We start from the raw sequence: 144,179 nt of genomic DNA, 5'->3' as shown, positions 1-144,179 counted from the left end.
AAATGCTGCGCTCGAAGAAAGAATGTCGATAGCGTCTCGTATCCCTCTAATTTTCAAGCCATAGTCTTTTCGTAAGAAATACGTATGGGGAAGCAAACTGTAGGTCGACCCTTCTACCAACATACGCTTCCAGGATTTTTAAAGTACTTCATCACGAAGCAGGCAGTCCCGAAAACTAGGAAAATATTTTCAGCTCAAATTAAATCAAAATTAGTGTTTAGTTTGTCAAATGAATATTAAAATACTAAAAAAAAAATCTCCTCCCGAACAGGCCATGAAGGCGTAAAGCTACCGACCGGCGGCCGTGTCATCCTCACCCATGGGCGTCACTGGATGCGGATATGGAGGGGCATGTGGTCAGCACACCGCTCTCCCGGCCGTATGTCAGTTTCCGAGACCGGAGCCGTTACTTCTCAACCAAGTAGAACCTCAGTTTGCCTCACGAGGGCTGAGTGCACCCCGATGACCAACAGCGCTCTGCAGACCGGATGGTCACCCATCCAAGTGCTAGCCCAGCTCGACAGCGCTTAACTTCGATGATCTGACGGGAACCGGTGTTACCACTACGGCAAGGCCGTTGGCCTTTCAAATGTATATTACTGTGTTGTAATTGAACATGGCACAAATAATGAACACTCCAAGCATCTCGAGCTAGCTACGTTGTTAGATGACATCAATCTTTCTGGGGTGTATGCGACCTGCGACCACCGAGGTGATGTGACTTTCACACACTATTTGCTTAACCGATTTCTTACTTACTGGTGTTCTCAGTAGCTCTCGTGACATGTGGTTCAAATGGCTCTGAGCACTATGGGACTCAACATCTTAGGTCATAAGCCCCTAGAACTTAGAACTACTTAAACCTAACTAACCTAAGTGCATCACACACATCCATGCCCGAGGCAGGATTCGAACCTGCGACCGTAGCGGTCGCCGGGTTCCAGACTGTAGCGCCTAGAACCGCACGGCCACTCCGGCCGGCCGTGACATGTAGAACACCTACCATCATTTCATAACTGCAACACCAAATCGGATACGTCCATCATCTTGGCTGCACCTCTGCGTAGCACTAAATCTTTCCCCATCACCTTGTCCACTCCACACAACTCTAGAACATTTTATGAATCTGGAACAAACCATTCTGGAATCTGTGTTTTATCCCAAACGGCTCAGCATTCTAGAGGAGGCTAAATCTTTACCTGTTATCATAGGCGTAGCTTCCCTCTCGGTATATCCCTGTCGTATTCCTTCCGCCCTGCAGTGAAAATGGTTCAAATGGCTCTGTGCACTATGGAACAACATTTGAGGTCATCAGTCCCCTAGAACTTAGAACTACTTAAACCTAACCAACCTAAGGACATCACACACATCCATGCCCGAGGCAGGATTCGAACTTGCGACCGTAGCGGTCTCGCGGTTCCAGACTGTAGCGCCTAGAACCGCACGGCCACACCGGCCGGCTCCCAACAGTGAATCTGTCACTTCCTACTTCTCTGTTTTCCTTCCATTTCATCTGCTAAACTTATGGAGTCGTTTCTCGCTCTTCCTCTGACAAGTGAACTCCTTTCTCACATTTGATTCCTTCTGTACTGTTATCACACATTCGTGAGCCGTGGTAAAAACTGTTGTTTTGAAGAGCGCGCCTCAGCGCCTAGTATGAAGCAGTCGACCTCCGTTTCTGGCGTTAGCGCAGTTGTGTCTCCCTCTGTTGGGAAAGGGGAAAGGTTGCTTGTTTACGCGCACTTAAGGGGCGCTATGAGCTCGCCAGTCGGTCAGTCTGGGGTCAGTCTGGGGCAGTCTCTCGTCCCCAGCTTGCTAGCCTGTTTCTCGTCTGAATTTGTGAGGCAGTTACTGTCTGTCTGTCGTCCGGAGTGCTAGTATGTCTTTCGTTCGGATCAACCTTTAAAGCCGGATAAATGAGAGTCTTCCCACTCCGCCAGTAAGAGAACTGAGCTAGTGGTCGCCCGGTCGGGGCTTAGTTCCTGCATCTGAGTCTGCGCGTTAGGCCGCCAGTCTGCTCGAGTTTGCTCAGGCAATGCTCATTGGCGGTTAGTTGGTCGGTAGCGTACTGAGACAAGAGATGACTTGTCCGTCTTGAGCGTCGGCGCATGTGAGGTCGCCATGTGAGTCCAGTGGGCCGCGGCGTATAGCTTTTCCTGGTGCAGGGATGTCATTTTGCCAGTGGGCGTGTTTCCTCTGCGTGGTTGGGTCCGAGCCAGTATTTCCGCCGTCGTGAGTCTGGAAGTGAGTGGGAGACGCACCAGCAGTGCAGTCGCGACGGAGCAGCAGTCGCGGACGGAGCAGCGGGCAGTCAGTCGGTTGGCGCGGACCAGTAGAGACGGGAGATTGGCGCGCCTTCCTGCGTCCGTTGAAGCGGCTGGCAGCGGACGGTTCGTGAGAGCGATTTGGGGGTGCTGCGGCAGGTCTTCTCGAGAAATCGCAGTTTATTAGAAGTTAAGTGATTGGTGATATGTTTTGTGATTTACGCTTGTTAAATTTTACTTGTTTTCTTGGTCAGTCTCTCGTCCCCAGCTTGCTCGTCTGTCTCTCGTCCGCATTTGTCAGGCAGTTAGTGTCTGTACGTCGTTCGGAGCTGCCTCTGTCATGTTTGTCGGATTCGTTGTGTTAACGAATTTATTGCCTATCATCTTGAGAGGTGGTTATGTGTACTATAGAGCATGTTTGGCCAACCTTGTATAATTTTATGTAAGATTGCATTTCATGGGCTTTTATTTAAATGGTCACTTTAGTATATAAAGTTGCCACCCTTCCACCGTAAGACTTTTCTTAGAAGTTAAAATCAAGTTGCACCTTCGGTGGCAAGGTTAATCTTTTAATTTTACTGTTTTGTACCATTTCCATCCCTCCTACAGGTTGCATAGTTTGTGTACTTGTGTGAATTGTTAAAACTTTTACTTTTAAGGTAATGTGGTGTGTTGCAGATGTGCGCCTGTGTAGTCTTTCAGAGGTTGTTGTGAGCGGTCGTGACTACGGCCGTGTCAAAAGTGAGCGGCAAGGTTCTCAGCCCGAAAGCTCATACACTCAAAAATTTGTTTCTTTCTGCCTCTGAATAAATTGTAACTTGATATTTAGAGGGTACGTTCTGCTTATAATTTTAAATCTGTTTCAAGAAAAAAAGCTTTTAGGAATAAAATTCCCATTTGTTAAAAGCAATTTCATTTTGATTTCATCAGTTACTCCCTGGCAACTACTTCCACGATCACATAGTGTGATTAAATGTGTTAATGTTCTTGATGAATCGATAGTAAATAAAACAAATTCTTAAGAAAAGTTTTGAAAGTACATTCACGGTTCAGTGATTGTAAGATATCGCATGAAATCAGCGAAAGGAATCACTCGCGAGTTCCAAAGTGCTGCCAGCAGTCCAGCTAACACAAAGTAGGGAACTGAAAAGAACGGCGCACGATGATTGAGGAGCTCTTCATAAGCAACACATTGCTGTAGTCATTGTTAACTGACGATTGATATTGTGTAAAGAGCGACACAGCAAACAGTTGATGATTGGGAACGAGTGATTTACAGTGAAGAAACACGCTTCACACCGTGTAAGAGGGAAAGAAGTAAAGTATGAAGTCGTCGGATCACTCTACCTTTCCCAAGTAGCCAGTCAGCATCCAAAACATGTGGATTTGTTACTTTTCTCCCAACACTATGTGTGTATCAAAGACATATTGCACTTACTATACTCACAATTGAGTAAACACCATAGTCCAATTCATTATTGTTCCATTATTATTATTATGTAGTATTCTGCCTAGTGGCAGGTCCATGTCTTCGTACGGAGAATTTGTGATTCCACTGTTCCCTGTCTTCAGCTTCTTCCTTCAGTCTGTTGTATCTCCTTCCATCTTTCAAGTCGTCCAGATGTTGAATTCTTCTTGTTCCTCGTCCTGCGTTTCCTCTATGTTTCCCTTGTAAGACGTGTATATTTCTATTGTCTATTGTCAAATCACAATTTATGAAAGATGTTTATATTTTATTAATAGGATTAAGTAGGAATAATTAATATTTGTCATCTTGGAAATAATTTTCGTAGCAGGGAATGTCTGCACCAAAGTATTGTTGGCAGGAGAGACCGCACATTGATATTTTAAATGGTTCAAATGGCTCTGAGCACTATGGGACTCAACTGCTGAGGTCATTAGTCCCCTAGAACTTAGAACTAGTTAAACCTAACTAACCTAAGGACATCACAAATATCCATGCCCGAGGCAGGATTCGAACCTGCGACCGTAGCGGTCTCGCGGTTCCAGACTGCAGCGCCTTTAACCGCACGGCCACTTCGGCCGGCCATTGATATTTTAAAAAGGGCGGCAGAGACAGCGTATGGATACATTTTAAGAAAAGAGCGGAAAAACCGCGCATTGATACATTTTGTAATGGTAGCAGGGATTGTCTGCACCAGAAAGCATTGTTGGCAGGAGAGACCGCACTTAAGCGTTCGTAGGAAGTCAGTAGCAAGCGAGAAGTGAAGCGAGTCGGTAGCAGGTCTGAAGCGAGAGGTTGCAAGGAGCGGTGTGCCTGCCAGCCACCAGCTATGATTTACAAGAGATTAAAACCGATGTACAGAGACATCAACTAACTATTATCATAAGAGGAATTAATATTATTGAATTATTTTCTTTGCGAAACTCAACGCTACTGAAGGTATGTTTGCGCAATGCTAGTTGTAAGATTATTGTAAAAAATAAGTCCCATTTGAATGTTTGTAAAATCATTTCATTACCAGCAGTAAATATTTGAAGAAACGTTTTCAGAATATAATTAATTTTTGACAGCAATGTTGCATTACTGATTATAATCCATCCCAAAAACCATCAACGTAAAACTTTGGAAAAATTTTATTGTTGTCAAGAAAAAGTGTAACTATGAATTACGTAACTTCAGTCAAATTAATTAAAGAATAACGTCAGCTTTGCTATTAAAGAATAACGTCAGCTTTGGTAATAAATACAGCCACTTTATTATGACGTCCCACCAGCTGTTAATAGAGTATAGTAAACCAGAGTAAGTGTATTCATATCGCAGTTCGATGTAGCAGTCAGATGGCGATCCAGTAACAGTAAAAAAAGTAAGGAACAGTTTTGGGTTATTGCAGATAGCGACTGAGGGCCACGACGACGACACATTCTATGTTTCGTCGAAATAATCAGAAAATCACTTTTAATAAGCAGCAATTAAATTTGTATGCGAAGATTGAAAAAGAGAATAAATTTCAAAGGAAAGATTTCATTTGTTATTATTAAGCAAGAGATAGAAATCCTAAGGAAAGGTTTCATAGGATATTGTAGAAGGAAAAGTTGCGTAACAACGACAAAAAAGAGATATAGAGGAGACGGGAAGGTTTCACCCTTCGATGACATCATGTATGAGTCCCTCGTGTCTAAGTACATTTCCAATCCAGTTGGCATTTCTCTGAAGAATTGTACTCAGAATACTTCTCTTCTCTCCTACTCTTCGCAGTACATCCTCATTTTTCATGCGATCTGTCCACTTGATCTTTTCCATTCTCCTCCAGCACCACATTTCAAAGCTCTCTAAGTATTTTTTCTCCTTCTTTCTCATAGTCCATGTCTCTGCTCCATACAGTGCAATGCTCCAAATGTAGCACTTTATCAGTTTTTTCCTCAATGCCAAACTCAACTTGCTGGTCAGCAGAGTCCTTTTCTTGTTGAAAGCAGCTTTGGCCATGGCAATTCTTGCTCGGATTTCGTTGGTGCAGTGGGCATCCTTTGTAATAAAACTTCCCAGGTACTTGAACTGATTCACATTTTCCAGTTCCCGATTGTCAACAGTTATCTTCAAGTGTTACTCACGTTTTGATATGCGTATCACTTGATTTTTCGATGTTGATTTCCATGCCGTATTTTCTTCCCGTTCCAACAAATTGTTCACCATGTGTTGCAGCTGTCTCTGATTTTTGGCGAGCACTACCAGGTCGTCTGCATACTTGATGGTGTTGATGAGACGTCCTCCTACTTTGAAGTTTCCGCATCCTTTCAGCGCTTCCCTCGCTAGCATTTCTCCATACAGGTTGAAGAGACTTGGCGACAGACAACATCCTTGTCTCATTCCCCGTGCCGGCCGCAGTGGTCGTGCGGTTCTAGGCGCTGCAGTCTGGAACCGCGAGACCGCTACGGTCGCAGGTTCGAATCCTGCCCCGGGCATGGATGTGTGTGATGTCCTTAGGTTAGTTAGGTTTAACTAGTTCTAAGTTCTAGGGGACTAATGACCTCAGAAGTTGAGTCCCATAGTGCTCAGAGCCATTTGAGCCATTCCCCGTCCTATTTTCACACTGTTCGTTTCTCCATAGTTCAGTCGTACCTTTACCCTTTGTCCCAGGTACAAGTTCCTTATAAGTCTCCGATCTCTCCAGTTGATTCCTATTTCCTTAAGGATGTTCATCAATATATTCCAACTGACTCTGTCGAAGGCCTTCTGCCAGTCTATAAAACAAGCGCAAACTTCTTCGTTAGCGGCCAAAACTCTATCTGACAATATCCTCATCATGCCACTGGCGTCTCTGGTCCCTTTTCCTTTCCTGAAGCCAAACTGGTCTTCTCCCATCACTTCTTCAATTTTGTTTTCCAACCGTCTATTTAGTATTCTTGCAATGATCTTTGCCACATGCGATATCAGACTAATTGTTCTTAATCACTACACTTCTTGGCTTGCTTTTTCTTCTCAAGACTAACCACTGTGACGTCCAAAACGTCTTCAGTCCATTCTCCAGTTTCATAGATTATGTTTAAGAGTTGTGTCAGAACTTTCAAACTTTCATTTCCGATTTCTTTAAGCAAATCCACTGGTATGTCGTAATCCCCTGTAGCTTTCCTACTCTTCATGTCCTTTATCGCCTTCTCTACTTCCCTTGTCAGTATACTGGGCCCTTTTTCATCTTCGTCAATAGCTTCCTCTGGTTCTATGTCGATGTCATCTGGGCGATGTTCTGTATCATATGGTTTCCATTGTTCCATATGCCACGCTTTGTTTTCTACAAGTGGGTATTTGTCAGAGTACCTGATAGACTGCTCCAGCCAAGAACCAGTATGTGTGAGAAATGCCTGCTGAGGCAGACAAGTTCTTAAAACTTTAAGAATGGCCGTCATTAGGAGCACTGGCCTTTTCTCATGCACACTAACTTTGAGTGCCTACTCGCACCTGCAACACGCTGTGAAGGCAATCCCATGGCCTCCTATAGTACCTTCATGGAGTGGCACTTACCACATACGGTGGTATTTTAGGTTGTGCGCACATATGACTCAAATATCAACCATTTCAGTTCATAAATTGGAGATTATCCTGCAAAATGTTTCTTCTCTGAGATTTGAAGAGTGTGTTCATGAGATTTATCATACCGACATTCGCTTGGCCAAATTGTAGGAGAATGATGCATTATATAGGAAATAAGTTGACTGTCGCATCTGTGGGCTGCCATTATATAGTGATCATTGTCGTCTAACGGAAAAATTCCACAGCACAGCACACAGTGCATACAACCTGAAACACCAACTCTCAAGATATATACCTATTTTCTTCCACATTTTGCATGGCTACATACATGCTGGGTCCTAACTTCTCGCACACTGCACCAGTGCTTTCGTAGGACGCCATGTTGAAAAAGACATATATCAGCAAAAAACAACTGACCAATGTTGACATGCTGCTATTATTCAAACATAGCATTCCCATTGGATTTTACTAATGTGTGCATAGGCATGCTGGGGCAAATAACCCGTGACTGGGTGAGAAATTGAAAACATCTGATGATCTGAGTTACATCCTAAATCCAGATGTAAACAAGTTATATGGACACACACCACGCAACAGTCTCTGCCCATTGCAAGGTTTTGATGGCTGTCCAATGAGAAAATCATCGTATTAAGTAAATCTTTGGATGTGACTGCTCGTTTGGTGAAGGATATGTCATGGAGGCAGAACTGACATACCTGGATAGTTTGCATGACACGCACAACGATTTTCTGCCATGTCCAGAGTGCCTAGTCTTGTGCAATGGTTTCATCCCTAAGCTGGTGGCGATGCTGAGCGGTGAACAGAGATACATAATTCATTACAGAAACCTCCAGCAGTGTCTCAGTTTGGGAACGGAACTGGTTAAAGTCACCCACACTCAAGCAGTCACGCTGGTTGAAGGAGTATATCTGTGTTAATACCGTTAGTGTAGTTTAGCGCTGGAAGGGGCATTATGGTGCAAGGGATTATATAGCCAGGCCAAATTTTAAATGGGAGACAACCTTAAATGACGGTGTGTTACTTTGGAGATGACTAAGGTTTCGATTATACTCAGAAAACCTGTTTATGTTGGTATTTATTTATTAGACCTATCCAAACTCCACATGTACCAGTTTCATTACAAATTTGCAAAAACACGTTTTGCAGATCCAGTGTTACTTCATATGGATAAGGGTGGAGGGATGTAATCCATACATAGTTATAGATTCGACATGTCTTGATCTGCGGCCGACAATGCTTCAAAACAATGAGACTATCGTCCTTATGAAAGACAAGATGAATGGGTAACAGATCGTGGAATTTGTAGGCCTCAGATCAAAAACATATGCATACCCTCAAGTTACAGGTCCAACCAAATGCAGGCGAAGGGTGCGCAGGATGCGAACTTAGTGATGCTCATGATTAATTATTAGGAGGAGTGCCTACTCAGAGGTGATGACACAACACTGTATACAGCGCAACAAGTAAGCTTTTGATTATAAGGTCATGTGGTTCACAGTGTATCAGAGCTAAACGTGAGTCTGTTGCATCATGATGACAAACTGTTATTTGTGAAACTGAAAGAGAGACCATCCCATGCTTACACTACCCACTTAGAGTGGGCGTATTTATTTGCTGTGCACAGAGTGACAATAAATCTGTTTATGTTTATGTAGGGTGATAGTACAGCGCAATTCTCACAGTGTAAAAAAGTGTATCTATGCGCTGGGCTGATTGCATCTGATGATGTGTGTGTGTGTGTGTGTGTGTGTGTGTGTGTGTGTGTGTATTACATTAGTTTCTTCACTGCTACTAGTAATCAAAGTCTCCAGTTTTTAATGTAGCATATGTCTATCTTTTTTAACACCAATAAAAATTGTTTCAGGTGACATTGTAAATACTTGTTCCATCGCAACAAAGTATGGGAACTGCAAAGAATTTCATGGGAAACATACTGAAATGGATATTTTTACGTTCTTATTCATTATTACTGTCAAAGAAAAAAGTATCTCTGTATTCGTTTCTAGTCTTATTATTATTAGTATTATAGAAGTACAGCTGTGAAAAAAATGCAACCAAGAACATATAGTAAGAAAAAATATTGTGATTAAATATACGAAATTTATGCCAGAACGTATTATATACTGTACCCAAGAGCATATTGTACAAAAAAAAAGATATTGTGAATAAATGTGCAATATTTGTTACTCTATTTATTTTACAAGATCATACCTACAATCCTCAATCCCAATCACATTGATAGTTGTACTGCATATACGAAAAAAGGCAAGTTATGTGTATAAAGCTGATAAACTAAATTGGAGGGGAGGAGAAATCAATTTTTCTTATTTTGACTTGTGCTCTCACTGTGGTGTACTGGACACAAGTGAGGAGCCAGTGTGATGATTGAAGTGGTGGCGAAAATCCTTTTCTGTAATACATTATTATAACTGTATTGTATATTATGACAGACCTTTAATTAACCAATAAATTATAGTGAGTGACAAGTAATAAAAAGTATAATTAGGGTTACCAGATGCAATTGTTTAAAAAGGAAGACAAGCAGCTTCAAAAAGGAGGACAAAGGAAGAAAAAAGAGGACACATCAAACGGGTCAACTGCAGATGAGGATACCACCCTACAGCTTTGGACAAGTCACGTGACTTCCGGGAATTACCGATAAAGCTAGTAGTTAATTGTTTGTGGTGGTCAGGTGGTGATTCCCAGAGCAATATTTTTTATTTTAAATTAAAAACATTGATTGTGGTGACAGTGTGGCATCTATTGTTTTTATATTTACGCGTAGTTTTTAAGATTTAACGAAGACGGCTGCCTAAACGCCACTCCTGATTGGCTACATTCATGTGACTTGTCCAAAGCTGACGGGTGGTATCCTCATCTGCGGTATTCCCCGTCAAACATACGTTCAATTTTAATAAATGAGTTTATTATTTATAGACGTAACATACATATATTCTTTGACGTACAATCCATTGATCTGTAGCTAAAATGATGTCTAACATTGTGGAATGCTAATGCTCCTTCTACACAAGAACTCTGTGGCTTATAACAGAAGTAGAATGTTTTTGCTGAAATAATGTCTCTATCCTAGACAAAGAACTGGAAGCCTGAAGGTTTTTTTATGCTTCTGAGTGGCAATGTGATGTTCAAGATCTTGGCCACCTGTGCAAGAAATTTAACATTTCAGTGACAAAGCAACATGCATTTCGTTTTATAGCGTTCAGGCAGCCAATAAGATTGCGTGTTTCTGCTGATAATTAAAACTAGTTGTCAATTGTTACTGATGGTCCGGTGGTAGTTGACTGAAAAATACAAAAAAAATTAAAAACATTGATTGTGGTGACTGTGTGGCGTCAATTGTTTTGTTATGTCAACAACACGGAATTGTTTACAAAGTGAAAAACGTAAGACCATTCACCTCCCTTCATTCGACGTACCGCAACCAACATCTACAATTCAAACGGCAGCTGACGACACGTAAACTGCACTTTAACCTTCCGAATACAAATAAATTGAATGACAATGAAATAAAACCATGACAGTTAATCTGTCGAGTTGTTTCTTACCTTTATTGGCCACTGAGACGTACGTTCCAGCTCCACATGTCTTACATTCCGCTTCAAATTCATTTCTCCCTTTCCTGAAAGCCGTATATTTGCAGGAAAGGACATCAGAAAATGTACACTTTCGTTTAGGCATACATTATTATAACTGTATTGTATATTATGACAGACCTTTAATTAACCAATAAATTATAGTGAGTGACAAGTAATAAAAAGTATAATTAGGGTTACCAGATGCAATTGTTTAAAAAGGAAGACAAGCAGCTTCAAAAAGGAGGACAAAGGAAGAAAAAAGAGGACACATCAAACGGGTCAACTGCAGATGAGGATACCACCCTACAGCTTTGGACAAGTCACGTGACTTCCGGGAATTACCGATAAAGCTAGTAGTTAATTGTTTGTGGTGGTCAGGTGGTGATTCCCAGAGCAATATTTTTTATTTTAAATTAAAAACATTGATTGTGGTGACAGTGTGGCATCTATTGTTTTTATATTTACGCGTAGTTTTTAAGATTTAACGAAGACGGCTGCCTAAACGCCACTCCTGATTGGCTACATTCATGTGACTTGTCCAAAGCTGACGGGTGGTATCCTCATCTGCGGTATTCCCCGTCAAACATACGTTCAATTTTAATAAATGAGTTTATTATTTATAGACGTAACATACATATATTCTTTGACGTACAATCCATTGATCTGTAGCTAAAATGATGTCTAACATTGTGGAATGCTAATGCTCCTTCTACACAAGAACTCTGTGGCTTATAACAGAAGTAGAATGTTTTTGCTGAAATAATGTCTCTATCCTAGACAAAGAACTGGAAGCCTGAAGGTTTTTTTATGCTTCTGAGTGGCAATGTGATGTTCAAGATCTTGGCCACCTGTGCAAGAAATTTAACATTTCAGTGACAAAGCAACATGCATTTCGTTTTATAGCGTTCAGGCAGCCAATAAGATTGCGTGTTTCTGCTGATAATTAAAACTAGTTGTCAATTGTTACTGATGGTCCGGTGGTAGTTGACTGAAAAATACAAAAAAAATTAAAAACATTGATTGTGGTGACTGTGTGGCGTCAATTGTTTTGTTATGTCAACAACACGGAATTGTTTACAAAGTGAAAAACGTAAGACCATTCACCTCCCTTCATTCGACGTACCGCAACCAACATCTACAATTCAAACGGCAGCTGACGACACGTAAACTGCACTTTAACCTTCCGAATACAAATAAATTGAATGACAATGAAATAAAACCATGACAGTTAATCTGTCGAGTTGTTTCTTACCTTTATTGGCCACTGAGACGTACGTTCCAGCTCCACATGTCTTACATTCCGCTTCAAATTCATTTCTCCCTTTCCTGAAAGCCGTATATTTGCAGGAAAGGACATCAGAAAATGTACACTTTCGTTTAGGCATAGCCAAATATTTTACGTAACTCACTTGGTTAAAAAGTACACTCACAAATCCAACGTGCACTACAGGAAGCCAAGCCAATGCAAAACGAAGATACGAAACGAAAATTTTAAATAATCAATATTTACATTCGCTTATAGGTTGATCAACGATAACATCGACGATCCTGGTGCCACCTACTAACACCGCCTTCGTGCGTGTTTATGACGAAGGCTGCGCCAATAGTTAAAGTATTTAAGAAGAGAGCAATAGAACGGGACGAATTGTGAATTTAACTGTATTATGCTCAACTTTGCGAAAAAGCCGGACACTAAAAATCCGCCCGGACCCCGGACAAAGAGCTAAAAAGGAGGTCATGTCCGGATTAATACCGACGCCTGGTCACCCTAAGTGTAATTCACATATTTTTATATAACATAATGGGACTAAGCCAAGTGGCCAACTTGTAGAGAAGAATAGACCCCTTGTCCCAAGAGGACTTTGACCAAGGTGGACCCTGACCCGTTGCCTTGAAGGATTACAGCTGTCTCAGGCTTAAACCAAGGACAGTGATCTGTGAACTTAAAGGAAGACAAATGACTTAGGACTCACATCCCTGAGGGAAATCTGGCAGCACTGTAACCTTGACCTGTGATATTAGGAGATTTAGCAACAATGCAGACTATCCTGATACCCTTATTTCCCTACAACAGGTGAAAAGGTGAATGTCTGGCGTGTGCTGATAAAAGACAGCATACTTAGAACATTTTTTTATCAATCACAACAACAAGAACTGTTTTTCTGGTCATACTTGAGCAATTTGCTGTCCCTCAGCTTCTTCCCTTTCAGGCAAATGTTATCTTCCAACAGGATGGTGCACCACCATACCGGAGTTAACATGTTTGTGAGTTCCTGGACTTAACATTTTCATAGCATTAGATAGGATGTGATGGACTAACCACAGTCCCTGGACATAATCCTTCTGTATTTCTTCCTGCAGGTTTATGTGAAGGACGTTACCAGTGCTTTGCTTGTACATGACCTTTGCGACCTCCACAGAAGAACTGTGTATGCTGTAGTTTCCATCATCCCAAGGGTGCTTATGCACACCTGGGTTCAGGTCGAATATCGTCTAGATACTTTACAGGTTATAAAAGGAACCGATGTAGAAGTGTATTAATTTGTTGTACAAACTTTCTGAGGCCACAAAATGCAAGGATCTATTTTTTATTTGCCTTACAAAATCAGAGAGTTTGCAAGATGACAAAGATGATGATGATGATGATGATGATGATGATGATGATGGTGCGAGCTCACAATAGTAACGTCTTTAGTGCTAAAATTTTATGGGATGAGTGTAAAGAAATATCGAAAAATTATTAGTCAACTGCAAATTAGAATATAAAGATTTCCCTACACACACACACACACACTCAGAACAACGAGAATCATGTTGCCAGATCTAAAAACTACAAAAAAAGAGAAGAAGCAATGGAAAGAATTAAAATAATACAGCAGATACCCGTGACTGGCTGATCGCTGGGATAAAAGGAATGAGCCAGCCACTCTGCAACACGCTACCATCTTCAGTCTAAAATCTCAGACAGACAATTTACACATCTTGAAAAGCTTGAGCACATTCATTATCAGCTAAAATTTCCTCCTGCCCACTTACCACAATAAAATCGCATCACAGACTTCACCAATACCTTTTTTATAGTTCATTCACGATAGTTTCAATAATGGTCCATATTTATTAAACATACTTACAAAATTATAAAATTTTCTAAATATGCATGAAATTGGAGAACGATAGCTTTACAGGGGAGGGGTGGGGAGGGGGGGCAACTTGAGTAATTGTTCCTCGTGTGGGGGATCTCTTCATCATGGATCTGACCCCATGCAGTTGCAGGTAAAGCAAAAATGGTAGGTTTGGATTTAGTGGTAGAAACAACAATATTTCCATAAAAGAAAGTCTGCCTACAAAACACTCGTGCTGAGGAAAAATAAACTGCATATAGGGGTGGTCATGGACTGCAAGGATAGAAACAAGCTTGTGTTGCAATGACGAGATAACCCAAGAAATGCCACGAAAATGTTCAGCAGACCATAATGCTTCCTTCTCTGGGCTGGGTGCTTCTGGCGATTATTGCAGGGCGTGTCTTTCAGGCGTTTCACGCCATACACGCCAACGGCCATCTGTCCCATGGAGCATAAAACGTGATTCATCTGAAAAGACTACCAGTCACCACTGAGTGGACATACAGCTGTGGTACTGGCATGCATATTCCAGACTTTGTTGCAGCAGTCAGTATGGTAAGCACCTGCTATGGAGGCCCATAAGCAGCAACGTTTGCTGAATGATCATTGAGCAGACACTCCTTCGGATCACCTGGGCACTCAGCTGCTGAACAGTTGCACGTCTATTACTCATACGCATCACCACAGTTGTCGTTCTCCCCTGGCGTCGATGGTCCATGATGCAACACGGTTGTCTCATTGCCAGTTTTGGATAGCACAATTTTGACATGCATGGTATACTTTAATCTAGTGATGGGAATCCACTCATTCGACTACAAAAATGGCTCTGAGCACTATGCGACTTAACTTCTGAGGTCATCAGTCGCCTAGAATTTAGAACTAATTAAACCTAACTAACCTAAGGACATCACACACATCCATGCCCGAGGCAGGATTCGAACCTGCGACCGTAGCGGTCGTTCGGTTCCAGACTGTAGCGCCTAGAACCGCACGGGCAATCCGGCCAGCCATTCGATTGCAGCTTTACGTATCGGTTGAATTATTTGTTCATTGTTTTGAGTGAAATCAGTCTATGGGAGCAACCGAATGGAAACAGTCAAATCAGTCGGTTTTAGTTTCACATATCAATTTGATTATTATTCATTCATTCATTCATTTCTTCTGCATGAAACTAATCTCTGGGAACAACCAAAAGAAAACAGTAGCCGCAACCTGGTGGTGTTTTGTGTACTGACTGAGTTATTCATTATTTCTTTTGAAGTAAAATTATTGTTTTAGTTTTTCTGGCGGTTGAAGCAAGCATCCATTCATTCGTTCAACTATAACCACTGTTTAGTGGTTTAGCTGACTGAGTTTTCCAGTTATTCTGCTGAGTGAAACCAATCTGCAGTACTTTCATCTGGTCAAGTTGAAGCAGTGGTACACAATACAAACTGGGCTACACATCCCCAGAGGGTGGACCAACCCGCCACTCCTCCTCCTCCCCCCCCCCCTTTTCCCCTCCCTTCGCCCGTGTGTACGAGAAGGCACTGAGTACGCCAAAGTTATAATAAGCAATATACATAATCTCTTATTATATACTGAAAGACTGACTATTTCTTCTTTTCGCCATTTAAAACTGATAAACTGAACATATGTTTTTGGATAGGGTCTGCCTTTGGCAAAACACAATTTTGTTTTTTAACCCAGACATTTTTCACTGCAGTTGCAGCATCTTCAATGGGCTTTCATTTTATGGCTTTTTACCACATGGTGTGGTTTTTCTAATGTATCACGTTTCTACAGCGACAGTTTTGTTTCACAGTTTGTCATCTGCAACCACTTACACGTTTTCTGTTTCCCCTTCGTCACTGTCAAACACTATATATTGAGTTGTCACTGTCACTTTTTCACTGTTTACCGACTGAAAAAATACACAATACGTCAGGAAAACCACACCATGTGGTAAAAAGCCATAAAATAAAAAACCACTGAAGATGCTGCAACTGCAGTGAAACAAGTTTGGGTTAAAAATCAAAAGTGTTTATTGCCAAAGATGGACCCTATCCAAAAACATATGTATTGTTAAAGCAAAAAAGAGCTTCAACCCCAAAATGATGAACAGATTCTGTGCATTAATTAAATTAAATTGTTCCAGATGCAAAACACTAACTAATAAAGAAGAGTTTGTTGGGAGTAATGTACAAACAAAGCAGAGCAAGAATAAAAAGCTTTCTTATGGGTGCGTGAAGAAGAAAGGAACATGGCCAAATTTTTGCGTCTGTTTCCATTCCGTTTCCCTGAAAAGGTATGACGGACGCTGGCGTTTAAAAATAATGACTCTGTAACTCACGTAAACCTAGCGATTATGTATCTATACTCCATAAGCCAGTATATAATTTGAGGTGGAGGGTAAATTGTGTACGACTGTTGTTTCCCCTTTCAGTCAAGAATTTTTTGTTGTATAGCTGTTTCTATATTACATATAACATCTTTAATGTCGAAGTTTTGGTCGCCTGGATTAAAGCGAATAAACACACATTTTAACTTGGTTTCTATGAATTTTTGTCTTTGAATCTCTTCTTCTTTATTCCGATATTTGTGACCATTTTCATCACATTCAACAGCAATTCCATATTTTTTAAAATACAAGTCGATCCTGTATGGTTTTACATAAAACTGCAGTTCAATATTTCCGTTTGGAAAACGTTCAATTATTTCGCCAATACATCTTTGTTCTTTAGTTCTTTTCGGTAAATTTATATTTAACTGGAAATCATTTCTAATCTGATCTACAACTTTTTCTGAAGATACTGTTCTATGTTTCAACAATAAAGATGTCAGTTCCCTTTTATTGACGAATTTTGTCGATTTATGAATTCCTTTTAAGTTCACATTCTTAGAAATACTGAGGGTTTTTAATGACTGTTGATCTTCTTTGTTAACATTCTTTCTAACTGCTTGTGTAGGTCGTTTAAAATGCAGTATTTCCGCAACATCGCTTCCTTTGTACTACACATTATTTTGTTCATCAAGAACTGTCAAAAGCCGTTTGCCACTGTACTTGTGATACATTTTCATTCTCGACGACTGTTGTATTTTATCACACTCCTCTTATCAGAACTACATACAGCCCAAGCGTCCCACTATATAGGAATGTAGAAGTACTATTTCATTTTATATTTCATTTTAAATTTTATATTAGTTGTTTTGTTTCTCTGAGCTCGACTTTTTCTTTTATTTTTTTTAACAGCGTTCTCGTTTTTTCAAATAATTCCTGCAAGCTCACGTCAGCGTACTGCTGCTGCCAGGGCTAGGGTGACAGCCGGCGCGAGGAGGTGGCGCAGTGGTCCGCTGCAGCCAGCGCAGGTCCCGTTAGCCCTGTATTCACGGCAGCTAACGCGCCACCTCCTCACGTCGGCTGCCTCCCTGGGCCGGGCAGCAGCAGGAGGCGGCTACGGCGGCGGCGCCCGCCCCCAACAGTGACCGTGAAAAGTATGGAATGAATCGTTCAAACCCAGAGACTGAGTGGAAACATTCATAAAACTGACATAACTGGCAGATACATGGAGAGTGACGTGGGTGCAGGCTATATTTTTTTCATTCGACCGAAAAAACCGGCTGTCCGTTGTCGCACAAACCACAAACGTAGCCGTTTCGGAAATGCAGGGTGTGTATACGTGGACAACGGAAAAAATTCCCAGATTTTTCCCGGATTTCCCGCTTGAAAATACACTTTCTCCCGGATGAAAATACACTTTTTCCGTGTTAAATGACAGTATACTTTTCTTCGGCACTGTAAAACTTACCAATCCTTAGAATGTTTATGGTTTTCTACACAGACGTAGAATTTGCCGGCACTTTAGAAAACGAAACCCAGGGGGAAAAAAGAAAAACAGGTTTTGGAAAGATCTTTGACGTGCAGCAACATGTACGCTGCATTTCTTCGTTTTACGGAGGTATAAATTTGAATTCCACCAGACACTGCATGTTACTTTCCGAAGCAATGAAATCGAGATTGCGACGCGCTTTTGTAAGCCAGTCATAGCTCATGTCACGTGATCTCGCCAGCTGATCACAGCACAGGACACGCAGTGTAGTCAACCAATAGCAAGATCACTCTTAAGCAGCGCGAACACACAAAAAAATTTAATGGTTTAAATTAATATACATAGTTTTGCTAGAAGAAAAACAAAGCTTTTTCACAAATAATATTGGTCTTAAGATTAATAAGCTGCAAGAGAAGCTAAGCTTCCACATATAATTCTGATCATTTTGCGTGTGTTGCACTTTAAGATACAGCACACAAATGTGCCAGTAAAGTTTTTAATAACAACGTAAATGTCTGATCTTCTGGGCTCGAAATTCTTCTAGATGGTCGACCTCAAAGAGTTGACTTTTAAATGAGAGTCAAACGCTCTGTGATTTAAGAAATTCATTGTACATTCTCGCACAAAGTTCATCTTGTGTAAAAGGAAATTTACTTTGAAAGTAACTCTTCTCAAACCACCATTCGCAATATTTTCCCGTGACCTGTTAGGAATTGGTTCGCTTCAGCAGTTGCCAGAGAGCGCCAGATAACAGGCGTCACTGCGCCTGCGCAGCTACGGTGACGCAGGAAGCTCGCATGTTTGTACGTGTAAAACATTAAAAGATCTTGCATCCTGTCATAAAAGAAACAAGACATCAAAGGATACTTCAGGAGCATCGGAATTTCGTGAACCATACTGAAATGCATAATGCGGCTTAAAGTGCACAATCGTATGTCCAGATTCGTATGTAAATTTTCTTGAGTACCAGTACTGTATTATCTCATGTTTGGTTCTTTATTATGGCATAATGCCATACAAGCTAGAAGGTGGAAAACGTGCACTTGAGATGCAGCGAACAGTTGAAACTAGCCAACAGTGTGAAATTAAACACTTCGTTTCAAATAAATTGACTGCCTCAGCGCAAAATATTAATAAAAGCCAAATCTCTTTAGCAAACCGACAAAAATAACTTGTTCTGCAAAGTGATTAATGCTTGACTGTCAGAAAGGTGGAAATAAAACCTGAAACTAACAACATATTTTAGCCTTCCGTAATTATGCGAACGTATTTTAATTCATTTGGTAGCTCCCAGAAATCTGTTTTGTTTTCATTTAATGTGAGAGCAATAAACGAAGAGGAAACAGCAAAATCACTAAACGTTAGCACAGGTAACGTGGAGACTACCCACCTCCCCACTACAACTCAGACTGCTCTGTGCATCAGCCTGGATCTACGATATTTCCGAACCGGAGCAGTTTAGATAGTGGCGCCCAGCCACACATCTGTAGCCAGAAGCGGGAGAAGGTACTACTCATAGGCGATTCAATTGCGCACGCCCAAGAGCCCGCCCGCAACTGCTCAAATGAATCAGATGTGAACAGCTGTCATGTCACGCTCATCGGAGGCAATTTTTTGTTAGGAAGCACTGTATATTCTTCCTAAAGCCTTTGACACACTTTCGTTGGCAGACGCTTGTATGAGCACTGTGTTTTGATATTGTATATGGCGCATTTCCTTTGAGACTTCAGTTTTATTTTCTTTTTTTTTTTCTCTCTCGTTCATGTTTTTTTGCTGCAGCATTATTCTGCAGAAGCGGGATACAGTAATATCCTTCGTTTGAGTACTGGTTCTTACCAGTCAAAATCACAAAAATTTAAATGGTAACTAAAACAAGGAAAAGTTCCCGGAATTCTAAAAAATTCCCGGGTTTTTCGCGGTTTTCTTCCGGACGAAAAAATTCACGGTTTTCTCCCTGATCTCCCGGATGTCCCGGGTCGTATACACCCTGAACTGCTTCCACCCTTTGCCCGAAAGCAAATGATCATATTCGTTTTGCGTCGCCTCCGTCACGGTTTACATTAATAACACGATTATTGCAGCTAAATAGCCATACAGATTCAAAGGACAATTACACTAATACACTAAATTAGATATTTTACATACTGTGGTTCAAATGGCTCTAAACACTGTAGGACTTAACATCTGAGGTCATCAGTCCCCTAGACTTGGAACTACTTAAACCTAACTAACATAAGGGCATAACACACATCCATGCCCGAGGCAGCATTCGAACCTGCGACCGTAGCAGCAACGCGGTTCCGGACTGAAGTGCCTAGAACCGCTCGCTTACAGCGGCCGGCTACATAATGTGGTTTGCATAGTCACTGTGCCAGCTTGGTACAGAGCATTCACACGCTGCGTTTTTGGTTCATGATACGACGTGCTGCGAATAAGGTGGACTCCCATTCTGATGATCACGTGTCTCTTCTTCCTTTGTCCACATCGGTCAACCATGACGCCTGTTCTGTAAAATTCTGGAGCTATGCCTTCCCTGTTTTCCTTCAATGTTTTTATTGGGCTTGGCATTGGTGATGCGTAGCATCAGGTTTGTCTTCAATGAGGAAGGATTCCTTCGCCAGCAGGTATACGAGTCTGGACACTCAGATCGCTTTCTTATATAGGTCGCTTTTACTCTTTCAAATGTCATTAGATTTTTCACTGTGAGATGTGGTCCGATTATTTCTACGCCGTACGTCAGTACTGGTGAGATATTGTCTCTGAATAGTGACATTGCCGTCTCTACGCTGCGGGATGTTAATGTGTTCTGTTTCATGGGTAGCCATTCTTGTTTGCATTGCTTTCTCTGTTACGTGTTTTGTGAAACATTTTGCACTTAAAATGCGTTTATATGCCCTCCACTGCAAGTGCTGACCTGCCGTCGTGATGGTTTATTATAGTTGACTTCGAATGTAGCCGGTGCTCACGCTAATGTAGAATAAGAGAATTTGAAATACCCACAAAGTTAATCATGTTAGTTAAAATGTGTATAGACAAAACTTTATTTCGTATAAAGACTCTTGTGGGAGAAACTGAAAATATTAAAGTGCGTTCTGGATTCAGAACGCCATTTCACCTCGTCTTAGAGTAGATAGATAATTTACAAAATCAAAACAATTTGGAATATTATTACAAGGGAGACAGGGCAACCAAGAGTACAGGATGACGGCATCACCATCAAAGCGAACGGAAACTTGATAAACAACAAGCCGGAAGTCGAAAACATTTTGAATAATCATTTTTTAAATGTTGTAGAGAAAATAGGATCTAAATGTTCATTAGAAGAAGCAAGGCAGTTAATGGATGAGGCCTTACCCACACCATTTGATACAATTGAAATTCCACTCACCTCTCCTTCTCTCAAGAATAAAATCTCACATGGAATTGATGGCATTTACAGCAGGATAATAAAATCTTGTTCCCAAGAAATAAGTGGGATTCTTAGCCACATATGTACTATCTCTCTGAAGCAGGGTATTTTCCCAGATAGACTGAAGTATGCCATTGTTAAACCACTGCATAAAAAAGGGGATACGTCTGATGTCAACAACAACCGCCCAATCTCTCTTCAGACTGCCTTATCCAAAATTCTTGAAAAAGTAGTGTATTGTAGAGTAACTCTACACCTTTGTAAAAATAAAGTTTTAACAAAATGTCAGTTTGGTTTCCAGAAGGGTTTTTCAACGGAAAATGCTATATATACTTTCACTAATGAAACATTAAATGCTCTGAGTAACTGGAAGTCACCCATTGGGATTTTTTGTGATCTATCAAAGGCTTTTGATTGTGTAAATCATGGAATACTTCTAGATAAGCTCAAGTACTGTGGTTTAAATCATACCTAATTGGAAGAGTGCAGAAAGTTGAAATAAGCAGTTCATATAATATGCAAAAAACTGGTGATTTCTCAAACTCGTGAACAATCAAGAATGGGGTGCCGCAAGGTTCGGTCTTGGGTCCTCTGCTGTTCTTAATATATATTAATGACTTGCCATTCTATATTCACGAGGATGCAAAGCTGATACTTTTTGCTGTGATACAAGTGTAGCTATCACACCCAACAGACAAGAAATAACTGGTGAAATTGTAAACGATGTTTTTTCAGAAAATAATTAAGTGGTTCTCTCCAAATGGGCTCTCATTAAACTTTGACAAAACACGGTATATACGGTTCCACACAGTAAATGGAATGACAGCATGAATAAATATAGACTTCGATCAGAAATCGGTAGCTAAGGTATAATATTCAAAATTTCTAGGTGTATGCTTAGATGAGGGTTTGAACTGGAAAAAACACACTGAGGATCTGCGGAAACGTTTGAGTTCAGCTACTTGTGCTATTAGGGTCATTGCAAATTTTGGCGACATACATCTCAGTGAATTAGCTTGCGAGGTGCCGGAGCTAGCAGTGTATTTAACACTAAATTCTAGAATCTACATATGTAAATGATGCTATATGCCCTCCCTTGTTCTAACTCCGACTTTTGCTGTTGCACAAGGATTAAAAAATATACGCGAACTGACTGTAATCAACCCTGCAAGTGGAGTAGAAAAGAGTTTGGCACCTGCAATAATTTAATTTGATAAATAAGTTAAATAAAGGAAGGTTTCATAAACGTAGTGAGAAATGATGGGTTGCTCTACCGATTAACAGAATTAAAGTTCTGTCCAAAATAACAATATGATTTATTAAGACTAAACACAAAATAATAAACAAAAACACATGAATTCTAATTTATAATACATCAAATTGGCTCAAATTGGATACACAAACAAACGCTGTGAAGGTGAAGTTGTCCCTAAACTAGATTGTGAGGTTTATGACGAAGTGGTATGTGGAGCCAATTCCTTGCCACTCAAATCTTAAGAGAGACACACAGCTAACCCAACATTAATTGCTGCTACTCAAGACAGAACAAAGTTAGAAAAGACGAACAGGCGCGCTCTGCTGAGCTCTGATTATCACCTAGGAAAATCCCTATCTGCCGGTGCTGCGGATGTACCTTACCAAACTGTCTTCTTAACTGCCAGAACACGATCTGGCGTATATAAAATAAATAAAATAAAATAAAATAAAATATTAATTTTTCTATCTGTATGATAGTGATTGGTTGTAATTAATATTTGCTTATCTGGAACGTGGACGTTTAATTATTTGGTATCAGACGCTTGACAATGGCTTTTTCGTAAATGCAATGTTATTCGTAGTTGACCGTGAAATAAGACTCAAATAATCGGACTTCGTATTTAAATCGTTTCCAAAGACTGCTGCGGTAGGTGCGGACTCAAATCTAAATTCTCAATATTAGAGTAATTTTACCAGCCATGTCAATACGTCGTACAGAGGTGACTGTCTATTAAACATAAAAAGTTTACACAGTTAGTTAAATCAGATATATTCAACCAATAAGCCTACAGTTAAATAATTCCACTTACTTTCATAAATATAAATTCTTTACAGAATCGAGTGCCTAGTAAGATTGCAACTCGCAGTATTCTTATATAACATCAAATATGGCGGTGTGCCAGTCAATGAAATATACGTGCTTCCCGCACCACTTATCCAAGACCTCTCCCTTCTTAATGAAACATAAGAGTATCGTAATTGTGTTTTTTGTTTTATCAGCGACATAGCGCTGCAGTTCTGTGCCATAGGCTTTATTTATTTGTCAGAGATTAATTATTTAATTAAGATTTCGCGTTTCCGAGGAAACTCACGCACGGCATGCAAATGTGCCTTTATATTGCCCCCTGAATTGCGAGGCGAAAGGACACACCTGCAGGCGAGCAATTCACCTAAAGGCACAAGAAATCTAAGTTATCTACAACTATTTACATGACATACATTATACAGTATATTATATACAAAATTTGAATGACGCGCGTGCGCCGTAAAAGTTCTTATGTTGGCAAAATAGAGGGCGCGCATGCGCAGAAGCGTCAGTATGACTCCGTGACTGCCGTTATATCGTAAATTTAGATCACGCGGCTCAGTATTGCAGTTCATATTGTTCGTGTGCGCGCGCATTTCTTAGTCGTTGCACAAAGAAAATATTCCACCAAGATTACATATGAAGACTACATTCTATGACAGGTAACTTAGTTTTAAAATTACAATATTTGTTATAATACAGTACAACTTTAGATTGTTGAATGTTCTTAGTTACATAGTATTGCATTGAAATGCTTCAAAGAAAAATGTCTTTATGTTTCAGGTTCTAAAATTTGTCTCCTGAGTCGCTCCTGGACGGATTGCGACTAGAATTTGTTCAGAAAGGCACGCTCAAACTCACTGTACGTGGTACATACGTCAGCTTGACTATATGCCCAGACAGCTGCATCGCCTTGGATGTAACCGATAATATATGAAATCTTTTTCCGGTCACTCCAAGTGCGTGGAAATGCGTTACTAAAAGATTTAAGAAAAATCACTGGATGAATGGTTCGTTTTTCTGGGATAAAAGCCTGAAATTGCCTGTGTTTTATTAAGCTTTCTTCTTCCTTTGCATTATGATATGGATTTCTTCCACTGTAATTACTGCAATGTTCAGCTGGCGAGTAATTACGATAATGTTGCTGTGGTTTACCATGATAATAGCTTGTGTTTGTGGTTGCACGTCGTGGTATGTGTTGTAGTCGTGGTGTGTTTTGTTCTTGTGTGTTTGTCGTGTGCGGTATGTGTGCGTCATACTCGAATGTATATTGGTTTCTGAACTGTACATTTTGACTGATATCTTCGCTACATTCAGACTGTGGTTGATCGGTGAATTGTCTCATGGGTGCAATGACGGATTGTACTGCGTCACTAATCAGCTGTTTGTTATTAGTGATGTATTCCGCTACTGAGTCGTGCACAATTGTTGGTAAATTTTCACGTATGCATCTATCAAAATGTTTGTCTTTGTTCTCTACCCAATCATGAAATTCTTTATTAATATTTTGAAAATGAGCTGTGGCATCAGATTGTAAGATGTCAGTCAGGTGTTGTTCAACATCGTCAAATATATTCTGCACGTCAGTAATTCGTTTTTCAAGGTTGTCGTGTACTGAAGGATATGTTTGAATTTGTTCAGTAAGAGCCTCACACGTGACATTAAGGTTTTTTAATTGTGTCTGTAAAAGTGCTACGTCATTTGTAGTCTTTTCTTGTATCGTATTAAGCTTGGAAAATTTCGTACTGAGCTCAGTCATCTGTTTGGTCAGTGTGGCGTCTATAAGTTCTACACGTTTACATAAAGTGTCATTACCTGTCTTGATTGCTATGAGATCAGATTTAATTTCGTCATTTTGTGTCTTTGTGTCTTTAAGGTTGCCATGTTTTCCGCGTTCTGTTTCATTAGCATTTGTAACATGTTGGCAATGTTTACTGTTTGCAAGGTCTCTGCCCCCGCCGCGTCATTAGACGTGACGTCATGTATTAACATGGGCTCTGACTGAGACTTTGAAATTTTTGTGGTGGACGGCCTATTGTCAAAATTTCCGTTAACACTTGCGTCAATATTTGATGAATCGTCACTACCGGTTGCTGTCGTAAAGTCATTTTCTAACACTTGTCTCTCGTCCGAGTCGGATTGCGTCTGAATAGTATGTCTTTGCTGTTCCATCTTTGCGTATTGTTTTCTAGTTATGACCATGCCACACGTGATATATGTTTCAAGAAAATAATGTTTGACACTGGTTTTAAAATAAAATGCAGTTGAGCATGAATCGCTCGTAGCAACAATGGCTGTTTGTTAATTTAGAAATGTAAACTGAATATGGGATTATTGTTAATGGCTGCTGTCCGTGTTACAACGTATCGTACAGAAGTCGGCCATATTGTACACTCGTGTATTGGTATTGTTGCAGAAGTTATTGTTTAAGGAAAAGTACTGAGAATGAAATTTATCACTGAAAACTGCTACGCGCGAAAGAAATACTACAGAATCTACTGAAGAGCTAATACACTGAATTATGCGTCTGGTCAAGCCTGCCAATGCAAAGATGCTGCGTCTTACCTTATTTTGATGGAAGCTTCATTGCGTCTTCCCGCAAAATTTTATAATTGGCAAATATCTTCAGATTTTTGTTATTTCTCATACAGTCAAGTCCAGGTCCAGAAAGTTGATTTTTCACATGAAACAAAGAGAACAATGTAACAAATGACAAAATAACAAGTCCGACACGCAGTCGCCAATATAAAATAAATAAAATAAAATAAAATATTAATTTTTCTATCTGTATGATAGTGATTGGTTGTAATTAATATTTGCTTATCTGGAACGTGGACGTTTAATTATTTGGTATCAGACGCTTGACAATGGCTTTTTCGTAAATGCAATGTTATTCGTAGTTGACCGTGAAATAAGACTCAAATAATCGGACTTCGTATTTAAATCGTTTCCAAAGACTGCTGCGGTAGGTGCGGACTCAAATCTAAATTCTCAATATTAGAGTAATTTTACCAGCCATGTCAATACGTCGTACAGAGGTGACTGTCTATTAAACATAAAAAGTTTACACAGTTAGTTAAATCAGATATATTCAACCAATAAGCCTACAGTTAAATAATTCTACTTACTTTCATAAATATAAATTCTTTACAGAATCGAGTGCCTAGTAAGATTGCAACTCGCAGTATTCTTATATAACATCAAATATGGCGGTGTGCCAGTCAATGAAATATACGTGCTTCCCGCACCACTTATCCAAGACCTCTCCCTTCTTAATGAAACATAAGAGTATCGTAATTGTGTTTTTTGTTTTATCAGCGGCATAGCGCTGCAGTTCTGTGCCATAGGCTTTATTTATTTGTCAGAGATTAATTATTTAATTAAGATTTCGCGTTTCCGAGGAAACTCACGCACGGCATGCAAATGTGCCTTTATACGTACCGGAGGCGACGGCTGGTTGCTTCGACGTCCTCGACCGAAAGGCGAGAGCCGACTACCTAGAGCACCCGTACAGGCCGAACACCGAACATTCCCGCCCCCACGACAGTGGCCGTGGTTAAACGTTCCAATCAGCAACTCGAAAACCGGCAGAAAATTCCACTCCATTGCCGGAGCACTACCATTCCACCAATGGAGATTCTTGGCGCCAATTTCTGCGCTGATTTTGCTACGTCACGGAGCTATGCCCTGAGCAAGCCAATCACAGTTACTATTTTGCAGAAAGCGCGGGAATGTTCCCGCCACAACTGCCTGGGTACACAAGTCATTCCCACGCCTCGCTGGTAGCCCGCCAGAAAGTGTTTTCGCTAAGATTCTGCGAAGTAACGGAACCTCTAGCCCAGCCGCTACTTCAGACGCCTCCGGGCGTGTCTTTTGACAATGTCGGCGTCTGCAAAGCATTCACTCGACTTCCTCACACCCGTCGGCTTAACCCTCTCCAGCTCAGGAGAGCCCGCCTGTCACCGGACCACCCGGGTGACGAGAGACGCTGCGTGGGAAGTCCGCGTGTGAACGAATAGCACTTTTCACCGCATGCAATTAGAGAGGAGAATCGTAAGATAGAAATATGAGAGGGGGCTCATGCCACCTCTCAAGCTTACCACGCCTATTTTCATTCTCTGTTTTTGTACGGCATCATATTCTGGGGTAACTCATCATTGAGTAAAAGAGTGTTCATTGCACAAAAGCATGTAATCAGAATAATTGCTGGAGCTCATCCAAGATCATTCTGCAGACACTTATTTAAAGAGCTAGAGATCTTCACTGTAGCCTCACAATATATATATATATATATATATATATATATATATACACTCCTGGAAAGTGAAATAAGAACACCGTGAATTCATTGTCCCAGGAAGGGGAAACTTAATTGACTCATTCCTGGGGTCAGATACATCACATGATCACACTGACAGAACCACAGGCACATAGACACAGGCAACAGAGCATGCACAATGTCGGCACTAGTACAGTGTATATCCACCTTTCGCAGCAATGCAGGCTGCTATTCTTCCATGGAGACGATGGTAGAGATGCTGGATGTAGTCCTGTGGAACGGCTTGCCATGCCATTTCCACCTGGCGCCTCAGTTGGACCAGCGTTCGTGCTGGACGTGCAGGCCGCGTGAGACGACGCTTCATCCAGTCCCAAACATGCTCAATGGGGGACAGATCCGGAGATCTTGCTGGCCAGGGTAGTTGACGTACAGTTTCTAGAGCACGTTGGGTGGCACGGGATACATGCGGACGTGCATTGTCCTGTTGGAACAGCAAGTTCCCTTGCCGGTCTAGGAATGGTAGAACGATGGGTTCGATGACGGTTTGGATGTACCGTGCACTATTCAGTGTCCCGTCGACGATCACCAGTGGTGTACGGCCAGTGTAGGAGATCGCTCCCCACACCATGATGCCGGGTGTTGGCCCTGTGTGCCTCGGTCGTATGCAGTCCTGATTGTGGCGCTCACCTGCACGGCGCCAAACACGCATACGACCATCATTCGCACCAAGGCAGAAGCGACTCTCATCGCTGAAGACGACACGTCTCCATTCGTCCCTCCATTCACGCCTGTCGCGACACCGCTGGAGGCGGGCTGCACGATGTTGGGGCGTGAGCGGAAGACGGCCTAACGGTGTGCGGGACCGTAGCCCAGCTTCATGGAGACGGTTGCGAATGGTCCTCGCCGATACCCCAGGAGCAACAGTGTCCCTAATTTGCTGGGAAGTGGCGGTGCGGTCCTCTACGGCACTGCGTAGGATCCTACGGTCTTGGCGTGCATCCGTGCGTCGCTGCGGTCCGGTCCCAGGTCGACGGGCACATGCACCTTCCGCCGACCACTGGCGACAGCATCGATGTACTGTGGAGACCTCACGGCCCACGTGTTGAGCAATTCGGCGGTACGTCCACCCGGCCTCCCGCATGCCCACTATACGCCCTCGCTCAAAGTCCGTCAACTGCACATACGGTTCACGTCCACGCTGTCGCGGCATGCTACCAGTGTTAAAGACTGCGATGGAGCTCCGTATGCCACGGCAAACTGGCTGACACTGACGGCGGCGGTGCACAAATGCTGCGCAGCTAGCGCCATTCGACGGCCAACACCGCGGTTCGTGGTGTGTCCGCTGTGCCGTGCGTGTGATCATTGCTTGTACAGCCCTCTCGCAGTGTCCGGAGCAAGTATGGTGGGTCTGACACACCGGTGTCAATGTGTTCTGTTTTCCATTTCCAGGAGTATATATATATATATATATATATATATATATATATATATATATATATTCACTTATGAAATTTGTTATTAACAATCCGAACGAATTCAAAAGTAATAGCAATGTACATGGCTACAACACTAGAAGAAAAGATGATCTTCGCTACTCAAAGTTAAATCTAACTTTGGCTCAGAAGGGGGTAAATTATGTTGCCACAAAAGTCTTTGCTCACTTACCTAATAGCATCAAAAGTCTGACAGATAGCCATATAGCATTTAAAAGGAAATTAAAAGAATTTCTTAATGGCAACTCCTTCTACTCATTAGATGAATTTTTGGATATAGTAAGTGGGTAATTTCCCCAACCCACACAAAAAAAAAAAAAATTAAAAATATTAAGTGTCATGTAATATTTTGTGTAATGTAATATCTTGTATAGACGCCTTTTATTAACCTGACACGTTCCACATCATTACAAAGTGTCATATCCATGGTCTATGGAACAAGTACTAATCTAATCTAATCAAATCTAATCTAATCTTACTAAAACTAATCTATAAGGGGACCAACTGCAGGGGATGAACATAACTGTAGAAATTTGCCTACGCAGATTACGTAGCACTGATAAGCAGTTCCAAAATAAAATTAATAATACCCTGCTACGAAGTCGATGAGAAAACAAGATTGTAAAGACAGAATATATGGTCATAAGTACGAAAATCCGAAATGACGAACATTTGGCTGTCGTTGGATTCACTATTCACTTCCAAGACAGTTGCCCGTTTCAGATACTGAACAGAACAATTTTTAAGTTTTATCAATAGCTTAAGCGAAAGAACAGTTAATACGGTACTAATTTCAAAATTCGCTTGTACCGACAACATTACACGGATGTGAAGCATTAAAATTTAAAAAGTAAGGTGATGGAAAACTGTTTCGAAACAAAAATACTAAGGAAAATTTTTGGACTTGTAAGTGATGAAAATAACAGCGAATGGAGGATAAGAAAAAACGAAGAGTTGCCAGAGCTGTACATACACCATTAACATCGTCGAAGTGCTGTAGAAAAGAAGGTGAAACTGGGCCGGCCATATACCAAGAATATAAATTAGCAAACGTCCCTATAGAACAGAAGATTGCAGGACAGTAGAAGCAACAAGAGGAAGACGTATGATTAGCTGGAGAAGGAGAACACAGCTACTATGAACATCCACGCCAAATGGACAAGCAAATCTTTCAACAACAAAAAAGAGGTTCGTAAAGATGGTTGATAGGACCCTTGCCACCTGTGAGATAAAAAGTAATTAATACACTTTTAAAAAATTCAGAAATCAACGAATATTCAACTCGATAGAAAACTGTCCCCTACATACTGTGACCGTAAGATTAAGCTATGTAACAGCTCGCAAAGAGGAATTGAAGGGGAAGAAATCCTAAACTATAGCACAATATAGCCTAATAATCAATATACAGATATACATACACAGTAATAAAGCTGCAATTCTCTTAGTAACATCTGCTAAAAGATTTCGTTGGCACGTATTCATTAACAAAAATAAATACAGTAAAACTTGATCAAGGCGAACGTATATAATTCGGAAATCTGCCCAAACATTTATACGCAAACATTTTACATAAAACGGAACGTGTCTATGGCGCAAACGGAATGGAAATTTTAAGACTTAATTAATAATCCGTTGTATAATGCGGAAAAAGCTTATACAGTACTACTGTATTACAGTGTACATTACTTATTCACGACTCCACAAGGAATCTACTTGTTAACACAAAGATTGTGCAGCCCTGATAACACTATTCAGAGACGAAAAAGCAACAAAGAGAAGTTCGGCGCTACGGGTGTGGACACCCACCCAACAGCGCGGCTCTGTGCAACAACGAACAAGATACGCGCAGTGTTGGCACATCAAAGGACATGATTAGTTTCTGAGCGCCTTCTTTGTCGATGTTTCTCGTTTTCCGTCATCATTGACGCGCACACGGGCCCACACTAGAACATTGTCGCGCCCCTCCAAACACTCGGCTGACGTCTGTACAGTGAAAGAGTTGGGTCTTGTTCCGTTAAACAATAGTTTTATCCAGCCAGGTCAAGCATTCCAAAGAAATGGACTGCCCGCATTATTTTCTGTCAGTTTCAGTTCACTAGTAGCACTTTAGGTGTTGTCGTTAACGTAATATCGAACAAAACGCATGTGGCAGCAACCAACACTTAACAAAAAGATTAAAGTAATCTAGGCGATTAGGAAACAAATTTTCTGTACGCGAAATATGTTGCGTTTCAAATGCGGTGAAATACAGAATTATGATACTTTAAGAAACAAGGATAAGATACGGGACGAATGGATGAAAGGGAACGAGTGAATGAAAAGAAAGAAAACGGAAATGTGGAAATTAACGACACGAAATGGGAATTGTTGGTAAGTGCGCTGGCAGAAAACTTACCTTTGTCTGGACATACGGTGCAAAGTGAGGCTCCGAAAGTCGCTGAAGACCTTGGAAATGCGTAGGATGCTTGGATAGTTCCAAAGCTAGGCGGAAAATCCTGTGGAATGAACTGTGTGGGGAAGCTAAGAACGTCTGCGAAAGTGTAGCAACAGGACGGAAGACAATTCAGTACAACCAATTGCAAATTAATTAAAATGCGAAATACTTCATGTAGGGCAGGTGAATACTTTCGAAGTGATGACTTCCTGCCAACTCACTCCACTTTTACTTCAGTAACAGATTTAGTAGAAGATAATCAGGAAGAAGCAAAGGAAGAAGAAGAGCAGAACGATGTCCCTAGAAAAATTAATACTCCTGAAGAAGCTATTGCATGCATACTCGATGTTACACAATTTGCAGCACACACAAATTCGCCCAAGCTCTTGGAACCATTGTATAGTGCAAAACATTTGTGTACACAACAGAGATTTGAATAGGAAACTCAGATAGGTTTCCCTCCTTGATATTCAGGAAAAAACCTAAAGCAAATAAACACAGCAATAATATGTACGTACATATAACAATGAACGAATTTAGAGTAATAATACAGAAACACCGTATTATTTATCAGTTAGTGTAATAGTCTAGTGTTCTGTTGTACAATATACAGTAAATGAACGTCCACTATGCAGGGGTGAAGGTACGTAAATACGAGCATAATTACAAATTTATACGTTTGTGCATGATACCTGACAAATTTTATGTAGCCTACTGAGTTTTGCGTAATCCGGAAACTTGTACAATTTAGAAAATTATTTTAGTCCCATGCGATTCCGTTTTGAGCTAGTTTTACTGTTTTCACAACTTGCTTGCGTAGAGATGCGTACTGCACACACAAATCGAATTCCTAGTAACATGTGGGAACGTAACAGGAAGCAGTATATTAACACCACATCAATCAATAGTCATTACTTCTTTCAGACATATTGTAACTAAAATTGTAATACAAATAATTTAATAGAAAATAAAAAAAAGAGTGCACTGCCCGGGAATCGAACCCGGGTCGCAAGAATGGGAATCTTGCATGATACCACTACACCAGCAGTGCTTACCGAATCCGATTATTTGCTTGATTACATACACAACATTGTTTTTCTTTAACTTTCGGCTTAGAGATATTTATTTTGAATCCTATGTGAATCAAATTAAAGAGAAATTTGTTTGTATGCAGGGCGGCCTATATCTGGCTGTAGTCTAATTTATCTCTTCTGTTACTGAGTAGCCGTAAATGATCATTTCCACTAATTTATTCGTTGCAGGCACCAACTTCGCCTACGATTTTTTTAAAAGATTTATTTATTTATTTTACTTGGTCCTATGAAATTACATTCTATACGAAGATTGTACTGTAATGTACGGCAAGTCAACGATTACAATATTATATGTGCAAAAAGGGAAGGAAAACAAACATTACGGCACACGGTTTCAATGTGAAATATATGAGAAGCCGGCTCGAATCCCAGTGATGGAAAAATTTTCACTGATAATATTTAATAGCCAAGGGGGACTTTTTGTCAGTCCTCACTCAGATCACAGTATGTGGAGGATGTGAGTAAGGTAGAAGCACTACCATTCATAATAAACAGTAAACTTGCAGACAGCTTTCACTAGCTTGTATAACAGAGAACATGATCAATAAATCAGCAGTTCTAGAGAAGAGAACTGCTATGGCCTTTTATGTTAAGTTATTAGATGTAACAGGAAACAAACTGTAATCCTGTTGACTAAAATAATTCATAAAATCTTAAAAGGCAGGCAATCATCCAGTATGTTTGAAAATATCTGTGGCAAATCAGTTAATAAGAAAGGAGATGCAGTGTGTCCAAATAACTGTCGACCTATCACTTATACCTATAACACAGTACAAACAACAATAGAATACTGCATGCATGAAAAGGTGAGCCAGTATTTTGGATCAAATGATATGCTTTGCTCTTCACAATGTGGGTTCTACTGCCAAAGCATGGCAGCAAAGCAAAATAATTGCTTTGAATACAAAGAGATAATCTGTGCAACACTGTTGGACTTATGGAAAACATTTGACATGGTTTCCGACAATATTACTGTCATAATACTCTTGCTCTGTGGAGTAGGAGAGAATGCTCTATGCAGAATGCAGGCTAACCTGAATGGCAGGAAAAAGTTATTGAAGAATAATAATTAAAAGTCAGACTGTCTTTCAGTTACAAAGTGTGTGTCACAGGAACCTGTTCTTGGACCTGTCCTGTTCATTATCTATATAAATGATTTACTTGCGGTTGTGATATATGCAGATGACACAACATTACGTGACACAAATGCTGAAAATGTGCAACACAGTATGTTGGAACAGAGAAAAAAATGTTCCACTTAGTTTTTACTACAGTAATGTGACAGTAAAACTGTGGACATAGCATCCAGTCCAGGAGTGTACATAGACCAAAAACCTTGCTTGGATACCCACACATCTGGCAGAACAGCATGTATCACCTCTCTGCTGTTCAAAGTGAGAAGTAGCATCAGTAAAGAGATCATATTAGAAGCATGTTTCACATTCTTCCACTCGCACGTGAACTATAGAATACTACTATGCAATAATTCTGTAGATTCAAGATTGTTTAAATGGCAAAAGAAAGCTATTTAGTGCATCGCTGGTCTTAGTCCATGTGAACTGTGCAGAGGCTATCTTGTGCATTGCTGATCTTAGTCCATGCAAATTGTGTAGAGATTATTTCCGCCAACTTAATATAACAAAAGTACTTAACCTATGTATCTATAACTGCACCTTCATTAAAGAAAACCTAAATGTATATGACCCAAGGAGGCAAGTCCACTACCTTAAAACAAAAGGTGGGCATACAATTAATATGCCTTGTTTTAGGCCAGCAGAGACCCGTAACAAGTATCTTCGTTTTATCTACTTCAACAAATTATCTTAAAAAGCCTACACAATGTCAATATGTAAATTTATAACTAGCATTGCAAAATAGATTTAAAGTAAATAATGTTACTTCGTTCAAGTGTTCCACGTGTGTGAGACATATGACCCGCATTTCTTATGAAATTAACTATCAATAAACAATAGACTGTATTATATAATCATATGCTGCTATTTGTATTTATTTCATTATTATCTTTTCTTTATTGCTATTAACCTAACTATTTAATTAATATAATGGAAGGAAACATTCCACGTGGGAAAAATTATATATAAAAACAAAGATGAGGTGACTTACCGAACAAAAGCGCTGGCAGGTCGATAGACACACAAACAAACACAAACACACACACAAAATTCAAGCTTTCGCAACAAACTGTTGCCTCATCAGGAAAGAGGGAAGGAGAGGGGAAGACGAAAGGAAGTGGGTTTTAAGGGAGAGGGTAAGGAGTCATTCCAATCCCGGGAGCGGAAAGACTTACCTTAGGGGGAAAAAAGGACAGGTATACACTCGCACACACGCACATATCCATCCACACATACAGACACAAGCAGACATGTCTGCTTGTGTCTGTATGTGTGGATGGATATGTGCGTGTGTGCGAGTGTATACCTGTCCTTTTTTCCCCCTAAGGTAAGTCTTTCCGCTCCCGGGATTGGAATGACTCCTTACCCTCTCCCTTAAAACCCACTTCCTTTCGTCTTCCCCTCTCCTTCCCTCTTTCCTGATGAGGCAACAGTTTGTTGCGAAAGCTTGAATTTTGTGTGTGTGTTTGTGTTTGTTTGTGTGTCTATCGACCTGCCAGCGCTTTTGTTCGGTAAGTCACCTCATCTTTGTTTTTATATATAACTATTTAATTATTTATTATTACCTTTATCATTCATATAATTATGTTTTGCATTTACCTTGTAAGTTATAATTACGTAATTACAACATTGTTATTTATCTGTCTGTTCAGTGTATTCATCTTGCATTCTTTTCTTATACTTTGTGATACTTACCTAATTATGTTGTTTGGCAATACATTATGCATCTAAAAATATTCATAGGTGAACAAGCATTTGTATTTGTATTATCTTTTAAGCTTCTATCTTACAAATATATTACTTTGGTAATGTAGTGACAAGCACCATTCTGTTTAAATATGTATTGCAGTTACAAGCTAGTTTGTTGGTACAAAACTGTTTTGCTGAATAGGAGTTGTACAGTTCCTTACTTCCACACAATTGCAAAATACACTGGTGCCACCATCTTCTCATTTACATTCTGATGCACAATGGAGAGAAAATATTTATTGTGCCCATTAGGTCATGCTCAAATTGCATATGAATTTTTATTGTACGCGAATGCATGCACTGGTTTCATGATGGCTCAACTATGTTAGCCAATTTTTGCAGTTCCCTATTGGTTTTAGTTCAACGTAAATCTCTGTCATACAAATTCTCACCTGACATGTCACCTACAGTGAAGACCGTCTCTCTCCTTGAGCAATATGATAAGCCATGAAAAACATGAACCATAGGAGATGTTAATGCAGAGCCTGAAAAATGTCTCAGGGGAAAGCAACGTTCACACACAGCACAGTGTGCATATGATTGCTTCTGGAAAGAGGCAACTTGGATGGTTAATTGTCAGAAGCATCCCATATGATCAAAGCAGTACCCATCCTAACCCAGTGATTTTCAATGTGCTCAGTTAGTATAAATTCATCCAAAAGACAAAGCTGCAGAATAAATCCAGTTACAGCTGAAGCAACTACTAATAGAACGACATAATGCAGCTTGGACAAAGGAAAGAACATTAAGCCAATTCCTTTAGTGTCTTGCATCAAAACATCAGAAACCTTATAAATAAAAGAAAACAACTTGTCATATCCATTAAGGAAAATGAAAATGATGGAATTTCAGCGGACTTGTTTTGCATTTGAGAATATCACAGGGAAACCACTACAATTAAACAGATTCATCTCGATGGACACAAGCTAATATCATGCTCATGTAAAGCCAATGAAAAGAAAGGGGGAGTGGCTATCAGTGCAAGAAATGGAGTTAAGTCCCAGGCCCTTCAGGATGCTGAATATTGTGTTGAAAAGCTTTTTGAATGCTGTGTCACAATAGTGGCTCAGGAAACACTAGCTTGTGGTACTCACAATTTATGGATCACCACAGGAAGAAAATTAAATTTTTATAAAGCACCTAGAGCGTGTTTTAATAAAGTTATGTTGATTTAATTGGTAAATAATTGTTTGCGGTGACTAACATTGATTTTCTATAAGATATTACTGACTGAGGGTGCCTAGAGTTGTTGATTCCAGTGTTGGATTATTTTGCACAGTAAAATTCCCTGCTAGGATCAAGTGGCATAGTGTAACAGCTACTGACAATTTGTGTTTGATCCAACAACCTGCAGTGATTAAGCATTAAAAACAAAAGTCAATGGTTTATCTGACCATGACGGTCAAACATTAACAACGAAATTTACTGACCAGTTAGATACAGATGATAGATGTGCTACACTGGTAAATAGTGGGGGCAATAAATTAAGTGATTAATGTGCATAACCTTTATTATCTTAATATTAAAAATCCTGAAAACCACTATCTGACAACTTTGTGCTGTAGCAAAATATTTATACATAAATTACACAGCCTGTTTCATCAGTTTTCATTAATATAATTAGCAGCTGCCTTGGCAATATTCACTCATCCACCACCTGTTACATATGGTAGTTTTTCACGACCAACTTAAATATAATACACATGTGGGTATTTTTGCTCATCTGAAAAATCAATCACATTACAACCGTGCCAATATAGGTAAATCACAATACCTATACATAACATCCTCTGAAGGATAGTTTTTTTCCCATTTTACTGGGTCATTTAATTTTAACAAAGCAATATGCCATATTCAGAGATAAACCCTTACACGTACATGCTTGTCAACAAGTTAAAAAATAATAACTTTATTAAGAGTGTGGCATGTCCAGTACAATTTAAATTTCAAAAACTCAGACAGCAAAATCTAATATACAATCATAGCAATGACAAATGTCTTCTTTGAAATGAGAGCTTGCAAAGGGGTCTGTTAACATCAGCACTGATACCTGTGTGTAAAGCCCTTAACTGAAGTTAACACTCCTAATAACTGGCATAACCCATAAGCAGCATAATACAACTGCTTACAAATGGCCAATCCACAACTCACACATGGCACACACAATTGTGACCTTCAGCTGATGCCCTAAACATATGCTAGCTGAAGAAATAGTGATGAATACAGCACCAACCAACAGCGTACGTTTTTTATCTTTATTTTTTACAAGGCACAGCTGGTGGACACAAAGTAGACAAATTACCTTGTGGTTACCACTAACCAAAATGTGATAATTTGTAGAAAACCGTAATTAATCCTGTGTAGTGCCATCTGAAAGCTTTGTTCTATGCCAAAAATACATAAATAAATAAAATTACACACACACACACACACACACACACACACACACACACACACACACAAAATTTTAAAAAAATCAGTTGGGAACCAAATCCCAGACAGCCCTGACAGGTCAAAAGAAATGATAGTACCTGGAAGTGTTGGTAGAGCAGAATTCGCAAAACTCAAACAAAATCACATGCCATAGAATGGTGCTAGCCAGAGCCCAGTCCCAAGGTAGTGTAACCTTCTTCCCTAGCAGCTTTGTAACAGTCATAAGTAAGCTACCACTTGCATTCAGTAAGTTGTTGAGTGAACTGCATTTCCTCCTTGTAATTCATTTACTGTCAAACACATGCACCAGGATATCATTGACAACAGTCTGGTCTAGCACTTCTGCAATACACTGTGTTATACTCAAGTTCCAGGGCAGCTGATGAGATAATAAACATCGCTATGCAGGTACCATTCACACTAATATGGCAAGCTAACAGTGACACTATCGTTTGCCACTCCTTTTCCCTTACCGTACAATGGCACACTATGTTTTCACACTCTAGCCTCTAGCTGACTGTGTTCCTTCTCCATAATGCCAGCCTTCCAGCTCAAACACCAACACAATCCAGCCTCCTACTCTGCCAACCTCCTCGGCTTCACCACAGAGGGCCTCAGAACCAAGGATAATGTGTTTCCTAGTACCACAGAATCATAAACAATGACATGACCTCACATTCTGAAATTACAGAAAGAACACTGGGGAGGAATTCATAAAGAAGATGGCATTGATGGAAAATTTAACTCCTTGTTAAATGTATTCTTACAGCACTTTGTGTCCTGTTTTCCCATAAAACGAACAAGGGCAAAACTGAACAAAAGAAAAATAATGGGTGGACAACTACTGGGATTAGAGTATATTATGTTAGAAAGAGAGTGCACTATGTAATTCGGAGAAGCAGTAGTCAAAATTTGAAACACTATTGCCATTCATACTGTCAAATCCTCCACTTTGTCACAGAAAAGGCAAACAAAATTTGTGTACTGTACTAAAAAGAGTTTAGAGAACAAGGTGAAAATTAATCAAAAAACAATTCAAATTAAATTGAGCCCCCTCGTAAATAGCTCTGACAGAAATGGCAACATGTTCAAATTATTGGCCTCCCAATTCTGTTACTTCCTCTCAGTGGCTGTGAACACTGCACTCAGAAACAAACAGCTAAATAAAGATATGTCCATCCAGTTGTATAGATACTACACACCATCAACAGTTTCAAAAATGCAAACCAATAGGGAGATTACTGAATTCATCATTTCCTTAAAAATAGTAATTCTGCTGGCTATGATAATGTTTCTATCAGTATGTTAAAATCTTGTGCTGACTTGATAAGATTACCCTTAAGGTAGCTTTGTAATCAGTCAATGGCATTTTTCCTGACAGACTTACATGCACTACCTGATCAAAAATATCTGGACACCGCTACGTAATGCAAAATTGCGCACTACATGTCATGAGAGGTGTGCCTGCCAATGTAAAAGGAGGTGTTGTGTTGTCTGTAGAGAAGCAATAACAGCAAAATAGGTCAATAAAGAGAGCTCAGTGACTTCAAATGTGAACTAGTCATTCGGTGTCACCTGAGGAACAAATCCATCAGGTACATTTCAACCCTTCTGATGTTTCTCATGTCAATTGTTGGAGATGTGATTGTGAAACAAAAATGCAAATGAACAACCATGGTTAAACTGAGCCCTGGCCAACCTCATGTACTGAAGTACTGGGACTGTCGAAAATTGCGGAGAGTAGTTGTAAAAATCACTGAAAGCAACAGAAGGAATCATTCAAAAGTTCAAAATGGTATGCCCCAATGAAAATTACTTTATGACTGACATTTCAGCAAGGTGGTAGGGGCCAGCCACCATCCAATCGTAGTTCTTCCTCATGCGCCACATGCTTTCTGTGTAGCCTGTTTTGTACACACATCAAAAAAAGTTTTGCATCACCTTGGATCCTAGAGTTCCGAAACCTGTATAGAAAATTGGAATTGAGATCAACATAAACATCATTTCCGCCCTTTTTATTGCTCATGAAAACCACACATTGGATGTTGTACCACCATACATCGAAACCTTCAGAGGTGGTGGTCCAGATTTCTGTACACACCTGTACCTCTACTACCCAGTAGCACATGGCATTGATGTATGCCTGTATTCGTTGTGGCATACTATCCACAAGTTCATCAAGATACTGTTGATCCAGATTGTCCCACGCCTCAACGGCGTATATCCCTCAGAATGGTTGTTGGGTCACGTCGTCCATAAACAGACCTTTTCAATCTATCCCAGGCATGTTCAACAGCGTTTATGTCTGGAGAACATGCAGGCCAGTCTAGTCAAGTGATGTCGTTATCCTGAAGGAAGTCATTCACAAGTTGTGCATGATGGGGGCACGAATTGTCGTCCATGAAGATGAATGCCTCGCCAATATGGTTGCACTATCGCTTGGAGGATGGGATTCACGAATCTTACAGCTGTTACAGTGCCTTCCTTGACCACCAGCAGCTCCACATAATGCCATCTCAAAACGGCAGGGAACCTCCAAACCTCCATCTTGCTGCACTTGCTGTTCAGTGTGTCCAAGGCACTCAGCCTGACCGGGTTGCCTCCAAACATGTCTCCAACAATTGCTGGTTAAAGGCATATGCGACACTCATCGGTGAAGAGAATGTGATGCCAGTTCTGAGCAGTCCATTCGGCATGTTGTTGGGCCCATCTGTACCACACTGCATAGTGTTGCAGTTGCAAAGGTGGACTCGCCATGGATATCAGGAGTGAAGTTGTGCATCATGCAGCCTGTTGCGCACAACTTGAGGCGTAACACGATGTCCTGTGGCTGCACGAAAATCATTATTCAACATGGTGGTGTTGCTGTCAGGGTTCCTCCGAGCCATAATCCGTAGGTAGCGGTCATCCACTGCAGTAGTAGCCTTTGGGTGGCCTGAGCGAGGCATGTCATCGACAGTTCCTGTCTCTCTGTATCTCCTCCTTCTCCGAACAACATTGCTTTGGTTCACTCCGAGACGCCTGGACACTTCTCTTGTTGAGAACCCTTCCTGGCACAAAGTAACAATGTGGCTGCGATCGAACCCCGGTATTGACTGTCGAGGCATGGTTGAACTATAGACAACATGAGCTGTGTACCTCCTTCCTGATGGAATGACTGGGACTGATCGGCTGTTGGACCCCCTCCATCTAATAGGTGCTGCTCATGCATAGTTGTTTACATCTTTGGATGGGTTTAGTGACATCTCTGAAAAGTCAAAGGAAATGTGTCTGTGATACAATATCCACAGTCAATGTCTATTTTCATGAGTTCTGGGAACCGGAGTGATGCAAAAGTTTTTTTGATGTGTGTAGATATGTCCAGCACCCTGTGAAGTGTGGCTGCCTCCACACTGGCAGTACTCCCCCAACCACTGCAATCTGTCCATCACACAGTACTTTTAATTGGAGTATACCAACAATCCAACTAGCATAATGATTGTGCATAGGGAATTAAAAAGAATAGGGTACAATAGTTGAGCAGTTTCTAATAAGCCACTGTGTGTCACTACTAAGTGATGCTTGAGGTGGTGTAAAAATCAATGCTAGTGGACAATGTATGGCTGGAAACAAGGGATTTGGAGTGATGCTATACTCTGTGCCAATCCAGTGGAGGGGCTATTGTGCGTGGTGCCAATGATGAAGTGGTATTTTTAACGGTTAGGGTGCAGCTCCTTTACTGCACTTAAGAAAACACTAAATGCAAAAGAATATAATTACATTGTACAGCATTATGCACTGTATACAGTATAGGAACACTTCAAAGACAATGACTGTATCAGCGTGACAATGCATTCTGTCATAAAGCAGCATCTGTGACACGATTGTTTTTGGACAGTAACATTTCTGAAATGGACTGGCCTACCCAGAGTTCCAATCTGAACCCAATGGAACACCTTTGCGGTGCATTAGAACATGCTAAGTGATGCCTGAGGTGGAGTCAAGAGGGAAGCCAATCCACAGAGTCAAGAGGGAAGCCAATCCACTGAAAAATGGATGACTTGTTGCTGGGAAGGTTTCTGGAGCATATGTCGAGGGGCTTGCTGTCGGAGGAGATTGATTTAACAGAAGTCTCTCTTAGATGGACGTGAAAGGGATGAGAACTGTTGAAAGGAGATACAATAGCTTGTTGGCTGATTTGATGTAGACTTAATTTCAGATCCAAGACTCAACTAAAATCAAACATTTCATAACCCCAAGCCATCTTCCTGGATACTGCCTTTGTATGGAAACAAGTTATATGAAAATTATGTCATGACAAATGCAAAAAATAACATAACTCTGAATATTTTGTTTAAGGCTAAAGTTATTTTCTTTGAAATACAGGACGTCACATTGTTGTCAATGAAACAATACCTTGTAAGTGACTGTGCCAATTTGTCCTGTACTGATTGCACAGTTTCACTTGGCCCCTGAGTAGAGGATGCTGGGAGTGGAAGCTTGCGATCGGCTCGTAGCACACTGGCTGATGGGACAAACCCCACAGCCAGCTTATATCTTATAAAAGAAACGAACATGTAACAGACTAATGCATTGTAGAAGTGACACAAAAGTTAATGGTGAGTTGCTAGAAGGACCTCTTCACTCACTTAAGTAAATAATATTCACAGTCACTATGCACAACACCGCACACAGATCAACACTGTACACAAAATAGTCTCTTATTGTTAGGGTACACAATACTGTCACATAGCTGAGGTTGGCAACAAGCGTAAACATTGCAGAATGGCCTGAAGTCAGCCGACTTCCATTATTCATAGAGGAAGCAAGGAAAAGTGTGTGACCAGTAAATGCAAAATCGCACACAGCCACAACATATTGTTATTGCTTGTTATCTATCTCCCCATGTTGGAAAGCAGTTCTCGAGTTCGGGCTTCGGTTGACAGAAAGGAAGAGAATTTTCTACAAGACAGTTTTCTCGCAGAGGAAGAGAACTGAAAGTAGTCTGAAAGTTGATATTTGTTTTTGAGAGTGATTGACGTCTGCCAATCGTGGACCAATCATCGATTTTCTGTAGGTCTTCCTAAATTTCATTCAATCTTTGAACACTGCAACCTCCCTAGGGACAACAGAATTGTCTATAAACAGCCTCATATACCTTCCAATACTTCAATTATGTTTTATTTAATTCTTTTGCAATTACATAAAATGTTTTTATTTATCTTTTTTAACTTACACTATATTCTTTCAGATTAATTTTCATAGAAAATTTGTTCCCATGATAATAGTAGGTATACTGAGTCAAGTATGCCAAATGACTGAAACCAGAAAATCTAAAGCCAGTTACAGGTTATTGTTCTTTAATGACAAAGAAAAGAAAATTGGGGATCTGTCAGATGATGATCAGTTTGGGTCTAGGAAAGGCAAAGGTACCAGAGAGCAACTTCTGATGTTGCAGCTGATAATGGAAGTGTCCAACATAGGCCTTAATTTGAGGAAGAATTTTCTTAGAATGTGTGTGAGGAGCACAGAATTGTATGGTAGTGAATCACGAGAACTGATGCATTTGAGATGTGGTGCTGTAGAAGAATGTTTAAAATTAGGTGGAGTGTTAGAGGAAGGTATGTGGAGGCTCTCCGCAGAATCTGCAAAGAAGGAAACATGTGGAAAATGGTCAAGAAGGATGATGGGCTGACATCAGGGTGGTATATGCTGTCATCGCATCAAAATCATCGCTGTATTTCCAGGTGTGCTAATTTTTTTACTGACAATGTATAATTATAAATTTTGCACTGAGTAAATGAAAACAGGTTGAAACAGTTCAGATATAAAGTCTAGGCAATACAGCACTATCTGCTTAACCCCTTGACCAGGCTGTATATCTTGCACTGCTGTCTGTTCCCACCCATGTAATTGTTCCTTCGCCTTGTGGCACTTCCCTCCAGCGTTGTGTAATCTGACCTGTTTCAGTGAGCTTTTCTCAGATCAAGTGATTGCTTCATTTGTTAAGTTGCTGACAATTTGAAACTTTGGTGGTAACAATGTGTTCTATGAAAATAAGCCCATTACATTTGATTTATTTTGACAGTCTCGTGAAGGATTGTATTGGAGGAGTGAAGACATACACATTATTTTTCAAAAAATCATTGGTTAAAGAATTTCCTTGAGTATTATAATTTAGAACTGGGTTTCAGAAATCTGTGTTGTTGGAATAACATTGCAAACAAAAAAAGACAGTTGTCAATTATTCATTGGTACTTATCTGTGCACATGTAATTGTTGTTTCTGTGCACTGATACATGAACTTAAACTGTTCAGCACATTTTTCCTCATTAATCATCATAATTAATAACCTATCACCAAAAAAGAATGCAAAATATGTCTAGTCAATTTGGAGGAGCCGTAAAATAAACTTTTACACATGATGTCGCTGTAAATGCAAATTCGCTCCTATATCCAATTAAGAGAGCATGTTCTTGTAAAACAGCATCTGACAGCACTTCTTTAATGCCTCCTTCGCCACTTGACATTTCGGTATCACTTTCATTAAAATCCTCATCATTGCTGTCTTCTCCACAAAACATAAATACCACCAATATCGGTTAAATGACACTCTAGGTAGTATGACCCTTGCAGCTGATATAAAAATCTACATCTGTTTTGTAGAGCTTTCCGAATGTTGGCAACTGTAGGACCAAGGACTATCTGTAGAGTAAACAGTGCCGCATTGCCAGGCAGTCCAAACTCAGTTCATAGAGCACAGTTAAGGGTTTAATGAGAAGTAAAGCAAACTGAGCTCCACGTTTGATACAAAATTAGGTTATAAAGAAAGGCTTTAAGAAAATATATCTCAAGTGTTAGTTTGAAAAATATCTTTTTGAATAAATCAGAAAACGCATGTTAACAGTGTTCATAATAAAATCACTGGGTTACAGTGTCCCAGCTACTGAGGCATCTATTTGCTGTGTCCATAACTGATTATAATCATATCATAGTTACGGAACGCAAAGATTCCTAATGGAATAGTAAAAGTACTGATAATGGTTTCAATGTTGTCCACCAACATGTGACGTAGTGCCATAGCTACCACAGTCTCAGCTGTGTCTATCCTTTAATAGGGAATGCCCACAACCAGAAGGCTCAGCGTGTCAGCGTGGTGCAGAAGTGTGAGGGAACCGTGTCACGGAGATGCACTCGTACTTCCTGCAGCCAGCTGAATAAGTTTGAAAAGGGTCAAATTGTGGGCTTCCAAGTGGTGGGATGGTCCTTATGGAGAAATGCCACAAAGGTTAGATGTGCTGTGCCAGTTGTGCAATGATGCTGGTATCAGCAGTCACGGGAACAGTCCACACAGCACAAACACACACACCAGGATTGTCATATTGCAAGGACAGCATTGATAAAGAGGGCTTCTGAGTCCAGATGTGTCAACATAAACTGTTGTGAACCAGTTATTAGCACTGGGTTTATGGGCACGCACACCTATCACCCATCTTACCTCATGCAACAGCTTTGATGCACACCACTTGACCGGTGCCATCAGAGGATTACTTGAAAGATCAATAGCATGCAGTGGTCTTTAGAAATGAAATCAGATTCTGCCTGAATGCAAATGATGGTTATTTACGTGTTATGACTTAGACCTGGTGAGTGCTGTCTCAGAGTATATTTGTCCAAGACACACTGGCCACACCGCAGGCCTTACCACCTGGGTGCAATAAGCTACAACTTTGATTTACCTTTCGCTGTTTCTGGAGGGGACACTAACCAGTGCTTGGTACATGCAGAATGTTGTTAGACCCATTCTTCTGTCGTCCTTGCAACAGGAAGGTGATGGGTTGTTCCAACAGGATAATGCTCACCCACACATTGCCTATGAAATTCAATACCCTCTGCAAGACATACAGCAGCTTCCCTCGCAAGCTCGATCCCCGGACTTGTCTCCAATCGAACACATGGCGGGTGTGATGGGACGAACACATGTGGGGTGTGATGGGACGAGAAGTGACTCGAGCAATTTGTCAACCGAGAACTCTTACAGAAATGCTTGGACACGTCGAGCAGACCTGGTATAATGTATCCCATGACAGTATTTGTCATTTGTGATCGATTGGCTGCTAGAGCCAGCGGCTGCATTGCTGCCTGTGGAGGCTGCACCATGTACTAATATTGTGTTTCAGCATGGTTCAAAACCTGGTACCTCAGGTCCGCTTCTCCTATTTATTTGTATATTTAATCTTTTCATATACTCCATATGCAACAATAAATCTTGAGTGAAATGGAAACCTTAAAAGGGTGTGCTAATTTTCTTCCAGTAGTTTATATCAGGACTTTTAGTTTAATTTTTTATTTTTATGTGGAACTGATATAAATTGCAATTTGTGACCAAAAAGTGACTAGTACAGGGGGGGCACCTTTTCCTATCTATCTACACTCCTGGAAATGGAAAAAAGAACACATTGACACCGGTGTGTCAGACCCACCATACTTGCTCCGGACACTGCGAGAGAGCTGTACAAGCAATGATCACACGCACGGCACAGCGGACACACCAGGAACCGCGGTGTTGGCCGTCGAATGGCGCTAGCTGCGCAGCATTTGTGCACCGCCGCCGTCAGTGTCAGTCAGTTTGCCGTGGCATACGGAGCTCCATCGCAGTCTTTAACACTGGTAGCATGCCGCGACAGCGTGGACGTGAACCGTATGTGCAGTTGATGGACTTTGAGCAAGGGCGTATAGTGGGCATGCGGGAGGCCGGGTGGACGTACCGCCGAATTGCTCAACACGTGGGGCGTGAGGTCTCCACAGTACATCGATGTTGTCGCCAGTGGTCGGCGGAAGGTGCACGTGCCCGTCGACCTGGGACCGGACCGCAGCGACGCACGGATGCACGCCAAGACCGTAGGATCCTACGCAATGCCGTAGGGGACCGCACCGCCACTTCCCAGCAAATTAGGGACACTGTTGCTCCAGGGGTATCGGCGAGGACCATTCGCAACCGTCTCCATGAAGCTGGGCTACGGTCCCGCACACCGTTAGGCCGTCTTCCGCTCACGCCCCAACATCGTGCAGCCCGCCTCCAGTGGTGTCGCGACAGGCGTGAATGGAGGGACGAATGGAGACGTGTCGTCTTCAGCGATGAGAGTCGCTTCTGCCTTAGTGCAAATGATGGTCGCATGCGTGTTTGGCGCCGTGCAGGTGGGCGCCACAATCAGGACTGCATACGACCGAGGCACACAGGGCCAACACCCGGCATCATGGTGTGGGGAGCGATCTCCTACACTGGCCGTACACCACTGGTGATCGTCGAGGGGACACTGAATAGTGCACGGTACATCCAAACCGTCATCGAACCCATCGTTCTACCATTCCTAGACCGGCAAGGGAACTTGCTGTTCCAACAGGACAATGCACGTCCGCATGTATCCCGTGCCACCCAACGTGCTCTAGAAACTGTACGTCAACTACCCTGGCCAGCAAGATCTCCGGATCTGTCCCCCATTGAGCATGTTTGGGACTGGATGAAGCGTCGTCTCACGCGGCCTGCACGTCCAGCACGAACGCTGGTCCAACTGAGGCGCCAGGTGGAAATGGCATGGCAAGCCGTTCCACAGGACTACATCCAGCATCTCTACCATCGTCTCCATGGGAGAATAGCAGCCTGCATTGCTGCGAAAGGTGGATATACACTGTACTAGTGCCGACATTGTGCATGCTCTGTTGCCTGTGTCTATATGCCTGTGGTTCTGTCAGTGTGATCATGTGATGTATCTGACCCCAGGAATGTGTCAATAAAGTTTCCCCTTCCTGGGACAATGAATTCACGGTGTTCTTATTTCAATTTCCAGGAGTGTATATAAACCGTGGTGCTGTGTAGGCTTGTAAACAGCAGCCTCAGTGTGAATTGAGCTATGGACAGTATAACGTTGTTTTACTAACCACTGTATGTACATGCTTTCTGAGTGTGTATGATTCACTAGAAAACAGTGTGTTTGCCTTGACGTGTAACCTTCAGTCTTTGTAACTGCTAGATTCTTCTTGACAAAATCAATTCAAGTGTCTGATTGTAATGTTTTCTTATTTCTTTCAGCACTGATGATGGCTATAGTATAGCTGTAGCTGAATCCTGCTAGATCTGCAATAAAACACAGATTGATACACAACTGTTTGTTGTATTCATCCGTGATGATGATGATTCCCAGACAGAAGGTTCGTTTTGGATGTCAGCATCCCCTGTGAAGTCAATATAGTCCCACCTCTTCATGCCTGCAATTTTCTAGTTATCCAGTGTATAAATTTGTGAGCCACAACATCTAGACGTCGTCACAGGATAACGAGCTCCTGCCTTGTGGAAATGTTGTGTCGTTTAAACAAAATAATTCACCACTATGCCCAACAATCTATAAAGCAAATTTCTCATGTTAGCACTTCACTTCATATGAGAAACAGTTTGATTAACTTCTGTCATAAACAGAAAAATTGATAAAATATCTTTACAAGCTATAACAGTTCATTCTACCAGCAAATTATGTTTACACATTTATGGCAAATTTAGGGTCATCAGTCCCTCTCTCATATCTAATGAGGCGTTCTTCGTTTTTCATCAGTACATTTATTATGATATGCTGGCTGATGTGTCTTATAATAGATCTTGTATTAAGTGCAGAATCTGACATTTAATAGCGATGTATACAACACAAAGAACCACATTTTACATTTATCTGTGAAGGGGAGAACAAAAACTATATCATTGAGTAAGCAGATTTAAGAGATTTAGACTATGGGAGCAATGGACGTGAGAGATATACGAGAGAGGAAAAGAGAATAATATGGGGAAGGGATACGAGTGTGTGTGTGTGTGTGTGTGTGTGTGTGTGTGTGTGTGTGTGTGTGTGTGTGTGTGTGTGTGTTTCACTATGCCTGCACACTTATACGTTTGTGATACATCCACCAAACTGATATTTTAAACATCTTATCAGTACAAGATTATTAAGCTGCACTTTCAAAACAGCAATTCACTTTCAAAGGTGACTTAATTCTTGGTGTAGGTTGTATTTAAAATCCTGAAGGCTGTAAACAATGAAAAGGGATGGCAAGAAAATTACACAAAGTTAATGCTCATTTATTTTGTTTAATTTTGTACACATTTAACAGTGTTTATATAACATTTAACAACATATATATCTGTAAAATATCTGGCACATATGAAGTTTGCATAAAACCATGTAAAAATCTAAAGAAAACTATCAGTGTTTCAATCAATGTTCTCCTTAAATTGTTAACCATTCACAGTGAAGTCTCTCTGCACCAAAAAGTGTCAAAACATTTCTCCAAACAATGGTAAGGCAAAAACTGTAAAAGTAAGTACAAAACTTAAAAGTGAAACACTTACAAGAAAACATGGTCCACACTTGCTTTAAGGCAGCTTACGATGAGCACATCACTGTTCCTTTGTAATATCCACAGAACAGAAGTTCAGCATGAACAGTTTTATACTTCATTTATATTTCCTAACAAAGAAATTTATCATAAAGTGACCATCAGACTAACAATTGGTAACATCAATGACTGACAACAAAAGCTCAGAATAAATTCACAGGATACTAAAAAATCAGTTAAATAAAATTTACATGGAGACAGTTAACCATATACAAGGAACTATTACTTCTGACACCCTCATGATACTATAAAAATTTAAGACACTTCACCGCTTGAGTAAAATAGTGCACCACGTCCAATTTTGCAGTTTTTCAACTAGGCACCACTTCTCATTGCACGGACAAACACGTGTCAGGGAAAAAATTGATTACATCCTAGGGTGTATATTTCCTCAACATCTGTTGAAATATATGTGCACTTCCAAGAAGTCATACTTCTTCGTTCAGTGATATAATGGGCCAAGTAAATAGTGTTGAATGTGACAGATTGTATTTGGAGTTCAACGTTTATAGTAATTCAGGAGACAAAGAAAAGTGATTAAAACACAGCAGTTTGTTAGATGTTGGTATATTCCAATTAAAACATGACAATTTCAGATTAGGAAAGGATGGGGAAGTATGTCAGCAATGCCCTTTCAAAGGAATCATCCATTTGCCTGATGCAATTTAGGAAAATCACAGAAAATCTAATCAGGATGGCTGGATGCAGGTTTGAACCATCGTCCTCCCGAATGCAAGTCCAGTGTGCTAACCACTGCACCACCTCACTTGGTTTGAGTGTAGTGGGATACAAGAGACAAGGGTAATATCTGTATATTCTGATTAATATTGAAATCATCTGTATGTAGGGTCCTTAATAAAAAGAACACTGCAACCTATTAAGGAATGGGCGAACAGACAATGTTTTAATAATGATTTTAACACATCTGTCGATACTCTTGAGTGCATGTGTGGAAGGCAGAGGCAGCGAGACAGAGCCTTGGCAAAACTGAAACACCCCAGGAAACTTCTTCCTTATGTATCGTGCCTTCTGTCTGAACTACATGTCAGAGAATGGAGGTACTGAAGAAAGTAAGACATACATTGCTGAAGACGAAGAAGAGTTAATCAGCACCCGTAGTGCTGGTAAGGAAGGAATATGCCTTGGTTTTTGTAAATTTTTGGTTATGCTGTCCATATTATGTACTTCCTTCAAAAATTCTTACAATGAAAATGAATGATGTGGACAAGGTCCTGTTTTTCTCAAAAACCCAGCTGCTCTACAACAAGAGTGAGGACTTTCCTCAGCCAAAGCAGCCACTGGAAGTACAATTTCATCATACCAATAATTTTTCTAATGTTAATTGTATTCTATAAAACATAATAAAACAATGTATTCATGTAAGCTATTCAGGTATTTTAATAATAAAATAAAGTACATACATGTTTTTTATGTCCTAACACAGACATGGCCCATTCCTTTACTCAAGCATCCACCTGTGGCTTGTTTTATGAAATAATACCCACTGATTAAAACATGGAGGACAATAAAATAAACCAGATCATAAGGGAGTCTACACATTTGTGAAGACTTTCTGGAAGAAAACATTCATGCTACCATCTCATTTCTTCACTACTGAGCTAAGGCCTTCAGAAAGCTATCAAATAAAAATGGCAAAAAGCCAGAATGGATATCTCAGTCTTCATTTAGGCTGTTAATCTTAAAAATTATGCTAAAACAAAACATACATTTGAATGTTTTGTTTGGAATGTAGTAGTGTTATTAGGCCCTTTATTTTCGAATATAGATGCACAGCATACTTCTCTGCCATGTAATAAAGTAAACTGCAGAATTAGTGCTGTACTGAAGATATATTACTTTTGCTGTTCAAAATGGTGAGTAAACTGTATACAAATATAAAGGACACAACATTTAGGTCAGTCACCCCACAACAATTGATAAAATAAGTGCTAGGTGAATGCCAATGAGAAAAATGTAGTTTATAAGTTGATACAAGAGCAGTTACAATCTTCCACGAAGTACAAAGTACACAGTACACATCACTAATCTGATGCCTTAAGAATACCCCAGTAACATTATAATGCTCGATTTCACATTCTGGAATTTGCAGTACCGTAAAACTCCAAAAAAATGAGGAATTCCACAAAGGAAGTCCTGAGTCTGACAGAGATGCTAGGTATCGTTAGTAATTAAAAAATTGTGACAAATCATTACCAGTGACAGCAATGTGGACAACCAAGTGAAGCTGAAGAGTAGGATGGGAGGTCTCAAAAGCCAAAAATTACAGGAGTCTGTACGAACTGCAGAGTTCGGCATAGCAGACAAGACTTACTACAAAATTATTATCAAGTCCAGAATTCAAGACTGCACACAGAGTTCAATTAGTATAGTTGGTAAGTAACACATTGGCACCAGGAAATGACAAGGTGACATTTTAACATCTGGTAAGAATGTACGTACATCATCATGTTCACTGCTCAGTGGAGATTGGTCAGATGTGTTGCGACAACCGGATGTAGCTTTAAAAACAGCAACTGTTAGTGGCATCTGCCAAAAAATAACAATGATGACACAGTCGTAAGACTAAACTGCAATCTCAACTGAATATTTTTCACTTTGATACCAGTACTGCATATTTTACATTGCTTAAAATTCGTCTGTGGTATTTCTTCAGTAAGGAGATTGTTAAAACTTCTCTCGTGCAAAAGGGTGGTTTATCTATTTAGATTTCTGTCAATGGGAAATACCTTTAGTACATAAAGGGGCTTTGTTCACCAAATGTAAAACCATACACCCTGGCCTCTTGTGTACAGTTGCCATCCTTTCTCACTAGGTGTGTATGGTATCATGTCATATATCATTTAGTGTGGATGTGATGCTATTCATTTAACTTTGAGACTATGTACTTCATTTTGAAGCATGTATGAAAAAACAAACCCAATTTGGTCTCTATTACAGCAAGACATTATAAGGCCACAGGACCAGACACAGCCACATGGCAACTGATAGCAGTGCATCTTCTTACATTGCAATGCAAGCAAGGAAATCCATCACATAAAATATCATCACAGACAGATGTCACTGTTTATAATTAACTTCATACACAATTACTATGGGAAAGAGACTGAAATGACAAAGCTAGCAGAAGAGGAGACAATACCTATCAAAATTGTCTAAATTAATGGAGGATGGACACAACGCAAAGGGAATGAAATTTTAGGATCTAACTCAAAGAATGATAAACAATGTTCCTACAACAGGCATTCCTTTGGCAACATAGATAAATGTGCTACTACTCAGCAATCTCTGTGATCAGTGAACAATATTGAAAAATCCCATATCTATGAGAACTTCACAGCTCTGAGTTCACACATGACAGACACATAAACTGTCACAAAAACATTATTTCTGTGTTCTAGTTATAAAAAGTACAGTAATGATTATGTGTGAATAACAATTCTGGAAATAACAAGATAGTTGTGAATATGGTATATCACCTAACATCTAAGATTTTATGAAGAGAGCAGGAAAATCAGAGAATGTGGGAGAGTGTGTCATCAGAATACTTAGGAAAATACATAGCCCACACAATAAATTATAATCTGGATAAAAAGAAGACTATCTAACCTTAACACCCATACAGACAGAATCAGTAACAATGTGTGAGTGCTTGAAATTCTAAGGTCTTATCTATAAAATGGTTGGCAATAGACTTAACTTTAATAATTGAAACAAGGCAAAAGTCAACTAGCAAAAAAGACACTACATCTGATTTAAAAGAAAGAAACCTGACAGAAGATATATTACAAAATCTTACATCTGAAACACTTGGAACAAAGTATACATTAGTGGATAACCTCAAAAAGAAAACTGGCAAAAAGGAGTCAGAAGAACAGGAAAAAATACAAAATTCTGAGGTTTAAGTAGACAAGGAAAAGAACCATTAAACTAACTACCAAAATTTAAACATAAACTTTCAGTTGGCAAAACAGACTAACACAAAGAAGTGGAAGCACACTGCCAAAATGAAAGCATGCAAGGAGAATTATTCAAGAAAAATGTCAAATCAAACATTTATTGGGTGCTACATACTTAGTGGATACAGCTCTCCATTTGTGAGAACAAAAAGACTGCACTTTTTTGCTACCCATCTCCCTTTTTTCTTGGGCATAGGTATGATGATGCTGCTGATGACCGAGACCTTAAATGTTTTCGATGGATAAGATATTTGAGATGACAAATCACCACAGAAAATGGACTGAAATTAGTATGCTACTATGAAACAATTATATGGAACAATAATGGTACCGCATCTAGTCAGTCATGTGGGAAGTCTTTCCTATAGCACAGACATGTAACATTACTGAATTATTCCACGTCCACTTTTTTTTTTTTTTTCATAAGCTTGTAGTGCAACCTGGTTACACAGAATATGCATTACAATTACCTTTCCATTAAACATGATTTCTCTGCCTTTAATAGTTTCACCATTGCTGTGCTTTGTGGTGTAGCGTTTATGAAGAGGATGGTGTTTAACTGATTCTGTCACTAGTATCAAAGTGAACTTACTGATATCTGATCAGAGTTTAGTGTGGGACACAGGAAAAACGATTCAACCAGTACTCTGTCAGTGATTTCTACATTCTGCAGCATAGCAAAATATGTATTTTTTTAGTAGGTGCATCTTTTTTTAAACAAACTACCTGATTTCCTATTAAAAATCCAGTAGGCAGCAAAAATGGTTCCAAATCTTATTTAACTTTTTTCAACCAACATTCTCAGAGTGTACCTTATGTCAACCCTAGATATATTTTGGAGGCATTTACTTTAATTTTTTTAAAGACAAAATAAGACATACGTCTTTTCCTACCATACACACTGTGGAGCTACAGTAAATGCATAGACACAAACTGACTATTGACTAGTTTTGCAGCAAATATCCAACAATACATGTTTATGTAAAGTACTCTGTCTTACTGATGAAACAGTATCATCATTATCACACCAAATACGTAGTATTTTAAAAATAAGAAATCATTCGTTGACCTGAAAGACCAGAAGCCAACCATTTCCCATTAACCTGAGTAATCCATAGGGACTTTCAAATTAGATACTGGAAAGAAATACGTATTTCGAAGAGGGAGCTGAATTGACATTTCAAGATATTGAAATAGTATTATTTGCATTTGCTATATAAATGCTGAAAAAAAAAATTATGTGAAAGGGACTAAATAAATAACATATTAACATTAAATTAAAATCCCTCAATGCTTGCTGCACTAAATATAACGAGGAATGTGAAACTTATTCCCTTGCACTGGAATGGTAAGTAGTGGAGGATTAGTTAGAAGTAAAGACAGCAGAAAACAATTTAAAAATGCCATGTACTAGTCTCAAACCATTTGTTTTTTAAATCAAGCACACACGAGATGAAATGATTAGCTGTAGTTACAACAACTCAAAGCTTCATAAAAGTCTGCAACAGAGAGACACAACGGAGTATAAATACGGTGCAAAAAGTCTGGGACAAATTCCATGACATCTAGCCATCCTGTAATGTTTCAGAGTCGTCACAATTATTTCAATGGCTTGGAAACCAGAATGTGTTCACACAGTCATCAAGCTATTAACTTTAAGTTACATGTAATGAAAAAAATAACTTAATTCACGACTATGGTACTGAGTACAGTCAAAGGGAGAAACAGTAGAAAAATCACAAATGTGTTGATGGGACACGTAACACAAGATACCATTACCAGCAGTTAACCACAAAAGAAACCAAATTTATGTCTTGACATTGGAATGAAATTCTGTGGGAAATGGGTTACATGTCACTGGCAGTTCCCCCCCCCCCCCCCCCTCTCTCTCTCTCTCTCTTCTCACACACACACACACACACACACACACACACACACACACACACACACACACACACAAACCAAAGATATTAAATGACAAGTATGTGTTAATATACCCCATAAAAATAATAGTAATCAGTCTTTTTTGTAAGTTCAGAAATATCTCTCATAGTTGTCCCAAAACACATCAGAACTGGAAAGTTGGAAATGTACTGCACAGCGCATCTTTCCACTTAACAAACAGAGCAAACATCTCCAAATAAATCAGTGTTACTACTGTCTCTCTTAACTTTTGATGTACAATATTTCATACAAAAGGAAAATTCAGCTGAGAACACTGATAAATTATGAGCCAGAATTGCTGGGTAGTATATACATCGATTAGGGGAAATGTTTAATCCTGCTGATGCATGCATATGAAAGCAAAACTGATGATTCAGTCTCAGTTTCTGTAACTTCAAGTTCCTTCCTCATGAATGAGAAAGCGATAGGTTGGTGGACGTGTATCACCCTCCTCCTAAATGCAGGTGGGCCCCTCTCGCCCTGAGCGACCTTCCCTTCGTTTCTCGGTCTTGCCGAACATATCCCCCTCCCCTTACTGAGAAAGGGAGTAATAGTTCCAAAAACTAAAAATAGTGTAATAAATTTTACTTTCATGGTCATGCATTGGTAGTCCTAAACATTCCTCTCCCTGTAGGTAAGTACTTGTCAGCAGTTACATCTCTTAATTTACTAATTTGCAATCCTTTTGTTGACCTAAAGCATGAGTGTACAGGAATACCATATAGCAAGGAGAAATTCAAATTTGTGAAAACCAGAACAGAAACATTTTGCTAAGGGCATTAGTCTTAGTTCTGAACTACAGAAAGTGACATTTATTTACAACCAATCATTTCATCTCGGCAGCTTTTACAGCATGTATTACATGGTAACAAAAAAGGGAACTTTAACCTCCGAACGCCTACAACAACTTCCACAGGCATTTCAAATCTGGAGGACGAGACCAGCCGACGAGATGTTGTCACCACCTCCAGCAGTCTGGTGGGCACGGGTACAGACCAGGACGGGCGCAACGCAAATCTCAACAGGCACAGGAGGTACTGGCAGATCATCCCGGCTGACATCATCCTCCCCCAACACCTCCTCCCAACAGGACACAGGTTTCTCCACGTCCAGAGGGACGCGCCGACTGCCGGGGGCCACAGATGTCGAGAAGCTCTCGTCCATTATCAGCATAGCTTTACCAATGTCCACCTGCAATCAGACAAATGTGTACAAAAAAATTCAGGTCAACATGTCCTTCGATATCAGACGACAGTGCACTTCTGTTCAGTCACTCACAGCCCTTATAATATGTTAAAACATGGAATGCTGTACAAATGATTTAGTCAACGTCTTCCAAGCACCACACCTCTCGAGTACACAAATACTGGGGTGGCATGCCTGCAGAACACCTTTTCAAATGGAAAACAATGTCCCTGATGAAGGTCATATGCTATGATGTAAAGTATCCACAGGTCGACCTCTGAACAAAGTCTTAAATTCTGACATTTAGTTTCCAGTTAAACACAAGTATAAAGAATCGGTTTAAGCAAGTGATCTCCCTACCTAACAATACCAATAAATCAAAAGAGAATAGAGTTTCATTTTTCAAAAAAGGTGTCGACATCTGTGTCCCTCCCATTCCAGTTATTACCAATTCATTTACTTTTTATGGGGAATATGAATAAAACGTACATCACCCATCTTCATCACTACCGTGGAGTACATCTTGTTGATTGAATTTAAGTCTGATTTCTTTAAAAATAAAGAGTAACAGGCTAAATACCATTCTCCCCCCCCCCCCCCAAATTTCTATTAGCGGCAACCAATTTCAATTGTTACAATTTTGACAGATTCGCGAGCAATGCCTGATGGTGACAGCTACAGTTTGGTAGCATACAGCAGCTCTGAGCACTGCCTACTATGTAGATTAATTATGGTCAGATGATGGTTAAAACAGAAACAAGTCACCACCAACAGAAAACTGAAAAAAAGTTGTTATGTAGATCGTTACCATTTATTCTTATACAGGGTGGAGAAAAATTGTCACAAAATTTTAACCCTGGGTAGTTGATGCCAATAGGAACCAAAATTACTAATGCTGTGTAGGTCGACAATGCACCATTTTTAAACTACGGAAACTTGGCGCCACACGCTCCGATGGCTGTGAGATTGCCCTGTTGCCGTCTGTCGGTTGACGGGCAGCACTATTGTCGTCAGTTCACACATACAAATGTCCCTCACCCCATCACTGCCCCAATGTGATATGCACACGTGTCGAATAGGTCTTGCTGTTTGTCTGAACCTCACGTCAGAGGCCTCCACACGTAAACTTCGCTTCGAAGCACACACATGTCACCTGCGATTTAGTCACGCAGTAAGCATGGTATTACAGTATTCATTTGAAAAAAACGAGATATGATTTTTTTTATGGACTAGCCAACAGTAATTAACATGAAGCTCGACGGTTGTACGACGAACAGTACCCAGCAAGACGCCACCCACACCTGCAAACGTTTACAGCAATTCCCCGGCAACTCGGTGAAACAGGCTCGTTAGCAGGATATCATGGTGATGCTGGAAGACCCCGAACACGACGGGATGCTGCATTTGGTGACTGTTCTTGAGCACTTCGAGGAAGCACCTATGACAAGTACTCGAGTGGTTGGACACGACAGGAGGGGGGCTCATTCATCGGCCAGCATCCATTTAGCTTCCACCCTGTCCAAGACCTAAATCCTGTGACGTACTATGAACACAGGCTAGGATTCTGCTGGTGGTTTCTGCAACATGTTGCATGAGTTCCCGACTTCCCCGCCATTTTGTGTTGTTTACCGGCGAGTGCACCACCCATTGGGATGGCCTTTACAACACTCAAAACATTCAGTACTGGGCAAAGGGTAATCCTCAAGTCACATACGTCCACAGACACCAAGAACGATGTCTGCTCAACATTTGGACACGCATTGTGGGTGACCATCTGACTGGGTGAGTCCGTCTACCTCCTCAACTTGATGGGGCAAATTACCTTCACTTTTTGCAAGAAACTCTAACCGGCCTGCTGGAAGGTATTCCCCTGGACATACAGCTATGCGTGTGGTTGCAGCATGATGGGGTGCCCACACGTAACAGTCATGCTGTGCACAGATATTTAAATGAATCCTTCAATGGCCGGGTAATTGGCAGAGGTGCTCGAAGGACATGGCCACCGCGAAATCAGACCTCATGTCACTTGACTTTTTCCTGTGGGGATTCTTGAATGTTCTAGTTCACCCGCCCGGACACGAACTACTTAGAAACAAAGAGGAATTAATGGATCGCATTCGACATGCCACCAATTACATCAGGGCAATGCCAGGAATTTTAGAAAGAGTTCAGCTAAACACCGTTTGACATTACCAAGCTTGATAGTGTCAGAGGGTCACCAGTTTGAGCACCTGCTCTAAGTACACAAAGTCCTAGCTACAAAAAAACGCCCTTTACAGGGCCGAAACTATTTGTAAACGACTTTCTGTATGCGAACTAACAGCTGTTGACAGGTTTGTTCCCAGTACATATTAACATGAAACTACAATGGATGTGTCGGGACCCTGGCGAATTTGCCCCCAGAGTGGAAGGCTGGTGTGCTACCACCGAGCATGCGGATACATTGCGATCTCCGGCAAGCAAAGCATTCACGATCACGTGTGGTCCAGAGCAACAGGGCAATACTGTGGCCAATCGGAGCATGTGGCGCCAAGTTTCCGTAGATTAAAAATTGTGCTTTGTCGACCTACACAACATTAGTAATTTTGGTTCCTACTGGCATCAGCTATCCAGGGTTAAAATTTTGTGACACAATTTTTCTCCACTCTGTACAAATGAAACTGTGGATGTTCCAAACATGTTGCCAACATTTCTTACTTCTTTACCTAACAGAGAAAATTTCTCATTTTATTATACTTTTTTCAGACACCTGTTTATGGCTAAATGAATTTCCTGAAAATCACTGATAATATGAAGTTTAACAGTTAATGATTTTGAAGTTCATGACCAGCAGTTTATAGTGTGTAATAACCCTACTTACTATTTTTATGTCTCTTCCAAGGGAAATAATAATACAAGGTAGAGATATATAAAAAATTAAGGAGTTTTTGGGTATTTGGAGATGTATGATGGGTCTTGGCTCTATTTTTGTATATTATAATGATTATTTTTTGGGAGTCTGAAATGTAATTCTGATTGGAAGAAGCATATTTTGTTGTATTTGGCCAAGTTTCTTTATCAACTGACTATAATAATATTTGCTGTAGCTGGAGTGGTGGAAGTCAGTTTTTGAGTCAGGCTATCCTATAACTCCCAAATGAATTATGTTATTGCCATCAACCAAATGCCAAATAAACAGTTTCAATACATAAATAGGGATACATCATTACTTGCCTAACGGGTGAGGCACTGAGTAGCAAATATACAAGCAGAAATGACTAAAAATTGCTTAACATTCAAAGTCTTTCATGGCTAACACACAATCACAGCATACACAAACTTTGCTGCAGGCGCTGTATGTATGTGGGGTATATCAATATATTAACCTGGGAATTTGTAAATTGTGGCCAAACACATGCTTGACCACCCGGTCACAGTGCATGGTACACATCGTAACATGGTTGACTCCTACAGAATTTGGATACTCACAACACTCCCCACTCTTTCTGAACTGCAAAGAGAGGAGCTCCTCATACACAACCATATACTTATTATTCACATAACACTGCTAGTGACAGGAACTGACACTAGACCACCAACGCATCACAAGGTTTATCACCTTCTTGTTAGGTGTTATATGTGATGTTTCAATAGTCTGGTAAAGCTATTGTTTATGGGTTTGCAGCACACTAGATCAATTACACAACACCAATGGGTGTTAGCCTATTTCATTTAGAAACATCCAAAGTATCAAGATTCACTTTTTATGTTATTGATGACTAGTTTCACGTTACCTGAACCAGTTTTCAAATCATCCTGCACGATGGAAAGTTAAAATTATAATTTATCCAATAAGATGCTACAAAAATTATTTAGTGCATGTAACAAGACACACTGTATTGTAGCAACATATACGAATCAGACAGACAAAACAGTATTCTCCAGAATAGCATAGGAAGCATGTTAAGATTACTTTAAAGTCAGTACTGCAATTAGACAGTTGCTTATTTGCAGTGTTACATTTACACTTACACAGTGCAAATGTAACACTGCAAATAAATACCAGTCTAATGGCAGTACTGATTTTAAAGAAATATACTATGACCTGGCCCCGCATTATGAAAAAATTATTAAATGTCAAGACTGCACATATACATATAACCACAGCAAGTTTAACCATGAATAGTGACAGAATAAGCATTTAACTGACAGTCTACTTCCTCCACTGCCACAAGGAATCCTGAGGCAGAGAGTGCACCATCAAGGTTTAAGAGAATGTCTTTATTACAACTAGCAAACATCAAGAATAAAGCAATTAATACAATAAAAGTGCAAGTAAAGTACCACACTTAAGCTCTTTAATTTTTTCTCCGAAAACAGGGCATTTAAAATCAATGAACAGTAAATAGCTACAGCACCACTCACAGTATACACAAAAAAAAGTCATATGCTATAGTGACACAGATCATGATTCACTGTCAACCATAAAGTAATGTGGAAAAAAATCGAATAGTATGAGATGGAAAAATCACCATCGCCTTTCAAACTTGTAAATCAATACTTAACCAGAAACAAACCTAACAGAATGTGTAAATATAAAAATCACTTTTAAAGAACACTTCATTAGTGAAGACAGAAATTAAAATGCTATATTTTCTCTTACACTGCAGCAAATGTGGGGGCCCATAAAAGCATATATCAAATTGACATAGTTGTATGACCAAACAGTAAAGTATGAATATCAGGCACCTAAAAGGGAGAGGTGAGGAATGGAAGAACTTGTAAAAGGGGACGAGAATGTTCATAGTGAACTCCTTTGCATACAATTAATTCATTACTCCCCCTCCCTTCTGCCATCCCCGTCGCCTTTTCGGCCAGGTTTGTAGTGACCTACTCTTTGATATGTCTGCATAAGCAGAAGAAACTAACGATCAAAGTCCGAAAACTGTTCAATTAACCAAAACAAATTCTCCAAGTATAACACCAACACAAAACAGTGATCCGTCTTCGAATCACAACTACATACAAGAATAATATAGAAAACAACTGAAATAATTTCCTACTAGTCTCCGTCAGAGACTTCTCCGATATACCAAGCCTAATCCAGAGATCAGCGAGAAGATCCAAGCCGGGCTGCTGGGGCGGCAGGTATCCATGTCTGCTGGCGGTCGATGAACTGCTGATGTGCGGCAGAGCACCGGCCTTTATAGCGCTTCGGCGGATGAGTAAATTAGAAATAATTTAGGTATACCTTATATTCTCTGGTCTTTTTCCTTGAATTCACCACTGGTTGATCATCAGCTTTCCCTCCTGATGCAGCTTCATGGCTTATGCACTAACCGATTAACACAGCCTTGAATTCCAGTGTGAGCTACAGTCTGTTGGTACCTATCAGTTGCTGTTCATTGGGAGTTGTTATGATACAATATGTTTTAGTTTAGTTCAGTTTAGTTTTAGTAAAATAGTCTGGGCCCCTTTTACCAGCATATGGGTTATGTAAGGATTCTTAGAAATAACCCATGTGAATGATTTGCAATGTTGTTCCTTAGTATATTCCCAGTTCCGAGTCTTAATCAACTGTAAACAATGAAATGCAATATGTTGCATTTTTGCTCCAATGTCTAACAAGTTTGTTCTCACTACTATTACGTTTAGATTGTTTTATATTCCTGTAAGGTTTTTAGTAAGGCCTACATGGATTATAACAACTCGGTATCCAATAATATGTCTGTTATTATTAGTTTTGTCTTGGTTTATTTTACTGCCCGACATTCTGGGCAGTTCGGCAAAGGCGCTTGTTACTTGGTCCTGTATCTCCTTGTTGACTTCTTTTATCAATCCTCTCTTTTTCCTTCTTCCTTTTCCCCCACTTATTTCCCCCCTAACTTTTTCCTCCCTTCCCTACACTCCCCCCCCCCCCACCCCTCCGGCCCCTTTTTCCTCCTGAGAGTTGTTCCATTCCTGCCTCTCCCCGAGATGGCCTCTACCCTTTCCTTTAACCCTTTCTGTAGTTTAGATATCTGCTTTTCCCACTTAACTGTTTTATTGTTGTTGTTGTGGTCTTCAGTCCTGAGACTGGTTTGATGCAGCTCTCCATGCTATTCTATCCTGTGCAAGCTTCTTCGTCTCCCAGTACCTACCGCAACCTACATCCTTCTGAATCTGCTTAGTGTATTCATCTCTTGGTCTCCCTCTATGATTTTTACCCTCCACGCTGCCCTCCAATACTAAACTGGTGATCCCTCGATGTCTCAGAACATGTCCTACCAACCGATCCCTTCTTCTAGTCAAGTTGTGCCACAAACTTCTCTTCTCCCCAACCCTATTCAATACTTCCTCATTAGTTATGTGATCTACCCATCTAATCTTCAGCATTCTTCTGTAGCACCTCATTTTAAAAGCTTCTATTCTCTTCTTGTCCAAACTATTTATCATCCATGTTTCACTTCCATACATAGCTACACTCCATACAAATACTTTCAGAAACGACTTCCCGACATTTAAATCTATACTCGATGTTAACAAATTTTTCTTCTTCAGAAACACTTTCCTTGCCATTGCCAGTCTACATTTTATATCCTCTCTACTTCGACCATCATCAGTTATTTTGCTCCCCAAATAGCAAAACTCCTTTACTACTGTAAGTGTCTCATTTCCTAACCTAATGTAATTCCCTCAGCATCACCCAACTTAATTCGACTACATTCCATTATCCTCGTTTTGCTTTTGTTGATGTTATATCCTCCTTTCAAGACACTATCCATTCCGTTCAACTGCTCTTCCAAGTCCTTTGCTGTCTCTGACAGAATTACGATGTCATCGGTGAACCTCAAAGTTTTTATTTCTTCTCCATGTATTTTAATACCTACTCCAAATTTTTCTTTTGGTTCCTTCACTGCTTGCTCAATATACAGATTGAATAACATCGGGGAGAGGCTACAACTCTGCCTCACTCCCTTCCCAACCACTGCTTCCCTTTCATGCCCCCTCGACTCTTATAACTGCCATCTGGTTTCTGTGCAAATTGTAAATAGCCTTTCGCTCCCTGTATTTTACCCCTGCCACCTTTAGAATTTGAAAGAGAGTATTCCAGTCCACATTGTCAAAAGCTTTCTCTAAAGTTTACAAATGCTAGAAACGTAGGTTTGCCCTTCCTTAATTTAGCTTCTAAGATAAGTCGTAGGATCAGTATTGCCTCACGTGTTCCAACATTTCTACGGAATCCAAACTGATCTTCCCAAGGTCGGCTTCTACTAGTTTTTTCCACTCGTCTGTAAAGAATTCGTGTTAGTATTTTGCAGCTGTGACTTATTAAACTGATAGTTCGGTAATTTTCACATCTGTCAACACCTGCTTTCTTTGGGATTGGAATTATTATATTCTTCTTGAAGTCTGAGGGTATTTCGCCTGTCTCATACATCTTGCTCACCAGATGGTAGAGTTTTCTCAGGACTGTCTCTCCCAAGGCCGTCAGTAGTTCTAATGGAATGTTGTCTACTCCGGGGGCCTTGTTTCGACTCAGCTCTTTCGGTGCTGTGTCAAACTCTTCACGCAGTATTCTATCTCCCATTTCATCTTCATCTACATCCTCTTCCATTTCCATAATATTGTCCTCAAGTACATCGCTCTTGTATAGACCCTCTATATACTCCTTCCACCTTTCTGCTTTCCCCTCTTTGCTTAGAACTGGGTTTCCATCTGTGCTCTTGATGTTCATGCAAGTGGTTCTCTTATCTCCAAAGGTCTCTTTAATTTTCCTGTAGGCAGAATCTATCTTACCCCTAGTGAGATAAGCCTCTACATACTTACATTTGTCCTCTAGCCATCCCTGCTTAGCCATTTTGCACTTCCTGTCGATCTCATTTTTGAGACGTTTGTATTCCTTTTTCCCTTCTTCATTTACTGCATTTTTATATTTTCTCCTTTCATCAATTTCACATCTTCTGTTACCCAAGGATTTCTACTAGCCCTTGTCTTTTTACCTACTTGATCCTCTGCTGCCTTCACTACTTCATCCCTCAGAGCTACCCATTCTTCTTCTACTGTATTTCTTTCCCCCATTCCTGTCAATTGTTCCCTTACGCTCTCCCTGAAACTCTGTACAACCTCTGGTTTAGTCAATTTATCCAGGTCCCATCTCCTTAAATTCCTTATATAGATATATAAAGTTGCTATGGCGAGGGTCAGAAAATCCCTGTGAGATAGAACAGTTGCAATAAGACTCCCCTAAATTGAATGTTTTTTGTGCCATATCCCAGTGGAAAGTTTCGAGAAATTTCTTTTTAAGTGGAGCAACTGTAGCTAGTGTTTGCTATCTTGATGTGCAAGAACTACGGCTCTCTCCTCAAGCTGAGCCACATAACTTTATCTGACGGCAAGATGGTGCATCATCTAAAAGGCATAACTCAGTACACAATTGGTTGAACAAAGTTTTACTTGACCGCTGGATTCGCTGCAAGAGGCCAATGACAGAGCTTGTTCTGCATGGCTTCCACATTTACACACAATCTGCGACCATGTGATTTTTACCTTTGGAGGTTCATACAGGATCATATGTATATGGTTCCGTTACCAACTAATCTACATGGCTAGAAACAGCATTGCTGCAACAATAACTCCGAACACACTGATCAAGGTTTGGCAAGAACTCACCTATCAACGCTATTGAACATTTGTAAGACAAAGTGTTTCAGCTGCTCTTTCATTAGATGTAAGTTGAATGTAAGAAATGCTACATAAGACTTAAAACCCATATATTCATTTTGGAACCCCCTGTAGTTTGTTTCTTCCCCACATTATTTTATGGTTTATAGTGAATGATGATACAAATCACTATAGCGTATGGCTTTTGTCTGCTGCTGTTTACTCTTCATTGGTTTGAACTGTCTTGGTGTTTTTTAAATTGTTTTATTCTTTATGATTGGATAATAATTGTAATAAAGACAGTCCCTAAATCCTGATGGGACATCCCTATCTGAAGTTTCCTTGTGGCAGCAGAGGAAGCAGGTTATCAGTTATATGCTTATTCTGTCACTATTCATTGTTAAGGGTAATACATAAACCCTATACCTACAGTATTAAATGTGCAATATTTATGACCCTTTGTCTCAGAACTTTTGGCAGATAGAGATCCTAAATTTTTGGGAAGTATAGTTTCACTCCTTTTCTGATTACTGAACCAGAATCATAATAGGCAGACAAATAATTAGTTACGACTTTTTAAAATTTATGTTCAACTTTTTTAAAGCCACTTTTGCTTCTTTAAGTAAAAAACCACTATAGGTAGAAATGTTTTGGTGGTTCAGCAGCGGTAGTGGTATACTAAGAGGTAATACTGTGTAAAATTAGATATATGTATCTGTAAGAGTTTCTGAGATGATGGGTCAAATATTAAAAAAGAAGTCATTTTCAGGAAATCAAGTTTAAATTTTTCATTTCATAGTAACTCTCATATGGAGGCATGCCAGCTCCTAAGCACAGCCAGGCCCATAATCAACATTATCTGGATCCTGTTCTTCACCATCCTGCAAACCTAAAGGCTTCTTTCTTTTCCTGCCTGTTGCTTCTTCAGTCATTTCCTCTGCTGCATGCTGGGCTTTCACAACTCCAAGTCAATCCATTCCCTGGAACACTTGCAGTTTGTTGGCTCCTGGAGTGATACCAAGTTGCTCTCGTACCCTAATTCTTCCCTTATTACCATTATTAAATGTTATCACAGTGTCACAAACACCAAAGCGTAGAGTCTTCATTCCTACAAAGACATTTTTAGTACATGGGTCCAGATGACATTATTGAAAGACTCATTCAGGTTTTGAGTTCAACCATGGAGACATTTGGAAAGAAGGTCAGGATGAGCTAACTCCCTCTATATATTGGTTTAGTAGCTTCCATCACTGCTGAAGGCATGCTATTGCTGTGCCTAAATTATTCCTCTGTATCCGCTGCACGAGCTTTGTGGTACTTGCATCCTGAATCAGCACCAGGTGGGCAAAGACCATGTATAGGTGCATTATCAGTGGATAATTTGTGGAAGAATGTAGTCCACACTGCTCTTTTAATCCCTTACGAACCATGTGTATTGTTTCTTATTGCCATTCCATAATACTGTTGGAGTTCAGCAATGTTTTTGTCTGTTAAGTCATTCTTTACCATTTAGAGTCTCCACAAAATGTATATGCAATACCACTATTTCTGTTTACACACTGCATCCAACCTCTTAACACATACACTGACATGAATTCAAGTAGCAAATAGCTGAAAACCACAGGCTTCCAGACTGAATAGTTCTGGAAAGAGACGTACTTAAAGAAGTCAGTGCAGAATGACTGGATATTTTTACACTTGCACAATTGACTTTGACATAATAAAAACTATGCTTCCAAGTAGAATTAATCGACACATGATGCATCAAATTATTCAGGAGATATCAAATAATATGAAGAGATGTATAATCTTGACATTGTTTATATGCTATTTCATAAAATACTGTTTTGTCTGTCTAGTATGTATATCCTGATATGATATGTTCTTTATTTTGTTATATGCATGCAAATTTTTTTGTGCCAGTTCGTTGGATGAATTGTAATTTTAACTCTCCGTCTCACAGGATGATTTAAAAATGGGATCAGGTAACCTGAAACTAGTCATCAATCAAATAAGAAGTGAATCTGGAAACTTTGGCTATTTCTATAGTGAACTATCAAATGCTACCGTTCTCGTAACTACTATCATTTCAGTAACTTTTATTTTATATAGGATGAACGTCAACAACTGTGCTATGCACAAATACACACGACACGTAATTTTTGTATGACAGCAGGAGGATGACGTATCTCCTTCTGTAATAGGTCATTACTACATCTGCATAACATTACATTCAGTACAACTGTGTGGCTTTTGTGTCTCTTTCTCTCTTAATTATGGTGCGGTATATTTTTTTATGCTCTTTAAAAGTGTTTTAAACTACAGCAATGTGCAACAACTGTCTTTCTTTAAATTATCGAAGCTGTGGTGTCCACCCAGCAGAAAATATTCTCAGATAGATAGCTTCACCTCAGTAAAAGAAATGAGACCATTTGCTTTACTAGCAAGTTTGCCATCTTGAGCAATGTCCTCACACTGTAAGAGATTTTCTTTTCAGTTTACTATGAATGTGTTCTTCAGCTACGCTAGAAAGTAAAATCAGTGGAGCATCTGTGCAACCTCGCAGGAAATGACATGTAGGAATGTCTGAGTAATGAAAGGCAAAAAAGGCAGACGTGTTTGAAATCGAATGAATCTTGCACTGTGATTAATGCTAACTGAAAATAATTACAATGTAAACAAATTTGCATGAGCACATTCATTCTCTTGTGCCCAACATTGTACGTGATTTATGCTGAAACAGTATGACACCTCTGTGGCACATAAACTGGTCATTCATAAGTGCCGAGTTCATTTTTATAAATTTTTATTTCTCACAGTGTAGGGAGACTGTTCAAGACAGAAAGCAGTAATGATCCAACACACAGCATGTTCCTTAGTAATACAAGCAGTTTCAACTCTTTAGTCAAAATAAGACTTTCTACCCCCCCCCCCTTTTTTTTTTTTAAATAGCATTTTCCAAAAAGCATCATACGGTTTGGTGGTTTTCAGGAATTGCACTAGGGGTGTGTAAAAAGACCATATAGTTTATTTCAGTTAAGGCTTCTGTGTTGAGAAGCCGTGGTCAGTATATAAAAGTATTCCCAAACATTTTGTCTCAGACTATATTACACATCTTCAGATGCAAAAGGGGTAACTGCATAGAAGGCTCAAGGGAACCCTCGAATTTATAGAGATGTATAAAGGGCACCACCATTTGTCACGATGCCACATGTGTTATTATTACTGATTGGTGCCACTGTGCCCAATTAAAGGTAATTGGTCATTATTCTGTTGGTACAAAGTTGGCATCTAAGGTCCCTCTATACATGCACACATAGTAAAGTGTTGTCTCTGCTAAAATACTAGTCCTCACAATTTTCCCTCTCAGAAAGCACGTTCCACTATGGCCGATTTGTATGACCCAGTCGGCACTTACTTTTGTGTTTGGTTAAGAGGGCATTAACACTTTGGTATGTTTCCCATGTACACAACTACATGGAATTTTATATACTACAGGTGTTGCTAGTGGATGTTGAACATCTTTTGCTGTTTTTAAGAATTCCTGTTTTTGCTTGTTGGGTTTAAAGATTGTTTCAAACACACACTTGGCAATGCTTTTCCGTTGGAATCTGTAATCCAATAAAAGGAAATACAGATGGGCTGATTCACTTATTGCTAGCTTTAAAAAATTGTTGCTCCATTAAGAAAGTGGATTAAGCACTCCACCGAATATGAAAGAAAGCCAGTACTAATGAGGAACAATGGCCACCAACTGTCGAAATTTTCCTCTCTTTTATTCCCATGGTTATGGAGGCATCGATAAAGTGTTGGCTTAAGAATGGCAAAAGATGTACTGCATACATTAGGAACACCTGCAGTATGTAAAATTCTATGTAGTTGTGGGCAAATACACAACACTACCACGAAATGAAGTATTAACAACCATTTAGCTGAACACAAATGGAACTGTCATCTGTGACAGACAGACAAAGCTGCCTTAAAAGAACATGCTCTCTTAGATGGAAACCATAAAGCAAAATTCAGCAAATTTTAGCGAATTAAATGCTTTATCTTATGCATATGTATACACAGGTCACCAAGATTTACAAATACCATAATAATTTTAACAGAAATATACAGGGAGTTAAATTTCACAAAATACATTTTAAGTGAGAATGATGACACCTGCCAGAGATAATCAAATACTTGACATCAAGTCATGGATGGCGCTGCCTCCTATACGTCTTTATAAATCTGGGGGAGGGAGGGAGCAGGGGGAGGCTTGAACATTGTCATAGCTTCCTTTTAACTTCCATCATTGTCTCCTGCAGTGAGAGACGAAATGTGTGGGAATCGTCTTATAAATCAACCATGGCCTCTAAGTTCACAACTTTTAAATGAATAAACATGGCTGGGAATGCCTACCTACAGTGCATGATTAATATACGATCCTCTCCCTCATTTTTAGCATGCTGTTAAAATTACTGAGCTTTAGCTGCCTACATTATTGTTGCTCTCTTTCACATGGGCAATACTTTTCATGGTATTTTTAAGCAAGCTGTCACATTTTATACAATTACGCTGACAATACATAGAAATTCACCTGATGTGTCATAAACTTGCCTCTTTTTTTTATTAGTGTGTGACCAAGATCACAAGCAGAGCTTGCAGCCATCACTCAATAGAGGCCACAATAGTACACTTTTTCCCTTATATTGTTCTTAATATACTGGGTGATCAAAAAGTCAGTATAAATTTGAAATCTTAATAAACCACGGAATAATATAGTTAGGGAGGTAAAAATTGACACACATGCTTGGAATGACATGGGGTTTTATTAGAACAAAAGAGTATTGCTAGACGCGTGAAAGATTTCTTACGCGCGTCGTTTGGTGATGATCGTGTGCTCAGCCGCCACTTTCGTCATGCTTGGCCTCCCAGGTCCCCAGACCTCAGTCCGTGCGTGTGATTACTGACTTTGGGGTTACCTGAAGTCGCAAGTGTATCGTGATCGACCGACATCTCTAGGGATGCTGAAAGACAACATCCAACGCCAATGCCTCACCATAACTCCGGACATGCTTTACAGTGCTGTTCACAACATTATTCCTCGACTACAGCTACTGTTGAGGAATGATGGTGGACATATTGTGCATTTCCTGTAAAGAACATCATCTTTGCTTTGTCTTACTTTGTTATGCTAATTATTTCTATTATGATCAGATGAAGCGCCATCCGTCGGACATTTTTTGAACTTTTGTATTTCTTTGGTTCTAATAAAGCCCCATGTCATTCCAAGCATGTGTGTCAATTTGTACCTCTCTATCTACATTATTCCGTGATTTATTCAGTTTTTGATCAACCGGTATAAACAGAATAAACAAAAAAAACTCAATTCTGAGCTTCTGGTAACAACTCGATCTTTCGGTTTGTCATCCCTGTACTGTTCTCCACTCACCTCTTCGGAGGCACAGACGTGACGGTGAGCCGTCAGTGAGGCCTTGGCGGCTGCTGCCATCGTGTTGCGCCATGGCGAGCCCTTCACAGTCATCACTGCCTGATAAGCTAACGTATGGACATGCAAGCGAGTAAGAGGACGGTTGCCGCGGAAGCCCTTACTCTTGCTCAGTACTAACCTGTAACACATTATGATAATTAACAATATGCTCTAGCTACATACAGAAACATAAAAAAATATAAGTATGCTGGAAGATGTACAGGAAATGGTATCAACAGTAACGTCACTGTAGTCGAATAGTGCCTAATATAATGTCACTGGCTTCTCAGCATCTCACTGTCACACCAGAGTTCAGGCTGTCACTTAACTGTGCCCAGAATGCTTGCTCACAAACGCCGTGGAGAATAAGTCCAGCCCATTTTCCATTTGATGACTACATTAATTTACTCATGATAATAGTATTTCTCAACCACTGCACTGTATCAGTGAAACTAACAGCCCTCGTCGAAGATTTACTGTCCTACACTTGTAGTCTCTGCTGGAAATATCACTTTGCCATGAAGAAAAATAATCCTAATACTACTCCTAAAGATCCAACTCCCCAAGACACTATCCAAATTGAACACTGACTGGAACAGTTCCGTCCTCCGTCACAGCGGGACCCACCTTCTCTTCCTCAAAATCATCCGCTCCAAACCTTCCACGAATTTCTCACTTACAGCCTTGGCTCTCAATCTTTCTTGAAAAACCGTAATCCTACTCCCAACATCACCACAGCTGCAGCCCAGGCTATCCGTGATCTGAAGGCTGACCGATCCATTGTCATTCTTCCAGCTGACAAGAGTTCCACGACCGTGGTACTTGATCGTCGGGAGTATGTGGCTGAGGGACTGCGTCAGCTTTCAGACAACACTACATACAAAGTTTGCCAAGGTAATCCCATTCCTGATGTCCAGGCGGAGTTTCAAGGAATCCTTAGAGCCTTAGGCCCCCTACAAAACCTTTCACCTGACTACATCAACCTCCTGAGCCCACCGACACCCCACACCCCTACCTTCTACCTACTTCCTAAAATTCACAATTCCAAATATCCCGGCCGCCCCATTGTAGCTGGTTACCAAGCTCCCACAGAACGTATCTCTGCCTACACAGATCAACACCTTCGACCCATTACATGCAGTCTCCCATCCTTCATCGAAGACACCAACCACTTTCTCGAACACCTGATATCCTTACCCAATCTGTTAGCCCCGGAAACCATCCTTGTAACCATTGATGCCACTTCCTTATACACAAGTATTTCGCATGTAAAGGAACTCGCTGCGATGGAGCACTTCCTTTCATGCCGATCACCTGCTACCCTACCTAAAACCTCTTTCCTCATTACCTTAGCCAGCTTCATCCTAACCCACAACTTCTTCACTTTTGAAGGTCAGATATACCAACAATTAAAGGGAACAGCCATGGGTACCAGGATGGCCCCCTCATACGCCAACCTATTTATGGGTCGCTTAGAGGAAGCCTTCTTGGTTACCCCAGCCTGCCAACCCGAAGTTCGGTACAGATTTACTGATGACATCTTCAGGATCTGGACTCAAGAGTGAAGAAGAACTCCAGAATTTCCTCTCCAACCTGAACTCCTTTGGTTCCATCAGATTCACCTGGTCGGAGGTCAACGCCGAGGAAAGTGGCATGGGATTTGGAGTAGGCCAGCTTCACACATCCATCCACATCAAACCCACCAACAAGCAACAGTACCTCCATTACGACAGCTGCCACCCACTCGATATCAAACGGTCCCTTCCCTACAGCTTAGGTCTTCATGGCAAACGGATCTGCTCCAGTTCTGCATCCCTGAACCATTACACCAAGAACCTGAAAACAGCTTTCGCATCCCGCAACTACCCTCCCTACCTGGCACAGATGCAAATAACCAGAGCCACTTCCTCGTCCCCTCAAACCCAGAACCTCCCACAGAAGAACCCCGAAAGTGCGCCACTTGTGACAGGATACTTTCTGGGACTGGATCAGACTCTGAAAGTGGCTCTCCAGCAGGGATACGACTTCCTCAAATCCTGCCCTGAAATGAGATCCATCCTTCATGAAATCCTCCCCACTCCACCAAGAGTGTCTTTCCGCTGTCCACCTAACCTTCGTAACCTCTTGGTTCATCCCTATGAAATCCCCAAACCACCTTCCCTACCCTCTGGCTCCTACCCTTGTAAGCATCCGTGGTGTAAAACCTGTCCCATGCACCCTCCCACTGCCACCTACTCCAGTCCTGTAACCCGGAAGGTGTACACGATCAAAGGCAGAGCCACGTGTGAAAGCACCCATGTGATTTACCAACTGACATGCCTACACTGTGAAGTCTTCTATGTGGGAATGACCAGCAACAAACTGTCGATTTGCATGAACGGACACAGGCAGACAGTGTTTTTTGGTAATAAGGATCACCTCGTGGCTAAACATGCCTTGGTGCACGGCCAGCACATCTTGACACAGTGTTACACCGTCCGGGTTATCTGGATACTTCCCACTGACACCAGTCTATCAGAACTCTGGAGATGGGAACTTGCCCTTCAGTATATTCTATCTTTCCGTTCTCCACCAGGCCTCAACCTCCGCTAATTTCAAGTTGCCGCCCCTCGTACACCACCTGTCATTCAACAACATCTTTGCCTCTGTACTTCTGCCTCAACTGACATCTCTGCCCAACCTCTTTGCCTGGTAGGCACCAGAGGGTAGGGAAGGTGGTTTGGGGATTTCATAGGGATGAACCAAGAGGTTACAAAGGTTAGGTGGACGGTGGAAAAACATTCTTGGTGGAGTGGGGAGGATTTCATGAAGGATATGTTTGAGGATTAAGTACCCCAAGCATTTTTGTGTTATCATACCATGTAAATGCATACGAACGACCCATCGACCCATCCTTCCCTCCATTTAGATTATCATTACCCAGTGTGTATATCAGATGTACCTTTTCTCACAGCAGAGTAACAACATTCACACGGTTGACTGCCTTCAGCCACCTCCCATCTGCCGTTAGTAGGTGCACTTCACTACCAAACACAATAGCCTCACTCATACACTGTACAGTTACAACACCTTCAAATGCCAATACCTGCCGCACACAAAGTATTACAGATGAATAGCACTGATATGGCCAACAGCCTTGTCACAGTGGTAACATCGGTGCCTGTCAGATCACTGGAATTAAGCACTGTCAGGATTGGCTAGCACTTTGATGCATGATGTTCCAGCGTATCGACAAGCGCCGGCACGACGATGAAGAACACAAGAGCAGAGAAGGCTGTGAGACAACGTCAGCCAATTGCCCACTGACTAGGACCACGCCCTGACAGGAGCGGCCTACACAAGAAGAGAATATAAGTGCCACTCCTGCCAGCCTCGGGTGTACAGTACTAGACCTGACCTAGCAGAGAGTGCTGTGATAGCAGTTATTAGTGATCCGTTGCTTGTATGGACACTGTCTATAGCGAAAGACATTGACTGTTTGCATGTTGCCCATCGCTTGCAACACCATTGGAAACTCAAAGTTTAATACTGTCTGTTTCCTTTATCGTAATAAACACTATTGATGTGATTTGCTTGAATTGTTGAATAGCTATCTGAGAATGCATCATCCTTTAGGCACCCTATAAGACAAGTGGGCAGGACCCCACAAGTGACCATACGAGCTGCTGAGCGCTACTGGCAAGCAGGGCACAGTCAGGTGTTGTGGGGCCAACTGAGGAGCCACTCGACTGAGAAGTAGTGGCTCCGGTCACAAAAACGAACAACAGTAGTGTGCTGACCACATAACACTCCTTATCGGCATCCAGTGATGCCTACCGTATTTACTCGAATCTAAGCCGCACTCGAATCTAAGCCGCACCTGAAAAATGAGACTCGAAATAAGGAAAAAAATTTTCCCGAATCTAAACCGCACCTGAAATTTGAGACTCGAAATTCAAGGGGAAAGAAAAATTATAGGCCGCATCTCCAAAGCTTAGCAGTAAGGCTTTAGCAGGTAGCCATTGCTATGTGTCAGGCGCTCCATCCGTATTTATACGCGTACCCTTTCTTTTCCACGTGCTTCGTCTGGTTTGAATTGATTGCTTATTTTTCTTTGATCTGATAAGCGCAGTTTTCTTTGTTATAGGTGTTTACGTCACTCTAAGCTGAGTATGCATTACTGTACTGTGTCATGCATTGTTTGTCGCATTCTGATAGTGCGTGTTTATGGCCTGTCGCCGTTCGCAGCGTGGCTTGCTTTTGTGCGCACTACCGCCGCTTACAATTAAAGAAAAAAAAAGAGGAATCGTCTCATTAGTGAAACAATGGCAAGAAACTGCTATTTATTGTTACTTACACTGCTGCTTTCTTTGATAATGATCAACAAGAACCAAATAATAGACTGCGTATGATAGAAGATGTTCTGAACGAGAGTTTAGCGAAAATTTTTCTCCATTTGAAAACCTTTGCAGGCGCCTCTTTAGTACATTACATTCTACACAGAAATTAGAGTCATCTTAGATTTAAAAATCTAGTCAATTGCCGTGCTTCATTTCTGACTGTATCACTATTAAGCATAAGAATAATACGAATATAAACATGACATGATATGTATATTCTTCCGCGTTTGGTGTTGTCTCACTCTAGTTCCATAGTTTATTAGGCAGACAGGATTTAAATGAGATAGCAGCAAACACGAAAGAATACATGGCAAAATGTTTATATGCGTATTATTCTTATGGTGACGAGAATACTGCATGTGATTCACAATTTATAAAAGTCCCTATTAGCAACCATCTCTTCTCACAGATAGGAAAAAATTCAGAATGTAGAGTTGGCCATATTGACAAACATCCCAAACAGTCTTGCCAGTTGGATTTTCGTAGTACATTGAAATGCTGATACATTCGAAGATGAACAATACGGAATTTGTATTTACTTCGTTGGATAATGTATGAAAGTGCAGTGGTCGAAAGTCAGGGCGGAGAAAATAGCTCGTCTTCCACCTTTTTTTTAAAATTTATTTACTGACGCAGAGGTTTTGACGCCAGTATTTATCTTTGTGCCTACAAAGCGTGCCTGTGTAGCGCTACATATATTCGACGGCAGAAGTAAGTTGTGGCGGCACCCACCAACTTTTTTCAGAATTTCCGCTTGCTTTGCACTCGATTCTAAGCCGCAGGCGGTTTTTTGGATTACAAAAACCAGAAAAAAAGTGCGGCTTGGATTCGAGTATATACGGTACCTGCTGAGGATGACACAGCTGTCAGTCAGTATTGTTGGCTCTTCTAAGACCTGTTCAGATGGAGTTCACAGCTATACAATTTCTTGGCCCAGCAACTGGAAAGATTGAAGGGAGATGAGATGATCCAAATGTTGCTAACAAGAATGAGAAACAACAATCAGTGAAAGATCAACAATGCTCTCTGATCTGTCGCCATGCTATCTAAAGGTAGCAAAACATTACCAAACTTGACAGTGTGGTTGATATGATATGGAACATACATAAAAACTGGATACATTCTGCTAGAGGTAAATTTTGTGTGTGTGTATGTGTGTGTATGTGTGTGTGTGTGGGGGGGGGGGGGGGGGGGGGGGGGGCCATGCATGCACCTGTGTCCATCTAGTCCTACATTAAAGAGACACAGGGAAGCTACACACAACAATCTGCTATTCAATTATCCGAGGGCAGTGACCATACCACTGTCATAATAAGTAACTACAGTAGAATTATTAAGATTAGTGCTAGAATGAGATTTTCACTCTGCAGCGGAGTGTGCGCTGATATGAAACTTCCTGGCAGATTAAAACTATGTGCCCGACCGAGACTCGAACTCGGGACCTTTGCCTTTCGCGGGCAAGTGCTCTACCAACTGTGCTACCGAAGCACGACTCACGCCCGGTACTCATAGCTTTACTTCTGCCAGTACCTCGTCTCTTACCTTCCAAACTTTACAGAAGCTCTCCTGCGAGGAGAGCTTCTGTAAAGTTTGGAAGGTAGGAGACGAGGTACTGGCAGAAGTAAAGCTATGAGTACCGGGCGTGAGTCGTGCTTCGGTAGCACAGTTGGTAGAGCACTTGCCCGCGAAAGGCAAAGGTCCCGAGTTCGAGTCTCGGTCGGGCACAGAGTTTTAATCTGCCAGGAAGTTTCAAGATTAGTGCTAGTATAGTAACATAATAGCAGCAGTTGCTGCAGAAAAGTCAAGGTGCTTTTAGTACTAGTAGTGACTTTTTTACATTTTTAATGGTTGTATTGCAGAAGTACTATGAGTAGTCTTAACAGCACTAACAGCAGTGGATATAAATATTACTGCAAAATTATTCAAAATAGTTTGAAATAATGAAAACCTATGGCTCTTTTTGTCAAAGTGAAGGAACACCTGACAGGGAGAGGAAGAAGATGCTGTAGGAAAGCTACATATAGAGTAACATATATTGAGAGTCCTAAACAGTGCAATAACAACAGAAGGAAGTAAGCCTAAAGATAAGAAAAAATAAATAGTGGTAGACACCATAAACTTAGTTCAATGATCAGAATAGAAGGAAAAGTGAAAGAAAAGAAATAATTATCACAAAATTTCACGTAAATGCTATTCTATATATAATCAGTCCATTGTTGTCACAGGAAACTGGACTTCGATAAATAAATATATAAATAAGTCTATTTCAGCCATCTGAGTGTAAATAATTTTCCTGTAGTCCAAGCACTTTCTCCAATATTATAAACTCAATGTGATTGGACACACTGGAACAGTACATACATCACATTACATTACATCTGATATTTACGCTTGAGAAGTAATGAATGAATAGAGAGAAAATTTTAAAAGAGGAGCGGAAAGTATACCTGTCAGAGAATATAGCTGAAGGATGAACAAAGAAAACATAAATGTGATGAAGAGCAGCAGCAAGGATAATAACGGTGCTCAACATCAAAAGTGGGAATGACACTGTAATTGAAGAGATGTATGAATCCTCCTGTCTAGCAAGCAACCAGTAAACTCCCAATTCTTTAAAGAATCTAATTTCCATGTACAAAACAGCTTCCAACATGTGATTAATATGTTAAATATCTGACATTAAGCATGTAAATGAGAAAAACTTAGAAAAGATTTGAAATTTTGCTTAAAGTTTGTTTGATGTCACTAAGTGCTCTCATTATAAAACACTTAATGAATGTAGTCTGGGGAATATGCACTCCATTTTAAGCAAAAGTAAGTTTTTCACTAATCTCTCAATCATTATGATGTCAGAACTCTTGAACGATGTGTCTTCGTGTCATACACTGATGTAATTTTGCAGGTACATTCAGTGGTATAAGTGGATCCTGTTTGCACACTGTGTTGCCAGTAGAATTGGTAGTGGAGAAGTAATAAAGTAAAATATCATGCCTTATGATGAAGTTTTCCTGCATGAACAGGCAAAATGTAAGAGACAAACTTTTTTCGTTTCATCATTTTGTGTGGGGGTGTCAGTGAAGAGAGAGAGAGAGAGAGAGAGAGAGAGAGAGAGAGAGAGAGAGAGAGAGAGAGAGAGAGAGGAAAAAAAAGGTTTGAAATTATAGTACTTGCCAGCATGTAAGACACACTTTTTCTCCTTCAAAAATAGGCCAGAAAACTGCTTGAATCCTATAACCTAGTCTTCGCTAAAGGTAGGTAGCTATAAGCTCCATTTCTTTAAAATTTCTATGCCTTAGCTTGAAGCACTTCATTGTTAGCTTCCTTGTGAATGTTGAACAGTCCAGTTGTATAGAGTTCAGTGGATGCACATGAGCCATTGTGAATAGTTTTTATATTGTTCATTCAGGCTTCATACATTGTTGTGTCTAATGTTGAGATCCACCTGTGCCATAGCTATACTGAGGTTTTAACTGAAAAAGAGACTGTAAAATGGCACTGCTCTACAATTGAATTTAAGCTGCAAATGATTGCCTATGCTAAAGAGCATGGAAACAGGGCTGCAGAAAGACACTGCAGGCCTCATTCAACTGAAAAAATGAGAAGAACTTGACAAAATCAGGAGGATGTTTTAGAGAAAGCACCTCGCATTAAACATAAACTGAGAAGTGGAACTGTTACATGGCCAAAACTTCAAGCAGAACACAGTACTTGGATTTTTGAGACCAGACAAGAGGGAATTTCAGTTTCTACTAAAATGATCATTGACCAAGCAAAAGTAATATCCACTAATAAAGGGATCGCCAAATTTACTGGGTCAACATTGTGGTGTTCCAGATTTATGAAGAGGTATCAGCTTTGTATGCAGAACAATACAAAAATATTACAGAAGATGCCAACCAGGTATGAAGAACAAATTGCTTAATTTCATCGAGTTGTCGTTAAAACAGCTAAAAGACGGAAGTTGAACTTTCGCAAATTGTAAAAATGGACAAGAGTCCCCTAACCTTTATGTGCCTTCTGACAGAACTGTGGAAGGTCACAAAAGCATCATTGTTAAAACTTCAGGACATGAAATGACTTATTACACAGTCATTTTATCCTGCTGTGCTGATAGGACAAAATTTCCAGCACCTTTGATTTATAAAAGAAAGACGCTTCCTACGGAAGAATTGCTGAAAGGAGTTTTTGTCCATGTACATTGTAAAGGATGGATGGATGGATGGATGGATGGGTGAGAAATCAGGTTGTGGACAGATAAAATTTGATCTAGGCAACATGGAGGCCTACTGACGAAGCCCCGTTACTACAGGAACAGTTTTGTTCTCACAGAACAGATGATGTTAAAAATAGACTGAATGAACTGATGATTCTGGCAACTCTAATTCCAGGAGGGCTATCTAGTTTACTTCAACCATTAGATATATGTATCAACAGTCCATTTAATAGATTTATGTATGAGGAGTGGAACATATGATGCAAACCTGGGCCAATACCTGGCATATCAACAGCAGACTAAATGAGTGAAATTTATAGACAAACAAAAACTATAGCAATTTGTGTCTGTGCAGTAATTTAAACACATAAATGCTTGTGTTTCAGCAGCCTTCAAATCATACCCGACTTGAATTACTTCTCCTTTACTTAAAAAATGTTAATTGGTCAAAGAAAGTACTAGTGAAATTTTTGGCACGGGTTGGAGAAAATGAACAGTGATAATTATAAGAATAACATTTGAAGTAATGGAGGAGGATATTACTACTAATGTCAGTTACAAACAGAGTGGGGGCAATGTTACAAGCTCCACATGCTAAAGCTACTGCTCTGTTTGTTTCATCTTTTAGATGACAGAACAGTCATTTACACGTCTTCCACATCAAGTAACTAATTATTGACATGCAAACTGACTTAAAGACGACAGCAGTGTGAGCAGTGATGGGCAGTACGTACCTGAACACGTGACGCATCTGGTCGAGGACTGTCGCAACTCGAGGGTTAGAGTCTGACACCAGACTGATGTTACCGAACTGGAGGATGTGCTGCAGGTTCGTCAGTTCCTGGTGGGGAATATTAAGCATTTCACAACCTCTAGGTTTTAAAGCTTGTTCTCACAGCTAGAAACAGTGCAAGTTGTCCTAAACTACATGCATTTATATTGAACGTGTCCATGCTACGCATATAAACAGGCAAGTAAGTAGAAGTATTATTAAATGCTCACAAAATGAAGTCTGAATTAAAAGTGGCTTTGAAATTCCATATGAATTTTGATCCTGCAGCAGAATGTGTGGCGATATAAAACTTCCTGGAAGATTAAAAGTGTACGCTCAACTGGGACTCAAACCTGGAACCTTTGCCTTTAACAGACAAATGCTCTACGGAATGAGCTATCTGTCACAACTCACGACTTGGTCTGACGACTTTCCTTACACCAGTACCTGCATAGCTTAGTCTGTAGAGCATCTGTCCACAAAACCCAAAGATTCTGGTTCAAATCCATGTCTCGCATGGGGCTTTCTCTCCCAGAAAGTTTAATTTTTGAAACTGTATATAAACTAATTGTTACAATTCACAAGAGCTGCTACTAACGTCATTCTGTAGCATCATGTGAGGCATTGCTATAAAATAATAGTAGTATTACTGCAAAACATTTTATTCCAAAAACATACATATAATCTCCTTCTCTACCCCTATAATGTTCTGTGTGTGTTGAAGGAAACAGTATCACAAGTCTTCCTCTGCGAGCTCCTCAATGGCGCGTGACACTTTTCCTTTCACTACTTCAATGGACTGAAATCTTGTCATTTTCATGCAGATTTGACCTTGAGGAATAGATTATAATCACAAGGTGCTAAGTCAGGTGAATACGGTGGGTATTCTAACACTGGGACATTGTACTTCGCTAGAAACCTCTAACACAGAATGCGGTGTGAGCCGGTGTGTTGTCATGATGCAGAACATGTGACTTGTTCTTCCACAATCTGGGTCTTTTCCCTTTCTCTTGAGAAAGAACCTCAGTGTAGTAATGTCAATTAATACACTGAAGAGCAAAATAAACTGGTACACCTGTCTATTATCATGTAAGGGCCCCAAAAACATGCAGAAGTGCAGCAACATGAGATGGCAAGGACTGGACTAATGTCTGAAGTAGTGCTGGAAGGAACTGAAACCATGAATCCCGCAGGGCTGTCCATAAATCCATAAGAGTACGAGAGGGCGGATATCTCTTTTGAACAGCACATGGCAAGGCATCCCAGATAGGCTCAACAATGTTCACGTCTGGGGAGTTTGGTGGCCAGCGGAAGTGTTTAAACTCAGAAGAGTGTTCCTGGAGCCACACAATGGACATGAATGGATGCAGGTGATCAGACAGGATGCTTACGTAAGTGTCACCTGTCAAAATCCTATCTAGATGTATCAGTGGCCCATATCACTCCAACTGCACGGAGCCCCCACCAGCTTGAACAGTCCCCTGCTGACATGCAGGGTCCATGGATTCATGAGGCTGTCTCCATACCCATACACATCCATCCACTTGATACAATTTGAAACAAGACTCGTCTCACCAGGCAACTGTTTCCAGTCACGTCAGTGTTGATAAGCCAGGCAAGGCATAAAGTTTTGTGTCGTGCAGTCATCAACAGTATACGAGTGGGCCTTTGGCTCTGAAAGCCCATATAGTTGATGTTTCGTTGAATCGTTCGCACGCTGACACTCGATGACGACCCAGAATTGAAATATGCAGATATTTGTGTAAGAGTTTCACTTGTCTTTTTCCGGCCACAGCGTTGTCTGAGATTTGATGTTTTATGGATTCCTAATATTCACGGTATACTCTTGAAATAGTCATATGGGAAAATATCCACTTCATCGCTACCTCAGAGATGCTGTGTGCCAGCGCTTCTGCGCCGATGGTGACACCACGTCCAACTCACTTAAATCTTGATAACCTGCCACTGTAGCAGCAGTAACCGATCTAACAACTGCACCAGACACTTGTCATCTTATATAGGCATTGCCAACTGCAATGCCTTATTCTGCCTGTTTACGTAACTCTGTATTTGAATATGCATGCCTATGCCATTTTCTTTGGTGCTTCAGTGTCGTTTGACCTTCAGAAACCCAGTGAATACACACATTTCCTTTAGTATCAAAAAGTAATCTGAATCTTGATTTGTTTATTCGAGCTACTTTTTTCTGTTAATAAAGTTGGACCCTTCCAAAGCATGGACTTGCACTTTGTTTCTGGATCATAAGTGAAAAACCAACATTCTTCACAAGTTATCACCCTTTCCAAGAAATCAGGATTATTTTCAGTGGTGTTCGAGGAGTCAGTACAAACATTACTACAACATTCTTTATCTTCAACCACGAGAGCTTTTGGCACCAGTTTTGCACATTCATATTAAATTGGTTAGATAAAATTTGCTTTATGCATTCTTTGCCAATTCTCACAGTTTCAGCAATCGATTGAATACTCAACTGATGGTCAGATCAAATCAGGATTACACACTTTTCCATATTTCTATCTGTTTTTAATGTTGAAGGGCGTCCTAGGTGCGATTTCTCTTCAACGTCTATTCTGCCATCTTGAAAAAGCTCAATCCACTCAAAAACTTGTGTACATGACAAAACAGTCCTCACCATACACTTCTTTTAGTAAAGAAAGGTTTCAGTAGAAGTTTTTCCAAATTTTTTGTGAAATTTCAAGACAATTCGTTGCTCTATTATTATATTTATAATTTTTCCAGCAAAAAAAAAAAAAAAAACTAACAGTGCTTACACAAATGAAGAACACGGTCACACTGATTTGTCTATAGACACCAGTGATGCCGCATTCGACTGAGAAGGCTTCATGCTTCACAGCTCCTGGCCGTTCATCTTTGGCACATACATTCTTAGTCCACAACAGCATCAGTCCCGTATTTTATAGCCACACATCATATGTCACACTATGACTCACATAGTGGCATAGTTCCAAATCCCACCACCACATCAGCTGTTCTAAAACTTCAACTCTCACTACTTGCAACCATGCTAGCTGTGTGTTATTCTACAAAAAATCTAAGTATTTACCAATCATACAATGAATTTTCCACACCACATTTCTAATATTAAGCAACAACATTTTTCCTTGATTGATTTTGTAGTCTTCAGTCCAAAGAATGGTCTGATGGAACTTCCCACCCACGTATATCCAGTGTAAGCCTCTACATCCCCATATAACTACTGAAATCAATACTGTATGAACCTGGTTTCCATAGTCAAGCCTTTGTCTCCCTCTACAATTTTACTCCTCACACCTGCCCCCATTATCAAAGTGATGATTCCTTGATGCACCATGTGCATTCCATTAACCGATCCCTTCTTTTATTGAAGTTGTGCCAAGATTTCTTATCTCCCCAATCTCATTTAGAAACCTCTTTATTAATTAGTCAATCTACCCATATAATCTTTATCATTCTTCTAGGCACCACATTTGAAAAATATCCATTATTTTCTTGTGTGAACTGCCTATTGTCCGCATTTAATTTCCATACAAAGTTACGCTCAGACATATAACTTTAGAAAGGACTTCCTAACACTTAAATTTACTTAGAGAGGGATAGAAGTTGAAGTAATGAACTAAAATTTGTGCCAAGGATGGAACTTTAACACCGATCACCTGCTTACTGACCACTGCACCGTTCTGGCACTGTGGCTCACACAGCTTCATGGACTATCCTAGTCTAATGTGCTCTCTAACACAAACCTCAATTCATGCCTTCAGCCCATTTTCTCTTTCTTAAATCATCAGTACTGCCAAGGCTCTCTGATACTGGAACAGCACCCCAGCTTTGTACGTAATGGGGAAATCCTGCCTGTACCTCAGGTGTAGATGATCTACTGATCTGACAGAATTACATTTTCCTGCAGATATATGAGTCTCAACTTTACCTTCAATAAGGATATTATCTGAAGTAATGAACTAAAATGTGTGCCCTGGCCTGGTCACAATTTTTAACTCATTACTTCAGATTTTATCCTTACCGAAGATAGAATTGAGACGCGTGTCTCCAGGAAAATGTAATTCCATCAGATCAATAGATCACTTAAATTTAAGTTCAATGTTAGCGAATTTCCCTTTCTCAGTAAGGTTTTCTCATTATTACAAGATTATTCATTGTTAGTTATTTTGCTCCCAATATACCAAAATCCATCCCCACTTTTAGTGTCTCATTTCCCAATCTGATTCTCTCAGGATCATCTGATTACTCAACTGCATTCCATTGCTTATGGATCGTTTGCCCTCTGTGTCTTTTACCATACTCAGAAGGAATTTGATGTATACTTGACTTTCGAAAAAGCAGATCATCTTTCAGATATCCCACAAGAGCTGCTGTACTGGCTCTTCCTTCTCCTTCAATCCCTCTGGTAGAAGAAGCCCTTGGCTCCAAAAGCTTGTGCATTTCCATACCTTGTGTGTATTTTCTCCTGCTGTCACTTAGTGAATAGATTTTTTATCTGTCCATTTTATATTGTATTTTCTAACATTGAATATTTTCAACAGTAACACATGTATTACTCTCATGTATTACACAATAATGACACAAGCAACTGATGACAGTCAAAAACAAAACATGCAAAATTCCTCAACATTAGTCTGTCACAAAAAGTGATAACCCATTTCACGATACGAAGGCAGACATGGAATTTCAGAGAGAGGGAGAGAGAGAGAGAGAGAGAGAGAGAGAGAGAGAGAGAGAGAGAGAGAGAGACTACTTTTGTTGCTCTCCATGCATAGTGTAACTTATACAGAGCAGCCATTCAGTCTCACTTTCTTGGCTGAGCAAGGTACTTGTATGTTCTGAAACTACGAGACATATTGTCTATACAATAAGATGAAACATACCGCTGTCCGTAGTGCTGATTGAACTAATCACTGAAGAGGAGCTGTAAAGTCTCTCACACATTTGTTGGTTTCACTTTGCAAAACAAGCTAAAATAACACCTAAAACAAACAGTCACACTGCATGCAAGGTACAGCCAGGAATTTGATCCCTCAACACAACACAAGTCAAACTTACTATGAACTGTGTGGCACTTGTAGATCTTCATAAATGAATGAAGAAAAATGAAGTAGCGTTGATATTTTGGGAAAGCTGTATAAATGTGCACACTGGAGAGAAAAGTGCAGACATAGCAAAAAATAAATAAATAAATAAATAAATATTGCTTTGACAACTACTTTAAAATTGCCACATAGCAATTAACTCCATATGGAATGTTTAAAGGCATCCTAGGCAACAGAGGACACTAATTCTTTACAAAATTTAATTTTATGTTCCCCAAAAGCAAAGTGAAATCTGTGAGCGAATTTTTCGTCCAGTATCAGAGAGATGGATCATGACAGGTGATGAAACTTTTTCTTTAAATGTTAAGTGTTAGTTCTGAGTAGCAAATTATTCCGTGGTGTAATTACAATCGAGGCTGAAAAACAATAATTACAAATGAAGCTTCAGTCTGTGAACAAAATCATGGCAGTTTTTTTTGTGATTGAAAACAAAAATTAATTGTTTTGAGCAATTGAGAACATCAAAAACATCTGAAATGTTCTGTCTAACACATTCAAAACTGATGTGCCATTCAAAATCTATGAGATGGGGAGCTTGAAAACTGAAACAGTCCTAATTCATTAAAATACACACCTTGTCATAAATGCAAATGGTACTTTCTGCACAACCCTCACCCATTACAGCGCACACACACACACACACACACACACACACACACACACACACACACACACACACACACACACAACGCGGTAGTCTACTGCCTCCGCCTGAGTGGACACTAACAACTGCGACCAAGAAACAGCTGGACCACACAGCTGGTGGACACACTGCCAACACGATGTTCTTCATTTCAGTGACTGCTTCACAGCCTGTGCCATCTGGATCCTTTCTTCAGCTTTTCTTAACTGCACATGTGAGAACTCTCCCCGCAATATAGTTTTCTGGCCTCAACCTCTGTTAGTCATTCCCCTTACTCACCTAGCCACTTCCCTTTTCCCATTCCAGCACTATACAGCCCTCTATTCCACCAATGCACCAAATGTCTCTTCTTTTCTGACACCCCACCTCCTTGCCCTTCATCTAACCTCCCAACTGCACCTAGCTGCCCTACTCTCTTCCCGACTCGTTTCTGTATGCTCCTACAAGCAGCCCTTTATCATCCCCCACACGTATCCTGCCATCCCCCCTTACTCCCCGCCCCAAACTCCTCCTCACTCCCACCACCCAGTTGCTTCTCGCATCATATGCTGCCGCTTGCTGTTTGGCCTTAGCACCCAGAACTGTGGTCATGTGCGTGGGTTGCATTTGTGTGCATGTGTGTATTTCTGATGGAAGTCTGTTAGGACAAAAGGTTACTTGCTGACAGTCTTTTTGATGTGCCTATCTACAACTCAGCATATCCGCTATATGGTGAGTAGCAACTATCCTGTTCATAATATTGTTATTATTCCATCCTGGATTTTCCATTGTTTGGTAATGGCAATATTCTAAGAGCAACTTTAAAAATAAAAGAAGTCTGCTACATAGTATTGAAAGTGCTTTGATAATTATGGCAGTTACGAAGGAAAATTGATGAGACAAAAGAGATGGGGTGTTAGAGAGTTAAGGGAGGATTACAATTTTGTGTCCTGTCAGCGATGTAGTCTTTAGAGATGGGGCACAAGCTGACAGTGAGTAAAGGATGGAGGAAGAAAATCGGTCACGACCTTTTTGAACCAATGAATTAGCATCTACATCAATAGATTTTGGGTGGAGAACCTGAATCTGGATGGCTGCATAGTAATTTTAACTCCTCAGCAATGCTTCACCCCACTCTGTTTAAATTTGTTATCTGTATCTTTAACTTTGGCCCTTTCAGAATGTGCAATGCAAATAAACCTTCTATTCTTACACCTCTTAAAATTTTTATTTATACTGTATCAAAGGGATTAATTTCCTTCCCATGTATGTAACATGTTGCAGAGAGGAGTATATTTAAGAAGCAGCTTAAATGTTGCGGTCTTCAGTCCGAAAACTGGTTTCATGCAGCTCTCCACGCCAGTCTATACCATGCAACTATTGTCAACTTTGCTTAAAGGCTGCACCCTACATTCACTGGAACTTGCACTGAAACCTCCTTACTGTGTTCCTCCTTTTTTCTCTCCCTACACCTTTTACCCCCCTCCTCCCCACATATTTCCTTCCATTACCAAAATGGTGTGTCACTGATGCCTCAGGATGTGTCATATCAAGCAATTCTTTAAGTCAACTTGTGCTGTAAATTTCTTTTCTCCAATAATAAATGCTTCATTCACCTACATCTAGATTATTACTCTGCAATTCACACTAAAGTGTTTGGCAGAGGGGCCACAGAAACACTTTCAGACTGTTTCTTGACTGTACCACTTCTTTATAGCATATAGGGAAAAATGAACACTTACGAGTGAGCACTGGTTTCACTTATTTTATTTGGATGGTCACTTCCACTATGTAGGTCTGAGTCAACAAAATATTTTTTCATTTGGGAGAGAATGTTAGTGATTGAAATTTTGTGAAAAGACCTTGCTGCAACAAAAAATGCCTTTGTTTTAATCATTGCCACCTTGACATGCATACCACTGCCACTCTTTCACGATACTACAAAAAAAGTTGCCCTTCTTGAAACTTTTTTTACATCCTCCATTAATCCTACCTGGTAAGGATTCCATAATGCACACAAGTACTCAGTAAGATGACAAACAAGTGTAGTGTAGATAATCTCTGTAGTAGCTTTGTCGCATCTTTTAAGTTTTCTGCCAATAAAACACAGTTTTTGGTTTGCCTTCTGCTACAACATTTTTATGAGAAGATTCAGTTTAAGTTGTTCGTAATAATAATCCCTCGGTATTTAGTTGAATCAAAAATTTTTAAATTTGTTTGATATTCATGTAAGTGAAATTTAATGGACTTTTTTCACTATTCAGGTGGGAGGACCTCACACTTTTTATTGTGTATGGTCATTAGCCACTTTTTGCACCACACAGATCTCTTGTCTAAATCACTTTTGCAATTTGGCTTCATCTTTCAGAGACTTTATTAAATGACAGATGATGGCATCATCTGCAAATAATCTGAGGGGGGCGCTCAGAATGTCTCCCAAATCATTTTTGTAAATTCAACAGCAGAGGACCCACAAACAGTTCACTGGAGAACCCCAGACATCATTTTTGTTTTACTTATTGACTTCCCGTTAACAACTATGAACTGTGATGTTTCTGACACCTAGTCATGAATCCAGTTGCACAACTGAGACAACACACCATTGGCATGCAGTTTGATTCTGTAACTCCTTTTTAGTTATCCCATCTAATTTAAACATTCTTCTGTAGGATAACATTTTTAAGCTCTTATTCTCTTCTTGTGTGAACTGTTCATTGTCCACATTTCACTTTCGTACAAGGCAACATTCTGGACAAATAAATTCAGAAAAAACTTTCTAACACTTATATTCAATATTAACTAATTTACCATTTTCAGAAATGCTACTGCAAGATTGTGCTTCTTGCAGTCCCCAACACACTTACAAGTTTTATTTCTTCGCCATGACTTTAAATTAACTTTCCAAGTTTCTCCTCTATTTGCAGAATAGGGAGTGAGATTTCCTAATGTATGGTCTTCAGTTTTTTCCAGTGAACACAGGCGTAGCCCTTTACATAGCATTAATACTCGTACAAACAACAATACAAAATTCTCCTTGTCTCTCTGAACAACAGTGCCCACACGACATCCAATAACATTTCAACTTGTACATCGGTACTGTTCCAGTGACTTGCAAAGTAATGTTACAGACCCACCCGAAATGCTCATACAAACAGAGAAGAGAGGGAGATACTGCTAATTCTAACCTGTTCATTCATACCAAGAGAATCTGAAAATGGAATAATGTACATAGTGAGATCGTGCAGCATCTTAGGCTCACTGAAAGACGCCATCTCAAAGTGCACTTTTGTGGAAGCGGGACGGCTGCGCATCTGCTCCCGCACTCTGGCCAGCAACTGCATTCGTTCCCCTACAAAAGTTGGAAACAGGGATACATGAAAAAGTCTGAGAATCAGAGATAGAAATGCAACAAACAAACATTTTGTGCCGTTAAAATCACAGATCAATATAGAGAAAAGTTACAAGTATCACATCTCCACATACTTTAAAAGGTTTCAGCAAGTGAAACCATTAATATTGACACTGCTAAAGGCTGTGAATTAACTAAATTAGAAGTTCAACCAGGCAGAAGGTTACAGGAGCTTATTAATTACTTAATGGCCCACAAAATGTGCTGAAATCAGCAAAACACAAAATCAGAATAAAGAAATTTTATGTAAGCTGAGCAAGGACTCATTATTACAGTTGGAAGTGTCTGCTTGGTCAATGATACAAGAAATTATCAAAAATAAGCTATGACAGCACATTTCATAATAACTTACTAATAGCTGTTTTACAACATGATGTTTCATCACAAATATGTACTGTGCAATACTGTTACTTTCATCTCTTACAGAAAACTATTCCATATATATTTCTGTGTTCAATAAACTGTTAACAACTACACACAAAACTGAATGTGAAATGTCTATACTTTCCTTTCCTACTTTGTATCTCCTACATAAAATGGCAGAACAGGATTGCAGTCAAGAAAGCACAACATACGCTGAACTGTAAAAGTATCGCAGCTTGGTTGTTTGGGGAAGGAGACCAGACAGCGTGGTCATCGGTCTCATCGGATTAGGGAAGGAAGTCGGCCGTGCCCTTTCAGAGGAACCATCCCGCTTCCGAGATGGGACGGTGGCATTGCTTGTGCAGTGGAACAGCTCTTCATTCAGCAGTTTGCCCCCACTAACTGCCATCAAAGGAACAAACACCTACCATATTTACTTGAATCTTAGCCGCACTCAAATCTAAGCCGCACCTGAAAAATGAGACTCGAAATCAAGAGGAGAGAAAAGTTTTAGGCCGCACCTCCAAATCGAAACATAGTTGGTCCATTGTAATATGAGACACAATTAGATTGAATGAGTGATGATATATCTACAATAGTTTGGTTCAAATCGTAAGCTCAGCAGTTAAGCTTTACCAGGTAGTCATTACTATGTGTCAGGCGCTCCGTCCGTATTTATACGGGTACCCTTCCTTTTTCACGTGCTTCGTCTGGTTTGAATTGATTGCTTATTTTTCTTTGATCTGATAAGTGCTGTTCTCTTTGTTATAGGTGTTTACGTCACTCTAAGCTGAGTATGCATTACTGTACTGTGTCATGCATTGTTTGTCGCATTCTGATAGGGAGTGTTTACGGCCTGTCACCGCTCGCGGCATGGCTTGCTTTTGTGCATGCTACCACTGCTTACAATTTTTTTTAAAAAAGAGAGAGGAATCGTCTCATTAGCGAAACAATGGCAAGAGATTGCTATTTGTTGTTACTAACACTGCTGCTGTCTTTGATAATTGTCAACAAGAACCAAATAATAGACTGCATATGATAGAAGATATTCTGAACGAGAGTTTTGCGAAAATTTTTCTCCGTTTTAAAATCTTTGCAGAAGCCTCTTTAGTACATTACATTCTGCACAGAAATTAGAGTCATCTTAGATTTAAAAATCTAGTCAACTGCCATGCTTCATTTCTGACTGTATCACTATTAGGCATAAGAATAATACAAACATGACATGATATGTATATTCTTCCGTGTTTGCTGTTGTCTCACTCTAGTTTCATAGTTTATTAGGCAGACAGGATTTAAATGAGATAGCAGCAAACATGAAAGAATACATGGCAAAATGTTTAAATTCATATTATTCTTATGGTGATGAGAATACTGCATGTGATTCACAATTCATAAAAGTTCCTATTAGCAACCATCTCTCCTCACAGTAGCAAAGAATTCAGAACGTAGAGTTGGCCATATTGACTAACATCCCAAACAGTCTTGCCAGTTGGATTTTCGTGGTACATTGAAACGCTGCTACATTTGAAGATGAACAACATGGAGTATGATGATAGGACAATGGTGGACGGTATTCTCTTATAATCTTTATCTTCATGCCATATGCTGGCATTGAAGGACAGATGTGGGCTTATCACACTACTTATTTCACAAGTTCACAATTATTGTTAGTTTAGAGATGGCTACACAGCCTGGAACTTTTGACCCATAATACCACCATCCTGCCTGCTTTTAATGTACCTATGGCTCACAATGTTATTTTACACTCCTCCGTCAATCTGAAGATGTCCTACAAGGATGAAACACTTCATTGCCAATAAAAAAGATCAAACAATTTGCAACCAAGACTCTTATTTCAAGAAATTCATAACCAATTGCTGCACCAGTCACCCAGCATGTAATGGAACCAATTTTAATAACAATAATAATAATAATAATAATAATATAATCATCATAAACATCAGTAGATGTACCATTATCTGGGATAACAGTTTAACCTAACAAATGAAAGGCAATAAAGAAAGGTCTATGTAATCCTAGGTATGAGCAGCAATGAAATTTATAATCCTGGTTGTTACAAATATTTGGCTGTTTCTTCTAAATATGTCGAGATTTCCGAGGTGATGGTTAGGGTCGAAGTGACGGTTAGGTTGAGACCTCATAGCATGGCTGAAATTCTACATCTACGTCTACATTTATACTCCGCAAGCCACCCAATAGTGTGTGGTGGAGGGCACCTTACGTGTCACTGTCATTGCCTCCCTTTCCTGTTCCAGTCGTGTATGGTTCGCGGGAAGAGCGACTGCCTGAAGGCCTCCATGCGAGCTCGAATCTCTCTAATTTTACATTCATGATCTCCTCGGGAGGTATAAGTAGGGGGAAGCAATATATTCGATACCTCATCCAGAAACGCACCCTCTTGAAACCTGGACAGCAAGCTACACCGCGATGCAGAGCGCCTCTCTTGCAGAGTCTGCCACTTGAGTTTGCTAAACATCTCCATAACGCTATCACGGTTACCAAATAACCCTGTGACGAAACGCGCCGCTCTTCTTTGGATCTTCTCTATCTCCTCCGTCAATCTGACCTGGTATGGATACCACACTGATAAGCAATACTCAAGTATAGGTCGAACGAGTGTTTTGTAAGCCACCTCCTTTGTTGATGGACTACATTTTCTAATGACTCTCCCAATGAATCTCAACCTGCCACCCGCCTTACCAACAATTAATTTTATATGATCATTCCACTTCAAATCATTCTGTATGCACACTCCCAGATATTTTACAGAAGTAACTGTTACCAGTGTTTGTTCTGCTATCATATAATCATACAATAAAGGATCCCTCTTTCTATGAATTCGCAATACATTAAATTTGTCTATGTTAAGGGGCAGTTGCCACTCCCTGCACCAAGTGCCTATCTGCTGCAGATCTTCCTGCATTTTGCTGCAATTTTCTAATGCTGCAATTTCTCTGTATACTACAGCATCATCCGTGAAAAGCCGCATGCTGCAAGTGAAACGAGCAGCTATAAAAATACTGAAATCTCAGCTGTCACAAATATTACATTGTTTCTTCCAAAGATGATGTTATGTTTAAGGTTGTGGTTGATGGTGGGATCTGAGAACAAATATGTATTGGGTTTCACAGCCATACTGACATGAAATGTGAAAATATTGTCCTTCACCTCTTGCTTCCAAACACTATCAGCCTGCTATTTTCTTTAGCAGGTGACACACCCCCTTTTGCCCCCATCATATCTCACAATGAGTGCTGACAACATTGCTGCACAAAACACAGGCACCACCTAGACTTTTACCATCTCCTGCAGGAATGTATACATCTTGTTGAGCATTTGTCCAATTTCAAAGGCAATTCAATTCCTACTACAAATGAAATAACAACTAACTCAGGAAAGGATTTAGCTGCAATCTCTTTTTTCATTGCTACTACAAAAATATATATTTTTGGTAAAATTGACATTACATTTTCTCAGTTGGGCAAATTACTGAGTATTCTTACTTAGTGACATCGTTCTCCAATCAATCCAGAAAAACAGTTAACAATAATTTACTGATAAAAGAATGGTGTCTATGTAGTGCAAGGAAGTTAGAATAGATTCTAACCTCCTTAATGCAGCATCACAGAGTTCGTCCACCTAACATCTTGTCGCGTCCAACGAGCAATCTAGATGCTTAATGACACAAGAAAGGGGAGGATGGTCCGTTCAGTTAGCTACGTGAAGAAGGCTAACAGGGTATTTTGAAGGAGTTATGGAACTCTGTCAGAAATATACAAACAAATAGGCAAGACTTTGATAACTACAATCTTTAATTGCTTGTTAGAGCAAAACTGAATGGATGACCTCTATGAATGCACACTATTCCTGCTTTTCCTACACTCATGGACAGAGGTACATGGCTAATTCAGAGATGCAAAAACAGCCAGAACAAAACTACAAAAGTCCAGCCCTGGGTCTGACCTGCACGAAGGTTCCTCCTGGACCCCTTTTTGAACTGAACTTTCTCTCCAGGCACTGTCGTTACCGCTTTTATAGGCAACATCAACCTCTTCTACGTTGGTGTCTGGCCAATGTCCTTCTGGGCCTCATATGTTACCATATAAGGTTACTGTCAATGTTTGAGTTGCGCTTCATCATGTGACCTCACGTGATACCTCCTGAGACTTTTTACGGTCAATGCCAATCCTACGGTGTCCCCTTTGAATTATCAACAAAACTTACTCGTTCTGGCTTCTGTTCTACTGCCTGTTAGGCATTGCATATTGTAAATAGGCGACACCTCCCCCCCTTAGGGAAAAGTTTGTAAGCGCTGTCCTCAGTGACTACAAAAGTTTTGTACAATGTTCTTACTTGTTTTATTCATTCCTTATAACGGGAAGCATACACATTTGTTTTACTACTCTGACATACGTAAATGCTCACAGTTTTCTGCAATGATACATATAAATCAATATTCTCTTGGAAAAGAACACATTTACATTTCATTTCACAGATTACATCAACGTTAAAGTATTATACATACATTTATTATGATTACACTTTTCTTCTCTCGTAGTATAAGTATATATTTTCATTTTACAATGTACTTTTCTGGTTGGATGAGTATACACTTTTCTTTTAAAATCGCTTCTACAATCAACTTCATCATTAATTACATTTTATACATTGTTGCACACTTCGTAACATGATTACAATTTCATTTGTTTGTATTATTATGTTTAGATTGTATCCCCATTTGAGCTGTATATCCATGACTTTTACCTAAAAATTTCCATTTCCCTATACCTCGGAGCACAGTATCTGTACGTCTTCCTTTGTGACAGATGACAGTAATGCACTCATTCACAGGGGCAACAAACAGCCATTCATTATTACTTATCGGTGTCCATAGCCTTTCATTTTAATACTATTAACTTTCACATGGAATCCTTCGGAACTTCTCGCACTGGTTGCAGCATCTTCACCTCACATCTCTCACAGTCATATGTATACAAGAGAATGAAAACCTGTTTGCATATTCTGAGGCCCTGACCTACTGTTTCATAATGTAACTGTTCGCTGTTTAACTTCACCTACTGCCATTTCACGTTATCAATTAGCATTAGCTCTTTCTCAGAGTCAATATACTTAAATAAACACCTTGTTCCATCTACTTCTGATGGTAATGGTAGTAATCGGTAGAGGTTGTACACATTGCCCTTTACTAGTGAGATGTTCAGCACATAACATAAGATGTTTCAAGCTATGAAAACATCCATATCAATAATTCTGATCAACTGATAACCGCTATCACCCGTAAGTGCAACAGGGAACTGCATATCCTTGATGTTGTCTTAATCAGTTCTACACATTTCACGATCTGTACTGGATCGATCAGATGTGCTTCCAGAATGCCTTTCTGAGCTTTAACAATTGCTGGTATTAACATACAGTATTCCCACTCTAGCTCATTGAATATGCCCACGAGTTGTATTAACTGTTCATTAACAGTGATCAAAATGACTGCTTTCTGCAACCATTTGTCAGTACTGCTCTCAAATTCTACTATGTGCCGGCTTGATTGTTTCATTCCGTGCATTTTTTGCTACCGAGTTTACAGTTTGGTTAAATCTAGTCAAAGTAGCTTTAACTATAGTCACTTGTTCCTTCGGAAGTCTGAGCAGCTGTTTCTTTTCTCCTTCTAAGATGTCTATCTTCGCCTTGAAGTACGTACCGTCATCTTCATCTACAGTTCTGAACAAAATTTTACTGAACTTGCCCACAAGATCCTTTTTCTTTAGACCAGTTTCATGCCGTGCTAATTGTCCAATTAGTCGCTGCACTTTTTCAATTTTTCCTATGAGCCAATTTAATGCAAATTCTAAACTTTTACACACTGCTGCACTCATGTTCAGCAACACTAATCTTTTCTTACAATACATAATTGCCTGCCTCGCGAGAGCCTTGATGTGTGCAAATTTTTCTTTCATTTCCATCAAGTAGAAATAATTCACAATTTTCCAAGTTACACTGTAAATTTTCATTTGCCCCAGGTTACCGTAATACAGTCTGGGAGACATCTGGAACTTGGTTACTTGCATATGACATTCTTGTCTGGTGTGTTCAATCCCTGTGAGCAGGAAAGTAACGTCAGCAACACAGTACGACGCCAACATCTAGAATTAGAAAAACTCCTTCAATCTATTGGCATGAACCATAAAATACTTCTTTTCACTTCAGGCGGATTACCACATTAGACCGCTTTGTTAGTACTACTGTGCACAGACCTCGCCAATGCGTATCTAACTCATGCGATCTGCCTCTTTGTGCACTCTCATGAAACGAAAGAACCTTATCCCACAACGAAATTCCTTAAGATTCTGCATTCTGTCATAGTATTCCTTGTTCTTTATTTTACATTGCACACTGTGCTCTCACACACACCAGTGCATTTCTTGTATGCACTCCTTTAGCTCCGTCTCATAACCATCAAAATTATACCTCATTCCAGGTGGATCTTTCTGCAGTATCCCTGCAATATTACATTTTCTTCCAAATAACAACTCATGTGGCATACACTCTGCCGTACTGTGCGGTGTCTTATTACATACAAAAACTGCAACTGGAACCCAACTGTCCCAATCTGTCTGCACTTCATTCACATAATGCCACAACGTCTCTGTTAATGTTCGGTGCAACCTTTCTAATGCTCCGTTTGTTTGGCGGTGGTAGCTGGTAGTCTGAATCTTTTCAATACACAGTAGTTTACACAGTCTTTTCATGATTTCACTCATGAAATTACTTCCCATATCACTCAACAATACTGACAGTATCCCGTACCTCAGTATAATCTTCTCAACTAGTATGCGCGATACTGTATCAGCATCTTGCCTGTCAATCACTTCAGCTATCATAAACTTCATCAGTGCATCTTGAAACATAAGAATATACTTGTTCCCACTGTCCATCTGATTTAATGGACCTACTATATCAATATCACACCTTTCGAAAATGTTTTCAGGTGTTTTTGTGATTTTTAAAGGCATCTTTATGTTTTTCCAAGTGAGCTTGTTCTTTTGAAAAATTTTACGCTTTTGTCTGTATTCCTCTATATGTTTTCTCATACAGTTCCACACACGATACTTCTTTATTCGCTCATAGGTCATTCCTCTGTCCTGCTGTCCTCCAATGGGAGAAACCGTTTTAGTATTATGGCTTTTTTGCCTTCACTTATTTCTTCTGGCATTATCGGCTCAGCTGTCTCTTGTTTCCCGATATACTTTTCTATATGACCAATAAAGTTTTCACACTTCCGAGTATAATCTTTCACAATCCTCGGCTCAGCTGTTTCGTGTCCTGGTCCTTGTCGGCTGTGTCTCCTGCCCGTTCACTTGTGTCAAACAGCCCTGCTGTCTTTCCCAACCTGTGGGTCCCTCACCTGCACTACAGCTTCCATGTCGGCTGCGTCCTGCCCTAGGCTACTGTTGCCTTCCAGTCGCACACCTGCCACCCTGACTTCTCTTATTCGTGAAACTGTGTCGCTGGTTCGGTTCCGTTTGCCACTCTTGTACAAGGTTTGATAATCATACTCCTCCAGCTTCAAACTAAACTTCATCAATCTGGATGAAGGATCTGATATACGACCTGGCAATGTTAAAGTTTTATGGTCAGTAAAAATCAAATATTACAGACAGTCTCCAATATTTCACGGTCCAAAAAATGGTCAACATTTCCCTTTCGATCGTACTGTACCCTCTTTCCGCCTTGTTTAGCATCCTCGAGGTAAGGCACTTCCAATTTTTCCCTGATTCAACAGAGCTCTGATGCTTGACTGGCTAGTGTCAAGTCATAATTATGAAGTCCTTTTCAAAGTCCGGACACTGCAGTATACGTGGAGTTATCAGCTTCTCCTTCCAATACTGAAAAGCATTCTCTTGCTCAACATCCCACATGTAAGGAACTTCTTTCTTCAGTAATTTGTATAGCATCTTCGCGATTTTGCTGAAGTTGCTTACAAAATATTGGTAGTATCCCACAAGGCCTAGAAATGTCTTTAATTGCTTTGTTTTTCTGGGCTGCGGATACCACTTTATTACCTTGATCTTCTTTACTAGATTTTTCCCGATTCTACTTTTATCAAAGCCTCTGGTAGATACACGACCTTTGTGATCTCCTGTTTTGGAATGATAGCCATCCTCATTCCATTCACCTCTATTTTTATCCAACACACCCATTCCTCTCAGGGTCCAACTGTTATCGTTGAAATTCTGTTAACATTTGGTTTCCACCCTTTTTGCTTCTCTCTGGAAATCCCTGCTGCCTGTCACTTTTGTGTTTCAATTGCTAATGACTTTCTGTAAAAACTCACTCTCACCTTTTCACGTGTTTCTCACTTCACACTTAAGCCTTTGTCGAAAGAGCCTTCTCTCTCTTTTGAAGTTACTGTGCGGAGCTCACCCAGTGACTCCATCTTCACCTCGTGATGCATCCTTTGCTCAGTGTCTAAGCTTTTTCCGAAAGATCCTTGTCTTTCCTGCACTTCCAAGTACCAGTCTTTTAATACCTAACTGAACTGTGCAGAGCTCACACTCTTGCTCTGCCTTAATTTCCGATCCATTCCCCTTGAAAGAGTCTCGGCCCACCAACTCATCAAAAGGAAGATCTTCCCCGATTACATGGAACAATGCCTCAATTGCATTCCACTTCCCATTTGTAATCCGAGGTTTACGGTGCCTTCTGCCCTTGCAACCATATTAGCGATTCCCCGAATCCTAATATATTCAGCTGCACTACATTTTCCGCCATTTTTCAGACTACTTTTCCAAACTAGGCTTATCTGTGTCCCGCTATCAATGAGATACCTCAGGTGATCATTAATACCTGTGTCACAGTCCACTTTTACAAACTTATTTTTGCTTTTGCAGTCAACTATTAATATCTTCCTAGGCAGGATGTAAGGTGACTGCTTTCTTACGCCCTTACTTAGTTTTCCTGGCTCTTACCTTTCCTATATACATTCTGTGCATGGCAAGCGCTCTCTGGGCTGTCTCTCACATTATGACCTTTTCTTTGACATTTTAAGCAGATTACAGATTCATTCTGCACATGTGGGCCCCTGCAACTTTGCAAATTGCATTGTGAACATTTCACTAACGTTTCACTACTCTCACTTGGTCAGTTTCCTTGCAATTCCCTGGTGCAACCAGTCCTGCTTTTCGTATTACTTTATCACTACAACAATCTTGCATCACATGGCCTGTCTTCCGTGCTTGAAGGACTTCGAGGCCTTCTTTTCACTTTGTGGCATGGCACCACTGTCTCGGGCACCCATCTTTTCTTGGGAAGAGGCTATAGCACTCTCCTCTGCCAGAGTGATCTCTATAGCCTCTGCTATCATTAACTGTTCACTGCATGCTCACACTATGGTCTTTATCCTATTGTCATAAATGCCCTGGATAAACACAGTCTGGTTTAATTTCCAGACAAAAGCAAGGCTACCTTCTAATTTTGATTCTTTCATGGTACCTTTAATAGCTTCCCTGAAATGGTGTTGCATTGTATCCAGCCTTGAGCCCCACAGTGCTATACTTTCCTCAAGTTCTTGCCGACTTCAAATCAATTGGCAAGCATAGTAATCAAGTGTCCTTTTGTTGCCATAGTTTTCTACTAATACGGCTCGCACATCTCACCAAGTGGCGCTTATGTCTGTAACTAACAATTTACTGCATGCTGAACCCACTAGCTTAGTTTCCACAAACTTCAAAAGAGTACGATGCAGCTCTGAGTCAATAAGAACAATGCTAAATCACAGTTATTGAGGAACTCATTTAGAGTCTTCTTAGCGATGTCGAAAGATTGAGGTGTTAATTTTAGCACATCCAACAAATTAACAAATTGCCTAGTGGGTTGCTCATGTTCGTCAGAGCCTGCGCTTGAAACATTATCGCTGTCATGTGACATGCCTACTAATTTTTGTTTCATTCACCACAGAATTTTTTACTGCCACCTTTCCTCTACAAAGTGTTGATCTTGTGCTGCCAGCTGTCGTCACCGCTGCAGTTGCTGTTGATGTGTGCCTTCCACTGTTTTGCGCCGCTGTCTGCAACCTTGGGTGTCTCTCTGCACTGCCACCGCTGTGGCCTGCCCCATGCTGTGTGTTGCCCACTCCGTTGTCCATCTTAACTGTTGTCACTGCACTACCTCTGTGTCGCCTGCACCCTGAGCTGCTCGCCGTGGCTGCTGCTGTGCTGGTTGCTCTCACGCTGTTGTCCACGACCTGGTGCCGCCTTCTGCAACTGATGGTGCCCCTGCGCACCATCTGTGACCTCATGCCACTGACAGCCACCCCTGGCCACCAGCTGGGATGTCCGCTTCGACCCCGGGCACCATTCGTGTGCTGCTACTGAGGCTGCACCACTTGGTCCTGGCCTCCTCCTCTTTCTTTTTCAGGCACCGTCTGTACCTCGGCTTCCTCTTATTCTGGAGAGCTCGTTTACTCCCCTGGCTCTGTCACTGGCTTGCATACGGGTTATCTAAGTAATGCAAAAATGGATTCTCAAAGCTGTTCCACCATTTTGCATGACATTAGGCTGAGCGGGATCAATATTTCCAAGAAAGTGATCTATTCCTATAACTTGTCGCATGCCAGTTGCACACTAATCCACAAAGGACACCCCACATCTGACACCAGATTTGTAATGTCATGCCCCAAGAGCAGTCTAGATGCCTAATGACATAAGGAAGGGGAGGACGGTTCGTCCAGTTAGCTACATGGAGAAGGCAAACAGGATATTTGAAGGAGTTATGGAACTAAGTCGGAAATATATAAACAAAAAGGCAAGACTTGGATAACTACAATCTTTCATTGCTCATTGGAGCAAAACTGAACAAGTGACTCTTGAATGTACACTATTCCTGATTCTCCTACACCCAGCAACAGAGGTACACGGCTAATTCAGAGATGCAAACAGAGCCACAGCGAAACGACACAAGACCTGCCTCGGGCCTGACCTGCATGGAGACATTTCCTGGACCACTTTCTGAACTGAACTCTCTCCAGGCACCGCTGCTACTGCCTTTTTAGGCAGCGTCGACCCCTTCCACACTGGCGTCTGGCCACCGCCCTTCTGGCCATTGTATGTCACCATATAAGATTACCACCAACGCTTGAGTTGCACCACGCACTCCACCATGTGACCTCACATGATACCTCTTGAATCTACGTCAATTTTCTGGTCAACGACCATCCTATGGCATCGCCAATGTATTCTCAATAAAACTTACTCGTTCTGTCTTCTGTTCTACCGCCTGTCAGGTGTTGCACATTTTAAATATATCACAATCTTTGGCCTGCGTGGCAGGGGCAGCATGTGCTAAACTATGTTAGGCAGCAGATGAACAACATTTGGCAGCAGAACTTGCTCGTCTCACACGTAGTTAAATAAAAAGAAACCAAATCCTTGTGAAAGAAAGGATTAAATATATTACATAATAGCCCATTCAAAAAAATCATAGACAAATTAGACATTGCTTGTGATTGCACCAGAGACAGGAGCACCAATGTTGGCATCAACAATTTTGTGAAACAACCAAACCTTGACAAGCTCTTCAAAATAAATGTTCATGTGATCTCACATAAATATAAGATGAGCCCTAAAGTAGTCTATTACACAACTTAAAAAGACTTACCTCAGCAATAGTAGTTTAATGTGTCAATGTAAGACAACGTTGTATTTTTTGAATGATAAATTTTGGAGGAAACTTCATCTTAAACTCAGGTAAATACAGTACTTAAAGCCATCTGACAGGTCAGCCATGTAATCAAACGAAACACTTGTGCCAGGCCACTGCAGTGTCACAAAATCATTGACGCAAATGGTAACACTCCTTCCACTGGCGCAATCACAGGTAGTGTCACATTTAGCTATGTTCTGTATGTGTATGGCCAAATTGCTAGGTAATCTGCTTTAGTGAACTATTAATTGTTAATGTGACTCTTCAGGTTTTGGCGGCGCAAAGACTGTTCCATTAAGTTTCGGGTGTGCAGCCTTAAGAAACTGTTAAGTTTTTCTTTCACAAGGACTGGGTGTAGCATGATCTTATCGCAAACAGCTTACAATCGTGTGGTGTTTCCAAATGACCGACACAGTGTGTAATCTTTTCTTAGATAACGAATTTAGAAGGCATTACTCCTACCTGCTTTGTGCAGCTGTGCTGAAATCTTAGCAATTTGCAAATCTGGGCACGGAGCATCTACCTAGAACACTTGACGCCAATTTGACTTTCTTTGGATGCCGTCTTCGTGGTGTCACAATTTTAACGGCAAGTAGTGTACACTGCAGAAAGTTTTGACCAGGCAATACAATAGCAAAGATCAAGCTACTGTGACTGTGACAGCAACTGCAGTGTAGACAATCCACACGATTACTGCAATGCTCAGTATGGTGATTGGAAACCCAGGACTCAAGGCTAGTTGGCTGATTGGGGGAAAGGACCAAACAGTAAGGTCATCAGTCCCATTGGATTAGGGAAAGATGGGGAAGGTCGGTCGGTTGGTTGGTTGGTTTAAAAGAAGGGGGAAGGGACCAAACCAGGAGGTCATTGGTCCCTTGTTCCTAACAAAACAATGCCACAAATGTGAGAATAAAACAGATGAGACATATAACACAAAGCGGAAAGAAAGGAAAAAAACCACAAAAATTAAGGAAAGGCAACAAACCCTAAAAGGAACACAAGAGCACAAGAAAACAACAGAGATGCTAGAAACAGAAGAGAGTAAAACAAGAAAGCAGATTACAGTGGCTGGCCAACCACGAGAATAAAAAGGAGAAGCCAGCCACTCTGCAACACATTAAAACTTGCACCCTAAAAGCATTAGGGTGTAGGACACAGAGGGACAAAGGACATGCGCTAAAACCTACGTAGAAGTATAAAACCCACTCTCAGGGATAAAACTTAAAACTAAAGCTGCTGCTGAGGCATCGTCGCCCAACACCGAAGGCAGCGAGCTGGGAAAGTCCACCAAAGAGTGGCTAAAAGTAGGCAGTCCTGTAAGAGGTGGACAACTGTCATTTGGGAGTCACAGCGACACAAAGGTGGGTCCTCGCGACAGAGTAGGTGACCATGCATTTGCCATGTGTGCCCAATTCGGAGCCGGCAGAGGACAACCGATTCCCTGCGAGAGGACCACATGGAAGACTTCCACACATTCGTCATCTCCTTAATGATACGCAGCTTGTTGTGCATACTGTTATGCCATTCCATCTCCCAAAGCCTGAAAACCCTGCGGCTTAAGACAGAACGCAGATCAGCTTCGGAGACGCCCATCTCCAGAATGGTTTCCGAATCACCTGTTTGGCCAGCCTGTCGGCAAGTTTGTTGCCTGGGATTCCGACGTGTCCAGGGCTCCACACAACACCACTGAACGACGGGACTGTTCCAGGGCATAGATGGACTCCTGGATGGACACTATCAGAGGATGGCGAGGGCGACACTGGTCGACAGCTTGTAGGCTGTTCAATGAGTCAGTACGCAGTAGAAATGATGCGCCAAGGCACAGGTGGATATGCTCAACAGCACGAGATATGGCCACCAGCTCTGCAGTGAAAACACTGCAGCCATCTGGCAAGGAGTGCTGTTCAATATGTCCTCCATGAACATACGCAAAGCCTATGTGACCGTCAGCCATCAAGCCATTGGTGTAAACCACTTCAGAGCCCTGGGACATGTCAAGAATCGAGAGGAAGTGACACCGGAGAGTCACAGGGTGAACTGAGTCCTTAGGGCCAAGTGAAAGGTCCAGACAAAGCTACGGCCAAGGCAGACACCATGAAGGTATACGTGATCGGACCGCAAGTAGAGGTGGTAAAGGGAAGGACTCCAGATCGGTGAGAAGGGACTGCACGCAAACCGCAATCGTTAGCCCTGACCTGGGCCGCCGATGCGGGAGATAGACTGCTGTGGGTGGGAAAAGGAGACGGTAATTCAGATGCTCAGGAGAACTATGTATATGTGCAACATAACTGGAGAGCAGTTGTGCACGTCTCATCTGCAATGGAGGGACCCCAGCCTCCACCAGTACACTGGTCACCGGACTCGTCCTGAAAGCTCCTGTCGCTAATCGAACGGAAAGATGGGGAAGTAAGATGGCCATACCCTGTCAAAGGTGTATCACTGTCACAGTCCTATTGGACAATACTACAGGTTCTGTCATGAACGAGAAATATGCATAGTGTAAGTAGAGCAGTAATTTTTCAGATAATGCAGAGCTCCAAGTGGTAAAATATTAACATCTTACATCTAAGTCCCAGTTTAACACTAAAAAAGTGTTTTTATATCCTCTGATGCTGTCTCAACACCTCCGGGTATAGGGATATTGTGTTGCAACTGAAAAATAATAAACTCTAGAAACAATTTGCATTGTATGTCTCAAAATGTTAAGAAACTTTCAAGTACTCACCAAATTCAAAAGGATAATTGTCCATCATTTGTAAACCACTAATTACAAGCAGATCTGGCTCAAAGCTGTCCAGGACTTCATCAAAGCCTTCCATTGAGCTCAATGTTGGATTTGTCACATCATTGTGGACAATAAACCTACAAATAGAGACAACAAATTTCACTTATTACTGCATGTTAATAACAAATCAAAGAAATTGGAATTTTTGGATGAATAAGAACTTAATAACAAAATATATTCACATAATTTCTGATACAAGCACTCCACATAATACTGTTTACCTACACTGCTAACACTACATTATCCTTAAGAGAATCTGTGTTGCCAAATTAAATATCAAACTAGTTCGTATTCATCAAGAACACCGACTTTCTCGGTGATCCACTCAAAATATTACACTATTTTTTATAAATTAAATGGAAAAAAAATCATGAACTGACTATAAAAAACCTCTATAACAGAAAAAGATCATCTCTCAATCAAGCAGTGTGTGCACCTGGAGCAATGAAATCACATTTTCAAACTGAGTGTGGCTAGAGAAAGCCACAAAGCTAGTACACTCCATTATGTCTAACAATTAGAACTCAATGCTCATAACATACTTTTAGTTAATAAATTATTTTCTTTCTCATTTTCATTAATCACAAAATACATTCATAGTTTTATACATTTATATTCCTAATCTGTGATGGCATGTACTACTCTTGGCTGGGCTATACTCAAAGGACAACAAAGCAGAAATAGGCTAACTGGAAATAACAAAGTATTTCACCACTAAGTAATATGTATGCTCATATTTTCCTTCACTCCTCCACTTGCTCGTTTATATTCTACCTCATTCATTCTCTCTCTCTGTCTTTTTGTCAGCATACCTTCTTTCCAGTAAACTCTTTTTACCACTTGCAATCAACAGAATATAAACAACTATATCCAGGTAGATCACATCTCACTGAATAATGTGATACATGCATATAGTCTTTTTTCCTACATGATGAGTATTGACTCATGCCTTCCCAGAATTTCACAATAGTGGAACTCCAGGACAGAACTGGGGCACATTCAATCCTTCCTCAATCTGAGGTGGGAAACCAAATATATCACTCTTATGGAGTACAAAAATTGTCTTGATGCAACATACCTACACCACACGGAGATGCAGCAATTATAGAAGTCCAATCTACCCATTTCCATACTCAAATAGTGGGGTCACAAAGTATAATCGAGCCAAGTGGTGGCAGAATACAGCAATATTTGCCACAACCTTTGCTTGCTAAATAACATATGGGGTCCCACAGAGATGGGCACTGAACCCATTTCTCTTGTTAACATACATACTGCAAATATCCTTACAATTTAAAGGATGGTTCAATAACTAAAACAGTTGTTGATGATGCGAGCATACTAATCTAGGGTACAAACTCGGTTCTACCAATCATAGTTCAGTTGATATCAAACAGGTCCACAACTGGTTCACAGCGCACAGTTCGAAAAGTAATGTCACAAGGACTTACATTATGCACTCACCAAATGAAAAGCTATGTGTAAAATTCCTTAGGGTGTAACTGAAAGAGTTAAATTGGAGTCAGCACAAAATTTTTCAAGAGGCTCGATAGTGAAATTGGGGCAGCTTTGTACAGCTACTTTGCACTGATGGAAGACACTCTCAATGACTTTACTCTCCTATTACTCATTTTCCTACTGAAATATCTCATCATTTCAGCTGCAAGCTGCTTGGCAATTGGAAAAACTGACACCGAAGTTGGGAGGAGAGAAAGTGACTCGCACTTCATCAATTGCCTTGCCCCTACTGCCACCAGTTGTTACCTGTCCATCACAGGCAAGCATTGCATAATTGTATCGTTGCACTTAAAACACTGCAGGGGTCTGCTACACCCAACCACACTTCCAGAGATAGACTGCTTTAAGACAACCTGACAAATTAGTGAAGTCAAAATTTATAACAACAGTCCCTCCTCCCATCCCCAAGCATGTCAATGACTTGCTTCACAATGTTTTTGAAGTCTGTTTTCCCTTCATCCCACCATCTCTTAAGAAATAATAACATCTTCAAAAATTTTGCTTAAGGGAATAAGGAACACAGAAGCAATTTGATGTGTTCAGCTGTCATTTCAATAATAAACAGTCACATTTACAATTCAAGGGTTTAATAAAGAAAATCCAGAATGGAATGCAAAAATATTAAGAAAAGGATAATTGCTGCCCACCATACAGCAGAGATGCTGAGTTGCACATAGGCACAACAATAAGACTATGAGCTATCACTCAACAAGGCCTTCATCAGAGATAGAAAACACACACACACACACACACACACACACACACACACACACACACACACACACGAGATCACAGTCTCTGGCTGCTGAAGCTTTTTGTTGTATGTATCTGCGACTCAGCACCTCTGCTATACGACGAGTAGCCACTATCCTTTTCATAATATTGTTACATTCTAGGGTTTAAGCTGATCTGAATACTAAAGGATGACATATTTGAATATCCCTTCTTCATTCTATTTGTAACAAATGCATTTTGATGATGTTAATAGTCAAAGCCAAATTGTAGGGGTGAACAAGCTTGATTATCTCGTGCAGGGCCAGCTGTGCAATGGAGAGCTGGGGTACTGACTGGCAATAGCTGATTGACAACCTGCTGCCGGTAATCTGCCTCTTCCCTCCCTTTGGTGCAGCACACAGGAGTGGTATGGCATGGCACTGACAAGACTTTACATTAAACGCTAAATTATCTTGAATTTCCACACTTTAAATGAATTAAAATAACAGTGTGCGACTTGACTGTCTCCATCACGTGTGACTTATGAGTGCCACTCGTGGATACAGATGGACATGGTGTGGGCCACAAAGTGACGTGTTGTGTAGCTGCCACATCACCTCTATATACAGCACTTCACTTGTTAACATGGACATGGCTCAGGCTCAAAACAGCTAGCTACCTGTGCTATCATCAGTGCATACTGCCTTATCCGACACAAGTTCTCCGAAATGTACTCTACCCTTAACATTTTCTGTGGTCACATAATCCTCTTTGTCCTCTGTGCTAGTCCATGTTCCCAACATATTTCCTAAATGGAGACCCCACCCCCTCCCACCCTCCAGAATTCTGACTTACGTTGAGTTTAATGCATTTTATATTTCTAACCAGATTTTTTCGTTAGTTGTCTCTATTTAGCTATTGCTTGTATATCATCTACCATCAGACAGGATCTAAGAAAACACTGTGTCTGGAAAAAACACACACACACACACACACACACACACACACACACACACACACACAAAGAGACAGACAAATGTTTTCCGCAATTAGATGGAGCTTAAAATCGTTGAGAGGTTATTTTATGCCGAAAATTTTACCATTTTTATTTAAGGTTAAAGGATATAGTAATGACATGATCTGCAGTCACTGTATAGTTACAGAAATTAAGTTGTCAGCCAGCAATGTGAATTCTAATTTAATGTTACTTTGGAACTTCAAAAATAGTGTGCAGATATGAACGTACAAGAAGCATACAACTGGGAAACAATCTGCAAGAAAATGACTATACCAAAGCAGAAACACCTCCACTGAATCTTTCCTGCAGAAAATGATTACATTAAACAAATTCACAGTTTATGTTACACTGTGAGAAACACTCAGGAGTGTTGGAGACTTTACAGTACCATGCTTCCTATTACTCACATCCGCACAAAATATTGTGGGATTGGACAGCTATGACACTTGGAAATGTAAATATCATATTAACATTACATTTACCTGTTTGCTCTAGGTGAAGAGTACTTTCCCCAAACCTCTCCTGCTTTGTACTCCAGAATCAAATGGACATCATCTCTCGATATTTCCCCTCCATAAACTGCAACAATTAGATAATCACAAAATGCTGTTTATGAAAGAAGCATTATACACATTAACACTTATTTTGTGTTTCAGTCTGTCCATAACACTGACATTTATAACTAAGGATGAGATTTATAACATAGGGCTGCACTTTATGGTGGAGGAAACTTGTTTCAATATACTGAGAGAGAGAGAGAGAGAGAGAGAGAGAGAGAGAGAGAGAGATAGAGGTGTGGCGGTTGGCACACACACTACCAGCCATTGTCAGTTTTCATGAGCTGGAGTCACCACTACTAGGTCAACTAACGAGTGTGTCCTGGTACATCAACAGCACGTGGTGGTCTGCATGGTCGACCATCCAACTGCCAACTGCACCCGATGGGAACCAGTGTATCAACCATGGCACAGTCACTCCTACCTCAATATACACTGGGTGGGAACAACAACAACAACAACAACAAAGTGAATCAAATTTACAATAAATGTGTTTATTTCTCTCAGCTTGCCATCCAGAATTTTTATTACATTTCGACAAACTTGTTAGCACTACAATTTATCTGACAGTATCATGAGCATGAGTGATTATGGGATCTGGTTGATGATAAGTATCAGCATAAAGAAAAGAAATACAGGATGGCTACTGTGGGATGGAAGGTGGCGCCAAGAAGCTCCTGCTAAATTAAAGGTGGGGATGTGGGGGCAGCACACGATAATAATGACTTTTCCTTCGTATCAGCTGAGCTATACTAGCCATAGGCAGTAGTGTAACTGCAGTTTTTGAACATAAGTAATTTCTATGGAATAATATTCATATAATTAACGCACCTTGATATTAAGTACTTTAAAATTTGTGATTTATAAAACTCTCAATAAATTCAACTTCAAGGAAAAGTTAAAAATACAGAATTACTAGATTTTATGAAATTCTTGAAATGCCCTGAGACTTCCCCAATTTTTCCATGCAAAATGTAATTCCTTGAGACTTCCAGATTTTCCAGAAGGATTGTTACCCTTGAAATAAGACAGGTGGTGTGAGGTAATCGTGTGTCAGTCTACATAAAAATCAACTAAAGGTTTTGACATCCCAGTGTCAAATATTTAACTTTTTTGTCTATTTTAAGTAGCCATGGAATATAGAAGAAATGCAAAATGACATGCTGTTTTGAAGCTGAAGTTGATCTGGTATCACTTCAGCTTTAATTTGAAATGATATATATATAGATGATGTAACTTACCAAACGAAAGTGTTGGTATGTTGATACACACACAAAAACACACGCACAAAATTCAAGCTTTCGCAACCTAAGGTTGCTTCATCAGGAAAGAGGTAAGGAGAGGGAAAGACGAAAGGATGTGGGTTTTAAGGGAAAGGGTAAGGAGTCATTCCAATCCCGGGAGCGGAAAGGCTTACCTTAGGCAGAAAAAAGGACCGGTATACACTCGCGCGCGCGCACACACACACATATCCATCCGCACACTGGTGTGTGTGTGTGTGTGTGTGTGTGTGTGTGTGTGTGTGTACCTGTCCGTTTTTGCCCCTAAGGTAAGTCTTTCTGCTCCCGGGATTGGAATGACTCCTTACCCTCTCCCTTAAAACCCACATCCTTTCGTCTTTCCCTCTCCTTCCCTCTTTCCTGATGAAGCAACCGTAAGTTGTGAAAGCTTGAATTTTGTGTGTGTGTGTGTGTGTGTGTGTGTGTGTGTGTGTGTGTGTGTGTTTGTTAGTGTCTCTATCAACATACCAACGCTTTCGTTTGGTAAGTATCATCATCTTTATTTTTATATACAGGGTGTTACAACAAGGTACGGCCAAACTTTCAGGAAATATTCCTCACACACAAAGAAAGAAAATATGTTAGGTGGACATGTTTCTGGAAACGCTTACTTTCCATGTTAGAGCTCATTTTATTACTTCTCTTCAAATCACATTAATCATGGAATGGAAACACACAGCAACAGAACGTACCAGCGTCACTTCAAACACTTTGTTACAGGAAATGTTCAAAATGTCCTCCGTTAGCGAGGATACATGCCTCCACTCTCCGTCGCATGGAACCCCTGATACGCTGATGGAGCCCTGGAGAATGGCGTACTGTATCACAGCCGTCCACAATACGAGCACGAAGAGTCTCTACATTTGGTACCGGGGTTGCGTAGACAAGAGCTTCAAATGCCCCCATAAATGAAAGTCAAGAGGGTTGAGGTCAGGAGGGCGTGGAGGCCATGGAATTGGTCCGCCTTTACCAATCCATCGGTCACCGAATCTGTTGTTGAGAAGCGTACAAACACTTCGACTGAAATGTGCAGGAGCTCCATCGTGCATGAACCACATGTTGTGTCGTACTTGTAAAGGCACATGTTCTAGCAGCACAGGTACAGTATCCCGTATGAAATCATGATAACGTGCTCCATTGAGCATAGGTGGAAGAACATGGGGCCCAATCAAGATATCACCAACAATGCCTGCCCAAACATTCACAGAAAATCTGTGTTGATGACGTGATTGCACAATTGCGTGTGGATTCTCGTCAGCCCACACACGTTGATTGTGAAAATTTACAATTTGATCACGCTGGAATGAAGCCTCATCTGTAAAGACAACATTTGCACAGAAATGAGGATTGACACATTGTTGGATGAACCATTCGCAGAAGTGTACCCGTGGAGGCCAATCAGCTGCTGATAGTACCTGCACACGCTGTACAAGATACGGAAACAACTGGTTCTCCCGTAGCACTCTCCATACAGTGACGTGGTCAACGTTACCTTGTACAGCAGCAACTTCTCTGACACTGACATTAGGGTTATCGTCAACTGCATGAAGAATTGCCTCGTCCATTGCAGGTGTCCTCGTCGTTCTAGGTCTTCCCCAGTCGCGAGTCATAGGCTGGAATGTTCCATGCTCCCTAAGACGCCGATCAATTGCTTCGAACGTCTTCTTGTTGGGATACCTTCGTTCTGGAAATCTGTCTCGATACAAACGTACCGCGCCACGGCTATTGCCCCATGCTAATCCATACATCAAATGGGCATCTGCCAACTCCGCATTTGTAAACATTGCACTGACTGCAAAACCACGTTCGTGATGAACACTAACCTGTTGATGCTACGTACTGATGTGCTTGATTCTAGTACTGTAGAGCAATGAGTCGCATGTCAACACAGGCACCGAATTCAACATTACCTTCCTTCAATTGAGCCAACTGGCGGTGAATCGATGAAGTACAGTACATACTGACGAAACTAAAACGAGCTCTAACATGGCAATTAAGCATTTCCGGACACATGTCCACATAACATCTTTACTTTATTTGTGGGTGAGGAATGTTTTTTATGTGTGTGTTTGCAAGCAGTGGGTGGAGAAAAACTGGGTTCTTGAGAAATAAAATTTAGAACATTATACTAGACAAGGTTTTAGTAATAAACTATGGCATCCACACTTTCCTTTACAAAGAAGCAGAGGAATAATTGAATCGAATTGTTTAACAAACATACTATAGTACAGGTGACAAGCTATTTCAATCATAAAAGTTATCAGAAATATAAAGTGCTTAAGGATGATTTTAATAACCACTGTCTGCATTTTTGTTAGGAGAGTTCTTAAGCAGTCTTTTTCTACCACAGACGATAGAAATAAAAAAGCTGCACACAGCTATCACTTGAACTATGTTATTTGATGTCACACACGCCAGAGGCCTGGAAGCGTGTTGTAGCACAGGCACCAACAGTATGGTACACTTTTGGTACCTAAACTGCACCACGATTCCAGCCGTCCGGTGTGGGCCTTGAAATATGGCATCCCGGTTATTACACAAGTTGAAAATATGGTCACTATTTTTTATAAACTTAAATTTGCCATATTTTGTGACAGTACCTTTTCCATTAGACATTTGCAAGCAAATATATGTCTTGGCTTCAGTTGTCTAAGTATGATTCCACAACGCATCGTTGTCGGCTGCAGAAAATGACGTGGTTCAGCGTGTTTCTCTCATTTTGGTGTTTCAAATACAGTTTTTTCCAATGTAGTTTCTTCTTTTCAGATAATACAAAAATAATAGTTAACATAATTCAAAATTATTTATGACTGCGACCTTCACATTGTTCTTCCGTCAACACACACCAAGAGTTAGCTTCCGACTCGGACTGACTATAGTCAAAGACTACTCCAACATCAAAGATATTTTACACAATCAGTTTCTTTGCTATTCTTCGATACATTTTCTAATAGTAATCAATATGCTTTTACTCTCAAAAACAGAAGTAAATTAACATATAATAAGACAAATTATAATAAATTCTGACAAAAATATAAGAAAACATTTTCAATTCAGTATCGACAAATACGGTAAAAAAAATAACATCTCCCAGATCCATTACAGCCTCTCACTTGTGATCGGCATTCCTAATGTGCGGCTGTCTGGCAGTGGACAGTTTCCACCAACATGCACTGATTGGAGCTTTTGCACTGACTGACCCGACAGCATGTTGTGTGTTACCAACCAATAATTTCGTACACCTGAAAATGGGATTATAAAATTCCAAAACTGGCCATGGTTTGAATAAATAATCAGAACGTCTGTTGATCTAGAGAACTTTTGAGAACGCTGACTGGAACACATTTCTGAAAAACCTGATAATAGAAGGTATACAATACAGGGAACAAACAGTTATTTACAACTTGTACAAAAACCAGACAGCAGTTATGAGAGTCGAAGGACATGAAAAGGAAACAGTGGTGTAGAAGGAAGTGGGACAGAGTTGCAGCCTACTCTTAAGCTTTATTTGACCTGCACACTGATAAAGCGACAAAGGAAACCAAGGAGAAATTTGGGAAGGGATTAAAGTTCAGGATGAAGAAGTAAAAGCTTTGATGTTTGTCGATGCCACTGTAATTTTGTCAGAGACAGTAAAGGGCTTGGAATGAAGAGTGTCTTGAAAAGAGGTTATAAGATGAATACTAACAAAAGTGAAACTAGGGTAATGGTGGACTGTAGTCAAATTCATTCAAGTGATATTGATAGAATTAGATTAGGAAATTAAGCATTAGAAGTAGCAGAAGAGTTTTCCTATTTGGGCAGCAAAATGTCTGATGAGCAAAAATTCAGGGGATACAAAATGTAAATTAGCACAGCAGAAGGTATTTATCGAACGTGTAGCCTTGTATGGAAATGAAATGTGGACGATAAGCAGTTCACACTACAATAGAATCGAAGCTTTTGAAATATGGTTCTGTAGACGAGCGCTGAAGATGCGTTGATTAGATCGAGTAAATAACAACAAGGTGCTGAATGAAATTGTGGGGGTGAGGGATTTATAGCACAAGCTGACAAAAAGGAGGAATCAGTTTATAGGACACACTCTGAAGCAACGAGGAATGGTCCATTTGGTACAGTTTTAGAGGTAAACCAAAGGATAAGTCCATCAAGCAGGTTCAAATGGATGTAATGGATGCAGTACCTACTCACAGATGAAGCGACTTGCAGAGAGTTGACTAGCATCGAGAACTGCAACAAACCAGTCTTCAGACAGAAGATAACCACAACAACAACAACAACAACAACAACAACTAATGAGGTATTATGTGGCCACTACATCGTGGCAGTTTCAGGTGGGGAGTGTTCTGAACTATTGTTGCGCGAGATACTGGTAGAAATCGGACCTGAACTACCACCGTCAACTGCATAAAATAATTGCGCTATATTCACTACCAAATGCTTTGTATACTCCAATTTGCTTTGCGTTGTGGATTGCTTGTTTTTTTTCTAATTCTGAAATGAGTGAGGAGACTAATCCTGACACATAAAGGGATTCTAATGAGACTCTCACCATAAGAAAAGGAATCAGCAATCCCTATGACCGCTATGTCAGATTTGCTTTTGAGGAAGCACAGAATGCGGACGTAGGATGGCAGCCCTTCAAGAGGGAGGCTAGGCTTATTCCCCTGCACTGCTCCTCTCCTGTCCTCAGACAGTCCAAATTCTCATTTGTTCATGGTTGCAGCTGACTGCCATGATATACTGTGCGCATAATACTTGCAATTATCAAATCATCAACAAATGGAGTGAACTTACAATAAATGTATTTGTTTGTTGATGTATAAAACGAGAAATTTTACTACCTTACACCAAACACGAGATGGCCAAAGACATTCAGCCAAACTGATTCCCACAGGCAGCAAAGGTAAAAGTAGGTCAACAAAGATAGGGGCCCACTTGCTTCAGCAAGCATTACACAACAGCACTTTCCTCAGCAAGCATTACACAATTGTGTATAGAAGGTTCCTCAGAGACTGCCAGTTAACGAATCTTCTGTTCATCAGTCAATCATCCCATTGGCATGTGGCACACTTGGCAGTATAGGCTTTAAAAAAAAAAGTACATACATTTGTATCATACTTGTGATCCACATGGTTAAGTTGAGATCCCCACTCCCTGAGACGAGAGACATTCCGCTACCAGACAACAGGGGGTGGGGTGGGGTGGGGGGGGGGGGTTGCTAAAGTACACATTAGACACTACAGGCACAATGAACTGACAGTGCCAGCCCATTCCCAGTACAGGGCTCCGAATTCACCAGACCTGTATGCAACCAATGAAGGCAGAGATCCCTGAGGCACTCACCATTTGCCACAGCACACAAGACGTGGCTTATCAAAATCCTTGGACAAGCAAGCATTACCTCCACCTCCTACTTAAACAAGTAAGCTAACATACCAAATGGAAGCAACAACAACACTGATTTTAGGTGGGCAGCTGCAGAAGAGAAGAACAAGTGGCTTATGTTAATGTGATGCTCCTATGCACATTATAGTCTGATTTTGGGAATGTGTGATAATGTCAGATCAGACATGCTCTTAAATGGATGACACCTCTCCAATGTAAAAAACAAACTGCTTGCATTTTGTGCACAGTCCTTTCTCCACTTTTTTGCATCTGCTTCATATTGATGCTTGTTATCAATATGTATTAGTACTTTTGCATTTACTTATGTTCATACAGTTATTATGAATTTGAAATAGTCATCTTCAGAAAAGCACAAAATCCATGTTAGGTTCGGTTGCAAAGCAGAGCAACACACAGGCATATTTAAAGGAGATTTAAAAGTAAGACTAAGCTATCAGATTTTGACTAATCTTCTTTTAAAGTTACTTTAAATATACCCGGCTGCAGTTCAAAGCCCCTCTATGTAGTGGGAATCAATCTACCCTGTTTTACTACTGTTATTTAATTAGTCAAGTCAACAAAAGAAAATTTGGGGAAAAATTATGTAGTCACAAATTTTTGTACAGTGATAAGAGTGAGTGTCATGGGGATGGAGGTGGAAGGGGAGGGGCATTTTTTTGTTGTTGTTGTTGTTTTTCTTGATTAACTCAAAAATCACAGCTTCTAGCAAAAACTAGTTCCTGGTACAAAATTAATCTACTTTATTTTCCCATAAAAAAAGTTCTTTTAATTTTTTCTCTAGTAGTAACAGTTTTTGCATTGCAAGCAATGGAAAAATCACAGATTATTAAAAATAATGATTTAATGGTATAAAATTAATTTTTGTGCACTTCCCTCCATCATAGGTCTGCAAACTGAACAGCGAGCACATGACTCCCCACTCTGTCTACCCCACTGTGTCACAAGAAGCAAGCACAGGGTGTTTCACAAAGTTATACTGACCCTCCGTAGCACACCTTGCTACTGGTGACCCAGTCTATGGACATAGTGCTAACACTACATGGAATACAGATATGAGGTACTAATAATACTACAGTAAGACACACAGATGGACAGAACCTATGTAAATCTCTGCACACAGTTTTACACTACTAGAAGTAAAATTCACTCTTGTCATCTCGTACAGCAGATACAGCATTCTTCCAGGATTGGCAACTTCCCCCACCATGAGTGTTTCTCACTTTTCATTTTGCAGACAGACTACCTCCTCAGCATTTCCAGTCCAGTTCTCTTACGTGACCAGACAAAGCAACCTCACTGCTCTCACATTTATACAACCGAGTTATCTTCAGTTCATTAAATTAGTACTTATTTGCAGGTGTTAAGTGAACTTTTGTATAAAATATGTTGATATAAACAAGGGCTACAAAGTATATAACTGGTAAGTGTAATGTTGTAGGTGACCTTTGAAGTAGTGGTGGGAAAGGGATTGTACCTCAATACTGTCTATCATTGACAGCATATTGTAAAACCATATAACTGTGTTGTACTGCATAGTGAATTAATGAATGACCAGGAAGTCACTGCACTTCTCACAAAATTAATCATGTTACTTGTAGACTGCATAAACCTCTTCCATTCAAGAACTGTCACTTGCAGGGTGGGCTGCACCGAGGTGAGCCTCTCACCAGTCATCCACAGAATGTCTTTCACGGTAGGTGTGAATTTATCTGCTGGAATGGGACTGACCAAGTTTAAGTCTAGAACAGTAATCTGCTGTAATACATTTCTTGACTTATGTTGAAATATCAGACGTTCCATAACATCTAGGTGACCCACTTTTGTTGCAGAGAAGGAGACAATTCAAGCCTCTTGGCCTCTTCAGATGTTGGGAGACCTCAGGATGGTGTAAAGCATTTGAAATCGCTTGTGCTGTGGAAAGTATTCCAGCTAGTGGGAACAGTGAAATCATTGCTACCAAATACATATTGACATCATGTTACACTTGAGACAGGCTCTTCAATGTGGTAGACAGCTGACAGCTTCAGCTGTTTAACTATTTTATGCAGTAGATCACTTAAAAACTGCAAATAAGTACTCATCTCATCATCACAAGTTGTCATGCTCACTGCTGAGAGTTGTGACCCCATGAACCAAGCATCTCCATCCCAGATGGTTACTAGCTCCTCTTAAAGCCTGCTGAAGAGACCTACTGGAGATCACCTTTATTTGAACTATCCACCTACTTGCTGCTCTTCCCCCTATCTTCCCTCGTACAGTTATTTTCTCTATATTTTCTCCATTTCTTCTCACAATATTACCCGCAAACTAGAATTTTTTTTGTTGATGTGAGAAAAAAAAAAGGCACCTGAAGATAGTGAGTTGTTCAGTAATGGACACATCTCTTGTTCTTTAGGGCCATTTCATGTGCAGCATCCTGTGCCACCATCATATTTAAACAGCATCAATATGCTTTGCCTAAGGTAAACAAGTAAGGAGTTCCTCTTCAGCACATTGTTAGCAACTTGGTCCAACTTACAACTTAGCCAAGTATTTGGCATCCATTCTCAGTCCCCAAGTTAATGACAAATACTTTGAACAAATTGACGGAGTGGCTACAAGGAGTCCATTACCCCCATAGTCGCCAGTTTGTTTATGGAAGATTTTGAGGACATGGCACTGAAGGTGGCGTTCTTAAAACCAACTTGTTTCTGGAGATACATCGACAATATGTTTATGGTATGCCCACATGGGAGGGATACTCTGGATTACTTCCTAGATCATTTTAACTGTCTGCATCCCAATATTAAGTTCACGATGGATATTGAAAAGGATTGAAAACTCCCATTTTTATATGTCTTTGTCTACAGGAGGGATGATGGGACATGAAGACAAAGTGTTTATCATAAGTCCATGCACACAAACAGATATCGTGATGCAACAAGTTGTCATCCATCGTACCAATGCAACAAGGTCCTACGTACATTGGTAAAAAGAGCTTACGCCATCTCTGATGCAGATAGTTTGACACAAGAACTGGATTATCTAAAAGCTGTGTTCAAGCAGAATGGTTATATTGACAATCAGATCCATCATGCTCTACAGGTTAGACCTTCGCGGCAACACAAAAAAAGATACAAGCAAATTGGTGGCATTGCTAACTTTTGCAGGGAGCATATTTTCAAAAATAGGAAGAATTTTAAAGAATTTGATGTTAAAAGTGTATTCCGTCCACCAGCTAAGACCAGAACTCCGCCGGGCTCAGTATAGGGTGATATGGGTTTGAGAAAGCCTGGGGTCTGCAAGATTCCCTGCTATTGTGGGAAAGCCTATATTGGACAAACAGTTCATACCGTTCAGGATCGTTGCATGGAGCATCATCGCCACACGCATTTATTTCAGCCAGATAAATCTGCAGTGGCGGAACATAGTCTTACTGAAGGACATAAAATGTTGTAAAATGAGATACGAGTGGTTGCCCCTGCATTGCTGATTTGGGACTGTGTAGTGAAAGAAGCCATTGAAATCCATCTATCTGACAATATTATAAACGGAGATAAAGGGTATCCTTTAAGTAAGAGTAGGAAACCTGTTCTGTTTGACATTACGAAACAATGGTCCTTGCTTCGGTCATCAAAAACTGTCAACAGTGTTTGATGTCTATTGTTTCCATGAGTTTTCACCACCTGTGTACTGTTGTGCCTGTCACTAGAGGGCAGTTATGTTGGCACATGCACGGTGGACCCACAGTCGCCATACAAATAAACCGCAGCGGCAGGTTTGATTTCAGTTACGGCGAGGTAGTGCGGTGGCCTACTCAGCTGAAGATGGCAGCCAGGTGGACCGATGACCTATTGTGTCCACATAACAATATGTTCCGATTGTAGATCCAACATGAATACACCCAGCAGTTGCTTCTTGTGATACAGTGGGGTAGAGAGAGAGTATGGAATCATGTGCTCCCTCCTTAGTTTGCATATCTATAATGGAGAGTATGGCACGACCACATCCTGGTGACCCACTTTCCCTCACATTTGTATTCATCATCCACCACCACCCTCCAAACTGCCACACCCCCAAAACAAAGTGTATACCTTAATATGGCTTTAATGCACTTAGGCATGGAACACACATTTAATAGTTGTTCTTAACCCACTCCATTTACCAATAAACATTAATTTTATACCAGTAAAACAATATAATACTATCTGATATTTCCATCCCCTGCAACACAGAAACTACTGTATTAGTCCAAGAGAAATAGGATCTTATTTGTAGGACATTTAATGTAGCTTAATTTTGTACTGGGAAACATTTTCTATAAAAACCACGATTTTCATATTATTCGAGAAAGACATAAAAAAGTAACCTCTCAATCAGCCCGATGTTTATGTCCCAACGGTAGGAATTTTTAATATGTTGTTCACGACACTCCATCCTACCACTGTACAAAAATTTGTGGCTACTCAGTGTTTCTCCTCTATGCAACCTTTTTTGGTCTTCCTTGACTGGATTACATCACAGATTTCCCATTGTTGAGATGGGAAGGGATAGTTGTATTTTATGAACAAGCTTAAGATTGCTATGGACTGTCCAAGAATTGTTGTTGTTGTTGTCTTCAGTCCAGAGACTTGTTTGCTGCAGCTCTCCATGCTACTCTATCCTGTGCTAGCTTCTTCATCTCCCAGTACCTACTGTAACCTACATCGTTCTGAGTCTGTTTAGTGTATTCATCTCTTGGTCTCCCTCTACGATTTTTACCCTCTGCACTGCCCTCCAATACTAAGTTGGTGATCCCTCAATGCCTCAGAATATGCCCTACCAACCTATCCCTTCTTCTAGTCAAGTTGTGCCACAAAATTCTCTTCTCTCCAATCCTATTCAATACCTCCTCGTTAGTTATGTGATCTACCCATCTAATCTTCAGCATGTCCAAGAATTATGTTAATTAATTCCCTGTATGTTCATGACTATATGCCTACGCTAGAGTGTTATTTTTCTTGCCTATTTACACTTTTTACACTCTTAACTGTTAGGAACTTAGGGCTGTTGTCACATTAGAAAATAATGTTTAGGATTACTGTGATTGACAGAAAATCATCTTATTAACATAACACTGGCTGCTCGAAATCAGCAGCTACTGTGCTTCCTTAATTCTCACGTTTGTTCACAACACGACATCTATGTGCTCTTAAAGGTAAGTTGGTGGATCAACTCTTGAAAACTTTTATGAAATGGGTTTATCAGGGTACAAACAGTACACAAGAGAAAATGAAACCATAATGCCAAGCTAGAACAGAGACTGTGTGTGTGTGTGTGTGTGTGTGTGTGTGTGTGTGTGTGTGAGAGAGAGAGAGAGAGAGAGAGAGAGAGAGAGAGAGAGAGAGAGAGAGCGCAAATCCAAACTGGCTACATGTAATCTTACCTTTTACATCTTCAGGCAGACTACGCATGAGAGATAGAGACATGCGTGCTGCCAGGACAACTTCACAACCTTCATAGTAGAATCTAGAGGCCATGACAGGCGCATTGCCTCCCAGGGCATAGCGTGTGCCCTCCAGAGCTGAGGCTGCCTGCACCAACTCCTCAAACAGTGACGCATTTGAAACAAATCGTCTGTTACATGAAAGAGAAAAAATAGCCCTTTCAGTTTTCAACCAACAACCACATAATGTACATGAGAGATTTCCATATACAGCAGTATTTGATCAAGCACACACACACACACACACACACACACACACACACACACACACACTGTATAATGCCATGCCAATGTTAACAAGAAAGAAATATTAATTAATTATTACACAGTGTGAACGAGGTACAGAAATAAGGATATTTCATATGTGCAATAGCATTATTCTTGTGAAGCAAAATGTTTCTAATGAATGCAAATAAAGCACCCATAAATGATAATGAATTAAGTGGAATAATGTTATTACCAACTACAGGTCATGAAGTCAGTAGGTTCCAAATCTAAAAAATAAAATGTCAGCACACTTCCACGAAGTGTGATGAAACAATGTACACAGATTACACAAGCTACCTTAATGTACATAATAAATGAGTCCATCACATGAGGTAACTTTCCTGAGTATTTAAAAGTAACAAAGAGTTGTGCCTCTGTTAAAGAAAACTAATGCAGAAAACAGAGTTCTCAGAAATAATACTGTAGAAACAATTCCAAAAGACAGATAAATGAATTACTTCACAAATACAACCTTCTAAATGAATCACAGTTTGGTTTCTGAAGTCGTAGAAGAACAGAATCAGCCATAGCAGAATACAGCAAAAGTGGTATTAGATACACTTCACAAGGTTGAGAGTTTCACACATTTTTAGTAGTAGTTCTTCTGGGTAGCATGTTAGCATCATCCAATTCCTGATAAACATAAACTTATGAGGAGGAAAAATTATTTTTGCTGACCATAATATTATAATGATTGAGAAAACAAGAGAACTTCTTGCAGAGAAAGCAAATGAAACCTCCAGGGAAGATGATAAAAGCTGCTGGGTAGTATAGGACAAGGAAAATGCTGGAAGCAATTCACCATGAGGGTATTAGGCAATCAACATGGACATATTGTATGAGTCCAGTTACTAGCCTGCGTGCAAGGCTCCACTGTCTCTTCGACGTCTCCTCCTCACGGTACACCAAGTGTACTGCGCTTTGTCCATTGCTAAATCGTTAGCATCCATCTCTGGTTCACAGCTGCCACTGGAAAATCTGTTCCATCACCATCCACGGGCAAGAAGGCCATTTGGAATCTGTGTGAGAGAGCCTTGAGTTACTGCAGTTGAGTGCCATTAAGATCCAAAGCCAGGGGTGCAGTAGGGGATCTCCTTTGCTACTAAAGATTCCCACATTATTTTTCAAATTGATTGCTTACAGGACGGACTGTACTCTAGACTATATTTTCAAAATTAAATTTAATGAGATTTTACATCGTTACCTGGATTTTTGTTACTCTTATACAGATGGGTCTAAGCAGGAGGATTTTATTAGCTGTTCTGTCATGTTTCCCAACTCAAAAACAGGTAACAGCTTGTAAATCAGGCATTTAGCCTTTCTGAACAACCATCTCAGAGGCTTCCTTTCAGACTCTGCTCTGTCTGGCAGATGGATCCACATAGGACAGTGGTCGTGACCATGATGATCCTTGTCCACTTTCCCTTGAGCAGTGTCTGCAAGGGCAGGCAAGCACAACGAGAGGTCCATGAAACCATAGCAGTGCTAAAATGCTTAGCTTGACCCATGTTCATCAAAATGATGTCTGTAGTTCATGTCAGATCCCCAAGTAACCAACCCCCAGGGCAAGTGGTGTTAGATACTTATAGAAAACTGTGTGCATTAGAGTCCCCTTAAAGGAGGAAGGGATGGGGTAGTTCATCAAGAAAATGTGTGAGAATCTCACTGTCAACAGGTTTATGAGGTGGTGGTTACGCAGAGCACACCTCGACAGTAACATCGGCCACTATCCAAACAGGGATCACTTGTACTACGGGTAAGGAATGGATGTGTTCTTGACGAACACTGCTACCCCCTTCGTCCTTTCACCACCAATAATGTTGTCTTTTCTGTAGAGGCAATAGCCTCAAAGTACAGGTGTGTTGGTCTGTTTAAAATGAGTCTTTTGGATACAGGGACAAAAAGGTGTGTCCTGTATGAGGAGTCTGAATTCCTCCATGTAAGTCCTGTATCCATTAATATTCCACTGGAGTATGGGAGCACTAGGGAGATGAGGCACGCTGAGACAGAGGGCAGTGGGGGAGCCGCCTGCATCCAGTGACTTCCTGTCTTTCAGATGTGAAAATTTGGAACCTTCCTTGCTAGCTGCTTTTCTGGCCTTCCTTTTCTCCCTCAATTTTTTTCTTGAAATTCAGATCACTTCTGCATTTTGTATCAAAATATACACAATAACCAAGAAATAATGTCCTACAAATACCAGACACAAATCCAATCACTGCCTTTGAAACCACTTTCTTTCTTAAATGCAAATTATATTCCTTCCTCTCACTCCACCACCACACATCCCCGACGCAAACTTCTCAGGCTGTCCACTGCACCAGCAACAGTTGTTAATCTGCCATGCAGATTCAATACAGGTCCTACTCACCTTTGCATCAGCAAAACTAGCACACTGCACATTACACTATATGAGCAGGTCTTAATAAGAATCCTAACTTTACACTTGCCACAAAGAAATGAAACAGGGTGAACATAACTCAGTAATGCAGCAAACAATGGCTACCTTCTACAGTAGGATCAGCTAGCTTACATCTGTGACAGCTAAAATAAAATTACTAATGGCCGAAGCTTTCTGACTATCAGCCTCATTATGAAATTCTTCTCATCATTACATCCTCACTGTTATTCCACCATAGACTTTTCATCCTTTACACCACCAGAAATTTTAATTTTATCATGTGAGAATATCTGCCCATCAGTTACGCATAATAAAAATAACTCTGATAACTGCTGCACAAACAACTCAGAGCATGACCGTTTAACTAGACTTAGACTGAATATAAATGAGAAGACGACAGTTCAAATCCCCGATCCAGCTATCCCAGGTTTAGGTTTCGCTGTTTTCCCTAAATCACTTAAATACCAGGATGATTCCTCTGAAAAAGAGCATGACCGATTTTATTCTCCATCCTTCCCTAATCTGAGGTTATGCTCCATCTCTAAAGACCTAGCTGCTGATGGGACGTAAAAACACTAAACTTCCTTCTTTCCCTCCTCCTCCTGTCTAAACTGAACATAAAAACAACAGCATTTGCAGCTAAGGAGTAAAACTGTTCAATAAATTGTCCACGGAGATGAAAGACATAACAAAACAAACTTATTTAAAGGGCAATGAAAAAGTATTCTATATCTCAAGCAATACAGTGAAGGATTCCTTAAACAACATATATCATCAAAGGTTTTTTTTTGTTTTGTTTAACGTGTGGCTAGGGCCTCCAGGTGGGTAGACCATTCGCCTGATGCAAGTCTTTTGATTTGACGCCACTTCGGCGACTTGCGTGTCGATGAGGATGAGATGATGATGATTTGGACATCACAACACCCAATCCCTGAGCGGAGAAAATCTCCAACCCAGCCGGGAATCGAACATTCTGTTGCGCTAACCACTCAGCTACCAGGGCGGGTTTGGTAAAAGAAAAGTAATAGATAAATAACAATAATTATCATAAAACATCTTTACAATTTCACAACACACTTCTTAACTATGTTTTTTTATTTTATTTTCTGGAAACCTTACTCCAAAGCTGTGCAATGTATAGAACTATCACCCGATCCATTTTCTGAGTTCAACATCCTTTTCATTACGAAGAGATGCTAACTCAATTTTGCATGCAAGCAAATGGGAAGTTGCACAACACAAAATGAAAGCAAATGGTAGTCACTATGGCCCGATGTCACCTAATGTGTTTAGTGTTACACTGTAAAATAATGCACCTGTAGCGTGTGCAGTGATCAGTATGGATAAGCAAATGAGCAGTGTAACACCAACATTTTACATTATTTAATAACTTTTTTTCGAAACAATATTCTGCACTTGGGGTAAGCCAAACAAGGTTGCACCGTTTTAAGCAGACAGGTCTTTTATTCCGAATGATGGAGGCTCCTACCTCCACCTAAGCACGCCGAGTTCCATTTTCCATGGTTTTCACAAATCTCTTCAGGCAAGTGTCATGATGGCTCCTACTATAAGGCCACAGTAGATTACCTGTCCAAAGTTTGACATACTAGACCTGCAAGTATGTAAATGCCAGTATATATTAGGTTTCATGCTTGATCTTATACTGAAATACAATAACATGTCCGGCACGTTTGTAAAAGTGATCCATGGGTGAATGGAACCACCACCACCACCACCACCACCACCACTGCCTGCCCAGTTAGCCTTGCGATCTAACGCACTGCTTTCTGGGCAGGAAGTCGTGCCAGTCCCCGGCACAAATACACCCAGCAGATTAGTGTCGAGGTCTGGTGTGCCAGCCAGTCTGGGGATGGTTTTTAAGGCGATTTTCCACCTGCCTCGGCAAATGTAGGCTGCTTCCCCTTATTCTGCCTCAGTTACACTATGTTGGCAATTGCTGCACAAACACTTTCTCCACGTACGCATACACCATAATTACTCTACCATGCAAACATTGGGGTTACACTAGTCTGGTGTGATACGCTCCCTTGAATGAGGGGGAGGAGGGGGGAGGGGATACATATATCTATATATCATGGATATATAGTTAAATTTTGAACATTTGTAAAGTGAAACTTCCTGGTTGATTAAAACTGTGTACCGATCTAGCTCAATCTCAGGACCTTTGCCATTTGTGGGCAAGTGCTCTGCCAACTGAGCTCCCCAAGCATGATTCACAACCCATCACCAGAGCTTTACTTCAGCCAGTAATTCATCTCCTACCTCCCACGCTACACAAAGGCAAAGGTGCTGGGTGAAAGTCTCAGTCCGGCTCACAGTTTTAATCTGACAGGATGTTTCATATCAGTGCACACTTTCCTACAGAGTGAAAATCTCATTCTGGAAACATCCCCCAGGCTGTGGCAACGTCAAGTCTCCACAATATTCTTTCTTCCAGAAGCATTAGTCTTGCAAGTTATGCAAGAGAACTTCTATGACGTTTGGAAGGTAGGAGACAAGGTACTGGCAGAAATAAAGTGGTGAGGAGAGGTTGTGAGTCATGTTTGGATAGCTCAGTCAGCAGAACACTTATCCGCAAAGGCAAAGTTCCCAAGTTCGAGTCTTGGTCCGGCACACAGTTTTAATCTGCCAGGAATTTTCATATCAGCACACACTTCACTGCAGAGTGAAAATTTCATTCTGCATTTGTAAGGTGTTTATATATATATTTTTACACAAAGAAAAAAAAGATATACAGATGTGAGTTTGTAATCCCATACCTATCACCTTTTACACGATAGCTGCAGTAATAGAAATTCTTCTATGGAATAGGAGCTGTCAAACAGAGAAATTTTCTCTTGTTCGTTCTTTAATTATAAAATACTTTGGAACTCATTTAAGTTTCCTAATCTTAAAGTGATGGAAATTTTCTTTGATAGAAACAGACAACATTTAAAACAGTACTAGTACATATTAACCAATATAACTTTCGAGAAAGATGATTGTTGTCATGTGTTAAACTGGCATTTCTTTTGTACATCCACGAAGAAAGGAGCTTTTCCTGTTTATGAAAGCTAGACAAGTTCTCACTACTGACAGCACATCTTATCTACAATGTGCAAAATCTATAACTCATAAAGTAAATATAATAAATAGCAGTCCCTTGTAAAGCCATGATGACAAGTTAAAGCAATGTTGGAGCAATACTAGATACGTTCCAAACACTCACCAACCCAAAGCGTCTACCCACATTATTGGGAAATGTACAGCTAAAATAGGTTTTTTGTCTGGGGAAGTTGGCACTCTCTTCCATTTAAACATACTGCAGACCAGAATGTTCCAGAAGAAATGCTCATAAATTCTTTCATAACCAGCTGCAAAGACGAAAACTATTCACTGTCTTTTCGTCAGTAGGTTATTGTTAAACTTTAACCTGAATGATGATATCTACATAGATTTGCTGGAGAAGTTGTCAGTGAAGACAACAGAAAAAAAAAGCATTTAAATTTCTTATGAGAGAAGAGTTCTTTACATAAGCCTATTATAGATTCCAGGGAAAGGTTAACTTTTACTGAAATGAAATTAAACTTTGTAAACTAAATTTGTTGTCCATTATCTAAACGATCTTCACTTACGTATAAATGTATTACTACTCATTGATTTTAGCACTGATGGGTATACACCTAAGTACTGACAAAATCATTTGTGCACTGTTATACAGTTATTAAACGTAATAGTTTTCAGCACTGTTTCGTGCTGTTTGTGGCGAAATAATGATTTAATAAACTTTCGAAAATGTTCGCTCGCTGCGTTTTTTATAGTTTTCTGTGCGTTGAAGTTGTTTAGTAAACTTCATGCTTTAGTTTTCAGCTGACGTTTCTTATTGTTTGTAGTGAAATATTTCAGTAAAATTTTCATTCAGTGTTTTAACTTCACTGAGTGTTACAGTGGCCGCTTGAATGTTTGGTTTTAGCTAATAATTTTGTGAAGTTTTGTTGGTATTGATATTAGCTGTGGTGTAGTAGTATTAATACAAGTAGATGCTTTCTTAGTAGATAGAAAAATTTCGAGACCGCTATTGTTAGTTCTATAAATAGTTCTACTGGTGTAACTTAGGTAACGTAGACACATAGTTCCCCCCGCCAGTAACTGTAAAATTTTACCACGAGTATTTTCATTGGGGGGGGGGGGGGGGGGGGCAGTGGAGAAGCCAGTGGGCATTCTAGTGACATCCCCCCCTCCTGGGAGTGCAGAATCTGTAGTAGAAATAAGTTGATAGAGGAGCATGAACATAAGATCTGTGCCCTTCAGGTGCAGCTACAACGCGCAAAGGAGGAACTAGATAGGTTGAGGAGGGTCAAGGGATGGTGTGGAATGGGAACTGGCAGTTGACAAGAAGGCAGCTACGATTAGTAGTACTCAGATAGTTATACTTTGCATATATGTAATAGATCTGACCAACTGTCAGGGTTGAGTGGAGAAGAATCTCTTGCAGCTGTATATGTAGGGAACATGCAGCAGTCCTCAGCAGTTAGGAGCCCAGGTCATTTGCAAAGACTAACAGAAAGAAGGAGGTTCTGCTGCTTGGTAGTTCACACAGTAGATGTGTGGGCCAGCAGTTGCAGGAAGTGTTGGGGAGTGAGTACCAGGTCACCAGCATTGTGAAGCCTAGTGCAGGGTTGGCTCAGGTGACTGACAGCTTAGGCAAGTAATGTAGCAATTTTCCGAAGGAGGATCAGGTAGTTGGTTGGTTGGTTGGTTTGAAGTTTAAAGGGACCAAACTACGTGGTCATCAGTCCCTTGTTCCATTGAACTAAGTCCATGGGATAAAATGGAAAACAAACAAGAGACACCACATAAGTTCGAGAGGGACAAAAAGAAAAAAACATAAAGCTGAACACACCAGGGACAACAGAAGACAAGAAAAGCACAGACATACAAGAAACAGGCAGAAGAGCTTAAAACAGTAGAGCAGATGACCTGGGCTGCCTGATCACAAGGATAAAAAAGGATGAGCCAGCCACTCTGCAACACATTAAAATCTCTGACCTAAAAGGACTAGGATAGAAAGCATAGGGAGACAAAAGACAGGAAATAAAACTTAAACCGAAGAATAAAAACCAGCGTCACATAGAAAATGTACAACCAAGTTAACTGTGGAGTCATCGTCTCCTAAAATAGAAGGAAGGAAGTCAGGGAGATTAAAATTCCATCTTAGAGTGGCGAGATGTGGACAGTCCACGAAAAGGTGGACCACTGTCAAACGTGAACCGCAATAACAACATGGTGGGGCCTCACGCCAAAGAAGATAGCCACGCGTCAGCCAAGTGTGTCCGATGCGAAGTTGGCAGAGGACCAAAGAGTCCCTGCAAGAAGCCCACAGAGAAGACTTCCAATCATTTGTGCTCTGCTTGATGGCGGGGAGTTTATTGGGCGTAACTAAGCTGCACCTTTCAGCATCGCAAATCAAGAGAACTTTGGGGCATATCACCGATTGGAGGTCAGGTTTGGGTATGCCAATCTCCAGAAGGGGCTTACGAGTGGCCTCTTTGGCCAGTCTGTCAATGAGCTCATTTCCCAGGATTCTGACATGCCCCGGGGTCCATACAAAGACTACTGATCGACCAGATCGTTCGAAGGCATAAACCGACTCCTGGATAGAAGCTACCACAGGATGGCGTGGGTAGCACTGATCAATGGCCTGTAAACCACTCAGCGAATCACTGCATACCATGTAGGACACACAGGGGCAGGAACGAATATGCTCAAGGGCACGACAGATGGCCACCAGCTCGGCAGTGAAGACACTACAGCCATCCGGCAAGGAGCACTGTTCAATATGGGCCGAGTGAGAATAGGCAAAGCCTACGCGACCATCAACCAGCGAGCCGTCAGTATGGATGACTTCGGAACCCTGGGATTAATCAAGGATCAATAAGAACTGACTGTGGGGTGCCTCAGAAGGAACAGAGTCCTTATGAAAACATGATAGGTCCAGCCGTAGTTTCGGCCGAGGCATACACCACGGAGGCATATGTGTATGGACCCCCACGAGAGGCTGGAAAGGAAAGGACTCGAGCTCCAAAAGCAGGGAACGGAGACGTACAGCGATCGTTATCCCTGACTGAGGCCGCAGTTACGAGAGATGAACCACAGTGCTCGGGAACAAAAGACAGTAATTTGGATGCTGAGGAGAGCTATGGACATGCGCTGCTTAGTGGGCTAGCAGTTGGCGGCGCCTGATGTGTAATGGAGGGACGCCAGCCTCCACTACGAGACTGGCCACAGGACTCGTTCGAATAGCGCCCATCGCTAGACGAACCCGGCAGTGGTGCACAGGATCAAGCAGCTTCAATGTTGAGGGCACTGACGATCCATACACTACACCACTCCCATAGTCGAGTTGTGACTGAACTAGGGCTTTGTAGAGCCGCAGCAATGCAGAGCGATCTGCCCCCCCCCCCCCCCCCCAAATGGTGTTGCTCCGGCAGTGGAGGGCGTTAAGATGCCATCAGCACTTTTCCTTAAGCTGACGAACGTGGGGGAGCCATGTTAGTCGGGTGTCAAAAACCAGTCCTAAAAAGTGATACGTTTCGGCTACCAATAGTAGATGGCCATCATGAAAAAGGGCAGGGTCAGGGTGGATTGTCCGTCGCCGACAGAAGTGTAAAATGCAGGTCTTGTCAGCAGAGATCCTCACAGCAACAGCCTCTAAAGCTGTATGAAGAGACACTGATTCAGAGTAAACAGGGGTAAGGACATAAAGACATACGCCACCTGATGCCCTGTTAGAGTCAGTCTCATTTTTATAAAAACCCCTAACAGCCACAAAGGGCAGGTATCTGCATTGCTGGGAACCAGGTTTCTTGGAGGGCAATACAGAGAGCAGGTGTTGAGCTCAAAATCTGTAGTAGTTCAGCCAAGTGGTGGAAAAAACCGCATTTTCACTGGACGATAATGCTTTCTTTGTTCTTTGAAGGCATGGAGGGACGGGGAATGCAGGTTACTCCCTAGAGTCAGCTGCTGCCACTGGTGGGGGGCTAACTGCTAGGAACATTTTATCTGAGGAATCGGTGAGAGCTAGGTCTTCAGCGACACTAGAAGCTCCACCTTGTCCTCGTAGGCGGAACTCGTGGATGGTGATGGCGATGGTGACGGTGACGGTGGTGGTGGTGGTGGCGGTGGTGGTGTGGGGACCACTGGAACCTCTATCGGTAGAATGGGTTGTTTCTTCTTCTTTGTCTTCGGTTTGTCCTCCCGCCGCTCTTTCAGAGCTTGCTGGGAGGGCTTTCTGGAAGCAGCATCAGGTAAGAACAAAGAGTGGGAAGCCCGTCGACCTGCAGCTTGTGGCTCCTTGAGCCACTGGCTAACTTCCGCTTTCACACAGTGTGGGGCCTTGGAGGGTAGAGCCCCAAGGGACCCCGTACTTGGGAGAGGGGCCGAAGAAGGGGGGCACTCCTTCGGCTCAGATGTGGGATCCGGCAGCCCCAATGGTTGGGAGGGCGTTGCACCCGAAGATGGAGGTGCGGGGGCAACAGTGAGCTTGAGGGGGCAGGTGTGGTCTTGTGACCCAAAGGGCCACCCACAAGTGGCGTCACTGAGGAATGGGAAACATGCAGTCACAACAGCATATGAAGAGTCCATACGGACCACCAAACCACTCAAACTTTTTCTTAGCCTCTGTGTAGGCCATTCAGTCCGGGGTCTTGTATTCCATTATTTTTTGTTCCTTCTGGAAAACTGGGCACTCCGGGGAGCAAGGGGAGTGGCGTTCCCCATAGATGACACAAATGGGAGGGGGAGCGCATGGAGCGTCAGGATGAGAAGGACGTCCACAATCGCGGCATATAATGCTGGAATTACAGTTGGAAGACGTATGTCCAAACTTCCAGCTCTTGAAACACAGCATAGGGGTAGGGATGTATGGTTGGACATCGCACCAGTGCACCATCACCTTGACCTTTTTGGGTAAGGTGTCCCACTCGAAAGCCAAGATGAAGGCACCAGTGGGAACCCTATTGTCTTTCGGGCCCCTGTATATGCGCCAGACGAAGTGAACACCTCGTCGCTCGAGGTTGGCGCGCAACTAGTCATTGGACTGCAGAAGGAGGTCTTAGTGAAAGATAAGAACCTGGACCACATTGAGACTCTTATGGGGCGTTATGGAGACAGGAACATCATCCAGGTGGTCGCAGGTGAGGAGTGTCCTCGACTGAGCAGATGATGCTGTCTGAATTAGGACAGACCCAGAACGCATCTCAGACAAACCGTCCACCTCTCCATACTTGTCTTCTAAATGTCCGACAAAGAACTGAGGCTTCATGGGGGTGAAAGATTCCCCATCAGAACGTGTACAAACTAAGAATCGGGACAAATATGGCTCATGCCGTTCTTTAGCCTGACGTTCCTCCCACGATGTGGCCAGGGAGGGGAATGAGTTCAGATCATATTTCCTGGCATTGAACTGATGCTTTCCTCGCTTTGAGACTGCTGGTTGAGGACCAGCAACACATGACAGACTCCACTTCATTGCGGGTCATCCGCCCTGATGCAACCCACTCCAACCAAGGGCCCTCTCTCCACGGGTGCCACCCAGCCACAGCAAGCGCCACCTGGCAGAATGGCCATTGCCGGGAGTCCCAATGCCCCAGGGAGATAGTTATCTACTCCTTGGCATACGTGGGGAGTTAACACAGGCATCAGTAGAGCGATCACTGTGTTGTCAGGGAGCTACATGAAGACCCCACCACAACGGACTGGCTACCGTGCTGGATATAGGTAACAAGTAGTCCATTGTCATCGTCAGTGCAGAAAGTGACACTGCACAATGAATGGTGGAAATAGCACCCAGGAAAGTATCCGTGCCTAAGAGATGGAGAGAGAGCGGGACTGCAATGCGATGACGAATAAGCTGGCTAAAGGTCTCAACGCATGACGGACACAATGCACCAAGTAAGGAGCCCTTCCCCATTCGACTCACTCTTCGGAATAATTTTGAAATATGAAGGTCAAAGCCGAGAGGGCACCATCACATAAGGGCCAAAACGTTTGAGACTCCTTTTAGTTGCCTCTTACAACAGGCAGGAATACCATGGGCCTACTCTTACCCCCGAACCCGCAGGGGGCGGATCAGATAGTGATAGTGGGTGGAGCACGGAACAGTCGTGATAGGGATGGAGAATATGATGTAGGTGGTTACCTGGCAAAGATAGCTACTCAAACTGGTGGCACTAATGTGCATTTCACACAACTGTTTCAGCGTCGTGATAGGCCTCATCTTAATGCGGCTGTCACGCATGTTAACATGGGGCTGGGGTGCATGCTGATGGCAGAGGGCATGGGTCACATTTCAGTAGTGCCAGTTGGGTCTATCAGTTGATCAGGTTTCACTAGGAATGGACTGCACCTCAATAGGGATGAGAAGGGGAGGCTGGCAAAGCTTATAGGTGACATTGTAGTGGGTGGTGGTGGGATCACTCATGGAAAAATTCATGTAGTAGTTGGTGTTAGAGCTGCACCTTTTTTTGATTGAAGTCAGCTGATAAGTAGACCTGCTTAGAGGAAGCACCTGTAAGTGCTCACCTTCAGAGGACGTCATGTTTATAAGTAGAGAAGGAATTAGCATATTTCATCAAAATATAAGAGGAATTAAAGATAAAGTTAGTGAATTGCTTATAAATGTTGAATCTGAAATTATTGGTATGTCAGAGCACCACTTAAATAGTTTGACAATTCAGAGGCTTCCTTTACCAGGATACAGATTAGCTGGCTGTTTTTCAAGGAGTTCCTTGCAGGGTGGAAGAGTGGCTGTTGTCGTTCTGGTCTTCAGTCCTGAGACTGATTTGATGCAGCTCTCCATGCTACTCTATCCTGTGCAATCTTCTTCATCTCCCAGTACCTACTGCAACCTACATCCTTCTGAATCTGCTTAGTGTATTCATCTCTTGGTCTCCCTTTACGATTTTTACCCTCCACACTGCCCTCCAGTACTAAATTGGTGATCCCTTGATGCCTCAGAACATATCCTATCAACCGATCCCTTCTTCTAGTCAAGTTGTGCCACAAATTCCTCTTCTCCCCAAACCTATTTAATACCTCCACATTTGTTATGTGACCTACCCATCCAATCTTCAGCATTCTTCTGTAGCACCACATTTCGAAAGCTTCTATTCTCTTCTTGTCCAAACTATTTATTGTCCACATTTCACTTCCATACATGGCTACACTCCATACAAATACTTTCAGAAACGACTTCCTGACCCTTAAATCTTCACTCGATGTTAACAAATTCCTCTTCTTCAGAAACACTTTCCTTGCCATTGCCAGTCTACATTTTATATCCTCTCTACTTCGACCATCATCAGTTATTTTGCTCCCCAAACAGCAAAACTCCTTTACTACTGTAAGTGTCTCATTTCCTAACCTAATGTAATTCCTTCAGCATCACCCAACTTAATTCGACTACGTTCCATTATCCTCGTTTTGCTTTTGTTGATGTTATATCCTCCTTTCAAGACACTATCCATTCCGTTCAACTGCTCTTCCAAGTCCTTTGCTGTCTCTGACAGAATTACGACGTCATCGGCGAACCTCAAAGTTTTTATTTCTTCTCCATGTATTTTAATACCTACTCCAAATTTTTCTTTTGGTTCCTTCACTGCTTGCTCAATATACAGATTGAATAACATCGGGGAGAGGCTACACCCTGCCTCACTCCCTTCCCAACCACTGCTTCCCTTTCATGCCCCCTCGACTCTTATAACTGCCATCTGGTTTCTGTGCAAATTGTAAATAGCCTTTTGCTCCCTTTATTTTACCCCTGCCACCTTCAGAATTTGAAAGAGAGTATTCCAGTCCACATTGTCAAAAGCTTTCTCTAAAGTTTACAAATGCTAGAAACGTAGGTTTGCCCTTCCTTAATCTAGCTTCTAAGATAAGTCGTAGGATCAGTATTGCCTCACGTGTTCCAATATTTCTACGGAATCCAAAGTGATCTTCCCAAGGTCGGCTTCTACTAGTTTTTCCACTCGTCTGTAAAGAATTCGCGTTAGTATTTTGCAGCTGTGACTTATTAAACTGATAGTTCGGTAATTTTCACATCTGTCAACACCTGCTTTCTTTGGGATTGGAATTATTATATTCTTCTTGAAGTCTGAGGGTATTTCGCCTGTCTCGTACATCTTGCTCACCAGATGGTAGAGTTTTGTCAGGACTGGCTCTCCCAAGGCCGTCAGTAGTTCTAATGGAATGTTGTCTACTGCCGGGGCCTTGTTTCGACTCAGGTCTTTCAGTGCTCTGTCAAACTCTTCACGCAGTATCTTATCTCCCATTTCATCTTCATCTACATGCTCTTCCATTTCCATAACATTGTCCTCAAATACATCGCCCTTGTATACATACTCTATATAATCCTTCCACCTTTCTTCTTTCCCTTCTTTGCTTAGAACTGGGTTTCCATCTGAGCTCTTGATATTCATACAAGTGGTTCTCTTTTCTCCAAAGGTCTCTCTAATTTTACTGTAGGCAGTATCTATCTTACCCCTAGTGAGATAAGCCTCTACATACTTAAATTTGTTCTCCATCCATCCCTGCTTAGGCAGTTTGCACTTCCTGTCGATCTCATTTTTGGTACGTTTGTATTCCTTTTTGCCTGCTTCATTTATTGCATTTTTATATTTTTTCCTTTCATCAATTAAATTCAATATTTCTTGTTACCCAAGGATTTCTACCAGCCCTCGTCTTTTTAACTACTTGATCCTCTGCTGCCTTCACTACTTCATCCCTCAGAGCTACCCATTCTTCTTCTACTGTATTTCTTTCCCCATTCCTGTCAATTTTTCCCTTATACTCTCCCTGAAACTCTGTACAACCTCTGGTTTAGTCAGTTTATCTAGGTCCCATCTCCTTAAATTCCCACCTTTTTGCAGTTTCTTCAGTTTTAATATACAGTTCCTAACCAATAGATTGTGGTCAAGAGTCCACATCTGCCCCTGGAAATGTCTTACAATTTAAAACCTGGTTCCTAAATCTCTGTCTTACCGTTATATGATCTATCTGAAACCTGTCAGTATCTCCAGGCTTCTTCCATGTATACAACCTTATTTTGTGATTCTTGAACCAAGTGTTAGCTATGATTAAGTTATGCTCAGTGCAAAGTTCTACCAGGCAGCTTCCTCTTTCATTTCTTCCCCCCAATCCATATTCACCTACTATGTTTCCTTCTCTTCCTTTTCCTACTATAGAATTCCAGTCACTTATAACTATTAAATTTTCATCTCCCTTCACTATCTGAATAATTTCTTTTATTTCATCATACATTTCTTCAATTTCTTCGTCATCTGCAGAGCTAGTTGGCATATAAACTTGTACTACTGTAGTAGGAGTGGGCTTCGTGTCTATTTTAACCACAATAATGCGTTCACTATGCTGTTTGTAGTAGCTTACCCGCACTCCTATTTTTTTTTTATTCATTATTAAACCTACTCTTGCATTACCCCTATTTGATTTTGTATTTATAACCCTGTATTCACCTGACCAGAAGTCTTGTTCCTCCTGCCATCGAACTTAACTAATTCCCATTATATCTAACTTTAACCTATACATTTCCCTTTTTTAATTTTCTAACCTACCTGCCTGATTAAGGGATCTGACATTCCACACCCCGATCCGTAGAACGCCAGTTTTCTTTCTCCTGATAACGACGTCCTCTTGAGTAGTCCCCGCCCGAAGATCCGAATGGGGGACTATTTTACCTCCGGAATATTTTAACCAAGAGGACGTCATAATCATTTAACCATACAGTAAAGCTGCATGCCCTCGGGAAAAATTACAGCTGTAGTTTCCCCTTGCTTTCAGCCGTTCGCAGTACCAGCACAGCAAGACCGTTTTGATTAGTGTTACAAGGCCAGATCAGTCAATCATCCAGACTGTTACCCCTGCAACTGCTGAAAAGGCTGCTGCCCCTCTTCAGGGACCACACGTTTGTCTGGCCTCTCAACAGATACCCCTCCGTTGTGGTTGCACCTACGGTACTGCCATCTGTATCGCTGAGGCACGCAAGCCTCCCCACCAACGGCAAAGTCCATGGTTCATGGGGGGAAAGAGTGGCTATGTAAATTTAAAAAAAGTATTCCATTTGAGTCCATAGATCTATCACGGCACTGCACTGAACAGATATTTAAATGTTGTGCAGGGTCAGTTGAATTTAGTGACACTAAACTTCTAATTGTCATTGTTTATGGGTCACCTAACTCTGACTTCAGAGCATTTCTGCTCAAGCTAGAGAGGGTTCTTGACTCACTTCATAGGAAATACCAGAAATTAGTTACATGTGGTGACTTCAATATAAATTTTGTATATGATGGTGCAAGAAAAAGGATGTTGGTTGATTTCCTAAATTGATATTATCTGATGCAGACACTGTTTTTTTTCCAAATAGGGTGCAGGGGAACAGTAACAGAGCCACAGACAATAATTTTTTTCATTCTTCATTATTAGATGAGCATTCTGTTATTAAAAGGGTGAATGGCCTTTCACAAACCATGAAGCACAAATTTTAACACTCAAAGGCTTTGGTAGGCAAACAAATGTCACACGTAATTACAAACTGTGCAGAAAAGTTAATCCAACAGCAATAGAGAGTTTCTTAAACCTTGTCAAGGAACAAGAGTGGCAGGATATTTGTAGTGCCAATAACATAGATGATAACTATAATACTTTCCTTAACACATTTCTCATTCTCTTTGAGAGTTGCTTTCCATTAGAACATTCTAAATGGGATACTAGCAGTAGTAGGCAGCCCAGGTGGCTGATTAGTGGGACAAGGATATCATGTAGAACAAAGCAGGAATTATATCAACATGTCAGAAGTAGTCACAATCAAGCTACGGTAACCTTTTACAAACTGTACTCTTAGTTGCTTAAAAATGTTATTAGGAAAGCAAAGAGTATGTGGTATGCAAATAGAATAGCTAATTCACATGATAAAATTAAAACCATATGGTCAGTTGTGAAGGAAGTATCTGGTCAGCAGAACAAGGGCGATGGTATAAAGTCAGTTGGTAGTAAAAATATTTCTGTTACTCGTAAATCAGATATACGTACAGTATTTAACAATCATTTTCTGAGCATTCCTGGTGAATTAAACAAAAATTTAGTTTCTTCAGGGTACCATATAACTATCTTGGCAAATGCCTTTCCAAGATTGATGTCTGAAACACTCCTCTGTGATACAGACAAGGGGGAGATTGAGTCAATAATTAAATCACTTGTTATGATGGAGTGCCTAGCAGAACATTAAAGTACTGTGCTGCACATGTTAGCCCTGTATTTAGTCATATTTGTAATTTTTCCTTTGGGAAGGTCAGTTTCCAGAACAACTGAAGTACTCAGTAGTAACGCTGCTTTATAAAAAAGGAGAAAGGGATAATGTAGACAATTTAGACCTATTTCTATGCCATCAGTGTTTGCTAAAGTTATGGTAAAGGCTGTGTATGTAAGGATAACTGATCATTTTATATCACACAATTTACCATGTAAATGTACAGATCAGCTTTAGTAGTCATTTAACAACTGAAAATGCTATATTCTCTTATCTCTGTGAGGTACTGGATGGGTTAAACAAAAGGTTTCAAATGATAGGCATATTTTTTTTGATTTGACTAAGGTGTTTGAGTGTGTTGATCACAAAATATTGCTCCAGAAGTTGGACTATTACGGAATCCGGGGAGTAGCTCACAATTGGTTCACCTCTTACTTTAGCAACAGCCAACAAAAGGTCATTATTCACAATGTTGAGAATGGCTATGATGTGGGTGGGGGGTCTGAGTGGGGTACGGTCAAGTGGGAGGTGCCTAAAATATTTCTGTTTGCTGTGACACTAGCTTGGTAGTAAAGCGCACAGTTTCTCACACACAATTCAACAAAACCTGATGTTTCAATTTCACAGAATGGGCATACAAGTGAACAGCTCAAATTTCTAGGTGTTCAGATAGTAAACTGTCGTGAAAAGCCCACAACCAGTATCTTGTTCAAAGACTTAATGCTGCAAATTTTTACTATTCAAACGGTATCTGAAGTGAGTGATCGTTCAACACAAAAATTAGTCTACTTTGCTTATTTTCATTCGCTTATGTCATGTGGTGGTGTATTTTGGGGTAATTCTTGCCATTCTAAAAGGATATTTTTGGTTCAGAAACAGGCGGTTTAGGCAATATGTGGTGTAAGTTCACGAACCTCTTGTCGACCCCGTTCACTCAGTTAATACACGTCAGAAAGCAAACCTGCATTTAGATCAGACTTCCTTAACTCTTGTGCAGAAAGGTGTGCAGTGTACTGCTGCATCCACTATTAATAAGCTACCACCCAAATTCAAAAATCTTAGCAGTAATCCACGCGCTTTCAAATCAAAACTGGAGAGTTTCCTCATGAGTCACTCCTATTCTTTCAAGGAGTTCCTTCAAAAATTAAACTGATTCTTCTTGTAGTGTTGATTGTGTTTACATAAACGTATGGCTTCAGTTTTTTGGGTTCATAACATTATATTTTTATCTGTTATTACTTTCGTGTTGTAATTTCATTTACTGACACGTTCCATCACCTGGGAGATTTGCTCCTCAATTTGGTCCTACAGAACTTGACGTGTAAATAAATAAAATAAAAAATGAATGGATGTGTTGCATTTGTGGGTCTAACACTAAAGCCACAATTATTTTGAGCCTATTGATGCCAAAACATTGGCTTTGACCTGCTGCAATGCTATCACTGTGCGTGATGACAGAACTTTGTCAAAACAGGTGAAACAACATAGCAGCAAAATATATTTTGCATGTATTATTTTTTACAATGGAAGTTGCAGTGGCAGACTGGTCTGTAGCTTAGCCCATGACTGGAGTTAGCCAATGGGTGATTCCATTGTTACGGACAGTTGTACAGTTGATAGTGAAGCAACATATTAACATGAAGATACATCCCATAAGTTATTTATTTTTTTCTTTTTATGAATTGACCGTACTATGGACTACACAAAGCCAAGATTTGATGATACAAGCTGTAACACATTACTGAGGAAATCAAAGATATTACACATGTATTTGTAATTCTTGTAATACCTGCAATACACTTCAGTGTGTACACAAGATTCCTTCTAGTAGACCTATGTAACAGTGCAAAGGTAGACTTTTCTAAAAAAAAAAAACCACAAGCCAACGTAACATTCTTTGCCGTGACATATGTATTCCACAGGGGACATTCAACTTCTTTGTTTAGACTGCAGATCATTTAGTTCTTGAGTGGTGGTGGCACAGATCATGTTGTTTACTAGATCCATATAGGTGTAGTAGTGATGGCAAGTAAATGTCGGATAAAAATGTTACAGAGTCCCAGAATCACAATCAATCCACCATGTGAATCACAGTTGGTTAGTAAATTATGCTGACGCCATTTGAAGTTTTAGGGCTGTTCACAGTGCACACCCCCCCCATGAACCATGGACCTTGCCGTTGGTGGGGAGGCTTGCGTGCCTCAGCGATACAGATAGCCGTACCGTAGGTGCAACCACAACGGAGGGGTATCTGTTGAGAGGCCAGACAAACGTGTGGTTCCTGAAGAGGGGCAGCAGCCTTTTCAGTAGTTGCAAGGGCAACAGTCTGGATGATTGACTGATCTGGCCTTGTAACAATAACCAAAACGGCCTTGCTGTGCTGGTACTGCGAACGGCTGAAAGCAAGGGGAAACTACAGCCGTAATTTTTCCCGAGGGCATGCAGCTTTACTGTATGATTACATGATGATGGCGTCCTCTTGGGTAAAATATTCCGGAGGTAAAATAGTCCCCCATTCGGATCTCCGGGCGGGGACTACTCAAGAGGATGTCGTTATCAGGAGAAAGAAAACTGGCGTTCTACGGATCGGAGCGTGGAATGTCAGATCCCTTAATCGGGCAGGTAGGTTAGAAAATTTAAAAAGGGAAATGGATAGGTTGAAGTTAGATATAGTGGGAATTAGTGAAGTTCGGTGGCAGGAGGAACAAGACTTCTGGTCAGGTGACTACAGGGTTATAAACACAAAATCAAATAGGGGGAATGCAGGAGTAGGTTTAATAATGAATAGGAAAATAGGAATGCGGGTAAGCTACTACAAACAGCATAGTGAACGCATTATTGTGGCCAAGATAGATACGAAGCCCACACCTACTACAGTAGTACAAGTTTATATGCCAACTAGCTCTGCAGATGACGAAGAAATTGAAGAAATGTATGATGAAATAAAAGAAATTATTCAGACTGTGAAGGGAGACGAAAATTTAATAGTCATGGGTGACTGGAATTCGAGTGTAGGAAAAGGGAGAGAAGGAAAAATAGTAGGTGAATATGGATTGGGGGACAGAAATGAAAGAGGAAGCCGCCTGGTAGAATTTTGCACAGAGCACAATATAATCATAACTAACACTTGGTTTAAGAATCATGAAAGAAGGTTGTATACATGGAAGAACCCTGGAGATACTAAAAGGTATCAGATAGATTATATAATGGTAAGACAGAGATTTAGGAACCAGGTTTTAAATTGTAAGACATTTCCAGGGGCAGATGTGGACTCTGACCACAATCTATTGGTTATGACCTGTAGATTAAAACTGAAGAAACTGCAAAAAGGTGGGAATTTAAGGAGATGGGACCTGGATACACTAAAAGAACCAGAGGTTGTACAGAGATTCAGGGAGAGCATAAGGGAGCAATTGACAGGAATGGGGGAAATAAATACAGTAGAAGAAGAATGGGTAGCTTTGAGGGATGAAGTAGTGAACGCAGCAGAGGATCAAGTAGGTAAAAAGACGAGGGCTAGTAGAAATCCTTGGGTAACAGAAGAAATATTGAATTTAATTGATGAAAGGAGAAAATATAAAAATGCAGTAAGTGAAACAGGCAAAAAGGAATACAAACGTCTCAAAAATGAGATTGACAGGAAGTGCAAAATGGCTAAGCAGGGGTGGCTAGAGGACAAATGTAAGGATGTAGAGGCCTATCTCACTAGGGGTAAGATAGATACCGCCTACAGGAAAATTAAAGAGACCTTTGGAGATAAGAGAACGACTTGTATGAATATCAAGAGCTCAGATGGAAACCCAGTGCTAAGCAAAGAAGGGAAAGAAGAAAGGTGGAAGGAGTATATAGAGGGTCTATAAAAGGGCGATGTACTTGAGGACAATATTATGGAAATGGAAGAGGATGTAGATGAAGATGAAATGGGAGATACGATACTGCGTGAAGAGTTTGACAGAGCACTGAAAGACCTGAGTCGAAACAAGGCCCCCGGAGTAGACAATATTCCATTGGAACTACTGACGGCCGTGGGAGAGCCAGTCCTGACAAAACTCTACCATCTGGTGAGCAAGATGTACGAGACAGGCGAAATACCCTCAGACTTCAAGAAGAATATAATAATTCCAATCCCAAAGAAAGCAGGTGTTGACAGATGTGAAAATTACCGAACTATCAGCTTAATAAGTCACAGCTGCAAAATACTAACACGAATTCTTTACAGACGAATGGAAAAACTAGTAGAAGCCAACCTCGGGGAAGATCAGTTTGGATTCCGTAGAAACACTGGAACACGTCAGGCAATACTGACCTTACGACTTATCTTAGAAGAAAGATTAAGGAAAGGCAAACCTACGTTTCTAGCATTTGTAGACTTAGAGAAAGCTTTTGACAATGTTGACTGGAATACTCTCTTTCAAATTCTAAAGGCGGCAGGGGTAAAATACAGGGAGCGAAAGGCTATTTACAATTTGTACAGAAACCAGATGGCAGTTATAAGAGTCGAGGGACATGAAAGGGAAGCAGTGGTTGGGAAGGGAGTAAGACAGGGTTGTAGCCTCTCCCCGATGTTGTTCAATCTGTATATTGAGCAAGCAGTAAAGGAAACAAAAGAAAAATTCGGAGTAGGTATTAAAATTCATGGAGAAGAAATAAAAACTTTGAGGTTCGCCGATGACATTGTAATTCTGTCAGAGACAGCAAAGGACTTGGAAGAGCAGTTGAATGGAATGGACAGTGTCTTGAAAGGAGGATATAAGATGAACATCAACGAAAGCAAAACAAGGATAATGGAATGTAGTCTAATTAAGTCGGGTGATGCTGAGGGAATTAGATTAGGAAATGAGACACTTACAGTAGTAAAGGAGTTTTGCTATTTGGGGAGCAAAATAACTGATGATGGTCGAAGTAGAGAGGATATAAAATGTAGGCTGGCAATGGCAAGGAAAGCGTTTCTGAAGAAGAGAAATTTGTTAACATCCAGTATTGATTTAAGTGTCAGGAAGTCATTTCTGAAAGTATTCGTATGGAGTGTAGCCATGTATGGAAGTGAAACATGGACGATAAATAGTTTAGACAAGAAGAGAATAGAAGCTTTCGAAATGTGGTGCTACAGAAGAATGCTGAAGATTAGATGGGTAGATCACATAACTAATGAGGAAGTATTGAATAGGATTGGGGAGAAGAGAAGTTTGTGGTACAACTTGACAAGAAGAAGGGATCGGTTGATAGGATATGTTCTGAGGCATCAAGGGATCACCAATTTAGTATTGGAGGGCAGTGTGGAGGGTAAAAATCGTAGGGGGAGACCAAGAGATGAATACACTAAGCAGATTCAGAAGGATGTAGGTTGCAGTAAGTACTGGGAGATGAAAAAGCTTGCACAGGATAGAGTAGCATGGAGAGCTGCATCTAACCAGTCTCAGGACTGAAGACCACAACAACAACTATTTAAGGGAATATTTTGTGCCACATAAATGACACCGTTGTTAAAACCACAGAACGAATAAGTGGTTACGCACAAATTCAAAGTTGGTAGTTCCTTTTCTGTCTCGGAATGACACTACTTAAGGGAATGTTTTGTGCCACGGAAACGGCACCGTTGTTAAAACCACAGAACGAATTATTATTTTTTTTTTTTTTCGCTCGGCGAAGTAAATGAAACCCATTTCGGTTCAGTAACAACCATACATAAATACTGACACGATACTATGATTTCAAATCCATGTAACGATAATTCATTACTCTTTGTTTATGCAAAGGATTTTCTTCCACCAGTTTCACTCGGTGTTAAGGATGTAGGACAAGTCTACCAAGTATTAATTAATTTAATAAAGCCAGTTCGAATTCACTTTGCTGAGTAAGCCCCTCGAAACGTTACCTAAAAGAAGTTTTACGGTATAAACAAACACTTACTCCGCAGCTGCACCATGCCTGAAGAAATACGCGTAGGATCTCAGAAGTTCATCTCTTGATCTGATATCACTGAAATGTTCAGGTTTTTCTGCAATGCTATCATATGTCAACAAAAGTCTAGCATCAACAAACACGTCCTGACATGCACCGTAACCCAACGCTACTTTTGGGTGCTGGTTTAAGGAAAACTGCTTTTCAGCCTTCACCAATCCTTCAAGCACTGAATTTAACCTGGTTTGTAATTCATCACCCGCCTCTCTTCTCACGTACAATGAATATAAAAGGACTAATAATGAAATAAAACTACAGTACTTCAGAAAGTTTCCCATTTTTGAATTGGCACTTCCTAAACAGCAGGCAACCAAAGATAATTTACTAGCAGAAAGAAACGTGCCACGTGAAGAAAAAACGCTAAATACGAAAGGTCATATCTTTTACTTGTGATTTACGAATAGACGTCAATAATCAATAGTATTTGCTGCAAATCATTTATTTCAGTCCCAGTTTTGTTTAATTTCTTGCAACGTAAATCCAATGATTTAGTTGAAAATTAATTTTAATACTTACGCTTTGATTCAACATGCAACTAATATGACACTACTGGCTTCCTTGGTGGTTGTTTGGTTGATTTGGGGGAGGGAGCCAAACAGCGACATCAACGGTCCCATAGGGTTAGGGAGGGATGGGGAAGGAAGTGGGCCGTGTCCTTTCGAAGGAACCACAAGCCATTTCCTAAAACGCCTGAGGGAAATTATAGAAAACCTAAATCACGATGAAATTAGAATTATATATTAATACCTTCAGCTACTGACGGGCGTTGATATATATCAACGGGGACAGATGAAAATGTGTTCCCCGACCGCGACTCGAACCCGGGATTTCCTGCTTACATGGCAGACGCTTTATCCATCTGAGCCACCGAGGGCACAGAGGATAATGCGACTGCAGGGACTATCTCGCGCACGCCTCCCGCGAGACCCACATTCTCACCTTATATGTCCACACACTAAATTCGCAGTGTCCCTACCCAACGCACTCATTACTCAAGGAAGAGATTCTACCAAGTCCCGTATGAGTTCGGGTAATATGTGTGCATCTGCACAGAAGAAAGTCACGGTGGGTATTGACAGAACTATATACTTTATATGGATATGGTGTCTGTTTTTTCTTCGTCATCTTAAGGAAAACTGCTGAGCCACACTGACTGGGGTTGTGACTGCTCTACACTGCTACTGCTGTACTAAGCCATTGCGCAGTCCTTTCTGGCCTATGGGAGCCTGGTGTATGGATCAGCATCACATTCAGCATTGCAGCTGCTGGACCTATCCACCACTGTAGAGTTCGACTTGCAACGGCAGCTATCCACATCAGCCCAGTGAACAGCCTCCTCGTGAATGCTGGCGTTC

General features: G+C 40.7%; 1 protein-coding gene and 1 non-coding gene across 3 annotated transcripts; both read right to left on the bottom strand.

The window, feature by feature from the left end:
* Nucleotides 1-32,459: 32,459 nt before the first annotated feature.
* On the bottom strand, nt 32,460-32,530 carry Trnag-ccc. Its single transcript has one exon. It is a non-coding gene; the product is annotated as a tRNA-Gly (tRNA).
* Nucleotides 32,531-55,204: 22,674 nt separating this feature from the next.
* LOC124717189 (ADP-dependent glucokinase) lies at nt 55,205-143,114 on the bottom strand. 2 transcript variants are annotated; one of them, XM_047243966.1, is made up of 8 exons: nt 142,774-143,114; nt 119,819-120,009; nt 107,651-107,747; nt 103,859-103,995; nt 88,808-88,971; nt 79,840-79,946; nt 70,475-70,652; nt 55,205-56,418 (listed from the first exon to the last, which is right to left on the bottom strand). In XM_047243966.1, exons 1-8 carry the CDS (start codon nt 143,100-143,102, stop codon nt 56,149-56,151), a joined length of 1,473 nt encoding a protein of 490 aa, XP_047099922.1. In that variant the 5' UTR covers nt 143,103-143,114; the 3' UTR covers nt 55,205-56,148. The 2 variants fall into 2 exon arrangements, with proteins under 2 accessions (XP_047099922.1, XP_047099923.1); XM_047243967.1 differs by lacking the exon at nt 79,840-79,946 and having other exon boundaries at nt 88,851-88,971.
* Between the last annotated feature and the right edge of the window lie 1,065 nt (nt 143,115-144,179).

This window comes from Schistocerca piceifrons, chromosome 9 (genome assembly GCF_021461385.2).
Source record: "Schistocerca piceifrons isolate TAMUIC-IGC-003096 chromosome 9, iqSchPice1.1, whole genome shotgun sequence".
In the NCBI taxonomy this organism is placed as follows: domain Eukaryota; kingdom Metazoa; phylum Arthropoda; class Insecta; order Orthoptera; family Acrididae; genus Schistocerca; species Schistocerca piceifrons.
Note: the sequence above shows the minus strand (reverse complement) of the source record. Positions and strands in the feature narration are given on the sequence as shown.

What these genes read in the sequence shown, in the direction of transcription:
- LOC124717189 (XM_047243966.1), bottom strand. Translation starts at nt 143,102, where the DNA reads ATGGGAAACTTTCTGAAGTACTGTAGTTTTATTTCATTATTAGTCCTT. An exon ending in TCTGCCTGAAGATGTAAAAG is followed by an intron (nt 107,748 to 119,818) that starts GTAAGATTACAT and finishes TAATTGTTGCAG; the next exon opens with TTTATGGAGGGGAAATATCG. An exon ending in TCTTCACCTAGAGCAAACAG is followed by an intron (nt 103,996 to 107,650) that starts GTAAATGTAATG and finishes CTCTATTTGTAG; the next exon opens with GTTTATTGTCCACAATGATG.